Here is a 144,179-nt window from a genome sequence, read left to right as displayed (position 1 = left end):
CCGACTGGTTGAGTAGATGGTTTTCTATATACACGGCTTTGATTGGCAAAGCTGACAGTTTGTTATATACAAGGCGCTCCTCTTGGTTCAGCAAACAGTTTGCTATTTACAATACGCTCCTGATCATGTCATAGGCTTGGCATCAGAGTACCTGTAAAGAAATTGGAGTTAGTCCTTAGTATGTGGAAACAAACTAAATAATGAAAGAGAGATAAGAGTTCATAAGAGAATAGCGGGCCCATCATTTCTCCGAGTGTGCCTCAACATTCTTCGTCTCCTGTTGGTCCTACGTTGAAAGAAAAATTCTTAGCAGGGGGGTATTGGTTTGTCTTGATCGTAGTCGTGGCCCTGCCCCGGGTCTGGTGAAGTTCGGTAGGTGGAATAATATTTTTTTGAAAACATTTTTTTAAAATTGTTTATTTTTATGGAAAATGTCGTCGTTCTGTATTATGACATGTTCGAAAGTCCCTTCGGGCGCGATCTTTGTTTCTGGATCACTTTGTCCCGTTGATGTTGATTCCTAGAGATGCCTCTAGTGACGTAGCTTCTTGTTGTTGCGATTGCATCCTAATCTAAACGAATGCATTACAAAAGGTCTTCATAGCGTTTTGATCGAACCCTTTCAAGTTGCCTACATATGCAAACAGAATCAGGTATGAACGTAGTTCGAGGGTAATAATAAAGAAATTATGATGATGACCGAGCCTGATTCAGGCAGCCTACGTATCATAATGGAATCAGGTCAAGACGTAGTTCAATTACAATAGATGCAAAGTGATAAGAATTTGAAAATGAAGTGGTCGTGTCTGACTCAGATTGCCTACGTATCCAAATAGAATCAGGCCAGAACGTAGTTCAATTACACTAGATGACTGAATCCGATAAGAATTGCCTACGTATTCCTGTAAAAGGAAATCAAGTTGTGGCATAGTTCCGAATACATACAAATGATATTTGGATTTTCTATTACAAAGGGAGGGAGAGACCGGACCTTACATGGGTTTCCTACGTATCATACCATGGGAAGTGAGGTCAGGCGTAGTTCTGTTACAACCAAACCCCAATTCTACTATCTTCAAGTGTAGTGTCTCTTGATTGCATTTGATTTGATGTGCTTCATGATGACTCTTCCGACCATTTTTGCTATGATCAAAGCTCCTCCAGACAACACCTGATGGACCATATAAGGACCCTGCCAATTCGGCACGAACTTTCCCTTGGCTTCTTCTTGATGATGGAATATTTTCTTCAAAACCAACTGCGGTGTAAATTGCCGAGGTTTTACCTTTTTGTGGAATGCACTAGCCATCCTATTTTGATAAAGCTGCATGGCATACTTCATCCATTCTCTTTTCTTCCATGAGCATGAGTTTCTCCTGCATGACTCCTATCCATTTTGCGTCGTCTAATGTAACGACCCGACCGATCGTTTTGAGCTATAGCATTCCATTCGATGGTTTGAGGCTTTGAGCAGCTTCATATTATATATTATGCCTTGCGTGTATGGTTGGTTTCGGTTTTCGAGTGGTTCGGGATTGATTTGGAAGAATGATTCTCGTTTTAGAAGCTTTAAGTTGGAAGAGTTGACCAAGGTTTGACTTTTGGGTAAACGGACTCGGAATCGGGTTTTAATTATTCCAATAAGTTTGTATGATGATTTTGGACATGTCCACAAAGTTTGGTTAAATTCTGATGAGTTTTGGATAAGTTTGGGTTGTATTGTGATTATTTTTAGTTTCGACGTCGATTTGAGCATAAAGGTTACCATATTAAGCAAACTGCCTTTTGATTCATGTTTTGACTAAACAATTATATTTGTATCGTAATTTTTGAACCATAGCAACTGAAATCATAAAGTTTTGACATCGTATGAGGAATTTATGGTCATTTTACTAAGAATTGGGTTGCCACATTTTTCAGATTAAGTACGAAATTGCCACTGAATTCGTATTTAAAAATCTGCACTATTTTCAAATATTGAAACCAACATATCTCCTTCATTAAAAAATCAAATGGAGTGATTCAAAAGCCTAAATTGACTGGAAGTTCACGAGGAATCCATTAGAGGCATCAAAAGTGAGTTTTGGGATTCTTTGGCATGAGAAACGAGGCAAAACAGCTGGGAATATTTGGCTATTAATGTTGTTGGAGTTTTTCTCATCTTAAAAGTTTGAGATTGGGAGAATTCAAAGATGTTCTTCAAGTTTCTTCTATGGGGTAAGTTCTAAACCTTAACCTAAGTATTTCCCTTTGATTTGTTCCCTTGGCTTAAGTTTTAATCCATGATTTTAATTGAAAACCCATTTAAATTTTTAGAGGCATTTATTTCCTGATTCCTTTTGGGGGTTTGTTCTCTTATATTAGGAGAACAACATACTCGAATTTGGCGAGTTTTGGAGAAGTATTTCGGGAGCTATGGGACCCAACTAGTATGGGGTGGACTCTTGGGTTATGAACACCCAAGAATGATGTTTTGGCGAATTGGTTGAGTTATCAGACTTCGATTGAGTCAGTTTTTGATCGTGTGAGTTTGTATTAGTTCGGGATTCACTTGGGTAAGATTGGATATGGAATCCAAGGTGGGCCCGGCATTGACTTTTGTTGATTTTTTGGAGAAAATATAAAGATCATAGCTTTATTTATTGTAATTGGTTTCTCTTGCATTGTTTGATGTTATTAAGTCATTTTTGGTTAGATTTGAGCCATGTGGAGGCAAATGTTAAGGGAAAAAGCTATTTCCGAGTGTTGAATTGGCCTAGTTGAGGTAAGTGTCTTGCCTAACTTTATGTGGGGGAACTACCCCTTAGGATTGGTATTGATTGATGCATTTATGCTATGTGAAAGCCGTGTACGCAAGGTGTGAGTGGGTACTCGGGTTGTACGTGGTATTTGGCTGGTTTAGGCTAATTAGACTATTTTCTATGCTTTTAGTTGAAATGTCATATCATGTTCTAAATTATCTTAGTTAATCTATTCTTGTTTGTGTTAGTCTATCCGTACATGCCTTAATTGACTTGTTTAAAACTTGTTTTACATCCTCCTTGATAAATTACTCTCATGCCTCAATTGAACTTGATGCTTGTTTTATTGTTACATGTTATCTCTTCATTGTTAATTATCATTATTTAAAGTTATTGTTCGTGTTATCCCCTTCATTCTTGATTATCATTACTTGAAGTTATTGTTCATGTTATATCTTTCCTTGTTGATTTCCACTATTTGAAGTCATTATTATACGTTATCTTTTCCATTGTGAGTCATTCTTATTTAATATCGTGGTTATACATTATCTCATTGTTGAGTTGTTGGTGTTGAGGTTGTGAAGGCCACTCGTATATGATGTTACGCGCTCGGCATCAGCTATGATCTGACGGTCTGTAATGCTGTGGATGGGCTACGAGGAGGCCATGGATGCTCGATCATTGTCTTGAGGTATTGTTCAGACTAAGGACGCTGACGTGTTGGTAGATCTTCAGTTGTTCAAGTGTGTGATACAACTGGTTTGTGTATCTGATTGGTGTTGTACGAGCTTATGAGGTTGGTAATGTGGATCAATGGATATTGTGCCCTATGACTCTGCGCCAAGTGGGGGAGTCTAATCTCAAGGATCAGATTGCACGAGCAAGTGTCATATCAGATTCACAGAAGGTCTCTTCAGAGTGGGTATCTCGGTTGCAGCATTGTTGGGTGCTCCAGAGGAAATACAGCGGTTTATGGGTTTTCGGACGATGTGGTTCGTGCTAGGGTCTTCTGCAGCGAGCTTTGACTCTACTAGACTCGCTCATGACTCGTGAGACCTAAGTGAACCTAGCGCTCTGATACCATGTTGTCACAACCCAAAATCCATAAGGGATGTGATGGCGCCGGACACCACTGTCAGACAAGCCAACAATAATTACTTAATTGGGTTCTCATTTTATTATTTTTGAAATCATATTTCCATTCAATTTAAATAGTAAAGAATAGGGATTTACAGAGTAAATAATTATACTTTTAACAAATTCAATACAGATCAAACCATAATCATCCCAAAACGCGGTGTCATAAATGCATGAGCATTAACTAGGAATATAAAATAAAATACAACAGCTGTCCAGAATACAATTGGACAGGAAAAATGTAAATACTCTGAAGGAGACTCTGCTTGCTGCAGGTCGACAAATGGAATGCAGCGCACCTAGGTCCCCGCATGCATACACGCCTCTACTCTCACATGGCCTCTAGACATATATGTATCTGCACAAAATGTGCAGCAAGTGTAGTATGAGTACATAAGCAACGTGTACCCAGTAAGTATCTAGCCTAACCCCAGAGAAGTAGTGACGAGGGATCGACATCGATGCTTACTAGTGGTCCAACAAGGCAAATACAGTAAGAAGTAAAACAGATATGGGGCAGAATAAATACGCAAATTAAACAAATATAAATATGTGGTACAATCTTCCTCTCAACAATAAACTCAACTCTCGATTAGCAATCACCTCCTCTCCCAGAGTACATACATACATATATATATATATATATATATATATATATATATATATATATATATATATATATATATAATGGACCTCACCAAATGGGTCGCCATAATTAAAATCAGGTAAACTCCCAAATACACTGGCCCTTTATACAATTAATACGCACGATTCCGAAAGATTTTTACAGAAATGCCGAGGGTACGGCCCGATCCCATCATAATCTGGTATATAACCATAGATACATCTATTATATATATTGATGAGGCGAACGGCCTGCTCCCATGAGAGTGTGGTACATAATCCTGCAGAGGCGAACGGCCCGATCCATAAAGTGTGTGCACTGCCGAGGGACGAACGACACGAACCATAGATGTATCTATCCTGCCGAGGCGAACGGCCGGCTTCCATTAGAATAAAAAAAGCTTTGACGGGTCCTTGACCACACTCACGAAGGGACATGTGAGTTTTAGGAAAATTTTGGGGAAAGCCCTTCGATAGTAGCGCGTAATGTGGGGGAAATTCATAAGAGGAGTACAATTATTCCATGGCAAGTCATAAAGTTCATCCGATCTCTACAATAACATGTCTACCGCTCTACCCAAGTCTAGTCTCAAATTTTAACATGTAATAAGGAACCTAATAGGCAAGAGTCAACTCAAATAATACAGTTATAGCATGGCATGAACCTGAGTCTACCCGAACAATAACATGAATATAGCTACGTACGGACTCTCGTCACCTCGTGCGTACGTAGCCCCCGCAACAAGTAGCAAATATCAATTACAACACATAGAGTGTAGTTTCCCCCTCACAGAGTTAGACAGGAGACTTACCTCTCTCCGAAGTTACATAACCGGCTCCAACGCCGCTCTAACACCTCAAACCGATGATCGCCAATCCAAAACTAGTCAAATAAGATGCAACCTAATCAAAATGTACTCTAATACTCATAGTTAATCAATTTATAACATTTTCCAACTCTGCTCGAAAAATCAATAAAGTAACCCTCGGGCCCACGTGCCCGGATTCCGAAAATTTTCCAAGATAAGTATTACCCATAACCTCACGAACTCAACTATATAATTTATTCTCAATTTCATGCCCAAATTCGTGATCAAATTCCAAGAATACCTATTTCTAGGTTTTTCTTCAAAATCCCAAATTTCTACAAATTTTCATGCTTGAATCCATGTAAAAACCATGTATTTAACTCACAATGTGAAGAAATCACTTACCCCATTGTAGTTGCTGGAGATGGCACTCCAAAAGTGCTCCACAATCGGCTCCCATGGACGAAATGAAGTGAAAATGAGCCAAAACCCCGTTTTATAAAACCTCACTGCCCAACGATCCTCGCACCTGCGGTGCAATAGATGCTTATGCGGCTCCGCACCTGTGGAAATTCCATCGCAGGTGCAGTTCAAGCTCAGCTCAATGCTCCCGCATCTGCGCTCCATGTAGCGCATCTGCGCGTCCGCTTCTGCGGTCCATGCGCCGCACCTGCACCCATCGCTCGCTCCTGCGTTGCCCACTTCGCCCCTGCGCCTTCGCAAGTGCGCCCAAATGTTACGCACATGCGGTTGCTGACCAGCCTCCTCTCCTTCGCACCTGCGACTCGTGGCTCGCACCTGCGAGCTCGCACCTGCGGCCCTTTTCATGCTGGTGTGATTGCACCAGGTATCAGCTGCCTCAGCATTTCATCCAAGTCCAAACTCGATCCGTTAACCGTACGGAATCCGCCCGAGGCCCTGGGGACCTCAACCAAATATACTAACACATCCCAAAACACATCATGAACTTAGTCGAGCTTTTAAATCACATCAAACAACACTAAAAACACGAATCACCCTCCAATTCAAACTTAGTGAACTTTGAAACTTCAACTTCTACAATCTATGCCGAAACCTATCAAATCACGTCCGGTTGACCTCAAATTTTGTGCACAAGTCATAATTGACACTACGGACCTACTCGAACTTCCTGAATCGGAATCCGACCCCGATATCAAAAAGTCCACTTCCGATCAAACTTCTCAAAAACCTTCAAAGTTCCAACCTTCGCCAAAAGACCCCGAAATGACCTACGGACCTCCAAATCCACATTCAGACGCGCTCCCAATACCAAAATCACCATACGGAGCTATTCCCAGACTCGGAAATCCCAAATGGACAACGATAGCATTGAAATGCACTCCAACCCAAATTTATAAAATCCTTAAAAAATGCCAACTTCCACAATTGGCGCCAAAACTTTTTCGGGTCATTCAAATCCCGATCTGGATATACGTCCAAGTCCAAAATCATCATACGAACCTGTTGGAACATTCAAATCCCAATTCCGAGGTCGTTTACTCAAAAATCACCCTTTAGTCAATTTCTCCAACTTAAAGCTTCCGAAATTAGAATTTTCTTTCCAAATCAACTCTGAACTTCCCGAAATTAAATTCCGACCACGCGTACAATTCATAATACCTGAAGTGAAGCTGCTCGGGATCTCAAACCGCTGAATGATGTGCTAGAGCTCAAAACGACCAGTCGGGGCGTTATATTCTCTCCCATTTAAACATATGTTCGTCCGCGAACGTAACTTGTCTGAAATCGCTGTTTAATACCTCTTGCACCTACCCGTGCTACCATAACCCAGTTGAGAACATTTTCTAGAGCAAACCTGAAAATCCTCCCTTTTATCTAGTCAAATAAGCCTTAGAGCCAAATTCCAACATCTGAAATCCTCTACCAGGCCTGTTTCCAACATACGAACACCGTATTAATCACTACACGATGCACCAATACATGTTTGCATGCCCTTACTGAATTCTTACCATGCACCACATACTTTACATGACCATAATAACATCCCCTGATAACAACAGCCGAAAACCCACGAATCCGATGCTCTCAACACACCTCATGACTCATATAAGTCCTATTCCAACTCTTGCAATACTGCCATAACAGAGAAGATGTGTAGAACTCATAACCACCTGCCGAATCACAATATTTACTCTTTAATATGCTTCATATAAATCTGATCGCACTGATTCCAGGTCCAATAATCTCGTCTCACCCAGTACAAGCTACTCAAGCAATAAGCCACCTCAAACACTGCCAAAAATCTAGTATGATGCCACAATGTGCCAACAAGCTACAGACTCGAAGGCGATACATAATGAAAAACGAACTCTGGAAAGAACTGCTCAACCCACGTAACTAATTAAATAACTGAAAGGATGTTATGAACCTTCCTCAGGAAATGAGAAGCAAAACACGCAATAATAGATATGGGAAACTGTACTCAATAACACACTGTTGCGGCGTGCAACCCGATCCACACATGATACCATTGCGGTGTGCAACCTGATCTAACCATGGTACCCGTGGCGGCGTGCCACCCAATCCAATCAACATATCTGTGGCGTCGTGCCACCCGATCCAACCATATACCCGTGGCGGCATGCTACCCGATCCACACATAATAATCTAAAGAAAACACATATCGAGCCGTAACGCTCATACACACGAAATGCCCGAATTTCAACCATAAGCATGCCAAGTGCATAATACAAATCCTGGGGAGACTGGTAGCGTCACGCGCTACAAAACTCAAGCACCACTAAGGTGCGATATATGACCTGCATCTCGAGAGCCATCCTGCTCACATAATACCACAAACCATACGGGACCTCAATACGAGTGCGAATAATTAAACCACCTCACAGCCCACTTGGTATAATAGATTACATAGAATGGCTGACGACAGGAATAACATCCAAGGCCCGAAGACCCTTCCGAAAACAACGCTATGCTGAGATGAGCACATCCGGCCTGATATAGAGCCTACATTCACATTTAGACATCCACGGACCTCAAACCGATTCCGATCATACCATGCTTGGCTAAATAGCCTCTCAAGGACCCACAATGACCAATTCACGACACATAAGAATAGCCGTCAAATCCGGAACAGACTTCCACATTCCACAACCAAATGAACCGAGTGCCCTTCAGGCATAAATTCTCACATTAGCGATAGTACCACAATCTCCATACTTGGTTTTAAATCTTTAATCAACCAAGTGACTACATGTCACACTTATACAATCTTTCTGTGGGATACACTCCCACGACCCTCCGCACCAGGTAACAAGTCTGCACATCCATACCACCGGTCACACTAATGCTGTAAAGCAAATCAAGAAGCTGCAAATCAGTACACAAAGCCTCTTACACAGGACACCGATCTCAGGTGACGCTAAGGACAATACCAGCTTACTCTAAACATCTGAATTCTTCCTTGCTTATCCGATCTCGTGACATTCTTATCAACATCAAACCGCAACCTTGATCCTCATCTTCCAATTTCACATGCCGCTCGCTACACCTAACATGCCAATACATGAGAGTACCAGAATTCCATAATAACCCCTGATCCCCTAATAGGATAAACACTTCATCATATAGAAACCTTTTACTTAGCTCATTTCGGAAGAACCAATGCAACACGCAACCTAATTCCCAAACCGCAGAAAATACAACCTCATGTCGTAATTTAAACTGCCATAACTCTTCCGAAAATCCCTTTACATAACAAAGCCATACGAATCGAATACCTCCCAAATCATCCAAGTTGTGGTGGCACTCAAGCCCAAGTGTACAACCACAAACTACATGTATAACTTCACGCTAGAGAAACTGGCCACTGCCATAACCGTGCTGATTCAACCATTACCAACCGAGCCACTTCTTCTAATTTACTCGAGACTTGCCCTAGAAATAATGATAGCTCCATTCAAAACATCATGAACCCAAATCCGCACTCATCTTGAGTGACCTTATTTTACGAGACCACGTTGTCACCAAAACCCACGAACCATCTCATACCCTCCTTATGCAAATATTCGCATCATCAACTAGTGCACCCATTCTGAAAATTCTTCCATGAATTCGAAGTCATTTTCTCCCTTTCCTCCGATGTTGCACTGCAGACTGTAGAAAACATAGAATATTCCAAGTCCCCTTTTCCATAATCCGCTTCCAAAACTCGATACTTAACCATACCACAGACTCTAAATCCTTAGGTACCGCACTTTGAATTTTTGAACCCACTAGAACCATTGTTGAGAGTCACCTACTCTGACTTGTTCCCAATTATGATCAAACTCCAAGGCCCTGCTAGCACATGAAGACTCTCTCAAGAAGCAACCTGTTGAATTCCTTTCCTTATACATCGCATCCACACAAAGCATAGACTCCGAGTCTTACCAAAACCTGGACATGAACTGATAAGGCCAAATTTAGCACACATTCCTCCAATCCTTTGCTCAAATTACCACTGATGTTTTCTTTTCTTAGTCGTAATAACCCACTAATACACCGATAACCAGAAACCGCACAAGTAGAACCCACGCAATCCAATCATAAATGGTGGGGCTCTCCCACTTAGCTTGAAGCTACAATTACATAACCTTGGGACCCAACAAGATTCTTTCTCACCCATTGACATCAGCTGAAAGTGCAGCAATACATCCTAAACTCGAAGTCATGTTGCATCATAATAAAATCTGTGAACCTAGTCATTGCCCATCATGAATCCCTAAATTGCTGTAAACTTTCCTCAAGGCGTGTGGCTATCCTACAACAGAACCCATATGCTACTCTGCCACTCTCCCACTTTGGTTAAACCCTCTCCTTTAAGCAAATCCTCAACTTCTGCTTTTCATTCTTGGCCTTATAGCAATTCAACCACCGCAAAACACCTCCCGCCATGCCCTTCCTCATAGTTTGCTGCCCGAATATTGCCCCAAATCAAATCCATACCTGTAGCACCTGAACAAATAAGTCACTACCAATTCTAAACCTCCTAGAAGATCATCTTTCTCGAGCCATCAAGATTAGAAACACCAATTCGATTTTGAACTGTGACACACCGCTATCTCTAAGAACCGCTCCTCAGGCACCAATTCGCAACACCCTTCCCCGAAGGCCAAAAATCAAAGAAGACCATAAAATCGACGAACCTTAATATTTCAATAAGGACGACAATGCTACATCACAATTGAGAATTTCACCTCGCTAGAAAATACCAAGTCTCATCATTTCATCAACCAAGGCCTGAACATCCATAGTCTGATTGCCTTCCCTCCGCCGGAATTTAAATGCTGAACCTCTAAGCCGTGAATTGAGAAATCCTCCTTTCAAGTCACTCACGTGACGCGACCCATATGTGAGCACCCTACCATTACACCAACAATGTGTGATTGCAATGCACGAATCATCATAACAATTAGTGCCCTACCTCTAAACCATAAGCAATACCGATTACTGAACTAAAATGACAGAACATCCTTCCGCAAGGCGACGACAATAGCCTGATCAAATAGCAGGGAGAAACATCCCACACCACATCAATAGTACCATTATAGTTCCTCGATTCCCAATCGATAACAAGAGCTTCAGGTCGCATAAGATTGAGTAGGAAGGAAATAAAGGTACAAGCCTCAAAGAATCAATTCGCACGATGAGGAATCAAGAAGGGAAGTGCTCCTAACAGCCTTGTAGTCTCTCGAAGATAAGTACAAACGTCTCCGTACCGATCCGCAAGACTCTACTAGACTCGCTCATGACTCGTGAGACCTAAGTGAACCTAGCGCTCTGATACCATGTAGTCACAACCCAAAATCCATAAGGGTCGTGATGGCACCGGACACCACTGTCAGGCAAGCCAACAATAATTACTTAATCGGGTTCTCATTTTATTATTTTTGAAATCATATTTCCCCTTCAATTTAAATAGTAAATAATGAGGATTTACATAGTAAACAATAATACTTTTAACAAATTCAATATAGATTAACCCATAATCATCCCAAAATTCGGTGTCACAAGTGCATGAGCATTAACTAGGAATATAAAATAAAATACAACAGCTATCCAGAATACAAATTGGATAGGAAAAATATAAATACTCTGAAGGAGACTCTGCTGGCTGCGGGTCGACAAATGGAATGCAGCTAACCTAGGTCCCTGCATGGATACATGCCTCTGCTCTCACATGGCCTCTAGACATATATGTATCTGCACAAAAATGTGCAGCAAGTGTAGTATGAGTACGTAAGCAACGTGTACCCAGTAAGTATCTAGCCTAACCCCAAGGAAGTAGTGACGAGGGGTAGACATCGACGCTTACTAGTGGTCCAATAAGGCAAATACAGTAAGAAGTAAAACATATATGGGGAAGAATAAATACGTGAATTAAACAAATATAAATATGTGGTACAATCTTCCTCTCAACAATAAACTCAACTCTCGATTAGCAGTCACCTCCTCATCCGGAGTACATATATATATAATGGACCTCACTAGATGGCTCTCCATAATTCAAATCAGGTAAACTCCCAAATACACTGGCCTTTTATACAATTAATACGCACGATTCCGAAGGATTCTTACAGAAATGTCGAGGCGTATGGTCCGATCCCATGTGAGCACACTCACGAAGGGACATGTGAGTTTTAGGATAGCTTTGGGGAAAGCCCTTCGATGAGAACGCGTAATGCGGGGGAAATTCGTAAGAGGAGTATAATTATTTCGTGGAAAGTCATAAAGTTCATCCAATCTCTACAATAATGAGTCTACCGCTCTACACAAGTCTAGTCTCAAATTTTAACATGTAATAAGAAACCTAATAGGCAAGAGATAACTCAGATAGTACAGTTATAGCATGGCATAAACCTGAGTCTACCCGGACAATAACATAAATATAGCTACGTACGGACTCTCGTCACCTCGTGCGTATGTAGCCCCCGCAACAAGTAGCAAATATCAATTACAACACCTAGGGGTAGTATCCCCATTACAACGCCGCTCTAATACCTCAAACCGATGACCGCTGATCCAAAACTAGTCAAATAAGATGCAACCCAATCAAAATGTACTCTAATACTCATAATTAATCCATTTATAACAATTTCCAACTCAGCTCAAAAAATCAATAAAGCAAACCTCAGGCCCACGTGCCCAGATTCCAAAATTTTCGAAGATAAGTATTACGCATAACCTCACGAACTCAACTATATAATTTATTCTCATTTTCATGCCCATATTCGTGATCAAATTTCAAGAATACCAATTTTTATGTTTTTCTTCAAAATCCCAAATTTATATAAATTTTCATGCTTGATTCCATGTAAAAACAATGTATTTAACTCACAATGTGAAGAAATCACTTACCCCATTATAGTTGATGAAGATAGCACTCCAAAATTGCTCCAAAATCGGCTCCCATGGACGAAATGAAGTGAAAATGAACCAAAACCCCGTTTTATAAAACCTCACTGCCCAGCGATCCTCGCACCTGCGGTGCAATAGCCGCTTATGCGGCTCCGCACCTGTGTAAATTCCATCGCAGGTGCGGTTCAGGCTCAGCCCAATGCTCCCGTATCTTCGCTTCCGCTTCTGCGGTCCATGAGCCGCACCTGCGTCCATCGCTTGCTCCTGCATTGCCCACTTCGCACCCGTGCCTTCGCAAGTGCGCCCAAATGTTCCGCACTTGCAGTTGCTGACCAGCCTCCTCTCCTTCGCACCTGCGACTCATGGCTCGCACCTGCGGCCCTTTTTACGTAGGTACGATTGCACCAGGTATCAGCTGCCTCAACATTTCATCCAAGTCCAAACTCGATCCGTTAACCCTCCGGAATCCGCCCTCGGCCCTCGGAACCTCAACAAAATATACCAACATATCCCAAAATACATCATGAACTTAGTCGATTCTTTAAATCACTTCAAAGAACTCTAAAAACACGAATCACCCTCCAATTCAAACTTAGTGAACTTTGAAACTTCTATTTCTACAATCGATGCCGAAACCTATCAAATCACGTCTGATTGACCTCAAATTTTGCACACAAGTCATAATTGACATTACGGACCTACTCTAACTTCCTAAATCGGAATCCGACCCCGATATCAAAAAGTCCACTTCCGGTCAAACTTCTCAAAAATCTTCAAAGTTTCAACCTTCGCCAATGACCTACGGATCTCCAAATCCACATCCGGATGCGCTCCCAATACCAAAATCACCATAAGGAGCTATTCCCAGACTTGGAAATCCCAAACGGATATTGATAGTATTGAAATGCACTCCAACCCAAATTTATGAAATCCTTCCAAAATGCCAACTTCCACAATAGGCGTCGAAACGTTCCTGGGTCATCCAAAACCCGATACATATGTCCAAGTCCAAAATCATCATACGAACCTGTTGGAACCTTCAAATCCCGATTCCAAGGTCGTTTACTCAAAACTTAGCCTTTAGTCAATTCCTCTAACTTAAAGCTTCCGAAATTAGAATTGTTTCTTTCCAAATCAACTCCGAACTTCCCAAAATTAAATTCCGACCACACGTACAAGTCATAATACCTGAAGTGAAGCTGCTCGGGGTCTCAAACCACTGAATGATGTGCTAGTGCTCAAAACGACCGGTCATGTCATTACATTGACTTAGGATCATTGTTTAATGATAAGGGAAAGTGTTGACCTGAAGACAAGTCGAGGAGGATTAGAAGAAATAGGTCAGCTTGGTAGTGTTGGGTCAGCATAGCAATAAAGGTAACTGGTCTTTTGGTTTGGTAATGCTTCACCAGCATCCTATGGCAATACCCTTGGGTTTGATGGCTTGCGTGACTTGGTTGCATTGGGGAAGTTCAGTTATGATGGCTTAGTGATGTGCGGACTAGCCTCGAAGAGTTCTTGATGTCGACCATAGCTTGAGCTAGATGTCTTCTACCGACATAAGGAACGAGTTGAATGTTATGATTTTTGCCTGGATGGGGTCACGAGTTCTAGACAGCATGGACAATTTTAGTTGCTTAGAAGAATTCTAGCTATATTTGATACCACCAAAGAAGGGTGCACAATCCAGCAGGTGCACTGTGTTTTAAAATGCGGGTGCCTGACTAGTATTACAGTAATCTCCTGGTTGATCGACTGCTGATGTCAAGAATTTGCTTTGTGGAACAAAAGAATTATAGAAGTACTTCTCATGGGCTGACCGTATGTGAGGATTGTGTCAGTTATTTGAGTAGTGTAGTTGTGATCGAATATGGAGATTCTAGTATTCTAGGGATTTGAAGATTAAGAGGGTTCTCGAGGCAGATTGTTCCATGGTTGTGAACAGTGAAGGTATGTTAAGAGGTTGGCAACTGATGGTATGTAGTATAGATATGTTAATGTGGGCTTTTCGGAGGCTCTCTATGTTACACCCCATAGTATTGTACGTTGGATTTGTCGTAAATTAATTGACATTAGTTCAAGGACAAGATTATTTTGAGGTTATAAGTATTATGCTATTTATAATAAGTGATAAGTAAAGCCGTGAAAGTCAGAGGGTAAACGAGTGGAAGAAAATGAGTTTCGTCGAAGTTTGACATTTTGAGGTAAAATACGGTCCAAGCTATAATACCCCGTATTTATGGACTAGTGCCATACAAGGTACTACATGACCATGATAGTAAGGTATATAAAGTGTGTTAAAAGTGATTAGTATTTTAAGTAATTTGAGATAATTCTTAATTATGTGGGTAATTGATTAATTATTGGTTAGTGGGAGATTAACAAGTTAACAAATTAATTAGAATTGTGGATAAGCTTAATGGACCCCCCTCCCCCCAACGTGGAAACAAGTGAAAGAGGACTCAAAACTCAAACAATGACTCTTTGATTTATGAGATTAGGTGGCATATTTAGAGGAAATTATTGGCCAAGTCATCATATAAAGTGGGGCCCACACCAACTTAGATAAAAGATCTCTTTAATTCACAAAGAGAGATGCTTATATCTAATCTACAATGTAATGGATCCTCTTCAACAAGTATCATATAATATTTTGCAATAGCAATGTGATTTGCTTCAACAATTCATATGAAACTGTTTAATACTATAGCAGCGTGAAATTGCAATTCTAAGGGAGTACGGTACAATTTTTCTCAAGAATATCATACGGATTTTTCCCTACATCGATCCGCCGTTACGTATTTTTTGCAAAAGATGTGGGTTAGAGGGATTGTTACGAGAATCGGCTCAGGTATGTTAAGGCTATCCTTTCTTTCCTTATGGCATGATCCATATGATACAAACAAAATGAGCAAATGCGTAACTTTCATAAATGACTCTATTCATAGAAGTGCTAGGGGTGCCTATGTTCTTGATTCCCCATGTATCTTATTATTATATCTTCTATTCATGGGTATCAGAAAAATATGTAGTTGATAAAGTTTATCCGAAGGCATATTGATCTTATGACATTCCGAGAGATTATTAACGTACTTCTTATGCATTTCGTTCATTTATACATGTACATTTACCCATGACCAGATGGAGTTATATACGCGTATATTATATGTATAGGGGATATGGGAAAAGGTTACGGCGTTATATACGCACCACCACCTGATCAGCTGGTATATGTTGATGATTTTGCGCACAGTGGCCGAGATGATATGATGGGATACCCTCAGAGGCTTGATGATGTTATGTACACATATACCTATGCATGATATGACATTTATACGCATATGCATGACATTATAAATATTAAACGATTCACAGAACTATTCAGACTTACATGTTGAGTCTTTTACTCCATGTTTCTCTCATGTCTTTTATTTACTAATTTTCATTCCTTACATACTCGGTACATTATTTGTACTGATGTCCCTTTTACCTGGGGACGCTGTGTTTCATGGCAGCAAGTCCCGATAGACAGGTTGAGAGTCCTCTAAGTAGGCTATCAGCTCAGCGGAAGGTGTTGGTGCGCTCCATTTGCTTCGGAGTTGCTTATTTGGTCAGTATGATTTTGGACATGTATTGATTGGTATGGCGGGGCCCTGTCCTAACCTTTATGATATTTATCTACTCTTAGAGGCTTGTAGACAGATGTCATGTATATGGATACTTGTATGGCCTTGTCGGCCTATGGTTTGAGTACATAAAGGATCGTGTCGGCCTTATAGGCCCGTATGTCATATGTATAAGTCGGTACATCATGTTGGGTCATCCTATGTCGAGTATTTCCTCATATTTTATTCAAGTTATCTCACGACAGCCTTTCCAGTTCATTTACCTATGATAGTATGATATAAAATATACGTTACGTTAGTACTCGGTTGAGTGAGGTACCGGGTGCCTGTCGCGGCATTCGGTTTGGGTCGTGACAATCTACCTACTTCATAAGGATCAAAATTGATTTGGAGGCTACTAGTAGGTCTAATAAGGATGTGTGTTCTAAATTGGGTCAGATTTATCTACACAACACAATTATTGTGGAAGGGTATGTTTGTTACACCTTATATTTTCGTACGTGAGAGTGACGTCGTAAGTCAGTTGATGTAAGCTAAGAAATGAGATTATATTTTGAAGTGTATAAAGTAAGTTAATAGTGTTACTTTGGAGGTTACAAATATTTAAAATCATGAATAACAAGTACCAAGTGGGTTCGAAGGCTTAGAAGCTAAACGGATTGAAGAAAATAAGTTTCGTCGAATGTCGACAAGTTGTGAATGTTATAATATGTACTTATAGAGTGAGACTAGGGTGCTTAAAATTATATGGAGGTTATTTTATGAGTTATTTTTTTTGTATGATAGCCGTGTGTTATGTTTGAAGTCAAGCGATTTGTGGAACAAAAGTTGGCAAAGATCATCATAAGTTACATTCATAAATGTGTTGAATATTAGGTCAAATCTAGCAGAGTTTATATCCTAATATTCTTGGAATTATGAGGTGATCTACCTACCAAATTGAATATCTAAGAGTCTAGTTTCTAACACATTTATCCGTTCATCGATACGACATCGGAGTAGAGAGATATTCGCATTTTCGCGAGACTGCACAAGCAGCTCCCATGGGACCCACAAAGTCGGTGTAAAACTCTAGCTTGTATTTAAGTCAATTCTAAGTCGTTTTAACTCATTTTCTCGTCAAAAACAGTTCCTAAACCCTTCCAAATACTCTCCAAGGGTTTGTCCATGATTCTAGGGTGAAAACATAAGATAAAAACATGAATCCAACGCTAGAAATCCCGTGGTGCTTGCTAGATAATAGTTCTTCATCTTGTGGCAGTTTTGGAGGGTTCTTCAAAGGTAAGTAAGCTCAGATTTCATTATGTTCTTTTTTATTAAGCTAAGAATCTGTCCCTCCTTCATATATATATATATATATTAGAGTTTCAAGGCGAAATACAAGTGTTTACACGCCAACTTGAACACAAAAGTTGATTCAAGAAGAGAATACAACTCCTATAATGTTGTGGTGTGATTGAGGGTTGTTGTGAGCTACACCAGCTGGGTATTTTAAGTTGTGTCTACTTCCTAAGGTAATTAAATCATGTTCTTTGTTGTGCTTAAGGTTAATCATGTGTTGGTTTAGTTGTTTGAGTGAAACTCTATAAGATAGTAATTGATTTGGCATAAGGAATCGTTATCGTTTTCTTTGGGATGTGTTGAGGCTATATATATAGTTTTTTGTGGCTGGAAAGTTTAATAAATAGCTTGATTATGTTATGGCTGCTGTTGTTAAGCTTATCTATTGCTAATTAAGTTGATTGAAGAAGATAACTTGAAAAATAAGAGGTTGACGGTAAAGGTTAAGGTGCTAGGCGTGTGGACTATATTTGAAGATTTTTATGGCTGAAAAGGATATGGTAAGCATAAGTATGATGCTATAGATGTAATAGGCAGATTCATGGAAAAGGAATTGGATTCAAACCATAATTTTTCAATCGTAAATAGAGCTTACCGCTCAAAATGGTTGTTGAAGTGGTCCGAGAGCTTAGTATGAATTATATTGTTATTGTTTGGGCTGTTTGGTGACTTTTGGTAACATATGGGATGTAGTACAAACACGGGAGGCGTTGTCCAGTTTCTTTTAGAATATTGGTTTCCAAATATGAGAGTTACAACGCTTATATGATGACGACAAAGCCGGTTTACTCATTGTAGACGTAAGAAAATCATATTGAGCTTCCTAGACAATTGGATAGAATATTTCAAAGGTATGTTAAGGCTATCCCTTCTTTCCTTTTGGCATGATCCATGTGATACAACGAAATGAGCAAACACGCAACTTTCACAAATGACTTTATTTTTAGAAGTACTAGGGTTATCTTTGTTCTTGATTCTCCATAAGTCCTATTATTATATCGTCTGTTCACGGGTCTCAAAAAATACGTAAGTTGATCAAGTTTATTATGTGATATTAACCGAAGGCATATTGACCTTATGACATCCCGAGAGATCTTATTGACTTACTTCTTATGCATCGCATTCATTTGTATATGTACATTGACCCATGACTCTATGGCGTTATATACGCGTATATTATATGTATATGAGGTATGGTTATAGCATCCTAGGAAGCTCAAATATATTCAAGGACAAGTATGAAGCTTTGGAATCTCAAAGAGGTTCTTTAACAAGATGTCAAGCTAAAGAGTTGCAAAACAAGGTCATTAGACTTCAAGTGCAAATAAAAAAGTTGTTAATTGGGATGGAGAGCTCAAGGATATGAGTTGTCTAGGTGTTATAATTATTTTATGATCCAAATTCATGTCCAAGAAAAGGTGGATTAGATCCCAAATGACATCCTCTAAAGAAGGTCCAAATCAGGCCACTATTGGACCTTCTCTGCTAATGAGTTAAATGTTCTTTCTTCTCTTATTCAAGTGTCTAATGAGTTTTCATGTAAATTGCTAGAATGTGAGTTTTGTTGTTTGATGGGAAGTCATTCCTCTAGTCATGTTGATTGTGAGCCTATAAAAGTGTTTGCTACTAGTAAATAGGATATGCATGATTATTGTGACGTTAGTGATCAAATACTCTTTCATGAACCTATCTATGACTCTTTCTGTGACAGTTTGAGCAATCATGTAGAATCCATTGATGTTGCGAATATTATTGGGGAAAGTTATAATCATGAGCTTGAATGTATTGAAATTTATATTTTAGAATTTATGGGTTCTTCTGACCTTTCTGAGAATTTATGTGCTTCTTTGAATAACTTACATGTAGAAGAATCCATGGGATTTATAATTGATACTTGGCTATATCATAAGAGTGTCTTATTTGATACATGTGGCAGAGATACTTGTGTTAAATGGATGCATGACCAATATTTTGTAATTTCTTTGGCATGCATATCTTTGGACTACCTTATTGACAAGATCGCATTGCAAATTTCATTACATAGTGCATCTAAGAGAGGTTTTTATTAGACAACTCTAAGTAGGCATAAATTTTATTGGGATGATGATGTCCATATGATTTATAAATGAGTATTTACACCTATTAGGCTTAATTGGGTTAAGTGGACACATGGTCACTATCTTATTTTATTCCTACCATTTTTTCAGATTAGTGGATGCCATTTACTAGTGCGTGACTTTTTTTTCTTGCAAGCTCGAATTTCGAGGACGAATTTTCTTCACGAAGAGGGGAATGATAGCATCCTAGGAAGCTCAAATCTATTCAAGGACAAGAATAAAGCTTTGGAATCTCAAAGAGGGCCTTTAACAAGATGTCAAGCTAAAGAGTTGCAAAACAAGGTCATTAGACTTCAAGTGCAAATAAAGAAGTTGTTAATTGGGATGGAGAGATCAAGGATAAAGGATATGAGTTGTATAGGTGTTATAATTATTTTATGGTCCAAATTCATGTCCAAGAAAAGGTGGATTAGATCCCAAAAGACATTCTCTGAAGAAGGTCCAAATCAGGCCACTATTGGACCTATTTGGAAGCTAAAAATGTGTCCAAACTTGCAGCCCAATAAGTCCTACATGAAGCCACGTTTTTATAACACAAAAAGGACTTACTTTCTTCCCAAGAAAGGCTTAATAGGCGTGATAGAAGTTGGGTACAAGTTGGTGCCAAGTTACTTGCAAGTTGCCTTCAAGATTTCCAAGATCCTATTCATGATTGGTTTGGGACTTTCAAGATTCTATCCAAGATTGGTTTTAACTTATTTACATATATTTTGGTACTAGATTTATTTCTTTCCTATGTAGTTAAGGTTATGTTTTCCTTTTCCTAAGATTGTTGGAGTTACTTTCCAAGATTGACTTGGTTTTTGTTTCCTAGTGTTTTTCCTTTTCCTAAGGTATTTGGACTTGTTGTCCAAAGTAGTTTACGACTTTATTTCCTTATTTTTAGGTAGGAATTTCGTGACCCCCTATCTATATAAAGGGGTGTCTTCTGTGTTTTTAGATTTTAGATTATTATAGACTATTATCAATAAACATTGTGAGATTTTTCTTGCACTCTTATGTGTGGCTACTCTTGGATTTATTCTTCAACCTTCAAGACTCAACTTAAGGTAATTAAACTCTTTTGAAATCTTAGATCACTTCTAGGTATTCAAGAAAGGTGATAAGTTTAGGCTTATTGTTGTTCTTGTTATTCTAAAGGGTCGGGTTTCACAATCTATCTCTTGTTTTTAATTCTCTACCAAAGGCGATTAGTTCTTTGTTAGCTAATTATTGTTGTTAGGATTCAACTTCAAGAATAGACTTCTTGAATTCAAGAAATTCTTTCTTGAATTCAATCTATCTTTAATTTTCCGTTGTATTTTTGTTTCTTTATTTTCTTTAGTAATTCTTGGACCCATATCGTGTTGTTATCACATGGGGAAAGGATGGGATGCCCTCAGAGGCTTGATGATGTTATGTACGCATATACCTATGCATGATATGATATTTTATATGCATATGCATGACATTATAAATGTTTCATGATTCATAGAGCTATTCAGACTTACAGGTTGAGTTCTTTACTCCATGTTTCTTTCATGTCTTTTATATTCTCCTTTTCATGCATTACATACTCGGTACTTTATTTGTACTGACGTTCCTTTTGCCTGGGGATGCTGCGTTTCATGCCCGCAGGTCCCGATAGATAGGTTGATAGTCCTCCTAGTAGGCTATTAGTTCAGTAGAAGGTGTTGGTACACTCTACTTGCTTCGGAGTTACCTATTTGGTTAGTATGCTTTGGACATGTATTGATTGGTATGATAGGGCCTTGTCCCAACCTTTTTGATGTTTATGTACTCTTAGAGACTTGTAGAAAGATGTCATATATATGGATGATTGTATGGCCTTGTCGGCCTATGTTTTGAGTGTACATGATCATTTCGGTCCTATAGGCCCGTATGTCACATGTATAAGTTTGTATACCATGTTGGCTCATCCTATGTCGAGTATTCTCTTATGTTTAAGTCTGGTTATCTCATGACAACCTTTTCGGCTAATTTACCCATGATAGTATGATAAAAAGGATATGTTACGTTGGTACTCGGTTGAGTTAGGCACCGGGTGCTCGTCGCAGCCCTTCGGATTGGGTCGTGACAAAATTGGTATCAGAGTAGTTCTGTCCTAGGGAGTCTACAAGCCGTGTCTAGTAGAGTCTTGTTTATGGGTGTGTTGTGCACCACACTTATAAGCAGGAGGCTATAGGGCATTTAGGACTGTCACTCTTTCTTCTTACTCTAAATCGTGTGGTAGAGCTTAGTTGTAAGAATTCAAACTCCTAAATTTTATTTTATTCTTAATAAAACGATACCTACATCCAGAAAGACAGTTGGTAAGAGATTGAATGTGGCTGTGGAAGAGTTGAGTCAAAGGAACTCGATTTTGCATCAGATTATGATGAGTAAATGTGATGTCTTCAGAAGATCATGTGTCTACTAAGATGTGTAAGCTTCTTGATAAGGATCCCTAAAGCATGAATATCTATACACCCATATGGTAAAAGGCAACAAAAGAATCAGAAGGTAGATAAAAGTTTCAACAAGTAAAAGAAGCAAAGTGAAGAAGGGTACGAGGTACCCTAGTTAATGAAGATTATCAGTATTTAAAATTCAGGCAGAGAAATATAAGCATTCTGAGTTATTTTCAATAGTAACAGAGATATATACAATTGGCCACACCCATCTCAATTATGCCCTATGGGAGCTAACAGATATAGTTTTAGAGAAGGATGGAATATTAGGATCCAGCTGGGATTAGAATAACCCAAAAAGGTGGATGGATTATTAGCATTAGCTAATATTTTTGAAGGATATTGCAAATGTAATGGTAGTTCTCATTGCAAGACACCCAGATAGTGAACTCTAGAATAAGTACAGTTAGATATGAATACTAGAATGTTCAGAAAATTTAGCAGATAGGAACTGGAATCTTAGAAGGGATAAATATTTACCTTAGTATGACTCCCGCCCCTAGTAAAAAAAGAGAGAATGTTAGGCATCCCAAAGAGCCAGTGAGATGAAGCAAGGGGAGCTAAAAGTGAAAGAACGTTTTGTTGTACTTTTTAGAATAAAGTGATAGATATAAATATTAGCCGGAGAATAAGAAGAGAGTAAATGAAGCATTATGAGTAAGATATGATAAATTGGTGATAACGATAAATCAAAATATGCCAGAGTGACAGATTCTATAGTGAAGTGAAGGAAAAGACAAGAGGTGACAGGCCTTGAGACAATAAAACCGTAATCGCCATAAAGTCATACCCTAATTTCGAGAAATGAGTTGGTGACTCAGACGTGAGTACCAGAAGGCTAAGTCAAACCCCCGGCATAATAGAAATCAGTATGGGCTACTGAACAAGATAAATTGAACATGAATTAGGGATCAGAAGCTTAGATAATAGTCGGCATCGTGAGAATTTCAGAGATAGCATTTCGACAATAATAGAATGGACAAAAAAACAATAACCTTTAAAGTTCTTTCAGGAAGGCGCTTCCCTAAAGCAAGCACTATGAGCAGAGTTAAGCTTAAAGGACTATGTGTGCCAGTTACACTAGGTGTCACCCTTGTGCATAAGGAATTCAGTTATCCATGGTACAGAAGGGTTACCGTAAGGCGTGTAAGGGCCATTGATGATGTGAAAAGACGCCAAAGATGAAGAGGTAAAACATTTATATGTAGATCATCATAGCACTAAATCTTAGTACTCCCCTAAATGGGGGAAGATGGTGTGATGTGGTATTAAGTCGGGGTTAAGTGGTTCGGGTAACTATGGAATGGTAAAGGAAGAATGTGGTAAAAAGGTGAAAGGGATGAGGTTGCATTTATTCAGATCCTACAGATATGTCGTGACTCTAGAACATTATGTAAGCATGACGCTGGGGAGAGGCAGTAAGAGTTCCCGGCCAGGATGTTATTGATAAATAAGTGTGAATAGACACTTGATACACCAGGAGCCAGTGTGAGAGGTAAGTTAAGACAAATGACATATCCCAAGAGAGATTATGCAAAATATAGATATGAGAATGGGCCAACGAGTAGTTAGTAGTTGATTGAGGAAGATACTAGTTATGGCTAGACAAGAGGATACAGACAAATCAGTAGATTGTGCAAGATAAACATAGTGAACCCTAAAATAGTGAATTCAGTCTCGCAGATATGATGTCGTAATCCTTGAGAAAGTTTTAGATAGAAGTTGGGTATTTAAATGCACCGTATACATATTACGGGGATAAAAGAGAGTGCCACTGGGAAGACAGTCAAAAATTTCAGTTCAGAAGCAACCCAACGAGCACAAGGGCGCAGAGGTAAGTAACTAGGGATAATTATAGGCGAGCAAGAACATCAAAAATTCTGTCAGGTATATGATGTAATAAGCTCGCAGCTTAACAAGAGTCATAGGTCTCCCCTAAGTACTACAATGAAAGACTAGATAAGGAAATAAGGAAGAAGGCATCAACCTAAGCATAGTAACTTGAATAAGAAATGGTCTTGTTATAACAGTCTCACTACAATATTGTATACACTCTATAAGAAAGTGGCACCTATCTTGGCTAATGAACGGGAAAAAAATCAAAAGTGATATTTGAGATCATATGAGTTACAAGAAATTCTAGTATTCGTGGGAAATAAGATAAGCCAAGTATTCATGCAACAAGTGGCAGGACAACCAGGAAAAGTAATTGCATACATTTAAAGACAATTGAGAAGGCACAAAAGGAAATCTATGGTGCTATGAAGTTAAAGGAAGGTTGCGAGTAGTATAAATAGCTATGTGTAGGTCTCAAGCTAAAGTATCGTAGAGCGACAAGGTTTCGGGTAGATAGGAGCAAGGATAAGAAAAGGTGAGTGAGAAGGTGACGAGATTAGGTAAGTCCTCGGGATTAAACCCATCAAAACAAGAGAGTTGATGGTTTCCGTAATTATGGAAAGCTCGGTACAACCTAAATGAACTCAGAGGAATCAAAGACTAGGAACAATTAGAAGAGATGAAATGCTGCCCTGGTAGTAGAATAAGGGTGTAATGGTGATAGATAAGAGGATTATGTTTAGACCTTTGATTTAGTAATGATTTTAAGAAAAGGGATTTCATGAATTGCACGAGATTAGAATACCCCCATAAGATGAATCAAGTTGGTATGCTATGAAATACGGTTATTGAAGTATAGTAGCACCCCTAAGGTGGATCAGGAAAATTACTTCAGATGTTCCCCGATGCGATGTGAGCCCTAGTGACAATGTATTACGTAAGAGGTTTCAAGTTATCAGTGGTAAATTATAGATCAACATTAAGGTGAATCAATAATAGATGGATAAAATTTCCAATGTATGAAAGGAGATAAGGATGTCATTCTTTAGATGAAAAATAATAAGGAAGCATTAAAGGACTTAGATTTATATATATAGGATAAGTAGTGACCTGGAGTTGGGTAGCAGACCCCGGTAATAATAAACCGAAGTAAGAGTTATGGTATAGTATGACCTAACTAGATGTAGTAAAGCCATAAGCATAGATAACCAAGGTTATGAAACAAGATATAGCAATAGTCATAAGCTCGACAAAGTACCGAGCGAAGAATTTCAGTACATCTATAGATGCCCAAAGAGACAACTTGTCATAGTTCTGTATATGTTCATAAAGTGAGTCATAGAGATTGGCTAAAAAGTGGAGAAAAAAAGAGAGAAGAGTCGCATAGGCGCACATACAAGTACATAATCGTGAAGGCTGCATGACAGAAGGTAGCAATAGTTATGAGATTGGAAGAATTCCGACACAAAGGTCGTGGTGTGGGAAAGAGGCCTAAAGGGGGGAATGCCCTAGCCTTTGGATTTATTCACAAAACAGTTGCCTAGATGGAAAGGAAAGTATTAAAGTATTCGTAAGAGATATAGGTTATAATATAGATAAGCGCATCGATCAATATTCGAGGACGAATGTTCCAAATGAGGGAATGATGTTACACCTCATGATTTCATACGTGAGAGTACGTCGTAAGTCAATTGATGTAAGCTCAGAAATGAGATTATATTATGAAGTATATAAAGTAAGTTAATAGTGTTACTTTGGAGGTTATAAATATTTAAAATCATGAATAACAAGTGCCAAGAGGGTTGGAAGGCTTAGAAGCTAAACAAATTGAAGAAAATAAGTTTCGTCGAAAGTCGACAAGTTGGGAATGTTATAACATGTACTTTTAGAGTGAGACTAGGGTGCTTAAAATGATATGGAGGTTATGTTATGAGCTATTTTTGTTTTATGATAGCCGTGTGTTATGTTTGAAGTCAAGCGAGTTGTGGAACAAAAGTTGTCAAAGGTCATCACAAGTTACATTCATAAATGTGCTGAATATTATGTCAAATGTAGCTGAGATTGTATCCTAATATTCTTGGAATTACGAGGTTCTCTTCCTACCAAATTGAAAATCTATGAGTCTAGTTTCTAAAATATTTAACCGTTCATCGATACGACATCGGAGAAGAGAGATATTCACATTTTCGCGAGACTGCACAAGCAGCTCCCATGGGACCCATATAGTTGGTGTAAAATTCTAGCTTATATTTAAGTCAATTCTAAGTCGTTGTAACTCATATTCTCATCCAAAACAGTTCCTAAAACCTCCCAAATGCTCTCCAATGGTTCGTCCATGATTCTAGGGTGAAAACCTAAGATAAAAACTTGAATCCAACGCTAGAAATCCCGCGGTGCTTGCTAGATCATAGTTCTTCATCTTGTGGCGGTTTTGGAGAGTTCTTCAAAGATAAGTAACCTCAGATTTCATGTTATTCTTGTTGATTAATCTAATAATCTGTCCCTTCTTCATATATATTAGAGTTTCAAGGTGAAATACAAGTGTTTACATGCCAACTTGAACACAAAAGTTGATTCAAGAAGAAAATACAACTCCTATAGTGTTGTGGTGTGATTGAGGGTTGTTGTGAGCTACACCAGCTAGGTATTTCAAGTTGTATCTACTTCCTAAGGTAATTAAATCATGTTCTTTGTTGTGCTTAAGGTTAATCATGTGTTGGTTTAGTTGTTTGAGTGAAACCTTACAAGGTAGTAATTGACATGGCATAAGGAATCGTTATCTTTTTGTGGGCTGTGTTGAGGCTATATATATAGTTTCTTGTGGCTGGAAAGTTTTATAAATAGCTTAATTATGTTATGGCTGCTGTTTTTAAGCTTATTTATGTGCTAATTAAGTTGATTGAAGAAGATAACGTAAAAAATAAGAGGTTGACGATAAAGGTTAAGGTGCTAGGCGTGTGGACTATATTTGAAGATTATTCTTATGATGTTTTGGGCTGAAAAGGATATGGTAAGCATAAGTATGATGCAATAGATGTTGTAGGTAGATTCATGGAAAAGGAATTGGATTCAAACCATATTTTTTCAATCGTAAATCGAGCTTGCCGCTCAAAATGGCTATTGAAGTTATCCGAGAGATTATTGTGAAATATATTGTTGTTTTTTGGGTTGTTTGGTGACTTTTCTAATATATGGGATGTATTACAAACAAGGGAGGTGTTGTCCGGTTTCATGTAGAATATTAGTTTCCAAATATGAGAGTTATAACGCTTATATGATGACGACGAATCCGGTTTACTCATTCTAGACGTAAGAAGATCATATTGAACTTGCTAGACAATTGGATAGAATATTTCAAAGATATGTTAAGGCTATCCCTTATTTCCTTTTGGCATGATCCATATGATACAACGAAACGAGCAAACACGCAACTTTCACAAATGACTCTATTCTTAGAAGTACTAGGGTTATCTTTGTTCTTGATTCTCCATATGTCCTATTATTATATCGTCTATTCACGAGACTCAGAAAATACGTAAGTTGATAAAGGTTATTTCGTGATATTAACCGAAGGCATATTGATCTTATGACATCCCGAGAGATCTTATTGACTTACTTCTTATGCATTGCATTCATTTGTACATGTACATTGACCCATGACCATATGGCATTATATACGCGTATATTACATGTATATGAGGTATAGGGAAAGGATATAGCGTTATATACGCACCACCACCTGATCAGCTGGTATACATTGATGATTTCGCCTACAGAGGCCGAGATAATATGATGGGATGCCCTCAAAGGCTTGATGGTATTATGTACGCATATACCTATGCATGATATGACATTTTATACGCATATGCATGGCATTATAAATATTTCATGATTCACAGAGATATTCAGACTTACAGGTTTAGTTCTTTACTCCATGTTTCTTTCATGTCTTTTATATACTCCTTTTCATGCATTACATACTCGGTACTTTATTTGTACTGACGTCCCTTTTGCCTAGGGATTCTGCATTTCATGCCCGCAGGTCCCGATAGACAGGTTGATAGTCCTCCTAGTAGGCTATCTGTCACGCCCCGAACTCGAGAGCACGACCTGCGCTCAACCGAGTGAACACGGCCAAGCAAGCCTATTAGATTTCCTTCTACATAAACTCATTCATGAATAAAGAAAATACATATTTTCGTCAATCAAACAATAGAGTGATCATGACTGCAATACCAATTTCTTACCACTAGTTACTTCATTTTAAAGTCTCAAATTTCACACACATTTTTCATAGTCTGAAATGGAAATAGTAATTCAAACACAACATAACTATTTTGACTTCTCCAGCACCAATATACAACCCACACTACGTCTACGGAGCCTCTAATAGATACAGAAGAGTATTATGATACGGCCAGCAATAAGGCCCTGGCTATACCTCAAACACAATACACAAGGAACAAAAGATACATGACCCCAAAATGAAGTGGGGCTCACCAAGTCTGCTGGGAAGAGAGTGTACCGCTATCACGAATCAGTGTCTCCTGCTGTGGGACCACCTACATCCATTGAAGATGCAGTTCCCCTAGCAAAAGGGACGTTAGTACATATGGAATAATACTAGTTTGAATGACAAAACACCCTCTCAATAGAATGATAAATAATACGAGCAAGTACAATCATAATATCAGTGAAGCCTCAAACAACATCAAACCTCAAATTAGGATCAAGACAATGTTCAAATAAATTTCCATATTTTAAGTTGGAAGGTCTTTAGTACCAATATGCCACCATTCACGATTCCAAAATTCACAATACCAATACCACCGTACTTTTAGCATGGAGTCTGATCACGACCCGATCGGCTAGGCCATCTCATTAGAGACATCAACCACAATCATAATTTCCAGCACAATCACTACCATGTGTGCGGCATGGCGTACGATCACGATCCGATCGGCTAGGTCATCTCAGTAGAGACATCATCCTTCTTATACCAATCATCTCATTTAATTCTTCTTTCGCATCTTTTCATTTCATTGGCACTAGTGGCCACAATTTTAAAATCATTATTGGCACGTCGGCCGTATTTAATATTTCATGCTCACCTTATTCACTTTCAAACATCATCATCATCATCCACAACAAGGCATTTCAAATAAATGTTTCTAGTACACATGTGAGCAATTAAGAGTCTTAGGCACATAGAGGTTTTTCACAAAATTTGGCTTAATAACCTTCGTTTGAACTTGACTTAAAGTCGCAACATTATTAATGCATAGGCCATACTTTGAACATATTCCCAATGATAACATAACATGATAAAAGCATTTTTGGGATACATATTGAACATATATCTTTCAACACAAGCTTATTCAGAATAGCAAATTTTATAATTAACAACTTGGAACTTACAAGTATAATGTGGGGTTTAATCCTAAGAGAAGAGTTTAGCCAACATACCTCAATGGAGCTTCCTTAAACTCTAAAATGTTCCGGGATTCTTAGCAACTTCAATCTATTTGAGAAATATAACAAATTGAACCAAAATTAGGAAGATGATCATGGTTCTAGCTCATTCGAGCATTTTATCAAACACTAGGTGTGCATCAAGGTTTCAAGGTCCTATTATGGAGGATTCCATCATCCCACAACCCATTCTTTACCATTTTTAGCTCAACAATCTTCTTACACCCTTTGATAACACATGCATGCAAGATGGACAACTCTCATGCCCAAAAATTATCTTACTAATTACCCAATTCTAGATAAAATTCGAGATTGAGGGTTAGGGTGTAGAATCTTACCTTTAGGATGAAGACCTTGTGGGTTTTTCCTTGTTAATCTTCCAATATTTGATCAAGAATTGAAGAACAAATTGTTGAAGAACTCTCTTCCACTCTAGGGCACTCTCTCACCCTCAAAATATCAGGTTTTTGGTCAAAATATGGTACAGATCGTCTATTTAACAAAGTAGAGCCGGGTTATAAAAACCAAACAATAAAGCTCCGGAATAGGATATGCGGTCGCATATGCGACCGTAGAATGGATATGTGGTCCGCATATCGGCCACACAATTGGTGCCCAAAACTGCTACCGCCTGTCTGGGGTTGCAGTCATTATACGGCCCGCAGACATGTTCTGCGGTTGCATAATGAACCGCAGAATAGTTCTACGGTCGCATAGTCGATCGCAGAATGGCATCCAAAACTGCCCATTCCTGCCTCACTCTGCGGCCATTATGCGGTCCGCAGAGTGATTCTGCGGCCGCATAGTGGGCCACCGAAATGCATTTTTTGGTGAAATTTTACGGGGCCTTACATTCTCCCCCACTTAGGATCATTCATCATCAAATGAGGGACAAATTCTGTCATTAGCATTCAATGTGTCCCGACTGTTAATTCACACACATCAGTGGTTTCAAAATTTGTCTAACTTCCTAAATTTCAAAAAATTTCGCTAGAGTCTCCTCTGTAACTAGGACTATCCACCTGTCAGAGAATCCTAGAAATCAATCCTAACAATATATACATAATCCGATGATGCAATATAACATAAGAACAACACCAACCGTGGCCTTAGAAGCAATATATTAGCAGAAATGGAACACCTTTAACACCAATTGTACAAACGATACATAATTCATATAAAGTAACTCTTAGAATTTTCATAGATCACAACTTTATAAATACATGGTTATTCAAAAAAATAAGGATACTTTTTCTTCATTTCTTCCTCGGCCTCCCAAGTTGTCTCTTCAACCTGTTGGTTTCGCCATAACACTTTCACGGAGGCAATTTCTTTATTTCTCAACTTCCGGACTTGCCGATCAATAATAGAAACTGGAATCTCTTCATAAGTCAATTTCTCATTCACCTCAATAGTCTCAACCGGAACAATGAGTGCCGGGTCTCCAACTACTTTCTTCAGCATAGACATATGAAACACCGGGTGCACTAATGACATCTCAAGTGGTAGCTCAAGCTTGTACGCCACCTCACCAATCCTCTGAATGATTCTGTACGGTCCGACATACCTCGAACTCAATTTCCTTTTCTTACCAAATCGCATTACATCTTTCATGTGGGAAACCTTCAAGAATACCCAATCATCTTTTTTGAACTCTAAATCCCTACGATGAACATCCGAATAAGACTTCTGACGACTTTGAGCAATCTTCAACCGCTCCTTAATGATCTTAACTTTTTCCATAGCCTGATGTACGAGGTCTGGACCTATCAACTCTGCTTCTCCAATCTCGAACCACCCAATGGGAGATCTATATCTCCTTCTATATAAAGCCTCGGATGGTGCCATATGAATGCTAGCATGATAACTATTGTTGTAGGTAAATTCTATGAGTGACAAATGATCATCCCAGCTACCTTTGAAGTCTAGAACACAAGCACACAACATATCCTCGAGCGTCTGAATAGTCCGCTCTACCTGCCCGTCCGTCTGCGGGTGAAAGGCTATACTGAGATTCACCTGAGTACCCAAACCTTGCTGAAATTTCTTCCAAAAATTAGCCATGAACTATGCCCCCGATCGGAAATGATAGAAACTGGAGTGCCATGCAACCTGACTATTTCTTTGATATATAACTGAGCATATTGTTCCGCTGTATCGGTAGCCTTAACCGGCAAAAAATGGGCTGATTTCGTGAATCGATCCACAATCACCCAAATCAAGTAAAACTTACGAGGAGTGCGAGGTAGTCCTACCACAAAGTCCATATTAATCATTTTCCACTTCCACATTGGAATTTCGATGTTCTGTGCCAACCCACCGGGCCTTTGGTGTTTGGCCTTCATTTGCTGACAATTTGGACATCTCGCCACAAAGTCTGTTGCATTTCTCTTCATATCATTCCACCAATAGACTTTCTTAAGATCATGATACATTTTCGTAGAGCCCGGTGCATAGAATACCTAGAAGTGTGAGCCTCGATCATGATTCTCTCCCGGAGACCATCTACATTTGGAACACATAGATGCCCCTGGTACCTTAGTGTACCATCAACCATGCCAAGAGAAAAGGCCATGGTTTTATATTTATGAATCCCCTCTTTCAATTGTGCCAAAAATGGACCGTTGTATTGCTTCTCCTTGACTTCCACAACAAGTGATGATTCAGCCCTATTTTGCACAATCACCCCTCCTTCACTAGAGTCCGCAAGACGAACTCCCAAACTAGCCAATCAGTGAACTTCCTTGGCCAATGGCCTTTGATATGCCTCCAAGTGTGCTAAACTACCCATAGATTTCCGACTAAGAGCATCCGCCACAACATTAGCCTTCGCCGAATGATATAGAATATCAATATCGTAGTCCTTGAGTAACTCAAGCCATCTTCTTTGCCTCAGATTCAATTTCTTATGCTTGAAAATATATTGAAGGATCTTATGGTCCGTGAATATATCCACATGGACCCCATATAAATAATGACGCCAAATTTTCAATGCAAATACCACTGCTGCAAGTTCTAAGTCATGTGTTGGATAGTTCTTTTCATGATTCTTGAGTTGCCTAGAAGCATAAGCTATCACCTTGCCATGTTTCATTAATACACACCCAAGTCCGATTCTCGAAGCATCACAATATACTACAAACCCATTTGTACCATCTGGTAGAGTTAACACTGGTGCCATAGTCAATCTCGATTTCAACTCCTGGAAGCTCCTTTCACAAGCATCTAGCCATTAGAACTTAATTGCCTTCTGCATCAATTTAGTCAACGGAGAGGCAAGAGTAGAGAACCTCTCCACAAACTTTCTATAATACCCAGCTAAGCCTAAGAAACTGTGAATCTCTATTGGAGTTGTAGGCCTCGACCAAATTCTTCACAGCTGCAATTTTCTGAGGATCAACCTTAATTCCTTTACTAGAGACGACATGACCCAAGAATGTGACAGATTTAAGCCAAAATTCACACTTTGAAAACATTGCATATAACTTGTGCTGATGCAGGCTTTGCAGAACTACCCTGAGATGATCAGCATGGTCCTTTCGACTTCGTGAATATACAAGAATATTGTCAATGAACACTATCACAAAGGAGTCAAGAAAAGGCTTGAAGACTCGATTCATTAGATCCTTGAAAGTTGCTGGGGCATTTGTTAGCCCAAAAGACATCACCAAAAATTCAAAGTGCCTATATTGGGTTCTAAAAGCTATTTTCGGAACATCATGCTCCCTGATCTTCAATTAGTGATACTCGGATCGTAAATCAATTTTGGAGAAATATTTAGTACCTTGCAATTGGTCAAACAAGTCATTTATCCTTGGCAGTGGGTACTTATTCTTGATCGTGACCTTGTTGAGCTGCCGATAGTCAATACACATTCTCAGTGACCCATCTTTCTTCCGTACAAAGAGGACCGGTGTGCCTCAAGGCGACACACTCGGCCGGTCGATACCCTTCTTTAACAAGTCCTTCAGCTGCTCCTTTAGTTTCTTCAATTCTGTCGATGCCATTTTGTAGGGGGAATAGATATAGGATGCTTGTCTGGCATCACATCAATCCCAAAATCAATCTCCCTGTCTGGTGGGATCCCAGAGAGTTCATCCGGAAAGACTCCCGGAAAGTCATTCACAACAGGCACAGACTCAAGAATTTCTAAAATCCTCAAACACATAAGTCTACTTCGGCACCATGAAACCTTAAATTCCTTATGCGAAATTTTACAAGGCCTTACACTATCAGTTCAGCAGAAGGTGTTGGAACACTCCACTTGCTTCGGAGTTTCCTATTTGGTCAGTATGCTTTGGACATTTATTGATTGGTATGGCGGGGCCTTGTCCCGACCTTTATGACATTTATGTACTATTAAAGGCTTGTAGATAGATGTCGTATATATGGATGATTGTATGGCCTTGTCGGCCTATATTTTGAGTGTACAAATGATCATTTCGGTCCTATAGGCCCGTATGTCACATGTATAAGTTTATACACCATGTTGGGTCATCCTGTGTTGAGTATTCTCTTATGTTTAAGTCTGGTTATCTCATGACGACCTTTTCGGCTAATTTACCCATGATGGTATGATAAGAAGGATACATTACGTTGGTACTCGGTTGAGATCTCGATAGTCCACACATATCCTGATCTTCCCATCCTTCTTTGGCACCGATACGATGTTTTCCAACCATGGGATAATTGGTGACTCTCAAAACATTTGCCTCTATATGTTTGGTGACCTCTTCTTTTTTCCTTAAACTCAAGTCTTGTTTAAACTTCCTGGGTTTTTATTTAACTAGCGGTCTGGAATGATCTATAGTTAATCGATGCAAGACAATGGCGGTACTCAATTCGGCCATGTCATCATATGACCATGCAAACACGTCGATGTATTGTCGGAGGAGATCGACCAGTTATTCTTTCTGTTCTGCTTCTAAATGGATGCTAATTCGAGTTTCTTTCACGCATTCTTCGCTTCCCAAATTAATTACTTCTGTTTCCTCAAGAATTGGGTTTTTTGGCTCTCTAACTGCTTGATCTCTTGTGGGAGGTTATCAGGCATCATGATCCAGTAGTACTCCTTATAATCGGGATTGTTTTGCTCGAAGGTGTCATTAAATGTCATAATCGCGGAATGCAGGATTTTATCGATTTGATTACTGAAAAGAAAAACTAAGTATAAAGAAAGCGACAAATAAATTTGCAAAGATTTTAAGAAAGCAATTCTTTTTATTTCACCAAAAGGGAAACGTCTAAGTGTTCAAGGAGGCAATTGACAAAAATGTATAGGAGCGATTCAAGCCTCAATTGACCGTGTGTTTTTTTAAAAATTTCACAATTCCACACTACCAAGACTCCCGGTGAACCAGAGATGGAGTGGCGGTCCAATTCTGCAAGGCCTCTCCTGGTTCGGCATTCCAAATGGTCGGTGTCTTGATATCAGCTTCGTTGTGGAATTCCTCGATCATGGCTACGAACAGTCTTTCCATTCCATCTACAATGTCGTCTTTTGGTGTTCAGCTCTGACCCGGACCCGGAACACACTCTGGAACAAAAGCCTTCTTCCCGAAGTTACCGGTGTAAGTCTTTCCAGTTGGAGGTTGATACCCTAAACAAGCTCTATCCTTCTGTCCCCTTGGATCAAACGGTTCTGTTATCCCATCTGATCGGGCTCCCAGCCCGGTTCCTAGTGAGCACCCGTACTTCATCATTTCTCTCATAGCCATAACTGCATACCTAAATTATGCTCTGTCTTCTCTATCTCCGTGGTCTACATGATTTTGACTACATTAAAGATGACTCCATCCAACCCTTCTATGAAAGGGACTACGTGTTCTAGATAAGATGGCCGATTCCATTCACCGTGAATTACGATCTCTTGGTAATGTCACTCAAACATCATACATTGATGGAGGGTGGACGAAACCGCCCCCGATATGTATCCAGGGTCTTCCCAGCAACATGTTATATGAAGATGAAATGTTCATTACTTGAAATAGGATTGGGAACTCGACTGGTCCAATCTGCAGAGCTAAATAGATTTCTCCAATGACGTCTTTCTAAGACCCATCTAAAGCTCTCACTCTCACATGGCTTTCCCTCACTTCTCTCAAATGAATACCCAACTCACGTAGAGTAGAGAATGGGTAGATATTCACTCCAGATCCTCTATCAACAAGCACTCGAGACACCACTTTATCCCCACACTTGACTGTGATGTGCAAGGCTCTGTTATAATTCACACATTCTACAAGAAGTTCGTCTCTTCGAAAGGAGATCATATTTGCCTCGACCATCTTTCCAATTATTGGCACCAACGCTTCGCTAGGGGTGTTGCTCTGCACACTTACTCTACTCAATACCGTCATCAAAACATTTTTATGACTATCGAAATGCATGAGCAGATTCATGATCAATATGTGTGTAGGGGTTTTCAATTTTATTCTTCAGCCAGAAATAGTCCTTGGTATCATGCCTAGGTACACCTGAACAGTGAACATATCATTTGATTGCATCAAAGTATTTGGAAGGGTGGTCGGGAATCCTCTCTTTCATTGGATATATCAAATCAGCTCGTCTTAACCTCTCAAACAATTGGGCTAAGGGTTCAGCAATCGTGGTGTAGTTTTTGGGACCTCTTTCCACAAAATTTGGGCATGGTCGGGGTGCATAGGCGAGTCGATTTTGATGGGTGGTGGTTTAAACTAGAGCATATGGTCGTGGTGGGTTTGGATTTATATGGGTGCGAGGTGGGTTGTATTGAGGTTGGGGATTATAGTATGGTTGTGTGTTGTATACTGGAGCGTAGATAAGTTCATGTGAAGGATTGGTGTTCATAGGGTAAGAGGTGTTTCTGTGGGGTGGACTGGACTAGTAATAGGAAATGATTGCTGATACTTCTTCCTTCTTGTACTTTTCGCTACTTATCGAACCAGACTGAATTGGTTTGTTGGCAGCTTGCAATGCAACTATTGATTGTATCTTGCTGGACTTGATGCCTTCTTCCAAAAAGTCTCTCATCTTAACATGTTCGGGGAACTTTTGTCCCATCATGCCCATCATCTTTTCAAAGTAAATTCCTTCTTGGGCCCTGATGAAGCATTTGGTCAGCTCATTGTCATCTAGCGGGGGTTGGGTTCTAGCAGCCTCCAACCTCTAATGACGTGCATACTCCTGAAATGATTCTGATAGCTTATTCTATAAATTCACTAGGGCAAACCTGTTTGGAGTAATTTTGATATTAAACCGGAAACAGTTCATGAAGTCTTCTGCATTATCTTGCCATTCTCTCCAGTTTCTGGGGTCCTGACGGGTGTACCAAGTGAGTTCCTCTCCTATCAAACTCCTTATAAATCACTTCATCCTCAGTTTCTCGTTCCTTCCTATTTCAACCAGCTTGTAGCAGTAGGCCCTCAGATGTGCATGGGGATCACCAGTCCCATTAAAAGATGTCAAATATTAGAGGTTAATACCCTACTAGCATGTCCACATCAGGGTGTATACACAGATCTTCATAATATAGGCTCTCGCTCCCTCGAGCCACTAGAAGATTCTTCATTTGTTTCCTCAAGGCTTGAAATTATTCGGATACCGACTCTTCCTCTGTGTACTCTTACTTTGGCTGCTTCCAATCTCTTTTTGAGGTTTTGAATAATCACCTTTTTTGTTGATTTCGCTTGCCCATTTGCGCTATGATGGAATGGCGAAGATGTGATTTTTTTTATTTTCAATTCTTCAAGGAATTTTGTGACTTTTGAGCCTATGAACTGTGGCCCGTTGTTGCAGGCAATCTCCTTCGGTATTCCAAACCGGTAAATTATGTTCTCCCATAGGAAATCGACCACTTCGAGCTCGCTAATTTTCTGGTAAGGACCTGCTTCAACCCACTTTGTGAAATAATCAGTTAAAATTAAAAGAAATCTTGCCTTCCTGGGAGCTGGTGGCAGCGGCCCGACTATATCCATCCTCCATTTCATGAATGGCCATGGGGATAATACTGAATGCAACAGTTCTACCGATTGGTTCACTAACGGTGCACAGAGTTGACACTTATCGCATTTCTGAATGAATGCCTTAGTGTCCTGTTTCATCTGGGGCCAGTAGTACTCTTCCCTAACTAATTTTAACACTAATGAATATGCATATGAGTGATTTCCACAAATTCCTTTGTGAACCTCTCTCATGATGTAATTAGCCTCAGAGGCTCTTAAGCATCGGGCTAATGGGCCTTGGAATGATCTTCTGTATAACTGTCTCCCCCAGAAGTTGTAACGAGCTGCTTTGGTGCGGAGTGCCTGGGATGCCTTCGGATCTTTGGGCAGTTTACCATGCTCTAGGTAGTCGATGATTTAATTTTTCCAGTACCAGACCAGGCTGGTTGTATTTACTTCATAATAATCTTCCATATCCAATACCGAGTGCATGAGCTGTACGACCATACCGAAATCTGATCCATTCATTTCTGTGGAGGAGCCTAGATTGTCTAGCGCATCTGCTTATGCATTTTCTTCTCTTGGGATGTGGGTGATTGACCATTCCCTGAACCGTGCGAGCAGAGTTTGAACTTTCACCACATATTGTTGCATGCGTTTCTCCTTGGTGTCGAAGATTTCATATACCTGATTTACCACCACTTGGGAATTGCTTTTGATTTCAATGACCTCGGAGTCTAGTCCTCGTGCCAGTTCAAGTCCTGCAATCAATGCCTTATACTAGGCTTCATTGTTAGTCAAGGGAATAGTTTTTATGGCCTGTCTCAGGACTTCTCCTGAGGGCGTGATTAAAATAACCCCGAGCCCCGACCCCTTCATGTTGGAAGCTTCATCCATGAACAAGGTCCAAACTCCTGATATCATTTCCGACATTATCACCGCTTCCTTTATGGCCAAGGGCAGCAGTCCGTGCCTGAAATTGGCCAAGAAGTCAGCCAAAACCTGTGATTTGATCGCAGTCCTGGGTTTATATTCGATATCAAATTCACTAATTTCAACTGCCCACTTGGCTAGTCAACCTGACAACTCAGGTTTGTGAAGAACATTCCGGAGGGGAAAAGTTGTCACCACGACTATCGAGTGGCACTGAAAATAAGGCCTAAGCTTTCGAGTGGCGGCTATAAGAGCTAAGGCTTGTTTTCAAGGTGCGGATAATGAGTCTCCGCTCCTAATAAGGTTTTTCTAATATAATAAATAGGAGATTGTGTACCTTCGTCCTCCTAGACTAGAACAACGCTTACCGCTACCTCCGAGATCGCTAAGTATATTAGCAATGGTTCACCTTCCTCCGATTTTGATAGTAACAGAGGGCTCGATAGATATCGTTTTAGGACTTTAGTGCCTACATGAATTCTGGAGTCCACTCGAAATTGTTCTTCTTCTTCAGCAGTGAGAAAAGGTGATGGCATTTCTCCGATGCCGAGAAATGAAACTGCTTAGAGCGGCCAATCTTCCTGTTAGTCTTTGGACTTCTTTCACGTTTGCCAACTGGTCTGGAATGTCCTTGATGGCTTTAATCTTGTCGGGATTGACTTCGATCCCCCTTTGTGACACCAGGAAACCTAAAACTATATCGAATGTCACTCCGAACGCACATTTTTTTGGGGTTGAGCTTCATGTTGTGCTTTCTTAGGATATCGAAGGTTTCCTGGAGTAGGACGGAAAGTAAGTTGGTGAAGCAGGCACGTCGGGTAAGTAAGCAACTCATTTTTATTTGTCCAAAATCTCCTTTCTCACGTTTAAGTGCATTCGTCCTCAACCTAGTCATTTGTATGTTGAACGGAAATACGAGATGTAATATCATTAGATCACTTTATATACTTTCAAAGAAAATCTCATTTCCGAGCTTACATCAATTGACTTACGGCGTACTTTCACGTACGAAAATATGGGGTGTAACAGTAGCCATGCTCTGCCAAGAATTATTTTGTAGCCCATGTACTTCAAATAAGGTAGTCTTCATGACCCCCTCGGCGTTCGTGGGCAGCAATATCTCCCCTCGAGTTGTCACACTTGCTAAGTTGAACCCGATGAGGAGCTTTGTTGCCGGAATGATGCTTCCGGTTAGCTTGGCTTGCTCCAGCACTCTCCATTGAATGATATTGGCTGAACTTCCTGGGTCCACTAAAACACGTTTAATTTTAAAATCTAGAACGTTAAGAGAAATTTCTCGGGCATCGTTATGCGGCAGTAGAAGTCCATCGGCGTCCTCTTTTGTGAAGGAGATGTCATCCTCAGCGACTTTCTGGAGTCTCTCGCTATGACTCACCGATACCGTTGTCTTTTTTGCTGCCGATAAGGTTACACCATTGATCTCGTTTCCCTCAAAAATCATGTTTATGGTTAATCGGGGAGGGTGGCCTATCTTCGAGGGCTCTGCGTTGTCCCGGCTTCAGCCGTAATTGTTCTTAGCCCGATCGCTTAAGAACTCTCTAAGATGGCCATTTTTCAACAACGTTGCCACCTTCTCACGTAGATGTCGGTAGTTGATGGTAAGCTAGAATTACGCGTTTTAGTCATAGTTTGCACTCTAATTACAACATTTTTACTTGTGTTTGAGCTTCAATGTAAGTGTATTGCACTTATTATGTGTTTTATGCCTTACAGGAAGTAATTTTGAGTTAAAAGACATTCGGGAGCTAAATTGAAAAAGTTGGAGCTTTGAAGTCTGAGTAAAAATCCAAGGGATTAAACAGGGATCGCAATCGGGGGTCGGGAGCCAAGTCTGGATGACAAAATGTGAAAAAAACAAAACACTCTGTAAAAACTTCATTGTTGCACCGCATGGGGCGGCGCAGTAGTGTATTTCTGTTGCTGCCCGTCAGAACCTGCTCTCTGAACTTCCCCACAAATGCCCCGCATGGGGCAGCACAAGGCGCGGCGCGCGTGTGTAGTATTCTCAGAGTAGTTATCCTATTTCAGCTTGAAAAGGGTAATTTCGCCTGGGCCCACTCCTACAGGGAATAAATACATCAAAAAGACGTTTTTGAAGGCACTTTTGACCTTGGAAGCTTTGGAAGAGCATTGGAGGCTACAAGACACGTGATTTCATCATCTTTCCATCAATTCAATACAGGAGTTTGGATTGTAACGTTAGATTGATGTTTTCTCATTCTTTAATTATATTTGTGATAACTTCCCTCATGATTATGGAGTAGTTTACCTTAGAGTTTGACAGATATGGTATTTTGATATATATTTGTGGATTTTAACTCTAGTTCATTCTTGAATTCGTTTATGGAGTTTTGAATTGTTGTAACTTTATTCATCAGTTTATTTAATCGAAAGAGGAATATCTTGGTGATTATCAATGCATTATTTTCTTTGACTTAGTTCATTGATTCTCTTAAGTAATCGAAAGAGCTTGTTGAATTATTGATTGAATCAATTTAGGAGAATATTTGAGAGACGTTTTCCTAAGGACCAATCTATTAACACATGATTACATACTTCATAGTGCTTATATTAGTTCACCTCGTAGAGTTAAGATTTAATTGAGAGAGGAGTCTTGACTACACGTTTGAACTAATCATCGAGTGAATTTGTGAGAATCATTAGAACATTAGAGTGAATTAAACTAGAGTTAAATCCCAAATAGCTATCTTGCACATATCCTGTCAAAACCCTTATTCCTCACATTGATAAGAAACCAACTCTGTGAATCTCTAATTCCTTGCTGTCAATTGTCAATTGTTTATTTTAGTAGTTAAACGTAGTTCATAATCATTTAACTCAAGTGTTGATACTCCTGAATAGCAATTAACCCAGAAATTACTCGAACATTGTTAAAATCTAATCCCTATGGAGACAATACTTTACTATACTATCTTTGATTAGGAAGCATCAATTTTGTGTTGTGTTTTGCACTCGTCAAATTTTGGCGCAGTTGTCGGGGATTGACAATCAATAGTGTTCAAAATAGTTTTTGGTGTGCAGGCAACAGGTTAAGTTCGTGGTGTATGACTCGATCTTCTTCAAAAGAAGTAATACCCTACAAACCGGAGTTGGAAAAACACCTGCGACAACTGAGGAAAGAGAAAGAGTTCACCAGAAAGTACTTGGGGCAACCTTCAACCCAAGAACACATGGCTAATAATGGTGACGATGAGGTAGATTTAGCTGCAAGAGAGGCAGCATAGCATAGAGAGGAAGCTACAAGGATAGCAGCTGAGGCAGCCCGTAGAGCTGCTGAGGCATCCCGTAGCGCTACTGAGGCAGCCCGTAGAGCTGCTTAGGAGACCGTCGAAGATAATAGGGGTCGAAGATTCAATCTAAATCAACCCTTGATTGAAGACCAGTTTGAGAATGCGGTACCCAGGCCTGGTAGAGCATTTGGTGATTATGCCAGACCAGTTTACAATCAGGGATTGTCCAGTGTCTGACCTCCACCAGTAGCAGCGAACAATTTCGAGTTGAAGCAAGGGTTGGTTCAGACTATCCAGAATAATTGTGTCTTGAGAGGGAAGGTGAATGAAGATCTTAACACTCACTTGATGGATTTTGAGGAAATCATGAACATCTTCCAGTACAACGGAGTGTCAAAAGATGCAGTCTACTTAAGGGCATTCCCCTTTTTACTGAAAGATGACATGAAGCACTGGCTTCGTAGCTTACCAACGGGGTCAATCCGGACATGGGAAGATATGACTAAAACGTTTCTTGACAAATACTTCTCAGCTGCTAAAACAGTGAAATTCAGAAGGGAAATTCACAACTTCTGCCAGACGGACACTAAAACAGTTTTTGAGACCTGGGAAAGATTCAAAGAGATAGTAAGGAAGTGTCAGGATAATAGGATTGAATTGTGGATGCAACTCCAAGACTTTTGGGATGGACTGACACCTCCCTCACGATGAACTCTGACCACTGCAGTTGGAGGTCCTTTAATGAAGAAGACTCATGAGGAGATTGTGCCAATTCTTGATGTACTCTCTGAAGATGCTAACCAGTGGCCTGCTGAGAATAATGATAGAAGAATATTAGTTGGGGTTCATCAAGTAGATTCTAACACCGCAGTGCAAGCCCAACTAGACGCCATGGCCAAAGAGATAACAAAGTTGAACTTAGCCAAGGTCCAGAGCCAACCATCACCAGTTTGCGATTTCTGTGGAATGGGTCATCCAATGCATGAGTGTCAGCCCTTAGCTACAGATGAAGTTGTAAATGCTGTAGGAAGCTTTGATAGAGGAAACTACTAGAATGGTAATAATTTCAACTCTATGGGATAGAGGCACCTAGGTTTTTCTTGGAGTTCACCAAGTGGTGGCCTGAACTCATGGCAGCAGAATAACTCCAAACCCCAAGGACAAGGAGCTCCAGGTTTTCAAAATCAGTAGAGGCAGCAATATCAGCCTCCACAATCTAATAAGTCTAGCATGGAAGATCTAATGAAGGCATTTATTATTAAGACATATGAAAGGCTTGAAATCCATAGCTCAGCTATACGAGAACATGGCGCAACTATCAAAGAACTGGGTACGACTTTTCGAAACCTGGAAAGACAGGTTGGGAAACTAGCTACTCTATTGTCTGAGAGGGTTCTAGGGACACTCCTGACTGATACTGAAAGAAATCCAAAGAGATAGTAAATGCAGTGTCTTTGAGGAGTGGGCACAAGTTAGAGGATTCCATAGCAAAGCAAAAGGATGAGCCGATTGAAAGACAGGTGGAGATTATGGAATAGCAGAAAAATGATAACATCCAAAAAGGTGCAGGAATGGTATATGATGGTTTGAAGAAGAAGGGGAAGATTAGAGCTCATAAAAAGAAGAAGGATGATAACGTAACAAATAATGAGACTGAAGAGAGAAAATACATGCATGCTCTACCTTTCCCCTAGAAACAAAGAAGAGAAAAGCTGGACAAATAATTCAGGCGTTTTCTAGAAGTGCTCAAGTAGGTGCATGTGAATATACCCGTCATAGAGGTGCTTTCACAAATGCCAGCTTATGCTAAATTTTTGAAGGAGATATTGTCCAAGAAGCAAAAAGTAGAAGAGACATCGGTGGTCAATCTCACAGAGTTTTATTATACCTTGCTCTTTAGGAAGTACTAAATTTAAAAAAACTTTGTGTGATTCAGGTGATTCCATTAATCTTATGCCTTTGTCTATTTTCAGGAAATCGTAGGGAGAGATTGGAGAAATCAGGTCGATACCTGTATCCTTGCAGCTGGCGGATCATATCACAATCATACCTGAAGGAATAGTGGAAGATGTGTTGGTTTGGGTAGACAAATTTGTGTTCCCGGTGGACTTCATTATGGTGAATATGGAGGAGAATAGGGAGATTCGTTAATTTTAGGAAGACTCTTCTTGGCTACGGACAGAGCAATTCTAGATATTCAGGAAAGGTAGCTCATCCTCAGAGTGGGGGATGAAAGGTTGGTCCTCAAAATGGAAGGAGAAAGGGAGGACCTGAAAGAGCAAATTGGAAAGACTGAAACTGATAAGTGTGGGGTGTACCCAAAGAAGGCGGAAAAGAATCTCTCAACATGGATGTGTGCACTCGGTCGGGCGTGCAAAGGAGATCCTGACTTCGAATCAGACCTCGACTAGATGAATCAGAGAAGTTTCCTATACTTCTTGCTTTTCATTTGCGTGTCATGGGTACATGACACAATTCAAAGTGTGGGGTGGGGGATGATAAAAATATGTACATGTGTGTTTTTGATTTCGTTTGAAAAAAAAATTGACTTTCCCTACGATGGATTTCCTCGACTGTCTTCTTGAGAGATTAAAGTCAAAGAAAAAAATAGTTTGTTTTTCTTAGGTAGTGTAATAATTCTCCCTTGGTTTTTCTTTGTGTCGCGGTTCTTTTCCAAGGGTTTTGTTTGAACCGGGTGTAGTTAGTTTTCTTTTATCAGGAATAGTGAAGTCTTGTGATATGACATTAAATGGAGATGACTTTTCTTGACGTTGGTTTGCCTTGAGAGTAGTGAGTGCCTTAGTTGTGACGCCTAGGCTCAGCTCTTGACTCATGTATAAGTGCCTTAAATGGTTTGATTTTGACTTTGCCTAACTGCGTTGACTAGAGAGTCGGGATGGATCCGATCCTAAGTGAGTTATGTGCCAAAGTGTGTGTGAGATTTTGTTGATATTCTGTGCATGTCGGTTGATGCCTAGAACTTGCCTCGTGTGTTTGCAAAGTGAAATAGTAGTCTTGTTCCGTCTAGGAAGTGATATAGGCATTTCTTTGTTGAGCCAATTATATGTTTTACCCACCTAATTGTGAAGTATCTTAGTTACCCCCGTTGAGCATGTATTCCTATTTCTTTAGCAACCACGCTACAAGCTTGACTCCTTTGTTTGAATTGTCTATCTATTTGAACCTTTTACCTCTTGTGAGCACTTGAATTTGTATGAGCTTGTAAAAGCTAAGTGAGGTATGGTCGGGTTTTGAGTGAAACTATATAAAAAGGAGAAAGGTGCACTATTTGAAAAATTGTGAGAGCCAGAACAGAATTGAAAAAAAAAAGTTTGATTGAAAAGAAAAGAAAAAAATTCAAAACATAGAAAAGAAAAAATGGATTCCATGCTAGTGGTAGGCCTCATCTTGTTTATGCTTAAAGATATGTGGAGTTGATGCTATTATGTATGATGGTTGGGGTTTGGTTCAACACAAGTGTGGGGTTTGAATGGTTAATGTATATGTATTAAAGTGCTCAGGGAGGTGTAGTCACTATATCCAAATGTATCCTACCCATCTCGCAGCCTACATTACAACCGAAATAAAGTCCTACTTGATCCTTGACTGAATGAGCTAAATTAGTAGAGTATTACACTACAGGCAAGCCTATGGCACGCCTTCCGTGGCACATGAATTCTATTTCGGAGAGTGAGCTAATTCTTTCTATCGTGAGTTCCTATTTGTTATTGAATTTATCGTGTGTGGAACTAATCTCTATTATTTATGTGAGAGTACATGATTTGCAAAGGTAAGGTGAATTCTTTGACCTCTGTGTTAGAGTAAGTGAGCATGTTGTGAAAAATGTGGGGTGCTCGTGAGTCAAGTCTTAAGGCGAGGATGTTATGATATGGTTCTTAGTGTGTTTTAAATATTCATGGCATGATGCATTAGGGAAGTTGACTGATAAGATGGTCGTCTCTATGTGAAGTGCAGTTTGATTGCTCGAGGATGAGCAATGGTTTAAGTGTGGGGTGTTGATGATAGGCTAGAATTACGTGTTTTAGTCATAGTTTGCACTCTAATTACTATATTTTTACTTGTGTTTGAGCTTGAATGTTAGTGTATTGCACTTATTATGTGTTTTATGCCTTGCATGAAGTGATTTCGCGTTAAAAAGACATTCGGGAGCTAAATTGAACAAGTTGGAGTTTGGAAGTTTGAGTAAAAGCCCAAGGAATTAAATCAGAATCGCGTTTGGGGGTCGGGAGCCAAGTATGGATGACAAAATGCGAAGAAAACGGAACACTCTGTAAAAACTTCACTGCCGCGCCGCATGGGGCCGTGCATGGGGCAGCGCAGCAGTGTATTTCTGTTGATGCCCATCAGAACCTGCTCTCTGAACTTTCCCACTAATGCCCCGCATGGGGTGGCGCAAGGCGCGACGTGCTTGTGTAATTTTCTTAGAGTAGTTGTCCTGCTTCGGCTTGGAAAAGGTAATTTCACCTGGGCCCACTCCTACAGGGTATAAACATACTAAAAATACGTTTTTGAAGGGACTTTTGACCTTGTAGGACTGGGCCCAGGCGAAATTATCTTTTTCAAGCCGAAATAGGACAACTACTCTAAGAAAATTACACAAGCGTGCCGCGCCTTGCGCCACCCCACGCGGGGCATTAGTGGGGAAGTTCAGAGAGTAGGTTCTGACGGGCACCGCCCTAGTTCATTTGCCGTTAGTCCCATGATACTCGTACCATAGATTAGGATCCCTCTAGTTGGGGTGAGATCTCATCGGCCTGGGAACCGCGCTTCCTTGATGTTCCTCATTGTCGATATCAGCTCCACTATGCTGACACTAAAATTGTACTCGGACAGCCTGGGATAAATGCAATTTCGGGAACCCGATACCTTTTTGTCTTGTAATGACCTGTTATTCCGGCCACAGTCAGTTCTTCTATCGGAAGCGAACCTATCCGCTGACCGGAACCCTCTATCGTGTCCTTCGACCCTTTAGTAGGGCGAAACACGGCCCTTTGAAGATCGCCGATCTGCATCAAAATCATCCTTCGACTTATCCCTGTTCTTTTCTTGATCCCGACCCTTAGTTGATGATGGGAACCCAATCTGATCATCTTCTATTCTTATCTTTGATTCGTAACGATTATGGACATCTCCTTATGTAGTTGCCTGGAACTCGAGCAGACTTTCTTTTAGTTTTTGGGAGGCGTTGGAGCTCCCCGTGCTCAACCCTTTAGTAAATGCCTCAACCGCCCATTCATTTGGCACGATCGGTAGCAGCATCCTTTCTTTCTGGAACCTGGTCACGAACTAACGTAACAACTCGAATTCTCCTTGCGAAATCCTGAATATGTCCGCCTTTTAGGCTTGGACCTTCCTGGCCTCGGTGTGGGCCTTGATGAAAGAGTCTGCGAGCATCTCAAAGGAATTTATCGAGTGTTCGGGTAAGAGTGAGTACCATGTCAGGGCCCCCTTCGTGAGGGTTTCTCCGAACTTCTTTAGCAGGACCGACTCAATCTCGTGTGGAGCCAAGTCATTTTTTTTCACCGATGTTGTATAGGTGGTGATGTGTTCCTGAGGGTCCGAAGTCCCATCATATTTTGGTACATCTGGCATTTTGAATCTCTTCGGAATTAACTCTGGTGTTGCGTTCGGTTTGAACGGAACTGGGTGTATTCTTTGAGTCCGGACCCTTCAGCACTGGTGGTGAACCCGGAATTTGGTCCATTCGAGCGTTTATTTCCTTCATAAACCGCATGAGCTCGGTTTTGAAGGGAGCATTACTATTGTTGTTACCAGATCCGCTGCAGATCCCCCTGGACCCATCGAAGCCGACCTCACCCCTCGGGGTGTTGTTATCAACCCTTTGCGTTATTTGGTTTGCGGGAGCACCGGGAGGAACTTGGCCTCTTCCATTCGCGTTGTTGGAAGCACCCGACAATGCTTGCCTTAATTATATCATGGCTTGATCTTGTCATGAGAGATGGCCCATGATGGCCTTGTACTGTTCTCTCAAGATCCTCACCATTTCCGCAATGTGATCGTCCTCTGCATCATCAGGAGTTGGCTCCCGTACGTGTCGGGGATATCGCCCGCCATGAACCACGTTGCTACGTCCTCCTCGTTGCGGGTGTCACTGATCGAATCCTCGTGTTGGGGCAGGTTCTCTTGTGCATCAACATTGTGTGCGATGTGACATCGTTAGCTGCTATTTTTTACGATTTTTGCTAAGGAACAAAAAATCAAACATATTAGTAATAGATGCAAGGATCAACTCAATTACGCAATTGTCTAAATCCCACTGTGGGCGCCAAAAGGTTTACCCGTAAAACGGTACAGTTGAATTTATAGCGTGGTTTATAGACAAGCAAATCGGTTTGATTCCAAAAATAATAAATAAATTAAATAAAATGCAAGACTTAGTGTTGAAATTGAGATAAAATGGCAGACAACTTGGTTCCGGGAGCAAGGCTTCCGAAGACAGAAATAAGAATAACGTTAGACAGAAAATAAAATATTATTTAGCTTGGAATAATGTGTAGCATAAGTTTGTCAGAATTTTCGTGTATTACAATGGTTGTTGACGTCATTATTTATAGCTATACCTAGGGAACAAGGTCCTAGGATTAAACCCCTCTTAAATGACAATAATGAGGGCCATTGATGAATAGCTAACGGTAGGTCATGAATGTCAAAATTCCCTGTAACGGATGTGTATTTAATACTAAGAAATATTTTTCATTGAATGTCATCTAGTGACAAGTATTTGTTTGCCCTCATTGATAATGTTCCCTTTGGGGTTTACCCGATGCCAACCGAAGTTGTTGTCCTCGGTCTTGGTTTTCACTCGCTTCATCTTTCGTTTGTCCCCGGTTCCACGTGTCACTCTGTCATTCGAGTATTTATGTGAACAAATTTTATCCTATACATGCACATTGATATATCATTTTAAATCACATTTTTTCATATAAAAAATTCAAAAAATTAAATAAACAAATAAAGTAGGATTCAAATACACCTCAAACATGTACAACATTATATATAGATGGCAGAATAGCCTAAATGACACTTATACTTGTGCCACTTTGTCATGTCGGTCCCCAAACTTATCATTTTGCCAATTGAACACTTACACTCGTTCAAACTAATTTTCTAAATCCCTCTGACCGTTAACCGAGCTTATGTGGCATTGCCATAGTTGAGATAGACAAATTATGTGTAACACACGCGTGTAAAGAAAGTGATACTAGTGATTTTGATTAAAAATGAATTAAACTAAACTCAGGCACAAAATCAAGCACAAAATCCCACCTTTCTTCTCACCCCCAATCCCTCTTTCCCCCTCCCTCTTTTCCCCTCCACGCTACTGTAAACAATGGATGAGCCTTCAAAATCACAAAATCAGACAGAAATATACTATTTTTCTCTATTTCTTTAATGAAAGAATCTTTTACATTTCTTATTTCTTTTTCTATTTAATCAAAACCCAACTGATTAGGGTTCCAGCGAGTTTCATTCCTCCTATGACGCTGCTCCAGTGTGTCCTACCCATGGTAGTAGCGTCACTGATTCTGACGACACTTTTGGTTGACGAACGGATCTATTTTGGTTACTGTTGTTGTGTTTCGCTATTTGGATCTTTATTCAGATTTTGGAGAGGAGATTCAAAGGCTTGTTTGTTGAGAATTTTCAGAATTCCATTGTTGGTCTTGCGAAGAACGAATATAGTGGTTTGAAACCTCAATTTATTGCTTATCTAGTACTAAAACTCAGCTGGGTATTGAAATTTAGACTTGAAAATGCGATAAACATTTGTGTTTGAGGATCAAAATCGAAGGGACAAGCAAAGACGCCACTAAAGCTCGCTTGAAGCTTCTGGGTATGTGTGGTTCCTAATAAACGAAAGAAGAAAGAACCTACTGCATCTCTTTTCTATGGGTTCGGTATTTGTGTAGGGTGGCCAGTCCTATTTTTAAATAGTTTATTTTTTTATGTGGCACTAGTAATGACGTGGCGTCCTACGTGTAGGAGATTGTATTACACGCACTGGTCACCTCCTGTCATAAGCGTTTATTATACACGATTTGAACGAGTCTAAGTGTTCAATTGGCAAAATGATAAGTTTGGAGACCGGCATGACAAAGTGGCACAAGTATAAATGTCATTTAAGCTATTCTGCCCATGTAGATACTATACTTGGTTAAGTCCATTATTTATGGAGACATGGATCGGTTGAAGCAGTCGCTCCATCACTCTGCTTAATTTGTCCCATTTGGCAGGAGTGAATAGTGTATAGAAATGGGAGAAGATGAAGGCAGGAAGGAGGTGTCTGTTATTTGTCAGTTCGAGAGGGTTCTATCTTTTGATGTTGAAGTTCCCGAAACTCTTCATCAGATTGGCCAAGGTTTTTCTGTCTCTGTCCCAAGCTTTAATTAACAGACTAAAAAGAAAAGTGTGCTATACTGCAGTAGTAATTGTGTTTTCCAAAATGTAGATTCATACTTTCAGGTGGGACTTGTTCTCACCACTGGTGTCAACTGTGCATCTGTGCTTATGCACTAGAATATGTTGGCACAATCATGGTTCCTCTAGGTTGGATTGGTGGTGTCACTGGTCTGCTTTTGTTCAATATTATATCACTATATGCAAGTACTCTTATGGCATAGATCCACCAATACGGCGAGAAGAGGCATATCAGATACAAAGACCTTGCAGGATTTATGTATGGTATGACGAAATTAAGAAAACATATATATACTGACCAGAAAAGCTAGCCAGCCCCCCTTTTTTGCGTCTCAACTCAATTTCATTATTTGTTGCTTGTTCATGTGTTTTTTTAAATCCTTTCACTAGTTATGTTGTTGATGCAGGTCACAAGGCTTATGTAATTATTTGGGGATTACAGTATGCAAACCTTTTTCTGATAAATATTGGATTCATCATTTTGGGTGGACAGGCCTTAAAGGTAGGATAAAATATTCCTACTATCATTTCCTACTTTCTACCTTTATTTATTCGAGTTGCTAGTTTCCCCGTGGTTATTAAATTTTATTCATTGTAACAGTAAAATCATAAAATAATATTTTTATCAAATTGAAGTAATTGAGCTACATGTAAATTTCTCAGAGAATATGAATGATCAGAAAAGTCAAATTTACGTCAGAATATTAAAACTTTATTGTGTAAAAATTATGACTACCCACTTTTTGACTTGGGTATTATCACTTTTAGTCCGCGTCAGAAACTATTTATATTTGGTAGGCGAAAAAGTGTATAAAATTTATATAATTTTCGTATATAACATTTCGAATGTATATAAATACAAATAAATATACAAAAAATATATATACTTTCGACTATTATTTTGAGGGTGGCTATACAGTGTCATTTTTCCTTTAATCATGTGCCAAAAATTCAACGTGACATAATTTGGCCCTAGAAATTTGACCTTTCAGTCATTTGTATATTTGAGTAATTCACACATGATTCAATTATTTTAATGCTACAAAAATGGTCCTTCCTTTCATCCCAAAACTTGGTGAAGATGAAAATAGAAAAGAAAGATGCAATATGTGGTGTCTGTGGGGTAGGTTCTTTTTATGCCTAACATCCAATATCTAGTATACACTAGCTTGACTAATTCGGGTTCGCACCATTTTTGGCCTAACCATTCGGTGTCCAGTATACACTGACTTGAGTAATTCTGAATAGCGCATAGTTCATTCCTAAGGCTCAAGTCTGAAACCTTTAGTTAAGTGGAGGAACACTACTAACAAAATGTCAAAAAACGTCCAAAAAAACTGATCGAAGTCGTTTGGAATCGAACAAAAACCGACCGATTTCAATTCATCGAAAAAAGAATGATCGCAATAGGGTAGCGACCGCAGTCGGTCGATACTACCGACCAAAATCGGTCGGTATTCGTCAACGCACTTTGACCAAATTATCTGACAAAAAATAACTATACCGACAGACTTCGGTCGGTAGTTTTGAAAATAATTAAATTAGCGACTGAAGAAGGTCGGAACTTTAATTATTAATTTTTTAAAAGTTGTTCAATTCCGACCGATTTCAGTCGGAATGTTTGAAATATTTAAAATATAAAATTAAAAATTCCGATAAATTAGCGACCAAAGTCGATCGGAACTTTAATTATTAATTTTTTAAAAAAATTATTCAATTCCGACCGATTTCGGTCGGAATGTTTAAAATATTTAAAATGTAAAATTAAAAATTTCGACCGCAGTCGGTCGGAATTGTTAAAATATTTAATATTTAAATTCAATAATTCCGACCGAAGTCGATCGGTAACTTTGAATTTCTCGAAAATTCAAATGAATAGTTCCGACCGACTTCGGTCGGTAGGCGATCGGTCTTCTGGGTATTTTTTTGGCAGAATGCAGCTGTTTTATAGCTGCACTACCTGCCAACAACCAATCACCTATAATGGCAACATTACATTGCTCTCATTCAACCAATATCAACAACAATAACAATAATAACAACAACAATAACAACTATCAAAACTATATTATTAACAAAACATCATCTCCATCTCCACTAAACTATATTAACAAAACATAATACCCAATAACAAAATGTTTCACAAGTTAAAAGTTCAAACATTATTCAATGAGTGTTTTGTATTGTATCACCTCCATCTTCACTACTAGAAGCTTCATCGTCGGCATGGTTCGAAGGATCACGACGAGAAGGACTAGCATCTGGTGAAGGCTCACGAGACCGGGTAATGGAAAAAGCACCACTAGCAAGAAGATTGGACAACTGACCTTGAAGGAGATTAAATTATTGGTCCCTTTTTTCTAGATGAACTTGAAGGGTATCAAATTGTTTATCTGTTTTTTGTTCGCTAGCCTTTGTCTCTTCAAGCTCTACTGTCAGCTTTGCGATCTTCTTCTCCATAGATGAGATAGTCGACCTATCAATTGCCTCGCCTTGGGCGGAAGTCCCTATTCCTTGCAATCCAACCCTGTAGCGCCGAAATGATCTCTCTGAAAGGCCGTATGCTATCCCCTTTTTAGGATCACCAACAACATCCAACCATATCTTCTGCGCTTCTTCGTCGGAAATGGGTGGTCGCTCGCCTTGCTCATTCGGTGGCAAGCTCCGAGTGTACTCCTACACATTAATCTTGTAGCGGCCCTTTATTTAGAAGATAGAAAATTAATAACTATATAATATTATAAACATTAATTTCAAGTTATAGTAGTTATGAAACTTACATATGTAGTCTCCACCCGGTCCTCGACCCATCTAGTTGGATCTGTCGGTGCCTTCTTCTTCCGGATGTGAGTCTCCATGAAGAACTCATCATGAGACATCTTCCCCCCATATATTTTTTCCTACAAATATAATAAAACATGTTAACTAAATTAAAATATATAAATACAGTTTGATATATATAGAATTAAATATTTTAAGAAATTACCAATAGTCTGCTCGCAGTCCCCATACTCCTTGCACCCACACAGTGAAGGAGCCACCCTTCTCAGATGCTCGAGCCTTCTTTCCCTGTTCACTCTTCTTCTCGAACTTCTCCGTGGTCCACTGCCTCAGCAGATCCTCCCATATGTGCGGTAGAACCCATGAAGGCTTCTTAGTCTTCTTCCTAGCAAAATAGAAGGAATCGGATAGTCTCTTACGGCATTTGAACTCAAAATTTGCAAGAATGGCACTGTTATGTTGGTCCTCCCAGGCACACTTAGTCTGCAAATGAAGTGTGTAACGTTAGATGAAAATATTGATAGTATAATGCTTAAATAGATAAGAATTGTATTAAAACCTTAAATTGGTTGAAAATTTACTCCACGAGCTTCTATGGAAAGTCACTCCAAGTCGCATAGTGTGCATCATACAATCGGCCAAGACTAGCTAGAAATTACATTAAATAAACAAGACTAGCTATTATAATTTAGCAAAAATAAAGAAGTAATAAATAAATCTTACCCATTGCCCTCGGGCCTGATGATCATCCTATGATAACGATCATACCGCACTTCTTTTGGATCATCTCCCTCCAATGGATCGGAAGTGTGCGTAGAGGGGGGGGCATCTAGCTCAGCGCTACTATCCCGAAGGCGAAGTCTAGAAATGCTAGGAGAGGAACTCCGTGGAGAGGGAGATGGTGTCGCTGATGAAGATGGCTGCGATCCACACCCTTGCTGCGATCTAGACCCCTGCTGCGCTCCGGCTGAAATCTAGATGGATGTGATCCAGCTGGTGATGAAGCAAATGGAGAAGATGACGGGCATATCACCACATGGCCGTGTGACTGATGACTCCATGGACCAATGTAACTATATGCAAGGATCATGTGGAGGAAACGGGGTATAGCCTTGTGGTGGAGAATGGTAAGAATACTGTTGGGAGGGCGAATGGTAGGTATTCTGATGAGTAGATGGATATGGTGGAAAATATGTGTGCCTAGCAGATTGTTGTCGGCCATCAGCAGCGGAGGGATCCAAGTGTGGAGTGGAAGGAAGCGATAGTGTAGCACTGTCATCATGATCAATAGGCCTCTTATCCTTCCTAGACCTACCTCGACCCCTACCGGTCATCTGCATAAATTAAAAAAAATGTTAGAATTGAGAATATAAATCTATATAAGTTGAGAGCACTTGAAAAAACTAACATGCTATTCGTCTTCAAAGTATCCTTCCTCGTCCGAAAATTCTTCCTCTTCACTTATTTCATTTTCATTAGGTGATTCTTCGTCCTCATTTTCTATGATTGTTATTTCCTCCATATTAACTTCTTCTAATATGCGTTGAGGATGCTCCAAGTCATTTTCTAACTGATCATCCACCATTTGGTTAACACTTGAGGTATCGGTTTGGTAAGCAACATCTAGCACATTCTCAACTTCCACCCTACCTAAAGGCTTAGTTTTGATTACAAACTTACCGAGCATAATACACTTACCGAACTTTTTCTGCAATTATAAAAGGATCATAGCGATCATACTCCCTCTTTTTATTAACCTCAATTATGTTGTACTGCGAGTATACATTTGTACCTCTTCTAGGTATTGGGTCAAACCACTTGCATCGAAAAAATATGATCTTCTTGTTTGGCCAACCTGAATATGATAATTCTAGAATCTCTTTGACCACACCATAATAATCATTTTCCCGATCCAGGTTGCCTTCACCACCTTTGACACACACCCCACTGTTATTGCTTTTTTTATACTTGGAGCATTCCTCGGTGTGAAATTTGTAACCATTCATAAAATACTTAGACATAGTTGTAACCGTAGGTGCAGGTCCCCAAGATATATCTTTCAAAAATTGATTAACATCGTTGTTTGGATTATTGACCTACATATAGTGTTAAATAAATCACAAGTGAGCAAGTATATTCACAAGTGATCAAGTATGTATATTCACATGTGAGAAAGTATGTAAGATGCACTTACACACCCTTTAAACCATGCCTCAAATGTAGAATATACAGCATCATGGCCAAATTGACTCACGAAGTCACTGAGCGACATATTGAAAATTTTGTTAGTTGCATCAACCAAATTAAATAGTAGTCCGTGTAAATTAATCTTATGTCAAGACTTACTTAAGAAAGGGTTGAACTTACGGACAATTTAGCAATACATAATTTGAAGCTGATTTGTACTCCATAATACTTAGGCCTCTTTTTGTTCGATCTTTAGAAGCTAGGCCTGGTTGATTGAATATAGACATTTATGGATATAATGGATCAATCTCAATCATGATATTGTGCCGATTGGGCTTATTTCTAGCACATGGCACATGACTGTCGAAGTAGTAAGAACAAAAATGGGCAGTTTCCTTTGTAAGATAGGCTTCGCATATGGATCCTTCAATCTTATTCCTCTATTTAACAAATCGTTTACACTTGCTGATAGTCCTGCACATTGTCACTTATTAAATTATTATGTTAAAGAAAATTACAAGAATAATTCAAGGTTTGAAAATTACCTCTCGAATGGATACATCCACCTGCATTGAACCGGTCCTCCAAGTCACGCCTCATGTACAAGGTGAATTGGAAGGTGTTCCATCACATCAAAGAAACCACATGGAAAAATCCTTTCCAGCTTATTACTGATTACAGGAATGTTCTGATTTATTTGAAATAGGTTTTCTTCCCTTAATATGGTAGAACATAAGTCTTTGAAGAATAAACTTATCTCTGTGATGTGTTTCCAAATATTTTCAGGCAAACCACAAAATGCAATAGGGATTAAGGTTTACATGAAGATATGACAGTCATGAATTTTTATATGAGTCAGCTTTCCTTCAATCATATCGGCATGTTTTCCCAGGTTCGAAGCATAGCTCTCGGGCATCTTTAGGTTTGCAACCCACTCACAAATCTGCCGTCTTTGTTCCAAAGTGAATGTGTAGCTGATGTGTGGCTATATTTCATGGTTTAGCACACTATTCGCATTGCATTTTATATTCTTTAATGATAAATTACACTTTATTTGCTCGTAATGAAGGCCATTTTATGTGTAGGTGAATTGGAGATGAAAGTAGAGAAAAAGGGATACTTAAAAGTCGAAAGCGTGCTTGGGAGCAGTTGAAAAGGAGAAGCCGGCGAAGCCAGGTACACCAGGCATTATACCTGGCGAAGCCAGGCCTAGAGCAAGCCTTATACCTGGCGACGCCAGGCTAAAGCTAGGTGATAGACCTGGCAAGGCGAGGCAGAAGCGAATAGTCCAGGCTTTATACCTGGCGACGCCAGGCCTGGGGCGAGGTCCACCAGGCGTTAGGCCTCACGAGGCCAGGTCTGGGCGTGCAAAGTCTGTGTTTTGAAGACTTATTTCGTCTCCGGGTTTGACTAGGACTTTGCCTACACGTTTAGGTCTTTTCCTACACATATAAATAGACCTAAAAATGCCACTTTGGAGGACATTTGCAACCGGAGGCAAGAATAGCTTGTGGAATCACCTGTTGGGAGTTAGAATCATCAATTTCTACATCCTTTCATCTTTACTCTGTACTTTAATTATGCAAAATATTTGGGATATTGTTACTATGAGTATGAGTAGCTAAAATTCCTAATCTAGGGTTTTGATGGAACCTATTGAAGGATAAGTTTCTTGTTACGTTAATATAAATTTGCCGTAGTATTTTCTCTATTTGTTCAACTATATTATTCATGTGGTTGATTGAAGAGCCCTCAATTAGCTGTTCCTATTTAGTATGTATTACTCGGGAGAGAGTGCATATTTAAGTAGTTGTTGAACAACATCACTCCTAACGTATATGATGGATCAATACGAAGGGTTTAATGGGATTAGGGATAACGAAATCTTGGTGCGATCTGAGTGAGCCGTACTTAATGCCAGCTAGCGTAATTCGGGAGAATATATCTAGTAAATTGTGGTAATTACTGGGAGAGAGTTACGATAGTTATAGTGCTCATGATCGGTAGAGAAGACTTAAGCGAATTTATAGAAAATGTAGGGAAAAAGATTCCGACAATAGGGGAAATCACAACCTTAGATATTTCCAATTCATGTTTACAAACCGTTCGTAGTTAGTCATTTGTTATTGCATTTTCATTACGTAATATTTAGTTAATAAACATCCAAATTATTATTCAAATATTTTTGAAGACTGATTGCGTGAATTTGTGTGGGTCTAGCAGCTGTGATTGATAGGTTAATTCCCTGTGGGATTCGACTCCGGACTTATTAGCCGGAATATATTTGCGATGACCGCTTGTCCTTTTTATAAGGCATAGTTGGGCGTGATAAAATTTTGGTGCCGTTGCCGGGGAACTAACGGTGTAGCTGTAGGTGTACGTATTGCTAGGTTTCAAGTTTGAACTTTTATTTTTATTTTTTGTATTTGATTTTTTTAATTTTTGTTTTACTTGTTGATTTTAAAAATATGGCATCTTGGAATTATGAGCGTTTTGATGTTGGTAATTCTACTTTTAATCCTCCTTATGCATATTGTGGAGGAAACCACCCATGGAAAAATTATCAAAATATTCTCGAGAGCGAGTTATGTGCACTAACTCAATCTTATGTGTGGAATGTGTGTGATATGTGTGGTGGTCAAGATGGTCACTTTCATGATTGTGCTTATATTTCTTATCTTCCTCCAACCCCTTACTTTGATGGTTCTTCTTTTTCTTGTGAAGTTAATAGGAATAAAGAACCCAGGGATGATGACCTGAAAGAGATCAAGGATATGTTAAAGTGCCTTGTGGAACAAAATAGTAAAAGACAGCTGCAGATAGAAAGGCAAGAGGAAACTATTCACAACCTGGATTGTTATTGTGTAAACAAGTGGTAGTAAGAAACTCCTGAGCCGATTTGGGAGGGTGAGGCAATCTCTCACCTCTACAAGCACTCACATGGCACTAGTGCATGCTAAGTGTTTGCTATAATGACTTAAAGGCATTCCTTGTCCCCATTGGAGCCTGAGTCTCCAGGATTAATAGACTAGTATTGTGTAGTCATGCACCACGTTAAAATCTTAAGTGTGGGGTGGCTCACGGGTAGCCCATGTGTTTTTATTTGATTCTAATGTTAAAGGAAATACGAGGTGAAGTTTGAGTAACCTCGGAATGTTGGGGAACACTATCTGTGTAATGTGTAATACAGTTTTAACTGATTAATGATTACTTGTGTAGGAACGAATATGCCTCCGAGAAAAGACACAGGCAAAGGAAAGGCTACTTCCACTGCGCCGGCTAAAGCAAAGGTGACCTCCGCACCTCCCCCAAATAAGAGAAAAAGGGGAGAAGCTACCTCCAATCTAAGTGGAGTACAAGTTGTGGCAGCTATAGCAGCCATGCATCAAAAACCACAAGGACAACGGGAGTTTGGCATCAACAGCATACCACCGCATACTAAAGATTGGTACAGGCATTGTAGGCCTAAACATGTACACCCGGAAGTAGCTATCCACGAACACAGCATAAAAGCAAAGTATTAGGCAATTTGGAGTGGCATTCGGGATATGGGGTTGAGCTATGTATTCAAGAACACAGGGGACATTAATCTCAACTTAGTCCGAGAATTCAATGCAGGGTTTGATCCGCAGAGTACTGAACAGTTGGTGCCGATTCGTGGGCGATTGATAGATTTTTCAGCCACGGCCATATGTAACTTTTTAGGTGCTCCAGATGTTCCTGTGGAGCCATTGGACCACTTCATTTGCCGGCCTACATATAGAGAGCTGAGACACACGCTTTGTAGTGTCAATTCTACGGCAACATGGGTCCGGGATAAGAAAACTAATCGGCACAAGAGGTTCCCCAAGAAGAAGATAAGGGCAGAGGCTTAAGTGTGGCTTAAACTGATAAATGCACGGCTCCTACCATGCAATCATGACACACTCATTATCCGTGAGAGGATCTGTGCGCTCTAATTCCTCATGATGGGTCAAAGGTTAAATGTGGGTCATTTGATCCGCTACCAAATGTCTTTAGTCAGAATGAGTAAAAAGGTCGATCGAATGATATTTGCCAATTTTCTAACTCGGTACTTAAGACACGAGGAGGTTGAGGAGGAGCCAAAGTTTGACCACACCATCGATCAGCCCCTACGACAAACGGACATCACTAGTCTCCGGCTGAAAGAAGAGACTGCCATGACATCTTTGACAAGTACCGAGCATAATGCTCGGGATGATAGTTTTATGGCCCATCTCTATGGGATAATGAATTTGCAGCTAAGGATAGGTGGCCGGCCAACCACATCTGAGAAGAGGACCTTATTGGAGTAGCGGTACCCGCTCAATGCTCATGCCCAGCAGCTGGTTGGGATAGGTGATGGCTACAGACTCCCCGATGATGAGTATATCAACACTCCTGAGTAGTCTGAGGCCGAGCCGGAGCAGTCAGATTATGAGGACGATGATGATGAGGAGGAGGAAGAACATGATGAAGAGTGGAGAGCCTCAGAGGATAAGGACGCAATTTGATTAGGGAGTTTCCTTGCACCCTACTCATTTTTCTTGTTTTGTCAATTTGTGTATGCACTAAGGACAATGCATGATCTAAGTGTGGGGTGGGGACTTGTGGAAATTACTTGTAGTTGTTTGTTTTGTTGTTTTAGTAAGTGTCATTTTCGTTAGATAATTATTTTAGTTATTTGTTTTAAGAATTTGGTTTAGTGATTTGTTTTTGTTATTTGTTTAGTTATAAAACAAAAGACTGGACTCTTCCCGACGATGGATCTCCTAGACAGTTTTCTTGAGGGAAGTAAGTCTAGAGAAAAAAAAAGATTTTTTTGTAGGTAATGTAGTAATTCCCCCTTGGTTTTTCTTTGGGCCGCGGTTCTATTCCAAGGGCTTTTAGTTGAACTAGGTGTAGTTAGTTTTAATTTGTAGGAGTAGGAGCCACGAAGCTATGCATTTAATTGTAGAGATATCTCTTAACTTTGTTATGCCTTGAGAATAGTTAGTACTATGGTCGTGACGCATAGGCTTGGTTTTTGACTCTAGCATAAGTACCTTAAATCGTAGATTCCTAATTTTGCTTAACTTCTTTGACTGGAGTGTCGAGATGAAACCAATCCTGAGTGAGTTATGTGCCATGTGTGTGTGAGTTTTGTATGTATTATATGCATTGCATTTGATGTCTAGAACTTGCCCTGTGTGTGTGCAAAGTGAAATAGTAGTCTTGTTCAGTCTGAGAAGTGATATAGGCATTTCTTTGTTAAGTCAGATATATATAGTTTACCCACCTAAACGTTATGTAACGTAGTTAACCCCTTTGAGCCTGTAATCCTGTTTCTTTGGCAACCACACTACAAGCCTTACCCAATTTTTTGAATTAACCATCTATTTGAACCTTTTCACCTCTAATGAGCACTTGAATTATTATAAACTTTGTAAAAGTTAAAGTGTAGGTTGGTTGGTTTGGCTTTTGAGTGGAACTAATGCAACAAGGAGAAAGGTGCACTATTTTGAAAAAAGTAAGAGTCTCTTGAATTGAAAAAGAAATAAAGAAAAAAAATATATAGTTGTATTGCTGTGAAAAAGAATATTCATTGATAAGTGGTGACTCTTGATGTAATTGTGCTTAAAGAAGTATGGGGTAATATACATTGATGTGAAGGTGGAGTTTTGGTTTGACATAAGTAGGGGCTTGAGTGTTAAAGTATATGTATTAAAGTGCTTAGGGAGGTGTAGTCACTCATATATCCAAATATATCCTACCCGGCCCGCAGCCTACATTACAACCAATCAAAGTCCTATTTGATCTTAGATTGAATAAGCTCGATTAATAGAGTATTACACTACGGGCAAGCCTATGGTGCATCATTTGTGGCATATGAATGTTATTTCTGAGAGCGAGTGAATTTTGTCTATCTTGAGTTCCTGCGTTCTTAAAATTCATCGTGTGTGGAACTGAGCTCTTTGTTGGGTGAGGGCATGTGATTCATAAAGGAAAGGTAATGTCATTGACCTCCATGTTAGAGTAAGTAAGTGATTTGTGAATAAGTCATGGTATGTGAGTCAAATCTTGAGGCGAGGATGTTACACCGTGCTGCTTAGACTATTTTAAATATTCTTGGAGCAAGGAGTTAAGGGACTTCCTTAGTGAGGTTGTGTCTATAAATGTGGTCTGATTGCTCGAGGACGAGCAATGTTTAAGTGTGGGGTATTGATGTGTGGAAATAATTCATGGTTTAGCACACTATTCGCGTTGAATTTTATACGCTTTAATGATAAATTACACTTTATTTGCTCGTAATGAAGGCCATTTTATGTGTAGGTGAATTGAATATGAAAGTAGAGGAAAAGGGATACTTAAAAGTCGAAAGCGTGCTTGGGAGCAGTTGAAAAGGAGAAGTCGGCGAAGCCAGGTACACCAGGCGTTATACCTGGCGAAGCCTGGCCTAGAGCAGGCCTTATACCTGGTGACGCCAGGCTAAGGCCAGATGATAGACTTGGCGAGGCGAGGCAGAAGTGAGATAGACCAGGCTTTATACCTGGCGATGCCAGGCCTGGGGCAAGGTCTCGCGAGGCCAGGTCTGGGCGCGCACAGTCCGAGTTTTGAAGACTTATTTCGTCTCCGGGTTTGACTAGGACTTTGCCTACACGTTTGGGTCTTTTCCTACACATATAAATAGACCTAAAAATGCCACTTTGGAGGACTTTTGCAACTGGAGGCAAGAATAGCTTGTGGAATCACCCGTTGGGAGTTAGAAACATCGATTTCTACATCCTTTCATCTTTACTCTGCACTTTAATTATGCAAAATATTTGGGATATTGTTACTATGAGTATGAGTATCTAAAATTCCTAATCTAGGGTTTTGATGGAACCTATTGAAGGATAATTTTCTTGTTACGTTAATATAAATTTGTCGTAGTATTTTCTCTATTTGTTCAACTATATTATTCATGTGGTTGATTGAAGGGCCCTCAATTAGCTGTGCATATTTAGTATGTATTACTCGGGAGAGAGTACATATTTAGGTAGTTGTTGAACAACATCACTCCTAACGTATATGAGGGATCAATACGAAGGGTTTAAAGGTGGGATTAGGGATAACGAAACCTTGGTGCGATCTGAGTGAGCCGTACTTAATGCCAGCTAGCGTAATTCGGGAGAATATGTCTAGTAAATTGTGGTAATTACTCGGGAGAGGGTTATGATAATTATAGTGCTCATGATCGGTAGAGAAGACATAGGCGAATTTATAGAAAATGTAGCGGAAAAGATTCTGATAATAGGGGAAATCACAACCTTAGATATTTCCAATTCTTGTTTACAAATCGTTCGTAGTTAGTCATTTGTTAGTGCATTTTCATTACGTAATATTTAGTTAATAAACATCCAAATTATTATTCAAATATTTCTAAAGATTGATTGCATGGATTTGTGCGGGTCTAGCAGTTGTGGTTGATAGGTTAATTTCTCTGTGGGATTCGACTCCAGACTTATTAACCGGAATATATTTGCGACGACCGCTTGTCCTTTTTATAAGGCATAGTTCGGCGTGATCAGTAGCTGGCCTTGAGCTTGAACACCTTAACGTCTCAAATGGACAAGTAATACAACCACAACATAGCATAGTTTGTCTTTCCCTGCACCAATACATAACCCACACTATGTCTACGGAGCCTTTATAGATAAAGAAGAGTACAATGATAATGCCGGCAACAAGCCCCCGGCTATACCTCAAATAGAATACATAAAGTACAAAAGATTCATGACCCCAGAATAAAGTGGGGCTCACCAAGTCAGTTGGGAAGACGGTGCACTGCTATCACTGACCAATATCTCCTGCTATGGAACCACCTGCATCCATTGAAAGATGCAGAGCCCCCAGCAAAAGGGACGTTAGTACTGTCAAATAGCACTAGCATGTATAACTAAACACCCTCCCAATAGAATGAAAAATAATACAAACAAGATTATCATAATATCAATGAAAGCCTTAATCAACATCAAGCCTCAATTTAGGATCAAGACAGTGTTCAAATTAATTTTCATATCTCACATTGGGAGATTTTTAGTATCGATATGCCATTGTCCACAATACTAGTGCTATTATTCACCATACCAATACCACTATTCACAATACCATTATTCACAAAACCAGTACCACTGTACTCTTAGCACAGAGTCCGATCACGACCCGATCAGCTAGGCTATCTCAGTAGAGACATCAACCAAAATTTCTCTCAATATCAATACCACCGTCATTAACACGGAGTCCGATCATGACCCGATCGTCTAGGCTAACCATTAGGGACATCGACCACAATCACAATTTCAATTATGATTTCCAGCACAATCACCACCATATGTGCGGCATGGTGTCCGATCACGACCCGATCGGCTAGGCTGTCTTATTTGAGACATCAACCTTTTTACATCAATCATCGCATTTCATAATACTTTCACATCTTTTCATTTCATTGGCACTAATGGCCATAATTATAAGATCATTCTTGGCACGTTGGCCATATTTCATATTTTATGCTCATATTATCAATTTCAAATATCATCCTCATCATCAACAACAAACACAATTCAAATCAAAGTGTGTAGTACACATGTAAGCAATTTAGAGTCTAATGCACATAGAGATATTTCACACAATTTGGCATAATAGCCTTCATTTGAACTTGACTTAAAGTCGAAACATTATTAATACACAGACCATATTTTAACACATCCTCAATTGGTAACATAACATGAATAGAGCATTTGGGATGCTTGTTGAACATATATCTTTCAACCCAATCTTACTCGGAATAGCCAAGTTCATAATGAATCACTCGAGACTTACATAATTTACATGAATATCGTGGGATTCAATTCTAAGAGAAGAGTTTAGCCAACATACCTCACTTGAGCTTCCTTACACTCTAAATGTTCCGGAATTCTTAGCAACTTCAATCTATTGTAGAAATATAATAAATTGAATCAAAATTAGGAAGGTGATCATGGTTCGAGCCCATTTGAGCATTTTATCAAACACTAAGTGTGCATTAAGATTCCAAGGTCCCTTTTATGGAGAATTCCATCATCCCACAACCCAATCTCTACCATATTTAGCTCAACAATCTTCCTACACCCTTTGATAATACATGCATGTAAAATAAACAACTCTCATGCCCAAAAATTATCTTGCTAGTTACCCATTTTCAGAAAAATTTCGAAATTAGGGTTTAGGGTGTAAAATCTTACCTCTAGGATGAAGACCTAGTGAGCTTCCCTTCTTAATCTTCCAAAACTTGAGCAAGAATTGAAGCAAAATTATTGAAGAACACCTTCTCACTCTAGGGCACTCTCTCTCACTCTAAAATATCAGATTATATCTCAAAAATGGCCTAAACAGTGTATTTAATGAAATAGGATCGGGTTTTAAAAACCCAAAAATAGAGCTCCAGAACAAGGTATGCGATCGCACAACCGATATGCGGACCGCATATCGGTCGCATAATTGGTTACAAAATAGCCAAAAGAACTGTTTGTATATGCACTCACTATGCGGTCCGCATAACTGTTATGCGGTCGCATAATGCACCGCATAACAGTTATGCGGTCGCATAGTCGACCGCATAGTTGCTTCCAACTGACCGAATTAACTGCCTCACTCTGCGGACATTATGCAGTCCGCAAAGTGGTTCTGCGATCGCATAATGGACCGCAGAAATGCACTTTTCCGCCAAAAAGTTTTCTTTACTTTCCGGTGAATTGTTCAACCCAAAAATTTCGAGCCGCGGCTCACAAGCTCGCTGCGAAGAATTTCTACAATCCTCAAACACGTAAGCCTAGTCCGGCACCATGAAACATTATTTTCTTTGCAAACTTTACCGGGCTTTACACTTGAGTACTTCAAAAAATAATTCTGGGTGTTACAGCAACTCACAAAATATGCTATGTTTTGTCCAGTTATGAGTAACACCATATCCAGGAAATCTAGAAGGTGGGGCCTCGGTAACTTTAGTGAAGTTCTGAACCCTCTCCCAAATTTCCTCACCAGACAAAATTGGAGGAGGCAAATCACGTTCAACTGTATTCTTTTTTAATACGTTCTTCATCCTTCTGAACTCATGATCAACTGGCAAGAACTAACGATGAAAATCAAAATATGGCTGCTTTCGGCCATGTCTTAAAGTGACCGCTTTACCATTTTCCATGCAGTAAGGACATGCTAACTTTCCAGCAGTCATCCACCCAGACAGCATTCCATACGCATGAAAATCATTAATGGTCCACATTACGTTAGCACACAAGTTGAATTTTTGCTTAGTTGATATGTAATATATCTCAACTCCATCATACCACAACTGTTTTAGCTCATCAATCAGAGGTTGCAAATATACCTCAATCAAACTCTTTGGATTGTGGGGACTGGGAATAACACAATTTAAGAAAATATATGGACTAGTCTACACATTTCCGGTGAAAGATTATACGGCGTAATAAAAACTAGCCAGCATGAATATGGTATTGCAGAAACAGAAAATGGTGTGAAATCATCATCACACAAACCCAACCGAACATTCCTCGGTTCACTAGCATAATCCGGATACGTCCTATCAAAATGCTTCCAAGCTTCCCCATCTGAAGGATGACACATAACACCAGGCGGCCTTCTATTTTCATAGTGCCATCTCATATGAGGAGCGGAACTCATCGATGTGTACAACCTCTTTAATCTAGGAATAAGAGGTAAGTAATGCATCGACTTCACAGCAACCTTCTTCCCGTTGGAAACCCGCTTAAAACGAGGTTTTTCACAAAATTTATAACTTTCTAAATTTGCATCACCCTTATAATACAACATGTAACCATCTTCACAACAATCGATTCTCATAGACGAGAGTCCTAACTTAGAAACCAATCTTTTAGCCTTATAGAAATCTTCAGGTATGTTGAAAGTTGGGTCAACTAGTTCACTCATAAGGCCAATGAAAGAATCCATTCCCGCTTGAGAAATATTGGTATCTGATTTGATACTTAATAATCTAAGTGCAACAGACAACTGAGAGTGCATACTCCCTTCACTTAGTGGATGACTCGCGGCCTCTAACTGTTTATAAAAATATTTTTCTTCTTCGTTAGGAGCTTGTTCAACACTTTTATGGGGTTCAAACTCGAAGTGCATCCCAAAAGCATCCGTAACTATTTCATGGTATCTAGGATGTTGAACGTTATTCCCTACCGACCTACTACTTTCACCAACAACTATGTTATGAAATACACCATCACTACCATCAACCTCTCCATGACTAGTCCACACAAAATAATTATTCATAAACTCTTTTTTATAAAGATGAGTCTTAACATCCTCCGAACCAAAAAAAAATACAAACACTGGCACTTCACACAAGGACACCTAATCATCCCTCCGATTTGAAATGGTACAAGTGAAATTACATGCCTAATAAATTCATTAAGCCCTTCTATAAATTCCTCCCTCAAAAACCGACGATTAGGATAATTCCTATTATACATCCAACTACGATATTCCATCTACACAGAGAAGAAATAAATTGCATGTTATATTAATTTGTAAGTTCATATATATCTATAAATGAATTCAATTATCTTAGATTGTATCGTTACACTTAGTATTAGATTGAGAACTAGCTTAATATATCCTTGTAATTTATTTTAAGTTTGATATAATTTATTTAAAAGTCCATATAATAAGATTGATTTATCCTTGTAATTTATTGTTCTAACCCTATCATTAATCATATAATTAGACTCGTTAGATAATGAATTAGTTAAGCCATTCAATTAGACTAACTCAATTAGATTAATTGATATTATAGTTCATAATTTATATATTAATTAATTTAAATGCATTAATTTGAGTTCTATTAAGAACCATAAGTTCATAACTTAAGGTAGTTCGTTATTTATACCTTAAGTTCATAATTTATACCTTAAATTAATTTATACATTAAATAATTTAAATTCATTAATTTGAATTCTATTAAGAACCATAAGTTCATAATTTAAAGTAGTTCATAATTTATACCTTAATTCTAAATCTAATGTAGTTCAAACCAAAAACCCTAAAAAATTGTAATTTTAGGTAGTTTAATTCTAAATCTAAATCTAATGTAGTTCAAAAACCCTATTTAGTCATAGAAATCCTAAATAGACAAAAACCCTAAATAATTGCATAAGATTATATTCCGAAAATTAAAAATTAAAAAGCTAATAAGGTAGATTACTAACCTTGAAAAACAATGGCAATGGTGGTGCCGCCGAGGAGGAAAAATAGTAGTGGTGGTGGTGGCAGCGCAGCAGTGGTGGTGGTGGCGGCGCGGAACAGTGGTGGCGGCGGATGGGGGCTTAGGCATGAGATAGAAGAGCAGCTTCGTTGTTTGGGAGTGGGTGACTTGATGTTGGGTGGGATTAGGCCAAAACTCTGTGGGGAAGGGAGATGGAAGGGAGATAGAAGAGAGAGAGAGTGAAAAGATGAAAATGGGGAAGAAACCCGTCTAGTCTGGTCTAATTAACATATTTCTGACCGAATTTCGACCGATTTCGGTCGGTATTGTTAAAATAATATTTGACCTCACAAATACCGACTGAATTCGGTCGGAATTTCAATTTTAATTTTTTTTAAAATATTAATTTAATGAACATACCGACGGAAGTCTGTCGGTTTTAGTCAATTTATATAAATAGCATTTAAATAAATAATATTTAATGCTTAATTGATATATATATCTCTGTGTGTGTGTGTGTGTGTGTGTGTGTTTTTAAATTACTTTTATATGGACACTATGTATATATGTATATAGTATTTAACTGATTTAACATCCTAAACTGTAATATTCAATATTTAATTAATTTTGTATTTATATACATACACACACACACACACACACACACACACACATACACACACACACACACATAAATATATGTATATATATGCACACACAGACACACATAATCTTGAATGTTTTATTCTTGATCACCTTATTAGTACTTTGCTCGGATACTTCATCAGTGGATCAATTGAAAATTCAATTATATTCTATTAAAACTTACTATAACACATTTAAAAATAAAGTGTATAGTTCTATAAGATGTAGTGCTATATTAATACTTAAGTTTTAGCAACAACAACATATGAATATAGCATATATTAATATAGCATATGTTAATATAGCATTAATATGTATACATATGTTGTTATTGCTAAAACTTAAGTATTAATATACACTACAAGAAAATGGCTTATTAGCGACCACCTTTTAGCGACAGAGTTAAAATGCCATCCCTAAACGTACACATATTGCGTCGAGATTTTCTTGTGGTCCCTAATTCTTATATTTTATTTCTAAACTAACGAAGAGTGCAAAACCGTAATGACCCCGCCGGTCGTTTTGAGAGTTATAGCCCTGATCCCCTATTAATTGCTTCTCCTATATTTATTTCTGCTATTGTGACTTGTCGGGAGGTTTTGTTTTGATTTTTGGAGTGTTTTGGGACACTTAGTCCCTAAATGGAGGTTTAAGCCTTAGGATTTGGACCGTAGTCGGAACTGAGTGAAGACGACTCCAGAATGGAGTTTTGTCAGTTTTGTTAGCTCTGTTGGGTGATTTTGGACTTAGGAACGTGTTCGAAATGTGTTTTGGAGGTCTATAGCTCATTTAGGCTTGAAATGGCGAAAGTCGAATTTTTGGGGATTTTGACCGGTAGTGGACTTTTTGATATCAGGGTCGAATTTCGATTTTGAAAGTTGGAGTAGGTCCGTAATGTTGAATACGACTTGTGTGCAAAATTTGAGGTTAATCGGACGTGGTTTGATAGGTTTCGGCATCAGTTATGGATATTTGAAGTATTAAGTTCATTAAGTTTGAATTGGAGGGTGATTCGTGATTTTAGAATTGTTTGATGTGGTTTGAGGGCTCGACTAAGTTCGTATGGTATTTTAGGATTGGTTGGTATGTTTAGTTGAGGTCCCAGGGGCCTCGGGTGAGTTTCCGATGCCCAACGTATCGATTTTTGGACTTATGAGGTTGCTGAAGTTTTCTGGTGTCTGAGTTCTGGTTTCCTTATACGCGATCGCGTGGGGTGATCTGCGATTGCGTAAGCTAGCTGGGCGAGAGGATAGAATTGTTCTTCGCGTTCGCGAACAAGGGCATGCGAACGCATAGTGAAGTGAGGTGGTGCTTTACGAACGCAGAGACAAAGTCGAGTTCGAGTAGGGTTAAGTGGACCAAAGATGGGCCACGCGCTTTGCTCATCGCGAACGCGTGAGGACGTTCGCGATCGCGTGAGTCTGAGAGCTAGAGCATCGCATTCGCGTGGTGTTTTATGCGTTCGCGTAGTCACTCATGCCTCCCAGTCACTCAGCACTCGGAACTCAGCACTCGCACTCGGCACTCAGTAGGTACCTGCGCTCACTGGGGGTGTGTACAGACTCCGGAGGGGCTCCTTCAGCCCAAGCGCTATAATCTGCACAGATAACTCACGTACTGCACGGACAACTCACGTGCTGCACGGACAACTCACGTGTTGTATGGACAACTCACGTGCTATAATAATAAAGTATGCTGCAAGCGGGCAGCCCCGATCCACACTCATCCTCACAATCAGGCCTTCGGCTGATATCAAACATATAGCGGCGTGCAGCCCGATCCCATAAATATACAACATGCTGCGGTGTGCAACTAGATCCCATAAATATCCTCACAAATCAGGCTCTCGGCCTTACTCAGTCATCAATCTCTCCAGTCTCTCGGGCTCACAATGTCATGAAAAATAGCCCAAAAATAATGATATGATGTATCAATAAATAACAACAGAGACTGAGATATGATATGCAATGAAATGAATATGATTGAGTATGAATTTTCAATTTAAAACAAATAATTCACAGCAATATGACCTCTGGGGGTCCCAATAATACTGGCACATAGCCTCAACATGATTTTTAATATACTTTTCAGCTCAATATCTCTAACTCATAAAACTGCATGAAAAATGCCAAGATTATTTAACTACAAATTCCACAGAAATAATTATGTCACAATTTCTATAGTGCATGCTCACACGCCCATCACCTAGCATGAGCGTCACCTCCCAACAATTTACAAAATACATATATTCAGGGTTCATACCCTCAACTCCAAGATTAGAAGAGTTACTTACCTCGAACAGGCCAAATCCAATGTCGAGAAAGCTAAGCAATGCTCCAGAAATTCTATTATGCGCGTATCAACTTCCAAACTGCTCGAATCTAGTCACAATAATTTGACTCAATCTACACAATTTATAATAATTAATTCCATATCAAAATCGTAATATTTTCCATAAAATCCGAAATTACGCCCCAAAATCACTTGTGGGGCCCACATATCAAAATCCGATGAAACTCGTAAAATACGACAACCCATCCAATTACAAGTTCAACCATACTAATTTCACTCAAATCCGACTCCAAATCTATATTCAAACTTGAAAAATTCATTTTGTGACATTATAGAAATTTCCTTCTATTCCTCTTGAAGATTCAATAATCTTACACTAAAAATGAAGATTAATTCATGGAATATAATCACAAGGGAGTTAAGAACACTTACCCCAAGTTGCGTGAAAAATTTCCTCTCCAAAATCGCCCAACCCGAGCTCAAAAATCCGAAAATGGGTGAAAATGTTGAACCCTAGAATTTAAGGTTCTGCCCCAGCGATTTCCGCATCTGCGGACAAGATTTGTGCACCTGCACATTCGCTTGTGCGAGCAAAATGTCGCATTTGCGGACTCCAGTCGCCTGCCTAGTTTTTGCTTCTGCGTGCATCCATCTGCATCTACGCTCACGCAGGTGCGGAATTTTCCCTCACACCTGCGACCAATGCCTCACAGCCCTTTGCCCGCATCTGCGCTCCTTCTCGCGCAGGTGCAATTGCGCACCTGCGAAGCATCATCCGTACATGCGCACCTCGCTTCAGCGCACCCCTGCTCGCACCTGCGACTACTTTTCCGCAGGTGCGATTACACCAGAAGGCTTCAGTTCCAGCAGTCTTCTAAATTCAAAAATCAATCTGTTAACCATCCAAAACTCACCCGAGGCCCTCGGGTCCCCGTCCGAACATATCAACAAGTTCCATAACATAACACGTACCTACTCGAGGCCTCAAATCATACCTAACAACCTCAAAAATACGAACTACACACGGATTCAAGCCTAATAAATTTCCAAATTTCTAAATTCTACAAACGACGCCGAAACCTATCAAATCACGTCCGGTTGACCTCAAATTTTGCACACAAGTCACATTTCACACTATAGACCTATTCAAATTTCCGGATTCGGATTCCGACCCCGATATCAAAAAGTCAAACCCCCAGTCAAACTTTCCATAAATTCAACTTTCGGCAATTCAAGCCAAATTCCACTACAGACCTCCAAATAATTTTTCGGACATGCTCCTAAGTCCAAAATTACCATACGAAGCTATTGGAATAATCAAAATTCGAATCTGAGGTTGTTTACACATAAGTCCGCATCCGGTCACTATTTTAACTTAAGCTTTAAACCTTGGAACTTAGTGTTCCAATTCCTTCAAAAACCTTACTGGACCCGAACCAATTATCCCGACAATTCACACAACAACTGTAAAGTACAGTTTGAGAAGTAAATGGGGAAACGCGGTTGTAATACTCAAAACGACCGGCCGGGTCGTTACATTCTCCCCCACTTAAACATACGCTCGTCCTCGAACGTGCCAAGAGTTATTTTCAAGCCATCAAATCACTGTTCCATCTTACCACACACGTACCCGGGGGTGAACCCACGTCACCCTATCCCACATAGGCTTGACTACACAATGCAACTGAAAATCATTAATTTAACCTTAGCCTATAAACGTTAGAGTTTAATTTCCAACCTTTAAAATTTCTTTCAAGACTCAAATCTTACATTTTCACACTGTATAAGTCCTCACAATATCCATACTCTACTACTGCCCTAATACTTCCATCAGCTTAACAAAAAATTCTTCTCAAGCTCATACAATGCCGACCATAAAAATACCCCAAATCATCCGCTAAGCTCGCAATCCTTCTCTTGACACTCAAGTCAACTTTCTGAACCAGATTCAAATTCAACTCTCCACACATACACCTCCACTCACATTAGAAGGAACACACCTACGTAGATTACTCTCCAGGAGATAACCCACCTCCCTAGCCTCAAATTGGCATCTTGTTATATATTTTCGCAGCCATAATTTCTACGCAATCAATAAATCTTTCCAAGTCCAAACTTATTAACAAAACACGAGAATTTAGTCTGTCCCAAAATTTAACAATGTGAAATATCCTTCAAAACATTCGTACTCGAGACTGTACGTCACATCAAAACGAAAATCAAGCACCCAATGGACTTTTTTTTAGTTTTCACAGAAATGCTTCTCGTCATATTCAAATCGTCTTAACACATCCCGCAGTTACATCATAACCATCACATTGCATTCCACTGCTCATCGAGCCACAAATTCCACTGTAGGATCATTACCAGACATATAAGTCAAATTGTACGAGTTACAACTAAAGCTATCGAGCTTAAACTACGGTCTAAACCTGGCCTCAAGTCCTCCAGACTTGCCCATCACCAGAACACAGAATACACATCTCCAACATCGTTCATGGAATCATATTCTGGCGATGCACAGCTGATACTGAGCGCTCATGTGCGCATACGAATACATGGAAGGAATTCAAAGAGTTATATTTCAAGTTGAATCAATCTCGCACGATAAGGAAAGAAAGATGGAAAGTATATATATCCTAAATGCCCTGTAGCCTCTCGAAGATAAGTATGGTCTTCATCATACCGATCCGCAAGACTCTACTAGACACTTGCTCATGACTTGTAGAACCTATGAACCTAGGGCTCTGATACGACCTTGTCACGACCCAAAATCCAACTAGTCGTGATGGCACCTAACCCATCCCGTTAGGTAAGCCAATTACCAACTAACCAATTTCAATGATAATTATTAAAGCAATTTAAGTGAATAAATATCCTGATCTTATACAATCCCCAAGAACTGGTAGTACAAATCATGAGCTTCTAAGAATAGAGTATACAAAGCGGAAATGAAATAAATACATAGTCTGTTTGAATAATACATAAACAGAGCTTTTATAAATCTAAGGCTACCCTGAACAAGCGGCAACTACAACAGGAACGCAGGTACATCTAAAAATCCCGCAACCATCGAGCACAGCAACAACAACAGCCGACATCTGCACGCAATGTGCAGAAGTGTAGTATCAGTACAACCGACCCCATGTACTGAGTAAGTAACAATTCTAGCCATAGGTTGAAAGTAGTGACGAGCTTCTACCAAGGTCGGGTCCATAACCGATAGTCCACAACAATCCATAATAGTATAAAGCAAATAATACCAGAAGTAACTCAGGGATAAAATACTCATTCAAATAATGATTTCAAAAATAGTAGTTCTTTCTTTCAAATACATCAGTGAAAACCCAAATCGTTTGCCGAAGTTGCCAATAATATGAATAGTTTGAAAATAATAACTTTCTCCAAAAATCTTTTCAATAATAAATAATATGTTTCATTTTCCTTCCGAATAACCCGTGTAAAACAAATGCATCACTATGCCCATCTGTCAAAATATATGAAAAATCATGAATGATATGATGTTGTATAGCATGAGAAACAAATACATCTCTATGCATGTATGTCATGTGTGCATGCCAATGCGATGCAACTCAGTGATAAAATCATAAACAGCCCCTCGGGCAGAACATCACTCATATACAATCCCTCGGGCAAACCTCACAGTCACTCGTGCCACTCAGGCATACCTCACAATCACTCTTGCCACTCGGGAATACCTCACAATCACTCTTGCCACTCGGGCATACCTCACAATCACTCATGCCTCCCGGTCACTTAGCACTCGGCACTCGCACCTGGCACTCAGTAGGTACCTGCACTCATTGGGGGTGTGTACAGACTCCGGAGGGGCTCCTTCAGCCCAAGCGCTATAATCTTCACGGACAACTCACGTGCTGCACAGACAACTCACGTGCTATAATAATAAAGTATGATGCAGGCGGGCAGCCCCAACCCACACTCATCCTCACAATCAGGCCCTCGGCCGATATCAAACATGCTGCGGCGTGCAGCCCGATCCCATAAATATCCTCATAAATTAGGCCCTCGGCCTCACTCAGTCATCAATCTCTCTAGTCTCTCGGGCTCACAATGTCATAAAAAATAGCCCAAAAATGATGATATGATGTATCAATAAAAAATAACAGAGACTGAGATATGATATGCAATGAAATGAATATGATTGAGTATGAATTTTCAATTTAAAACAAATAATTCGCAGCAATATGACCTCTGGGGGTCCCATTAATACTGGCACATAGCCTCAACATGATTTTTAATATACTTTTCAGCTTAATATCTTTAACTCATAAAACTACATGGAAAATGCCAAGATTATTTAACTACAAATTTCACAGAAATAATTATGTCACAATTTCTATAGTGCATGCTCACACGCCCATCACCTAGCATGAGCGTCACCTCCCAACAATTTACAAAATACATATATTCAGGGTTCATACCCTCAACTCCAAGATTAGAAGAGTTACTTACCTCGAACAGGCCAAATCCAATGTCGAGAAAGCTAAGCAATGCTCCAGAAATTCTATTATGCGTGTATCAACTTCCAAACTGCTCGAATCTAGTCACAATAATTTGACTCAATCTACACAATTTATAATAATTAATTCCATATCAAAATCGTAATATTTTCCATAAAATCCGAAATTACGCCCCAAAATCACCCGTGTGGCCCACGTCTTGAAATCCGACAAAACTCACAAAATACAAAAACCCATCCAATTACAAGTTCAACCATACTAATTTCACTTAAATCCGACTCCAAATCGGTATTCAAACATGAAAAATTCATTTTGTGACATTATAAAAATTTCCTTCTATTCCTCTTGAAGATTCAATAATCTTACACCAAAAACGAAGATTAATTCATGAAATATAATCACAAGGGAGTTAAGAACACTTACCCCAAGTTGCGTGAAACATTTCCTCTCCAAAGTCGCCCAACCTGAGCTCCAAAATCCGAAAATGGGTGAAAATGTTGAACCCTCAAAATTAAGGTTATGCCCTAGCGATTTCCGCATCTGCGGACAGGATTTGTGCACCTGCGCATTCACTTGTGCGAGCAAAACGTCGCATTTACGGACTCCACTCGCCTGCCTAGTTTCCTCTTCTGCGCGCATCCGTCCCCATCTGCGCTTACGCATGTGCGGAATTTTCCCTCGCACCTGCGACCAATGCCTCACACCCCTCTGCCCGCATCTACGCTCCTTCTCGCGCAGGTGCGATTGTGCACCTGCGAAGCATCTTCCGCACATGCGCACCTCGCTTCACCGCACCCCTGCTCGCACTTGCGAGCTCGCACCTGCGACTATTTTTCCGCAGGTGCGATTACACCAGAAGGCTTCAGTTCCAGTAGTCTTCCGAATTCAAAATTCAATCTGTTAACCATCCGAAACTCACCCGATGCCCTCGGGTCCCCGTCCGAATATACCAACAAGTTTCATAATATAACACGAACCTACTCGAGGCCTCAAATCATACCTAACAACCTCAAAAATACAAACTACTCACGAATTCAAGCCTAATAAATTTCCAAATCCTACAAACGACGTCGAAACCTATCAAATCACGTCCGTTTGACCTCAAATTTTGCACACAAGTCACATTTCACACTACAGACCTATTCAAATTTTTGGAATCGGATTCCGACCCCGATATCAAAAAGTCAAACCCCCGGTCAAAATTCCCAAAAATTCAACTTTCGGCAATTCAAGCCAAATTCCACTACGGACCTCTAAAAAAAATTCGCACACGCTCCTAAGTCCAAAATCACCATACGGAGCTATTGGAATCATCAAAATTCGAATTCGAGGTCGTTTACACATAAGTCCGCATCCGGTCAATATTTTAACTTAATCTTTAAACCTTGGAACTAAGTGTTCCAATTCCTTCAAAAACCTCACTAGACCCGAACCAATTACCCCGGTAATTCACACAACAACTATAAAATATAATTTAAGAAGTAAATGGGGAAATACGGTTGTAATACTCAAAACGATCGGCCAGGTCATTACAGCAACAAAGTTATTCTTCGCGATCAAGAGGCTATTTCCGCGATCGCGATTAAGGAATCACTCGGCAATATTAAACATTTCAAAAATGAGGGTTTGGCCATTTTTATCAAAACTTGAGTTTGGGAGCTCGGATTTGGACAAGATTTTAGGGAATATTCAGAGACATCGATTGGGTAATGATTTTACACTTGATTTTAGTTATATCCCATAAATCTATCATTAATTTCATCATTTAATTTCCGATTTGGGTTGAAAATTAGGAAAAATGGGAAGAAGTTCTTCAACTAAGATTTTTGGGTTTTGATTGGGATTATGACATCGGATTTGGATAATTTTGGTACGAGTGAACTCGTGAGTGAATGGGTGTTCATAATTGGTGACTTTTACTCGATTCTGAGATGTGGGCCCGTGGAAGCTTTTTAGGGCAATTTTCCAATTTCTTGCTTTAGCTTTGAATTCGTTAATTAGATTAATTCTTATAGTTGTATTTATGGTATGTAATTAATTTTGGCTAGATTTGGGCCATCCGGAGCCGGATATTCGTGGAAAGAGCACTGTTACGGATTGATTGATCTTGGTTTGAGGTAAGTGGCTTGCCTAACCTTGTGTGGGGGAAATCCCCTTAGGAGTTGGTACTAATTTTACTATGTGAACGCCGTGTACGCGAGGTGACGAGTGCGTACACGGGCTAATTTTTGAAAAACCCAAATTTTACTGAGAAATTCCATGTTTTCACCTTAATTGAATATACTAGCATGCGTAGTTACCCTGTTAGCTTATAATAACATGTCTACGTGCCTTATTTGCTTAATTGAACTCTTTGCAGCATGCCTATTGAATTCCTGCTTCTTTCCCGACTTGTACTTAGTCTAGACTATAGATTTCTCTTGTTGTACTTGTCGTTTGTAATTGATTGCGCTGTGTTACTTTGGGACTACAGGACGGTATCTCGAGAGATCCCCCTGCATATTTATTTTTGGGACTACGGGATGGTATCCCGAGAGATCCCCCCGTATATTTACTTTTGGGACTACGGGGGTACCTCGGGAGTTGTCCATGCATATGTACTTTTGGGACTATGAAACGGTATCTCGGAAGATCCCATGTCGCTTAATTCCATGCATTGTTATGTTATTTCTCTGTGCTTTCCTTTATTGAACTTTAGTCTCTTATTACACTGCTTATTCTCCTATTTTTATTATTATATACCGGTGGGCCTGACCTGACCTCATCACTACTCGACCGAGGTTAGGCTCGGCACTTACTGGGTACCGCTGTGGTGTACTCACGCCCTTTCCTGCACATGTTTTTCGTGTGCGGATCCAGGTTCCTTTTACCAGCCTCATCCTTAGTTGCAGTTGTTATTGTTTCGGAGAACTTAAGGTACATCTGCCTGCGCCCGCAGATCCTCGAAATCCCCCTCTATTCCCCTATGTTGATTCTTCTCTTATTTCTATAGACACTGATGTATAGAATAGTTATAACTTCGTTGAATCTTGTGGCTTACGGTGTTCCGGGTCTTGGGAATGTCATGTATATTTCGAGAGTTGATTATTGTATATGCCGAGCGGTATCTCAATTGCTTATTAAAATATCTGTTACTGTTAGTTGTTAAATTTTTATGTTTTTCATTTCATTTCCGCAAGTGTTAGGCTTACCTAATCGTAGAGACTAGGTATCGTCACGACGTTTCACGGAGGGAGAATTTGGGTCGTGACAAAAACTTGATCACCGAAAGAATAAAGATCTGGTCCCTATATTTTGCACCAATATAAAAAATTTCTATTAATTAAACCTCCCGCGTGTCCCTTCAAACATCCGATAAAAAATTAGATCAACCCCCACCCCCCACCCACTCCTTCTAGTTTTCCCCCGAAATGAAACCCTAACAAATCACTATTCCAAATTTTTCTCGAGGGTTGTCTCACGACGCGTTTATCTGAAGTGGCTGAAGACTCACAAACCGGCGATGACAAGAGTTGTCTATATGAACATGTATGTCTCTATCTTTCTTTCTTTCTTTCTCTTGTTTCTAGGTTTAAAACCAAAAACTTTCTTTCTTACTGAATAATGATTGTTGAGTATGACGATCTTCGGTGCCGATTATATTGAACACTGATGGTTGATAGGGTTTCATTCAAAGCTGGGGCGTGGTGGGCAAGGAGGATGAAGAATAGTAATATTTCCCTGTAGTTGTTATGTTCGTGAGAGTAAAAGAATATAGGGAACAAAAGTGTTTCTCTTTTGAAATTTCATTTTGAATGCAAATGTGTGAACATTAATTTGTATTCTAAGGATTGTGAGAAAAACAATTAAATGTTGATTAAATTTACTTTTATATAGTAAAAAAAGATGTCAGTTTTTATTAATCCAGAGGTAAAAGGAACTAAAAAATAAAAGATCTTTAACCAAAATTATCTAATATCTTTTGGTGTTTCTAAAGCAATAAACTAGTTCATATGCCATCTTTTCCGCCAAGATTTCCCAAATTTTCCTCTCTCTTTTTTATATCGGTCCAAATTTTCCTTTAAATTGTAAAATGTGAGACAACTTTGTAGAGAAAGTAAGAAAAACCAAAATCACTATATATGAACGACCACATTGATATAAAGAAGCCCATTAGTGTTCTAAGAACTTGTTTAGAGGACTAAGGCAATATGGGAATAGGTTGTGACTGTGGCCTTTGCGATAAGGTAAATTGGTTCAATTCCTTGTCAAAAAAGGAGAATTAGTAGAATTTTGTTGACCCATTAGGTGTTTTAATTCATTTATTCATTCTAGATATTCATGTTTTTTATTTTTAGATTTATATAAGCAGTGTGGTGAGGATAATGATGATTGAATGGGGTAATTCTAATGTTGTATTTAAAATAGTTATATCTGGTAGCTTATATATACTATTCACTTCTTAAAAGTTAAACCACAGCTAAGCAAGTAAAGGGCTTTAACTACCTATGATGTGTTGTGTTAGGAAAGGAAAGTACTCCCTGCTAACTGGTTTTCTAGGTACCGTTTAGTTCATTCGTCTTGTTTCCTGTTGTGAAAACATTAATTGGCAAAACACCTTTGAAAACTTAGTGCATAATGAATCAATTTATTGTGAGAGATGGAATAGACATGTGATGACCCGATAGGTCATCTTATATTTTAGAACCTAATTATGTATTTTGAGGTCTCAAAAATCTCATTTTAGCATTCTTCGATTTGCATGCGCAGTCCGGGTGTTCTTCCAGAAGGCTTATATGTTAAAAACTGATAAAAATAAGAATTTTACCATTAAAAATTCATTTAAGTTGACTTCGGTCAACGTTTTGAGCAAACGGATCCGAATCCATATTTTGATAGTTCCGGTAGGTCCGTATCGTAATTTGTGACATGGGCGTATACCCGGAATTGAATTCCGAGGTCCCTAGCTCGAGATATGGAATTTTGATGAAAAATTAAAAGTTTGAAAGTTTAATGATTTTTAGAATTGACTGATATTTGGTCTTGTCGATACCGGGTCTGTATTTTGATTCTAGAGCCCGGTACAGATCCATTATTATATTTATGACTTGTTTATGAAATTTGGTGAGAAACAGAGTTGATTTGACGTGATTCGGACGTTCAGTTGTGAAAATAGAAGTTTTAAAGTTTTCTTGAAATTTTCATTTGATTTGGTGTCTAATTCGTAGTTCTAGGCGTTATTTTGGTGTTTTGTTCGAACGAGGGAGTTCGTATGAGGTTTTTGGACTTGTGTGCATAACTGGTTTGGAGCGCGGAGGGCTCGGGTGAGTTTCAGATAGGCTACGAAAGCTTTTTGCACTTAGAAATCTGGTTTTTTTGTGCTTTAGCTGTTATCTAGTGAGTTCTTCTTCGCGTTCGCTAAGGTACTATCGCGAATGCAAAGATTAAACTTGGCAGGGTGATTTTCTTAATCGCGAATGCGGTAGCTGGGTCGCGAATGGGAAGCAATGGGGGCCTTACTCTTCGCGAACGCGAGCAGCTTCTCGCGAATGCGAAGCTTTAGGGACCTGGGGGAGGGGTCAATCATTCTTCTACGCGAACGCGAGCATGGGCTCGCAAACGCGAAGGCCAGGGGGAGCAGCCTTCACGAATGAGAAGGAGGACTCGCAAACGCGAAAGCCACTCGGGCTGCTGCTCATCGCGAACGCAGAAGGCCCTTCGCGAACGCGAAGAAGGCCTGGTGCCAACCAGGTTACTGTTGGAGATGACGGAGTTTTGACGATGCAGGGTCGTGTTTGTGTGCCTAATGTGGATGGACTTCGTGAGTTGATTCTTGAGGAGGCCCACAGTTCCCGGTATTCTATTCATCCGGGCGCCGCCAAGATGTATCAGGACTTGCGGCAGCATTATTGGTGGAGGAGGATGAAGATGGATATAGTTGTTTATGTAGCTCCGTGTCTAAATTGACAGTAAGTAAAGTATGAGCATCAGAGACCTGGTGGTTTGCTTCAGCGGATAGAGATTCCTGAGTGGAAGTGGGAACGTATCACTATGAATTTCGTTGTTGGACTCCCATGGACTCAGAGGAAGTTCGATGCAGTTTGGGTCATTGTGGACAGGCTGACTAAGTCAGCGTATTTCATTCCTGTGGCAGTTACCTATTCTTCGGAGCAGTTGACAGAGATTTATATCCGCGAGATCGTCCGTCTTCACGGTGTGCATGTGTCTATCATTTCTGACCGAGGTACACAGTTCACCTCGCACTTCTGGAGGGCAGTACAGCGTGAGTTGGGCACGCGGGTTGAGTTGAGCACATCGTTTCATCCTCAGATGGACGGACAATTCAAGCGCACTATTTAGATCTTGGAGGATATGCTCCGCGCATGTGTTATAGACTTCAGAGGATCATGGGATCAGTTCTTTCCCCTTGCAGAGTTCGCATACAACAATAGCTACTAGTCGAGCATTCAGATGGCTCCCTGTGAGGCATTATACGGTAGGCAGTGCCGGTCGCCAGTTGGGTGGTTCGAGCCGGGGGAGGCTCGGTTGTTGGGTACAGATCTAGAATAGGATGCCTTGGATAAAGTCAAGATTATTCGGGATCGACTTCGCATAGCTCAGTCCAGGCAGAAGAGTTATGCCGATCGCAGAGTTTGTGATGTTGCATTCATGGTCGGGGAGAGAGTGTTGCTTCAGGTATCACCCATGAAGGGTGTAATGAGGTTCGGAAAGAAGGGCAAGTTGTGCGCTAGGTATATCGGACCTTTTGAGATTCTGGAGAGAGTGGGAGAGGTGGCTTACAGGCTTGCGTTGCCACCGGGGTTATCAGCAGTTCATCCGGTGTTCCACGTGTCCATGCTTTGGAAGTATCACGGCGATCCGTCCCACGTGTTAGATTTCAGTTCTGTCCAGTTGGACAAGGATTTAACTTACGAGGAGGAGCCGGTGGCTATTCTAGCCTGGCAGGTTCGACAATTGAGGTCTAAGAGTTATTCTTCAGTTCGAGTGCTGTGGAGATGTCAGCCCGTTGAGGCAGCTACTTGGAAGTCCGAGTCAGATATGCGGAGTAGATATCCACATCTTTTCACCAGTTTAGGTACTTTTTTATGTCTGTTCGAGGACGAACGGTTGTTTTAGAGGTGGAGAATGTGATGACTCGATAGGTCATCTTATATTTTAGAACCTAACTCTATGTTTCGAGGTCTCAAAAACCTCATTTTAGTCTTCCTCGATTTACGTGCGCAATCCAGATATTCTGCTGTAAGGCTTATATGTTAAATACTGATAAGAATAAGAATTTTGCCGTAGAAATTCATTTAAATTGACTTCAGTAAACGTTTTGAGCAAACGGACCTGGATCCATATTTTGACGGTCCCGGTAGGTCTGTATCATAATTTGGGACCTGGGCGTATGCCCGGAATCGAATTCTGAGGTCCCTAGCTCGAGATATGGAATTTTGATGGAAAATTAAAAGTTTGAAAGTTTAATGATTTTTAGAATTGACTGATATTTGGTCCTGTCGATACCGGGTCTGTATTTTGGTTCTGGAGCCCGGTATAGGTCCATTATTATATTTATGACTTATCTGTGAAATTTGGTGAGAAACGGAGTTGATTTGACGTGATTCGGACGTTCGGTTGTGAAAATAGAAGTTTTCTTGAAAATTTCATTTGATTTAGCGTTCGATTCGTAGTTCTAGAAGTTATTTTGGTGTTTTGTTTGCGCGGGCGAGTTCGTATGAGGTTTTTTGTCACGACCCAATTGGAGGGTCATGACTAGCACCCGGGCCATACTTACCGAGCACCAACGTACATTTTATCTAACCTTCCTTATTATCTTTAAGGGCCGACGAGATCAATATAAATGGTAAACATGGATCATGAACAGCCAACAATGAAAGATAATGGCTTGAACATACATAACATGGGACGACAAGACTGTCAAGAAACTATATATAAGATACGAGCTACCACACTGCCATGAAATACTATACAACAAAAATCAGCCGACAAGGCATTCCAAACCATACATGAGTCGACACCTGTCTATGAGCCTCTAAAGGAACATAAGTGCTGCAACATTGCCAGAACAGGGCCCCGACATACCCATAATGTCTATAACAAAAATGCATACCAAGACCACGGCAAGTCCGGAGAAGGGATCTCACCAATAACCGTTGAACTGGGCAGCCTACTGTGGTGAGGGGGCCGCGTCTACCCATCTATCAGGACCTGCAGCATGGCATGCAGCGTCCACAAATAAAAAAAACGTCAGTACGAATAAAGTACTGAGTATGTAAGGCAAGAAAGCATAAGTAAGAACAGTATTATAAACAAAGATAGGGGATATACAACATGTGACATCTGGGTACCTCTGAGGGCTATTGACATGAAATGCATGATACATACATATATATACATAAACTTTTAAAACATATGCCTCTGTGGGCATCATCATCATCATATTGTACCCAGCCGTAATAGGCTCGGTAAAACGTACCCGGCCATCATAAGACTCGGTAGAATCGTACCCGGCCACGTGAAGCTCGGTAAAACCCAACTGATCAGTGGTTGCACAATAGGTGCCATAGCCGGCTGACTATAGCGCGGCTCGGTAGAGTAAAATAGATACATATATATATGATGCGTGCTGGACTCATTGGAATCATATTTTGAACCTTCCGGAGTGACGTAAGGTTGGTATCCTCTGTACACGTTATTAGGATTAACTCTTCGTCAAGAATCTTATAAGAATCAGGAAGTACCAACAATATTGATAACATAAGAATAAGAGATGTAACATCAACATCAATCGTTCCATAAGAAGGTCAACAATGTAAGTACTTTAGCTTCGAAGAGTAGAGTATCTTTGGAAGCTCATTCATTACTTTATGTACAATCGGAGTCGTGCAAAAGAATGAAGGGGGATAGCCTCACATGCCTTGTATATACTGCCCAACCTCAAGCTATGCAAATGTCATGACTCCTTAGTCTACAATAAGACAAATGACACTATCGTAATCGTTTAAGCATCATAACTATTATGTATCGACCGCAACCTATTTTATGATGAAACGGACAGAACCTTCCCTATTTATATGACTTCCCACAAGTCAAGGCAATCACCAAACAGCCCAAACAACATCAACAATAATCATATTGAGCCTCCCAAAACAGTCCACCAACCAATAATATTACTACTAAGACTTTCGATATATATTTCACAAGTTCTAGCTTCAACGACTTAGCCGCAACTTGGATAATCATAAATACATGTAGAGTAAGAGGTTACTTACCTTTAAACGGAAAGAACAACTCCAATTTGACCTTAATTGTCCACGTAATATCCCTCCAATGCTGCCACAAGAACAAGGAAGCGAAACTAGCAATCAATTCGGGTTTTTCGGTACTAGAATTACTTTAGAAGACTAAAAATCACCTAGGTTGATATTAAAAACTTGAGAGAGTATTTACAGAACATAAAACACTTAAAACAACCTCCCACATGAGCTGAAACAACACAAAAATCAGTAACAACAAGAAGAACAAGAAACTTACTAGCGCCACGGGATTCCCGACACTTGATTTGTGTTGTTTGCCCTCTGTTTGGGTCTTGGATCATGAGAGAACCTTGAGAGAGTGTTTTTAGGGTTCTAAGGTCTGAATATACTGAAAACGAATGACTTAAAACGGGGTTGAGGTATCTTATATATATCCATATATCTTAAACCGCCAATGTGGGCCCCATAGAGAGCTGCTTGGCGCAGTCTCGCAAAAACGAGAATATCTCTCTATTCCAAGATCGTATCGACAAACGGTTTAATGCGTTAAAAACTAGACTCATAGATCTTCAGTTTTGTGGGTAGAGCACCCCGTAATTTAAAGTACATTGGGAGAAAAACATAGTAACATTTGACCTAAAGTTTAAGTAAAATTATAAACGTAAGTTGCGACAACTTTTATCGACTTTTGTTTCATAACTCGCTTGACTTTAAGACTTATGATACGGATATTATATGATTCAAATACATTAAAACATGACCTCTTGGGAAAATTAAGCACCTCTAGTTTTACCCGAAAATACGGGTTACAACATCCTTGATTCGTTTAACTTCTAATAATTATTAACCACTCTTATACACCCTTGTATCGTTTAAGACCAATAGGATTAACTTCTTATCATCTCAAAGACAAGCTCTTCTCGGATTTACGTTGACTAACTTACGGCATGATCTAAGGTACACGAATTTAGGTTGTAACATTTTTGGATTTGTGTGCATAATTGGTTTGGATCCCCGAGGGTTCGGGTGAGTTTCGGATAGGCTACGAAAGCTTTTTTCACTTAGAAATCTGGTTTTTTTGTGCTTCAGCTGTTATCTGGTGTGTTCTTCTTTGCGCTCCTGACGGTACTATCGCGAACATGAAGAGTAAACTGGGCAGGGTGATTTTCTTAATCGCGAACGCGGTAGCTGGGTCGCGAACGCGAAGCAATGGGGGCCTTACCCTTCGCGAACGCGACCAGCTTCTCGCGAACGCGAAGCTTTAGGGACCTGGGGGAGGGGTCAGTCATTCTTATATGCGAACGCGAGCATGGGCTCGCGAACGCGAAGGCCAGGGGGAGCAGCCTTCTTGAACGCGAAGGAGGACTCGCGAACGCGAAAGCCACTCGGGCTGCGGCTCATCGCGAATGCGGCAGGCCCTTCGCGAATGCGAAGAAAGCCTGACGCCCAAACCTTAAAACATTTCAAAAACGGGATTTTACCCATTTTTCATAAACTCTCCATTAGAGCTCGGCCTAGGTGCGATTTTGAAGAGAAAACTCAATATCAAATCATAGGTTTGTACTCTTTAACTCATTTTCTTCCATTTCTATCATCACCCATTAAATTCCTAGCCCTAATCTTTATTCTTTCATGGTAGAAAACTAGGGATTTAGGAAGAATTGGAGTTTTTTGCAAATTTGGGGATTTAGACCTCAATTTGGGGTCGGATTCCGAAACTAATTATATAATCGGGCTCGGGGGTGAACGGGTAAATGAATTTTGGTCCGAACCTTGGGTTTTGACCAAGCGGGATCGGGGTTGATTTTTTGACTTTTTGAGGAAAAGTTTGGAGAATCTAAATTTATGCAATGTAATTGATTTCTTTAGCAATATTTGATATTATTGAGTCATTTGTGAATAGATATGAGTGGTTTGGAGGTGGATTCTAGAGGAAAAGTGGTATTTGAGCATTGAGTGGCCTTTGGAGCAAGATAAGTATTGTGGTTAACCTTGACTTGAGGGAATAGGACTTGTTTGTCTATTTGCTACAGGTTTAAATATTGGAGAACAACATATATGTGAGGTGACGAGTACTTATGCATTGTAGTCGGGTTAAAGCATGCGGGCGGGGTTTGGTTTCTTGCAATTATAGCTTCCTTTATTCATATTATCCATGTTTAGACTAGTATTATTAAATTGATCATTCTTATCATGTTTACGGATCTTCTGGTGATAATTGAGTATTGACTCTGAAGTTGAGGTTGATATTGTGGAACCAAATGTTGAAGTAAGGCTTGTACTTGTTATTCTATCTCCATGTTGTTATTTGTTCATTGCATAGTGGTAAGGGAGAGTGTTAATGCACGAAAGGTGATGTCGTGCCATATAGTGAGTGTTAATGCACGAAGGGTGATGTCGTGCCATATTATGAGAGTTAATGCACGAAGGGCGATGTCGTGTCGTTTCTATTGATTTTATGGTGAGGTTGAGAGTAAAAGCGGGAAGGGTGATGCCGTGCATTTTTTCTTTACTATGTTTACTTGTTCTTATTGGTTCATAGTATATCGGCTATTCAAGTTACCATTATGTTGTAGTTCTCTATCTCGTATTCCCCTCAGCATGTTCCTCCTCCCAATAGTACATGTTTAGTTGTTATTTGTACATATACTGTTAAATTGCACAGGTTTGTTATGTAGGTGCCTTGTCATAGCCTCGTCACTACTTCGTCGAGGTTAGGCTCGATACTTACCAGTACATGGATACGGTTGTACTGATACTGCTCTCTGCACTTCCAGTGCAGATTTTGGTATTGGTCCCAGTTGATCGAGAGGTGTAGCAGCTCGGACTAGTTCATCGGAGACTCAAGGTAGATCTATTGGCGTTCGCAGACCTTGAAGTCCCCGTCTATCTTTTCAGTTTTTTTTACTGTTTCTTTCATTCAAACAGTTGTATTTCTTTCGAACTTTTACTTGCAGTAAATCCTAGAAGTTCGTGAATTGTGACTCCAGATCCGGGTGGTAGTAATTAATGAAGTTTTTATATTATTCCGCACTCGTTGTATTTCATTTTAGCTTATTTGCTGTTATTTACTGAATTGAATAAGGATTGGCTTAATAATTCTCTAACTTCGGCTTGCCTAGCAAGTGGAATATTAGGCGCATAGGGCATCGATTCCATTCCATAGGACACTATTACATGGGTAGTATTCTAAGGTTAATGATGGAGTACTAAAATTATTTTTTGTAGATGGGTAATCTTGAGGTGTTTACTTGGTTCAGCGTTAAATTAGTATGGACGTACATTTGAAGATTCCTGTATTTCTTTAATGTATGTTTTCTTTAACCAATGTAGTTAGCTTAGCAGATCTTGTAGCTAGAGCTTCCTAAAAAATCAACAAAATCAAGAAATTTAGAAAACCTAAATAGTTGATGACTTTGGTCTTTTGATATTTCTATATATGTTCTTAAAATTAAATTAGTTGATATTGAGGTGAATGCGAAGTATTTCGTCTTTGAACCCAGAGACAAGGGATAGATTTGTAAGCTTCGACTCATTTGTTCTTTTTCAAATATTTTTTGTTCCCAGGTTCTAATGTTGCTCTATTAGCACCAAAATCCTTCAATCCAGTGAGAGTACAATAACATTTAGACTGTTGTGATTTTCATGATTTTGTTGATCTTTTTCAAATAAATGGTTCTTAAGGAACATCTTCTGTTGGAGTTCTTAGGTTAAGAATGATGTTAGAAATATACAACAATTATTTTATTTGAATAGAAACATATGTGGAGAATGATTGGTGGTCTTTTGAGAAAGGCAATAACATTGATGATTTCTGTTTCATCCTTTCAGATTATGTAATGTCCTTTATCTTGAGCTATCACTTATGCAATTTGATTGATATCTAGCTTTTAGATTTTGAAAGGATGTAGTTGGAGTATATATGAAAATTACATGCTTTGAAGGAGAGGGAAATATGCAATATGCGGGTGTTCCTCTCCATTGTTATTATCTCTCAGAGTGGACTGTTATTTGTCATGACTTGAGTGATATTAAAGTTTGTGAACAAGATTTATACCTCAATGAATAGTTGGAAAGTAAAGTATTTGAGTGTTTTAGGAAAGAAATATTTTTGTCTGTTTGAGCTGCTATGCAATTGTGTACAATGTCTTGTTCATGTACATGATTCTCTATATGTAAAGAAATTACTTCCTTGAATGTTAGAACATGCTTCTTTGAAAGATAGTAAACTGTGTGGTTAATTCTTCGTAAGTAAGATGTGCTCTTGCTGGAGAAATAGACAATTTAGACATTGGGATACTTGTATGCTATTATGACGTCCTAAAGATGCTCTAGTTGGAAATTTTGATGATCCAAATATTTTATTTTCATGCTTATATGAATTAGCTGAACTACTATAACTCACTGGTACCTTATTTCATTTGAGTATTGTGGAGTATTTCATCCAAATGGAGAATTACTGAAAATATTTTATGTATAGTAAATTATTTCATTTGGATTTATTTTCGGGTTGTATAGGCTAATATGTGTTGTTAATAAGTGCAGGCACAAGATAAATGTCCAAATATATCCAAACAGCAAGGTGTTGAACACAAAACACGAAAGTTTATCACCCTAATGGAGACATGAAAAATACCGACAACAGTAATTTACTTCGACAAACAAAGTCCACATCAAGATGCTACACCAGCAGGAATTTTGAAATGTATTAGACAAACTTGTATAGCGAGGATATTTTGATAGTTGTGGTATGTAAAGTGTGAATTCTTAGAAATATGTAGGAGGTAAGGTATATGCCCCCCTCCTTGTATTTGACATGTAATTGAAATTTCCATCAAGGTCTTAGTGATTTAACCTTGATGAGTATATATATAAAAGCTTGGTTTTATTGATAATTATGTTGTATTAAGCTGATTATCATTGTTGCAAATTGTATAATATTTTGGGGATAAATTGGATATGAGAGGCTTAGCAATCAGGTTTTTGGTCCTTAAAAACTTTATAGGACCAGTACAAACTGGTCACTAAAAAAATATAAGCACCAAATGTGTCTTTGTCTAAGACCAGAAATGTGGTCTGTAAAAGTGCTTCTAGGACCAGAAGTATACCGGTTGTAAAAACTCTTTAAGGACCCGCTACTCAACTCGTCGTTATTGACTTTTAGAAGCGGAGCCTATAGCGACTGGCGGCGACCAGATTTTACTAGTCACTATTGACCTTTAGAGACCAGAATTGGACTATTAGGGACCAGTTTTCTCGTCCTTAAAAACTATTTTTCCTGTAGTGATAGCTTTTATATATATATATATATATATATATATATATATATATATATATATATATATATATTAATACTTAAGTTTTAGCAACAACAGCATATGTATACATATTAATGCTATATTAACATATGCTATATTAATATATATTATATTCATATGTTGTTGTTGCTATACTTAAATATTAATATAGCACTACATCTTATAGAACTATACACTTTGTTTTTAAATGTGTTGTAATAAGTTTTAATCGAATATAATTGAATTTTCAATTGATCCACTAATAAATTATCCGAGCAAAGTACTAATAAGGTGATCGAGAATAAAACATTCAAGATTATGTGTGTGTGTATATATATATATATGTGTGTGTGTGTGTGTGTATGTAAATACAAAATTAATTAAATATTAAATATTACAATAGGATGTTAAATCAATTAAATATTATGTACATATATATATATATATATATATATATATATATATATATATAGAGAGAGAGAGAGAGAGAGAGAGAGAGAGAGGATATAGGAAAATATAACTAATTAAAAAAAATACACACACACACACACACACACACACACACACACACACACATATATATATATATATATATATATATATATATATATATATATATATATATATAAATTAACTAAAACCGATCGACTTCGGTCGGTTTATTCATTAAATTAATAATTTAAAATTTTTAAAATTGAAATATCGACCGCATTCGGTCGGGATAATTTAATTAAAACTTATTTCGTTTGGTAAATTATATATATATATAAATTTGTTATATTAAAAAACCAATTGCCTTGGGCGGGAAAGAATAATTCTAAATATACCGACCGATTTCGGTCGGTTATTTTAAAGTTTTTAATTAAAACTTATTTTGATAGATAAAATGCAAGTATGACCATGTCTTGGTCAAAGATTGACCAATTTCCAACCGAAATCGGTCGGAAATTGTATATCTTTGTTGTGGGACCACTATTTTCATTGTCAAAAATATTTTCTTTGACTTTTGCGACCAATTTACTTATATTCTGACCAATTTCGGTCAGTATTTTTTTTACGGATTTTATCAGTTTTCTAGTAGTGGAATTCGACACCACTACATGCCTTCGTGGTTGGGATAGGTTTTTAAAAAACTATAGAGCACTGAATTAGATGCTCAGATATAAGAGTAAATAATTGATCTTGAGACGATCGTTAATTCCTCTAACAGATTTTATGATTGGCAGGCTTTCTATCTTCTATTTGTATACAGTTAAAATTGAGCCCATCTGATTTTTCTATGCTAACCGAGACCAAGAAGTTGAATCGAAGGTCAACCCGAAGTGAATCGGGTCAAGGCACGAAGATAAGGTACCGAGCTCGGGATCCGAGACACCTGCTAAGATCGAGGCCGACAACAATCGAGACCAGACAAGACAGGCATCGAGCAATACCAAAGATAGCGTAATAACGGAAAAGCGAGATATCCGTGACTGGTCGAAGATCATGGTGAAAATTTTGGAACGGATCGAATCAAGAACGGTTGTTTAGCTAATCATGGGATTTCCTTTTGTAATTAGAATTGTACCATATATAGAATTCCTCTACTGTATAAAGGGGAGTTCTAACCATTTTGGGGATAACTGATAAAAAAGCAATATAATTTTCTTTCTCGCTCACACTCTTGTTCTCCAGCTTATTGTATTTTTATTGTCCTTGCATCAACTAGTTCGAGGATACTCTAACTCAAGGGTTTAGTTCTACTCAAATATTGGTTTGATTTACTTTATTGTACAATTCTTTCATTAATTTTCATATATTTCAATTAGTATTAAGTAAAATCACGTATCCTTAAATCCACATTATAAGTTTAATTGTTATCCAATTTTAAGGGTAAACAGTTTGGCGCCCACCGTGGGGCTAAGGATAATAGTGATTGCTTAATACTAATTTCAATAACACACACTGCTTTACACTTGTTCTCGTAAGAATCTTTGTTTTTAGGACAAACATGTCAAACTCACATGCAGCACCTACACATGGTGACAACAGTCTTGGATTTCACGGGGAAAACGACAACATAGCCGCCCCAGAAATCGAGGTGCCTCAAGCCGACCTCGAGGGAGCACCAATTGCAAATCTCGTCGATGTTAGTTCACATGTCGCCCTAAATGCAAATTTGGGCGTTGAGCCCGAAGGTAGTATACACAGGGAAGTTCGATTAGGTGGTCGAGGTACACAGGGCGGAGAAGATGGTGGAGTTAGCCTCCAATTGATATTCGAAATGTTATAGGATCAACGGGCCGCTATAGCACAACTACAAAATCAACACCGAACACCGAGTAGGATCGAACCAGAAGTCATTCAAAGGACCGAGCCTGTGCCGGAAAGGTCGAATGTCAACGAATCAGGGACTGACCCCGCCATTATCAAAATGTTCGAGGAGATCACTAAATGGATTAAATCGGGAGAAAAGAAAATTGAGGCAAATGACAAGAAAGTAGAGACATATAACTCCTGGGTTGACCAAATACCGGGGGCGCCGCCGATTTTAAAAGGTATGGATTCAAAGAAATTTGTACAGAAGCCTTTCCCTCTGAGTGCGGCACCGAAATCCATTCCAAAGAAATTCCGAATGCCAGAAATTCCTAAGTACAACGGGACCACTGACCCTAATGAGTATGTCACTTCTTATACATGCGCAATAAAGGGAAATGACTTAGAAGATGATGAGATTGAATCTGTTCTACTGAAGAAATTTGAAGAAACCTTGTCGAAAGGAGCAATGATATGGTACAACAATTTGCCGCCTAATTCCATTGATTCCTTCGCCATGCTTGCAGACTCCTTCGTAAAGGCACATGCCGGAGCAATAAAGGTCGCGACTAGAAAATCGGACCTCTTCAAGGTGAAACAAAAAGACAACAAAATGTTGAGGGAATTCACATCTCAATTTCAGATGGAACGCATGGAACTACCGCCGGTCATAGACGATTGGGCTGTTCAATCCTTTACTCAAGGTTTGAACGAACGAAGTTCAGTGGCATCACGACAACTAAAGCAGAATTTAATTGAATATCCAGCGGTAACCTGGTCCGATGTACATAATCGGTACCAGTCGAAGATCAGGGTCGAGGATGATTAATTGGGGACCCCTTCCGATTACGCTTATCCAAACAAGCCCGTCGGCAGAACTCAAAGGGATATCGACAGAGAACCCCGATCGAGCAGAGATCGGTATCTATCATACAACGCAGATCATAGAAACAGTAGCCCAGGACACAATCCCATTCAAAATGATCGAAGGAACGATCGAAGACAGAGCTCTCGAGGGCTCATGAGAAAAAGTGGCTTCGATAAACATGTCAATCCCACATAAGCACCACGATTGTCATAATACAACTTCAGCATCGACACATCAGGTATTGTGTCAGCCATTGGGAGAATCAAAGATACTAGATGGCCCAGACCCCTAAAAATCGATCCATCCCAAAGAAACCTCAATCAAACATGAAAATACCATGGTACATATTGTAATAAAACTGAAGATTGCAGACAACTAAGGGAGGAGGTGGCCCGTCTACTCAACGAGGGTCATCTTCAAGAATTCTTGAGCGCCCGAGCTAAAAACCATATCAGAGACAGAAACGCAAATAGGAAAAACGAGCAGGAAGAACCACAGCACGTGATTCACATGATCATTGTTGGGGTCAATATTCCACAAGGTCTCGTGTTCAAACGCACTAAAGTATCAATCACCAGAGAAAAACAAACTCGAGACTATGTGCCAGAAGGCGCTTTATCATTCAATGATGAAGAAGCAGAAGGGATCTTACAAACCCACAATGATGCTTTGGTAATCTCTATCCTTATGAATAAAATTCAGGTTAAACGTGTTTTAATTGATCTAGGAAGTTCAGCCAATATTATTCGATCGAGGGCCATGGAGCAGCTCGGCCTACAAGATCAGATCGTACCCGCAGCTTGAATTCTCAATGGCTTTAACATGGCAAGCAAAACAACTAAAGGTGAAATCATCCTACCAGTAAATGTAGCTGGAATTATTCAAGAAACAAAGTTCCATGTGATCGAAGGAGATATGAGATACAACGCACTGCTCGGAAGACCATGGATTCACAATATGAGGGAAGTCCCCTTAACCCTTCACCAAATGCTGAAATTCCCAACACCGGATGGAGTAAAAATGGTGTATGGGGAATAGCATGCTACCAAAGAGATGTTCGCAGTCGATGAAGTCATACCGGTATCGGCGCTTTCGTCAACAAAAGGATCGGAATCCAAAGGAAAAAAGAAAGCTAAATAGCAACCGCAGCTACCAGCCTCGACTCAATCGGAGAAGCAGGGAACGAACGAAGATGATGAATATTGGATCCCTCGATCCTTCATAATCCCCGAGGATTCCAACGCCACCAAATCGACGGTCGAGGAACTGGAGCAAGTCGTACTGATCGAGCATCTACCCGATCGAAAGGTATACCTGGGTACGGGGTTAACCCCCGAGCTCAGGGAAAAACTCATCAAATTTCTTACCAATAATATGGATTGTTTTGCTTGGTCCTATTTAGATATGACAGGGATCCCGCCGGAAATCGCTGCACATCGACTAAGCTTGGACCCAAAGTTCCGCCCGATAAAACAAAAGAGAAGACCCCAGTACGAGGTAAAACATGCTTTCATCAAGGACGAGGTAATCAAACTTCTCAAAATAGGATCCATTCGGGAGGTAAAATACCCTGAATGGTTAGAAAACGTAGTCATAGTCCCTAAAAGGGGAAATAAACTTACAATGTGCGTAGACTATAAAGATTTAAACAAAGCATGTCCTAAAGACTCTTTTCCTCTGCCGAATATCATCACATGATTGAGGCCACGGCCGGCCACGAAATCCTTAGTTTTCTCGCTGCCTACTCCGGGTACAATTAAATACAAATGAACTCGGAAGATCAGGAAAAGACTTCGTTCATCACTAAGTACGGCACCTATTGCTATAATGTAATTCCGTTTGGACTAAAATATGCTGGAGCCACTTATCAACGTTTAGTAAATCGAATGTTCGAAGAATAAGTAGGTAAGTCAATGGAAGTTTATATTGATGATATGCTAGTTAAGTCCCTGCGAGCAGAGGACCATTTGACACATTTGCAGGGGACCTTCGATATACTAAGGGAATACAACATGAAACTCAACCCGGAGAAATGTGCATTCGGGGTCGGCTCGGGCAAATTCCTCGGCTTTATGGTATCAAATCGAGGTATCGAAATCAATCCCGATAAGATCAAGGCGATTGAAGACATCACAGTCGTGGATAATGTTAAGGTCGTACAAAGATTAACAGGGCGCATAGCCGCCCTAGGCCGATTCATCTCGAGGTCTTCAGATAGAAGTCATAGGTTCTTCTCACCACTCAAAAAGAACAATGATTTTGCATGGACCCCGGAATGCCAACAAGAATTGGAAGAACTAAAGTGGTACCTCTCGAGCCTGCCACTGCTTCATACTCCGAAAGAGGATGAGCAACTATACTTGTACTTAGCAGTCTTGGAAATCGCGGTAAGTGGACTTCTAGTTCGAGAAGATCAAGGTACGCAATTTCCTGTTTATTATGTTAGTCGAACTCTAGGTGAGGCCGAGACCCGATACCCACACTTAGAAAAATTAGCGCTTGCCCTAATAAGCGCCTCTAAGAAATTAAAACTATATTTTCAGTGTCACCCGATCTGCGTGGTGGCTACTTATCCTCTTTGCAATATTTTGCATAAGCCCGAACTTTCGGGCCAATTGGCCAAATGGGTCGTCGAGATCAGTGGGTACGATATCGAGTATCGACCCCGAACGGCTATCAAGTCTCAAATTTTAGCGGACTTCATGGCCGACTTTACGCCAGCCCTCATACCCGATGTAGAAAAAGAACTATTAATAAAGTCGAGTACGTCATTGGGGTGTGGACCCTCTTCACAGACGGTGCTTCAACCGTGAAGGGGTCCGGGCTAGGCATCATTTTGAAGCCGCCCACGGGTAATATAATTAGGCAAGCTATCAAAGCTTCCAAGATAACTAACAATGAGGCCGAGTATGAGGCCATGATTGCAGGTCTCGAGCTAGCTAAAGGTTTGGGAGCAGAAGTCATTGAGGCCAAATGTGACTCCCTGCTCGTGGTAAACCAAGTCAACAAAACTTTCGAGGTCCGAGAAGATTGAATGCAGAGGTACTTGAACAAATTGCAGGTGACTCTACATCGATTTAAGGAATGGACCTTACAGCATGTGCCTCGAGAACAAAACAGCAAAGTCGATGCCCTTGCAAATTTGGGATCATCAGTCGAAGATGGCGAGATTAGCTCGGGGACTGTCGTACAACTTTCAAGGTCAGTAATCGAAGAAGGCCATGCCGAAATCAACTCCACAAGTCTGACATGGGATTGGAGGAACAAATATATCGAATATCTAAAGAACAGGAAGCTTCCATCGGACCCTAGGGAATCGAGGGCTCTACAAACGAAGGTCGAATGATTCACATTGGCCCAAGACGGAACATTGTATAGAAGGATGTTCGATGGACCATTGGCAATATGTTTGGGACCAGGAGATACCGACTACGTCCTACGAGAAATGCACGAGGGCACTTGTGGAAATCATTATGGTGCCGAATCGTTGGTTCACAAAGTCATCAGAGCAGGATACTATTGGGCCGATATGGAAAAAGATACAAAAGAGTTTGTTCGAAAGTGCGACAAATGTCAAAGGTATGCATCGATGATTCACCAACCCGGAGAGCAACTCCACTCAGTCTTATCCCCATGGTCATTCATGAAGTGGGGAATGGATATCGCCGCACCTCTGTCATCGACCCTAGGTAAAGCTAAATTTATTTTGTTTATGACTGAATATTTCTCTAAGTGGGTTGAAGCGCAGGCTTTCGAGAAAATTAGAGAGAAAGAAGTCATAGATTTTATCTGGGACCACATTATATGCCGATTCGGGATGCTTGCCGAGATCGTATGCGACAATGGAAAGCAATTTGTCGGCGGCAAAGTGACAAAATTTCTCGAAGATCACAAAATAAAGAGAATCCTGTCGACACCATATCATCCTAGTGGGAACCGACAGGCCGAATCAACAAACAAAACCATCATTCAAAATCTAAAAAAGAGATTGAACGACGCCAAGGGAAAATGGAGAGAAATATTGCCCGAAGTCCTTTGGGCATATCGAACGACGTCAAAATCCAGTAGGGGCAACACCATTTTTTTTAGGATACGGCGCTGAAGCTCTGATCCCGGTTGAAGTCGGGGAACCCAGCATCAGGTTTCAATATGCAACGGAAGAGTCAAATCACAAGTCTATGAATACAAGCCTCGAATTGCTAGATGAAAAATGGGAGGCCGCCCTCGTTCGAATGGCCGCACAGAAACAGCGGATCGAAAGGTACTACAATCGAAGAGCCAATCTTTGACACTTCAAAATTGGGGACTTGGTTCTGAGAAAGGTCACCCTCAATACTCGAGACCCAAACGAAGGAAAACTTGGTCCAAACTGGGAGGGACCATACCAGGTCCTCGATATCATCGAAAAAGGATCCTACAAACTTGGCATGGAAAACGGCGAACAATTACCAAACAATTGGAATATATCACTCCTCAAATGATATTACTGCTAAGGTACAACCTTCTCCATTCTCATTTATATTTTATACTAACCGTTTACAGGTATTTAATCGAAGACATCAAAGGATTCTTCAAACACAGTCCTTAGGTCTGAAAGCACGCATTGCACTCTTTTTCTCTTAGACCGGTTTTTATCCCAAATGTGTTTTTCCGGCGAGGTTTTTAACGAGGAAACGATTGTTCGTGCTAACTTAGATCAATTCAATAGTATCCGAGTCTCCTTTACAATCAACCTCGAATACTGGGGGGCATCACCCTCGGATAGTTACAAGAAAAATACTTCGTGTCGACAGGGTCTCGATAGGTAAATTTTGTAGAGGACCAAACGGTCAAATGAACCGTGTCCGTGTAGATTACTCGAGCCCTAATGGCAAAACATGTATGCATGTATAATTTATTGGAAGAAGTATTTTTCCTTACCAGATGCCCCATGTTTTAGAAAATATTACTTTACAATTTCATACTTATGATCTATAGTGGAAAATGGCTTAAGGGCCGATCACAATTGAAGTTCAAACAATTTACTCGATATTCAGGGACTGCCGTCCAAAAAATCGACACGATCTAATTACTAAACCTTGAGATCGTAAGACCTTAAAAAGGCAATCCTCAATTTTATAGGCCACGGCCACCCCACTCGAGGACTGATACTTCGAACAAGTTTGAAGTATAACAGGGGAATAATCCCAAAAGGCGAATCCCAAGTTAAAGGCTACGGCCAAATCAACACAGTTCGGAGACGTTCGATTTCTGTTATTAAACAGGCCTTCGAATATTTTCATAAATCGGCTAAAAAAGGCTACCCTCGGCTAAATTTCTAAGGGTATCAATAATATCGACCCTCGAAAACCCTAATGGATACAAAGGCGTTCGAACTCTCAAACAAATTCTTTATTTTATGCTAAGGCATTACGAAACAAAGGGTCTCGATAATATCGACCCTTGAAAATCCTAATGGGTACGGAACCGTTCGAACTCTCGAGCAAATCCTTTATTTCGTGTTAAGGCACAACAGAATTTATATGATTAAATGATAAACCTTTCAATCCGAAAAAAGAGAGAAAGCTATTCTTTTTGCTATGGCTGTATCGGCCTAATTTATGAGCCTAAAGGGCCAGTTTATTTTTGAGTTCAAAGAAATCATCCTCACTCAATTAATACCTAAGGGTCACCCTACTCCGAGTTCGAGCAAGTACTCACTCGATTATAAAAGCTACACTAGTTCGGTTTCGATCAAATTGCCTAAGCCTCGAACTTATGAACAAAACTTTCATAAGGCATAAATAAAACAAAACTTTCACAAGGCATAAATGAAATAAAGACAAGTCAGAAGGAAAGAGATCTTTATATATATGAGAATATTAACAAGGTCCGATCAGGATCCAATACAAAAGTTCAAAAGTGAAAGATCATAAGGTTCTTGATCTCTTCCGGGGGCAGCTTCTTCTCCATCGAGATCCTCCCCATTCTCAGACCCGCTCTTGCTGCCATCATCGTCATCATCATCGGAAGTGGCCAGCGCTCCAGCTTCGGCTTCATGCTCTCTAGCCTTAACTATCTCGTTGGTAAGATCGAAACCTCGAGCGTGGATCTCCTCGAGGGTTTCCCTCCGAGATTGGAATTTGGCGAGTTCGGCAATCCAATATGCTCGAGTGTGAGCGGTCTCGGTAGCCTCTCTCGCTTGGGCCTGAGGAGCTTCAGCATCATCCTGGTAGACAGCCACGATCGCCTCAGCCTCGGACTTTGCTTTTTCGGCTTCAGTTTTATCCCTTGCAAGTTCGGAAGCCAACTAAGCCTCGAGCTTCCCTATTTTCTTTGCTTGAGCTGAACTATTCTCCTTCAAGCCTCGGAGCTAACTTTCGACCGATGACAATTAGTCCCAGCTCTCGAGATTAGGAATTGCACGAGGCATCCAAGCAACCACTACATCATGGAAAGGGATATCGATAAGAGGAAGTAAAGGGAAAAATAATAAATAAGAACTAACAGTGGGATTATACTTACGCTTCATATTCCATTTCTCAGGAAATGGCATCTTCTCAGTCGAGATTAGGTCGGAAGTCCTCACTCGAAAAAACCGACCCGTCCAACCTCAGTCCTTGTCCTCGTCTATGCTCGAGAACAGCACTTTGGTGGCCCGGCGTTGGAGTTTTATTAACCCGCCTCGATAGAGGTGGGGGCTGTATAACCTGATGAGGTGGTCGAGGGTGAAAGGCATCCCCTCGACTTTGCTCACGAAGAATCGGAGCAGAATAACAATTCACCAAAAAAGAAGGATGGATTTGGCCTAGGGTTATTTGATACTGACGACAAAAATCAACGACGACGGGGTCGAGGAGTCCCATCGTGAAAAGGTAAGTGTAAGCACTTAGAAACCCTTTCACATGGGTAGTTATGTCCTCTTCGGTGGTCGCGATCACCACCTCTATATCCCCCCAGTTACAGTCTTTCTTTACCTGCTCGAGGTATTTCTCTACTATCGAGCATAAATATCTTGACACAGGCTCGCATCGACCTGGAACCGACGAAGACTTATCGATTTTGAAATCGGAGTTTAACGCGCACCCCCCGGGAATACACTCCTCAATACGGGGTTCCGCCGGCGTTTTCCCGCCGGCCGGTTGAGAAGATGAAGCAGCTTCTTTTTGTGGTACCGTTTTTTATGTTTTTGCCATTTTTAGTATGGGTTTGAAGAAAGAAGGAAGTAGTAGGATTTGGTGTTTGAGAAGGGGTTAACAACAAAACCTGAGGATTTCGCAAAATGGAAAAACTTGAAAGAGGTAAAGGCTTTGGAGAAGAAAGTGAAAGTAAAATTTGAATCAATGAAGAGAGGGCCTATTTATGGGATTTACAGTGACGATTCAAAAGCACTAGTAGCCGACCACCAACTAACGCTCATTAATGACTTGAGGAACCGTACTGACGGGACGTTTTCGGTTATTTACGAGGATGACGTCATGACAATGATGACGTCATAATAAGTCAAACTAGAGAATTAAAGATTCAGTTCGCTCCTTGTCGTCATACTCCAAAAAATGAGGGGACTATCTGTATACGGTTAAAATCGGGCCCACCCGATTTTTCTATGCTGACCGAGACTAAGAAATTGCATCGAAGGTCAACCCCGAAGTGGATCGGGTCAAGGCACGAAGACAAGGTACCGAGCTCGGGATTCGAGACACCTGCTAAGATCGAGGCTGACAGCAATCGAGACCAAACAAGACAGGCATCGAGCAATACTGAAGATAGCATAATAACGGAAAAGCAAGATATCCGCGACTGGTCGAAGATCATGGCGAAAATCTCATAACGGGTTGAATCAAGAACGGTTGTTTAGCTAATCATGGGATTTCCTTCTGTAATTAGAATTGTACCATATATAGAATTCCTCTACTATATAAAGGGGAGTTCTAACCATTTTGGGGACAACTGATAAAAAAGCAATATAATTTTCTTTCTCGCTCACACTCTTGTTCTCCAGCTTATTGTATTTTTATTGTTCTTGCATCAACCAGTTCGAGGATACTCTCACTCAAGGGTTGAGTTCTACTCAAATACTGGTTTGATTTACTTTATTTTACAATTCTATCATTAATCTTCATATATTTCAATTGGTATTAAGTGAAATCACGTATTCTTAAATCCACATTATAAGTTTAATTGTTATCCAATTTTAAGGGTAAACACTATTTAGAGACGATGACGAGATGAAGCTGCCATACTTTATCGTAATAGGTGGATTGGCATGTGTGTTATTCGCCATTGCAGTACCCCATTTGTCAGCGCTTAGAGTTTGGTTGGCAGTTTCGACATTCTTAAGTCTAGTTTATTTCACAATAGCCTTTGCTTTGTCTCTTAAAGATGGAATGTCCTACATTATTTTTAAGGAGGTAGTGCATGTGTTTAATAAATACTTCTCCTTAATTACAGGCATTAATGCTCCTCCTAGGGACTATAGCATTCCAGGAACCAGAACAAGCAGAACTTTCTCAACTATTGCGAGTCTTGTTTTTGTATATAACACAGGAATGATCCCAGAGATCCAAGTAATTAGCGCGATGGACAGTTTGATCGATGCGGTACATATTTTTAAAGAAAAATAAGTACTTCATTCGTTCTAGTTTATGTGAACCTATTTCCTTTGTGGTCTGTTCCAAAAAAAATGACCCTTTTTCTAAATTTAGAAATAATTTAGCTTAAACTTCCAATTCTACCCTTAATGAGAAACTTTTATAACCACACAAATACTCTCGACTCTTTTTTGACTTGTTTAGGATCACAAATTGAAAAAATCTTCATTCTTTCTTAAACTCAGTGCCCACTCAAACAGGTTCACATAAATTGGAATGGATGGAGTGATATATACTCTTATAACGAAACGAAGATTCTCCAGCTCTTCTACCTGCACTTATATATATGTTGTTCAGTTTCATTTGATCCTCATAATCCATTGCGTGACAGGCTACAGTAAGAGCACCTGTTGTTGAAAGCCCTATATTTTCAGTTTACTATAGGAGTTGTGCCACTGCACGTTGTTACTTACATGGGGTATTGGCCATATGGATCCAAATCATCATCCTATTTGCTCAACAATGTCAGTGGCCCTGTAAGTTTGGCTGAGGGGATTAGCCAACCTCGCTGCTTTCCTGCAATCCATCATTGCTTTGCATGTAAGTAACGCTCTACTTTCATCAACTACGTACGTACTAATATTTATTTCGTAGGATCTCTCCATCCTTAATCAAAGACCTCAATGTTAAAGAGCTCAGCTATGGAGTCAGACGAGAACATGCACAGAAGTAATTAGAGAGAAGAGAAGAGAAGCTCCCAACTGATTCCAGTAGATTAACCGTAAGAAATGAAATGTGTACGGTGTTTATAACTAACTAACTGCTACTTATACAACTAACCACTGACCTTTCTTAACTTAACTACAGCTCATTGACAGTTGCACACCCACACACCTAAAGTTCTCTACACTCCCCCCTCAAGCTGAGGGATGAAAACAGGTTCTTCTTTCGCAGCTTGCTTACTAAGTAATCATGTTGTGGACTACACAGGCTCTTTGTTAGCACATCTGCAAGTTGTTCTTTGGTTCTAATATGCTGTGTTTGAATCAGACCTTCCTGAATTTTCTCCCTCACAAAATGACAGTCTATGTCAATGTGTTTTGTCCTCTCATGAAAGATGGGATGAGCTGCAATTTGAATAACAGCTTTGCTATCACAAAAAAGATGTATTGGAACCTCAACCTCAATGCTAAGCTCTCTAAACAGTCCTGTTAACCATGTAATTTCGTCTACTGTTGTGGCCATGCTTCTGAATTCTGCTTCAGCTGAGCTTCTTGAGACTGTTCCTTGCTTCTTTGATTTTCAGGATATCAAGGCTTCTCCAAACTTGATCACATAACCAGTTACTGATCTTCTTGTTTCCACACAAACACCCCAGTATGAATCACAGTAAGCAGTTAACTTCATATTTCCACCTGCTAGCATGAACAGACCTAGGCCTGGAGTTCCCTTTATATATCTGATGACTCTCATGGCAGCACACATGTGAGACTGTTTAGGAGCATGCATGAACTGACTAAGTACTTGAACCACAAAGGCTATGTCAGGCCTAGTCATGGTCAAGTACAATAGTCTACCTACTATTCTCTGATATCTCCCTTTGTCTTCAAGTTCACTATCATTGTCACTACCATTCTTGGTGACAATCTTATCAAATTCCATAGAGGTTAGCTTGTGATTGAACTCTAGTGTAGTCACTGGCTTTCCACCTGACAGACCAAGTTCAGAAACTAGTTCAAGTGCATACTTTCTTTGGCACATTTGAATTCCCTTTTCTGATCTAGAGAATTCAATGCCCAAGAAGTATTTTAGCTCCCCAAGGTCTTTCATTTTGAACCTGACCTGTAAATCCTTCCTCACTTGCTCAATCAGCTTCAAGTTAGTTCCCACATAGACAAGTATGACTACCAGGTTTGATCCCTTTTGTTGTGTGAAGAGAGAATAGTCATAATGAGACTGTTTGAACCCCATATCCAACAGAACTTCTGTTAACTTCAAGTTCCACTGTCTAGGAGCTTGTTTCAGCCCATACAAGGACTTGTTGAACCTGCACACCTTCTGATACTCCTCCTGGATTGAAAAGCCATCTGGAATTTGCATAAAAACCTATTCAGAAAGGTCCCTTTGGAGGAATGCATTATGCACATCCATCTGAAAAATGTACCAGTGAGAAGTTGTTGCTCGAGCAACCATAGACCTTACTGTAACCATTTTGGCCACAGGAGAGAATGTCTCAGTATAGTCCAGTCCCTCATGTTGGCTATAGCATTTAGCTACAAGCCTGGCTTTGTATCTTTCCACCTCTCTATTTGATTTGTATTTTACCTTGAACACCCATTTGCAACCAATGGTAGTTTTGTCCTGAGGAAAGTCAACTATGGTCCAAGTCTGGTTCTCTTCAAGTCTTGTTATTTCAGCCTTCATGGCATCAACCCAGAGGGGATCTTTGCATGCTTCAGCATAGGATGAAGGCTCAAGTATTGCTGAGTAAGCAGCCAAAGAAGCTTTATAGTTAGGGGACAAGTGATCATAACAGACATAGGAGGAGATAGGATAAGAACAGGAGGGCAGCTTAGACTGCACTACATAATCCTGCATCCACACAGGTGGTTTAGAGGGTCGAGAAGATCTTCTGAGTGTCTCTACAGTTGGCTGAACCACTGACTTAGAGGATAATGAGGAACTGGGAGAAGGGACATGAGAATATGGTGGAAAAGACACAGTAGGAGAAGCAGGAGAAGAAGGAGTTTCCTCAGCAATGGAAGAGGATACAGGATCTGACACTTTAAGTTCTAGAATAGGAAATAGAGGTGTGATCTTAGATTTCATGTCTCTGAATGGAAAGATGTCTTCCTTGAAGACTGCATCTCTGCTAACAAAAAACTCTTTACTACTGAGGTCATATAAATGATAGCCTTTTTGAGTGTTAGAATACCCCAAATGCACAGCAGGAATTGCTCTAGGACAGAACTTGTTGGTTTTCTTCACATTAGTGGCATAACATAAGCTTCCAAATACTTTTAGATGCTGCAAGGAAGGAGCTTTGTGAAACAGTCTCTCAAATAGAGATTGGTCCCTTAGAAGAGTGGTAGGTAGGCTATTCAGAAGATATACTTCAGTTGTTACACATTCTCCCCAAAACTGTAAGGAGATGAAAGCCTGGAACCTCAAGGCTCTAGCCATATCTAAGATATATTTGTGTCTTCTTTCTACCACCCCATTCTGCTGAGGTGTGTAGATGTAAGAACTTTGATGAATCACTCCATGTTCCTTAATAACTTATTTACCTGCTCATTAAAGAACTCGGATCCATTGTCTGTTCTGAGACACTTAACAGCACAATTAAAATGAGTCTTGATCAATACAAGAAAATCTCTCAGAATAACAACAGAGTTTGACTTATTATTCATTAAAAAGATCCAAGTATATCTAGAGTAATCTTCTACCAGAGTCATGAAGTATCTCCTACCATCATGTGTTGGAACTCTATAGGGACCCCAAACATCAGCATGAACAAGATCAAATGCAGAAACAGAACTGTTATTACTTAAGGAAAAGGGCAATCTTGTTTGCTTGGCAATAGGACATACAGTACAATTGTGATCTTTCACATGTATGTTTGTGAGAGTACTAATGTTTCTCAAGACCTTTAGAGGTGGATGTCAAGGCCTCCTATGCCACAAAGATATGCTGTATGCCCACCCTCAGTTTTATTCTTAGTACTGAAACTAAAGACATTATCTACACATGAACTATTTACATATGAAGTATGCAGACAATGTTTGCTAGCAGAATCAGAATTGAATCCTCCTTGTGAACTAGCTTTCAGTATGTAGAGGCCCTGATCCTCCTTACCAATCCCTATCACATTCCCACTGAAGAGTTCCTAAAACAGGCAGAAATCGGGAAAGAATGTTGCTAGACATTTTAACTCTTTTGTGATCCTAAAGACTGATAACAGATTATACTTGAAGTCTGGTATATATAGAACATTATGAAGAGTTCTATCTTGAAAAATGTGTGAATCACCAGTTTTCTTAATGATTACTTATTCTCCAGTAGGTAGGTGCACTCTGTTTATTTTCAAACCTGTCAACTCCTTGAATTTACTTAGCAACCCCAAGTTGTGTACCATGTGATTAGTATCCCCTGTGTCAACTATCCAGTTATTATCAACTAGATTAGACATAAAGGATGTGCTAATACCTGTAGGTCCTACTTTAGCTGTGTTGGCTACAGATTCAACTTCCTTTCCTTGATTTAGCATTTGCAAAATTTGAGAGTATTGTTCTGGAGTAAAGAATTGAGCAGGTGATGATACTTGTGTAGATGATGAATTCCCAACAGTCTGAGAACTGGACTGAGATATATTATGTTGCATATCAGGTGTTGAAGGTGCTGAACTAGTATTGATCACATTGTTGGCATAGTTGTTAGGTCCTCCTCCTTTCTTTTAATACTCGAAGTCAACTGGATAACCATGTAGCTTATAGCAATTATCCTTTATGTGACCCTTAAGCTTGCAGTATTCACAGTAAGGGGGGCCTTCCCATAGTTATTTCTAGGTCTGTAGCCTCCTCCACTTGCTCCTCTGTTGCTTGAGAGTGAAGCAGGTTCTCCAATCTCAGTACCAGCACCACTGGCATTCCCTCCACCTGTTTTCCTTTGGCTCTCAACATTAACAATCATAGCATAATCTTGGTTTATGTTTGGCAGTGGTCTAATCATTAGAACTTGATTCTTAGCATTCTCATAAGACTCATTTAAACTAGACAAAAATTGGTACAGTTTTTGCACTTGATAATGTTTAGCATGTTGCCTGGACTCAAGGCATCCACAAGAGGGTGGAGGATCTAGAGTTTCATATTCATCCCACAGTTCACGTAGTTTCGAAAAATATATAGATACTGAAGACACTCCCTGAACAAGTGTGGTAATTTCCTTATGCAAATAGCAAACTCTAGATGCATTCACTTTGTCAAACCTCTCTCTTAAGTCTTCCCACACCTTATATGCATTAGAAGCATATATCATTGTGCTATTTAGACTTGGAAAAATTGAGTTCATTATCCATGCTAACACAATTGCATTACACCTATCCCACAACTCATGTAGACTCACATCATACATCTCCTTTCTATAGGTTCCTAGCACAAAACCTAATTTGTTTTTACCGTGAAGAACAATTTTGATAGATCTACTCCAAATCAAGTAATTTTTAGAACCTTGAAGTTGAATTGAGATGAGAACAGAACCTTGAGTGTCTGAAGGATGAATGTATAGCGGATGATTGTGATGAACAAGCTCGAGATTCTGAGTGTTGTGTGATTGAGCAGCCAATGTACTTGAGGTTTGAGCAAACGGTACTTCTTCATTAATTGGCATCATTGCGACGCAATTTCAGCAAAGGATTGTACTCGCAATTTTTCAAAAGGAGCAGAGATGTTCGTTGAGTTCCAGCCAGATACAGAAAAGCCCTAATTTTGGGACTTTTGCTCTTAGCTGAGAAATTTACTCAACAACTGCTGCTTAACACTCGTCTATTGCTTGCTGAGCTGAGGGATCTAGCTCACAGCTTTGATACCATGTTGAAGAGCTCAGCTATGGAGTCAGACGAGAACATGCACAGAAGTAATTAGAGAGAAGAGAAGAGAAGCTCCCAACTGATTCCATTAGATGAACCGTAAGAAATGAAATATGTACAGTGTTTATAACTAACTAACTGCTACTTATACAACTAACCACCGACCTTTCTTAACTTAACTACTGCTCATTTACAGCTGTACACCCACACACCTAGAGTTCTCTACACTCAACACTGGGATTTCCCCTTTTAGTGGGCCCTACACAATGTCCAATCTTTTCATATACTATAAACTTAGCATTTATTATTGCTTACTGCAGGTAGTTGCAAGTCCAACATACGAGTACTTGGATACCAAATATGGAATCAAAGGAAGTGCAGTGGCTTTTCGAAACCTGGCATTCAGAACTGTAGTAAGAGGTGGATATCTAGCAATTACCATTTTCCTGTCCGCTTTGTTACCTTTCCTTGGAGATTTCATGAGCTTCACTGGTGCTATCAATACATTCCCGCTCACATTTATTCTTCCAAATCACATGTACATTGTTGCAATGAGAAAGCTGCAGCTTTCCTCATTTCAGAAAACCTGGCATTGGTTCAATATTGCCTTCTTTAGTTGCATTGCTGTTGCTGCACTAGTAGCTGCTGTAAGACTTATTGCCATGGATTCAAAAACTTATCATGCATTTGCAGATCTATAATTCATCCTATGTTATTTGGATTGAAATGTCTCTCATATTCAGGGTGTTAATTGTATGCAGCTTCTCCATTAGAATAAGATTGTTATGATTTTTCCTAGGTAAATATTTGTCCAAGTAGTGGGATGCTAATGAATTTACAGACAGACAGACAGACAGGTTGAAATATGAATTAGGAACTCTAAGTACATTTTATCTTGAGTTTTGGACCCAACTCAGTGTTGAATGAGGAAAGCTGCTAGAAGTGGGGGGTGGTGCCACCTCTTGTTTCAGTAGTATATCACAACTCTAATCAAGAGGATAGTTACAAATGATCAACGAACCCAGAACCAACTGCTTAGCATGCGCGGAAATGCAAGATGACATTGCAGTAAATCCTGATGCTTCTCCGAAGTAGCTCTATCTTAAATTTTCCAGGAAAGATGAACTCTACGCGTAGAAGAGTTTTCACGAGGCATATAATAAACCCAACATTTTTGCAACTTATTATTAGAAATAAACTTTAAAACCTGACCTTAAGGTTGTGTGCCCGACGCAAATGCCCCATATTATTACAGCTATGCTAGAAAGATCAAAATTAATAGTCAAGATAGAGTAAAGTCTAATTCCTGTCATGTTTGAAACCTCAGCAACTCTCCTAGAAGTATTCAGTATTCAAAACTATTTTCTGCACTAGTAATAAGTCTTATATCAGTATCTACAGCAAATGAGTTCTTTACCTTTGCGCATGGTTAGTTGTGGCAGGAAAACAGATTAAAAAAACAGTTATCCATCCATATTATCCACTAAAAAATGGGTTGGATAATGAAATTTTTAAAATGGGCCAAATATGGATAAGATTCATATTATCCACTTAAAAATAGATAACCAATGGGTTTAACTTTTACATTTGTGAAGACTCAAAATGGAGGCTCCTCAAGTTTGGGAGACTAGGAATTCTCTCAGAAGTGATCATATTCAAAAAGTCATAGATATCATATCCACCATTTTTACATTACCCGTCCATATTCAACCCGATCCGCCCATTTGCCACCCCTTCGCATGGTTAATAGGGGGAGTAAGAAGGGTGAACTAAGCAAGAGTAGCCAAAAGGCCATTACGATTTGAACTTGTAACACTACATTTTGAATTGTAGCATTTTCGCCATTGAGCTATCCCCCCCCCCCCCTCCCCCCAGGTATACAACACTCTGTTTGAATTCTGTGCCTTCTTTTTTGCGAAGGGTACACACATATTCTACACTAGCACAGCTCTAATCAGCTTAGAAGCTGGTATTGACGGAAGATATCAGTTGACATATGAAACAACATAACAAGATTCACGTTTTTCAGAACAATGAGAGCCTAAAGTTGAAAGACTAGGTCTTTATTCATCATATCACAATCCTAACTACAAGACTCCCTTTTATCACAGGAATTGGTTTTCTCCACCCATACTCATATTTGGAAAAAGGTATGTTTTCTGGAAATAGAGCAATAACTTTTTTTTTTTTTGGAAATGGTAACATTAATAGAACAATAACATCAATTAGCAAACTCTAAGAAGATTATCTTATGTGAAATCAAAATATGCAGCAGTGCAAAAAAGAGAGCTTAGACTCCAAGAACATGATTCTTGAATAAGAACATGCAGAGGTAGGCACTGATGACCTATTTTACAACAGTCGTGTCCATAAAGACCGAGAAACTAATCGAAGAAGATTAGTTTGTATCAGGGTATCTACCAAGATGCGACTAGAGTTGGTGTTTTTCCTCAAGGAAGCTTTCTGAACCCTTCCATCTATGAACTTCAGTGTCTGTATATACAAAAAAAAATTATTTCAACAAATAGAATGGTCTACTATAAATCAAGAGATCAATTTTATGCTGCTATTAAAAAATAGAAAATGCATCAAACATCATTCCTATTTGACTGTAGCAACATTATTACTCGATCACCTTATGAGTGCAACCATGACATAAAGCATATTAGCTTACTTTAAGAAACTGTAGTTCAGAAAACTGGTCAGCAAAAGATTACTTTGTGCTAAATCCCCCACCCCCACCCAAAAAACAAAAAGGAAATGAGAGAAAGTAGAAAAATGCTACAATGTAGCCTCCTGATATTACCCACTATAAATCCTAGACATTGTCAGAGATATGATGCAGAAAAGAGATCAACTAGTTCAGGATGGGATCCCAAGGTTATTTCAAAACTTTAATATCACACCAAGTACATATTAGCTTTTGTGATGAAAAGCAATTTCTAATTTCTCCCCAGAATGCTTGTCCACCGTTCCTTTGGTTAAACTAGAAATAATTGTCCAACTCAATCTTGAAATGCAGCAACCAAGTTAAACAGGCATACCTCACCCATAAATCATAATCTGGATACAAACTTTACAAAAATAGAGAGGTGTGTTGAGGAGTATGAGGAGAACGCTCAGATATTGAGTTGCATAAGTAAGACCAAGTAGACGGCCCTTGAATGGACTCTCAGATATAATGGTCCAAATACACACATCAATCTCAAAATGTAGCAACAAAGTTAAACAAGCATACCTCACGCTAGAATCATCATCCAGATACAAACTTTACAACAATACAAAGTGTGTTGAGGAGTATGAGAAGAACTCTCAGATATTGAGTTGCATAAATAAGACCAAGTAGCTGGCCCTTGAATGAATTTCTTCTGACCCCTGAATATTCCTGGAAGCTCCATCCTCTTGGAGCAAGGAAACGATCTTCGTTCAATATCGCAAGTGCATTTGCAAGAAGTAAGCAGCCCTCGAGCAATGTCCACAAACCCATGGCCTGAATTATGTTGTAATCTTATATCAGTATCTCCTTTCACAAGAATCTGTTCTCATATCTCACTAATTTGTAAAATCTTTCTAAATCAGCTAAATTGTGTTCAGAATTACCCAACAACACAACTTAGAAGGTTAATAAAATGTATATAAATAAAGCAATTGCGTAAATACACAGCTATTAAACAATAGAAGATCAATGGAAGCAGTTACTAATAACTTTTCATATATCAAATTGCGCAAGCAGAGAAATTGGTATTATCGGAAACAAAGTGGCCCTAAAAGGAGTGAAACAGATACAGAGAAATTCTTTTTTCTTTTTTTTTCCATGACAGTGGTGTTCGGGTCAATTTGTGCGCACCTCAACTATTCCTCTGAATAACCTCCGGTACGATTCAATTCAACATTTTGTTCGTTCGGGTTTGATACCCCAACGAACGTACCGGATAACTCAGCCAACAAGACTTAGGCAAATGGAAAGAAATCACCTAGTGTTTTCTTGCCTCCGCTGAGATTTGAACAGACCTCATTGTTAGCATTGTAATGTATTTTAATGATGAAAAGTTAATTAGTGTTGCTACTGAACAAAAACAGTCTTTGCAGAATTCATTTGAAGCATAAGTCACAGCCCCAAGTCCATGAAGAAAGGATGAAAATGAGCCCAAATACAAATTAGTCGAAAACGAGGACAAAGAACTCAACAAGCCTAATTACAACATTGATTAGGCAGCCCACAAGCCTCGAGAAACGCATGAAGATCATCAGAAGAGGAAGCTGTGCATACAAAAACTAGTCAAAACTCAAAGCGAACTCAGAATAACTAATCGAAGCCTGGTTGATTCATTGAAGCAAAGAATTACCAAAGTCAGTTGAGATCATTACAGTCGCTCCAAGTATCAAGACTGACTGTATTAAACTCCCTTGGGTCATTAAAAGCAGTTCCAACATTCTCTATTGGAACTAGTCGAGTCAATTCCCTCATTAATGGAAGGAGCCGGCACATTCAAACTATTGAAGACATTGAGGAAAGGCCACAACGGCTAGCTTTGCCTTGCCTATAAATTCAGAAGAACTTCTCAAAATCAAACACGCAACTTACACCTCGAGCAAGAATTATTTTCTTTCATTTTCTACTAAGCACTGTAATATTGTAGTATCAGTGTATCAAAAGAAAAAGAAAGAGTGTTAGTGAAAAGAGATAACTCGTGTCAGGATTTAGAGTTTCTTTGGTGAGCTTGTAAAACCAAAGGGTTGAACTGAATCGCTAGTGGTGAACGAGTAAAACCACAGAAGGTGTAATCGACTCAAATCTGAAAATTAATAAGATAGCCTTGTGGTCCAACTCCAAGGTGACTGAATGTAGGTACCACATCGGTACGTGAACCAGTGTAAAAATCGACCGTGTCCTTCGCCATTTTACTTTTCTTATTATATCTCCCGATTCATCTAACATTTGTTTTAAGAAATATTTTCTGTGCAGGTGAAGGGGAGCCTTGGCGTAACTGGTAAAGTTGCCGCCATGTGACCAGGAGGTCACGGGTTCGAGCCGTGGAAACAGCCTCTTGTAGAAATACAGCCTTGGGCTGCGTACGATAGACCCTTGTGGTCTGGCCCTTCCCTGAACCCCGCGCATAGTGGGAGCTTAGTGCACGGGGCTGCCCTTCTGTGCAGGTGAAAGTGATCAAACTTAGTCAACTAGAATTTAATTAGTTCACAGTGCACCCCCTCTTGTGTTTTCACTCAAGGTTCTACTCTCCCACTTCATTGACCACTAGGCACAAAATATATGTAATCGACCCTATACTTACCCTTTCTTGAAAAAAGAATTCATATATGATCGACCCCAACTATTTTGAGAATTAGGCCTAATTAATTGACTGATTGATTGATCAACCTTTCCTAACACAGTTCATCCTTTAATAATGTGGTTAAATGCCCATATTACAGATCTGAACACAGTTACAATCAACCCATATCACATCTTTGGTTTGTTTTGCTTAACCAATTCTAAAACAGATCAAAATCCCAGATATGGTACATCTTACTTAGTGTTAGTATTCTCTCTGTTTTTTACCAAAATAAATCCCTAAAAGATATCATTTGTACCTGCCTACAATCTGTTCTATATAACAAACTATTCTTCGGTGTAATACCTAAAAGATCCACAAGTAATGAAGCAAACTCAAACAGATCCAAGTTTTCTTATAAAACAAACTACTCTTCTGCACATTAATAACCGCCCCAAAAGCCCAAATCTGCCCACAGCGAAGCCAATGTAAATATTTTTTATTTTATTTTTTGGGTAAAAAAACAAACTTTTATCAATAAGTAATCATATATGCCTCAGGCTAAACGGATTACATAGCAGGAGAAAATATGAGAAAGGATGGATAACTTACCTTTAATTTGAGGGGTAAATTTGAAGAGGATTTGCTCAGAAGTGATGGAGATGTAATGTATGTAGTTTGGATTGTTGGCAATTTGGTTTTTAACTCTCTTCGTAGGAGGAAAAAGAACTTTTTCTGTTATTCCTAATTTACCCTTTAAGTTAATGGGGTTAGCTTTTCCTCTTAAAAGGTGTTAAGGTATAAATGGAGGAGTATAATTTTGGTTAATTGGTTCTATCTTTTTCCTTTTTGTTTTTTGTCGACATCTGCCACCGGCGCTACATCTTTCGTCACCGCCTTTTTGCCTCGCCCGTCTCACGTAATCCGTTGATGAATTTCATCGATGTCTATCTAACGTACGAAAAATTGAACTTTATTCTTCTATATTGAAGTTACATATAGAACGTAGACGATAAGATGGTTTTGCCATACAGATGTGTAAAAATGGCTTGGGATACCTATTTTTTAATATGGTACTCCCTCCGTCTCCGTTTCAATTTAGACGAAATAGTTTGATTCGGTACAGAATTTAAGAAAAAGAAGAGTATTTTTAAAATTTGTGGTCTTAAAAACTTAAGGGATAAAAGTTTTGTGGGGCCATGGCATTTGTGTGGTTATAAAAGCTTCTCATTAAGGGTAAAATGGGTAAAATAAAAAGTTTAAAGTTAAATTATTACCAAATTTAGAAATATGTCATTTATTTTGGAACAGACTAAAAAGGAAAGTACATCATCTAATTTGAAACGGAGGGAGTATTTAGTTTTTATCCAGTATTTTTAATGCTGAGCAAAAATAGTCACTACTCTATTAAAATTAATACGAAAAGATATTTTTACCCTTTCTTCATGAGTGTTGTGTAAATATTAAGGACATGGTGTCCTTAACATTTACACTGGATACATGAAGTTAAAGACGACATGTCCTTAACATTTACACTGCACATATGAAGTTAAGGACATGATGGCCTAAAGTTTAACAACGGAAGGTGCAAATACAGGACACTTTGTCCTTAATATTTACACAGCATTCATGAAGTTAAGGACATCAGTCCTTAATATTTACACAACACTCATAAAGTTAAGGACATTATATCCTTAACATTTACACGGTACATATTAAGTTAAGGACATGAGGTCCTAAAGTTTAACAACAAAAGGTGCACATACAAGTTAAGGACATTATTTACACTGCACACATGAATTTAAAGACGTCATGTCCTTAACATTTACACTGCACATATGAAGTTAAGGACATGATGTCCTAAAGTTTAACAACGGAAAGTGCAAATACAAGACACGTTGTCCTTAATATTTACACAGCATTCATGAAGTTAAGGATACCATGTCCTTAATATTTACATAGCACCCATGTCTAGCACAGAGGTTTTTCCGTCCGGACGGGTAAAAATTTATTAAGCACTGACTAAAGAGTAAATACATTTTAAACAGTGATTAAATAGTAAAGACATATCTAATTAGTAACTAATTGTGCACTTCCCCCTACATATGTAGACCTCCAAATCACTATTCTGATGAATGTGCTACAAGTTGACAATGTAACATATAACCTCGCGGATTTAATGTGAACTTACCTAAGAATAAGACATAATAATAAAAATAAAAGGGTCCATATAAGATGGTGGAGCTAAAGGTAAGAAAGGAGTTCAATTGAATCCCCCTCGTCCGCAAATTGCACTGATGCAATTAGGGTAAAAACAAATTATTTTTACCTAAGATTCCTAGAAACAATTGAATCATGTTATTAGGATTTTTAGATCAGTGGTCAGATCGACGGTGGTCAGGCTCGTTACTATGCTTTTTCGGGTAGACCCGAGGCAGTGGCCTCAGATGCTGTGATCACAGGTATGGTTTCGGTTTGTCATAGAGATGCTTCTGTATTGTTTGATCCAGGGTCTATCTATTCATATGTGTCATCATATTTTGCCCCTTATTTGGACATACCTCGTTGTTCTCTTGTTATTTCTGTTCATGTATGTACACCTACTGATGATTTTATTGTGGTGGATCGTGTATATCGATCTTGTATGGTTACAATTGGGGGTTACTGCTGCATATAAGTGATACCAACTAGTGGTGATTAACTCTTTAGTTTATTTTTGTTATTTTTGTCAGGAGTCCTTATAATCTAGTTAGGACTTGTATATCAATGTAGGAATAAGGATGAGACTTAAAAAACCCCATTTATCTTTAAAGTCGTTTCAGTCAGTACTAGAATGAAATAATCATATAACTGAGCCTAATCAATTTGGGATTGAGGAGTAATTGATTGTTTGATTAGTATATGAGAAATAAAAACAAAATGTACAAAAAATGAATCAGTCAGTATGTTTTAGTTTTAACTTTCTTTTCTGTAATAAGGATGTCTTAATTTTAACTTCTGCCGCAGAAAGAAGCAATTGCTCAGAAACCTTATACTACTTCGTTTTGTTAGGTTTCATTTTGAATGTCCAAAGAGAAAAGAGAAAATGTGTTCTTAAGAAAGATGAAGTAAAGTATGTATGGTCAAAACCGATTAAGTCAGTCGTACGGACTGGTCGAGGTGATAATACTTCGATCAAAGGGTATTTGCGTGACGACGGGTCGAGATCCGAAGTAATGGCGTCGAGCTTCGAGCTCTAAGACCAATCAACGACAAGCTCGGTATCATTATCGAGCTCATATCCAAATCGAACTACGAAGCAAAGCGGAGATTATCGAAGATGCATAGACCGGCCAACACTCACCCCGAATATCGAGACTCCGAGTCAAAGTCGAGCTCGAACCAAGGCCGAGGGCTCGATCCAATATTCTTGGAGAGGAAATCCCACTTGGGGACAGGACTTAACCCCGAGCTCAGGTCAGGATTTATTGAATTTCTTGAATTTAACATTGACTGCTTTGCATGGTCGCATGAGGATATGACAGGTATCCCGCCAGAAGTGGCCGTACACAAACTAAGCCTGTTCCTCTGGCCCGGGGACTGGACTCCGAGGTCATAGAAATTAAATATGATTCCCTGTTGGTAGTGAATCAGGTCTGCGGGATCTTCGAAGCCAAAGAAGAACGCATGCTACAATAGGTAGTGAAAGTCCAGGCTCTGCTCGCACGGTTCAAGGAATGGTCAATTACACATATCCCCCAGGGAAGAAAACGCAGAAGCAGAAGCATTAACCTATCTGGGATCGTCCACGAAAATGAAACGAACGGACTCCAGTACGGTCATGCAGCTTATGCATTCGGTATTGGACGTTGATGGCTACTACGAAGTAAACGCGATCAATTTGGTCTGGGACTGGAGAAATGAGATCATTGACTATCTCGAGCATAGGAAGCTACCTGAAGATCCCAAGTCATCTCGGGCTACGTACTAAAGCAGCTCGATACAGCTTCAAGGGAGGTCAATTGTACAGAAGATCTTTGCAAGGCCTGTTGGACCGATGTTTGGGAGCCTCCGAAGCTAACTATGTCATGAGGGAAGTCCACGAAGGGATCTACGGAAAACACTCAGGTGCAGATTCCTTGGTATTAAAGCTAATTAGGGGAGGATACTACTGGCCCCGAATGGAACAAGACGCTAAGTCTTATATTCAAAAATGCGACAAGTGTCAACACCATGCACCGTTGGTACATCAACCGGCAGAGCTACTGCACTCGGTTTTATCGCCCTGGCCATTCATGAAATGAGGGATGGATATAGTCGGTCCACTGCCGCCAGCTCTCGGTAAGGTAAGGATTCTTTTGATTTTGACTGACTACTTTTCTAAGTGGGTGGAAGCAGGTCCTTACCAGAAAATCGGCGAGCGCGAAGTGATAGATTTCCTGTGGGAGAATATAATTTGTAGATTCGGGATACCTAAAGAGATATCCTACAATAATGGGCCATAATTTATAGGTGCTAAGGTCACAAAATTCCTTGAAGACTTGAAAATCAAAAGAATCACATCATCATCTTATCACTCGAGTGTAAACGGTCAAGCAAAATCAACAAACAAGGTGATTATCCAAAGTCTCAAAAAGAGATTGGAAGTAGCCAAAGGCAAATGGCCCGAAGAGCTTCCAGGAGTATTATGCACGTATCGAACAACGACCAAATCAAGCATGGGGGAGACTCCTTTCTCTTTCGTATACGGAGCAGAAGCCTTGATCCTGGTGAAAGTGGGAGAACCTACCCTGAGATACTTTTGTGCGGATGAAGAATAAATAACGAAGCGTTATTGGTCAAATTGGAGCTGGACTTGGCACATATAAGGATCGCAGCCCAAAAATAGAGAATGGAAAGATATTAAATCGAAGAGCTAACCTCCGTTATTTCAAAGTGGGAGACTTGGTTTTAAGAAAAGTAACTGAAAACACCCGTGAGCTCAACGCAGGAAAGCGAGGTCCGACATGGGAAGGCCCCTACCGTGTTTCAATTGTCACCAGAAAAAGGTCATACGAATAGGAAAATCAAGACGGAGTAAAGTTGCCGAGAAACTGGCATATGGCACACCTCAAAAGATACTATTGTTAATGAGCACCGCCTAACGGGATGTGAAGCTTTCTGTCGAGACAAATCTTGCTATCGAGCCAAAGGTTACTCGATAGTTCACGAGTGCAAGTCATTAGGGGGTGGTTAGGTAATCTTTTGCTCTGTAGCAAAGTTCCTAACGAGAAGTGAAGCTTGCTATCGAACCAAAGATTATCCAACCATTCACTAGTGGAATCTTCAAAGGAGCAAGACTTCCAGTGTTCAAACACGCATTTTCGCATTCGAACACTAGGGGGATGATATGAGAATACTGGGACTACGAAATCCGGGAACAAAGTTTTATCATCGGGACCGGGGACTGCACGGTCAGCCCCGTAGAAACAAGTTGTACAAGTTAGGCATAAGTAATGGCAATTTAGTTTTAGCACAACGAATGCTTATGTACTTTTGAAAATGGAAGGAATAAAGTAAAGTCCTTTTATTTTTATCTTGTTTCTTGTCCGAACAATGAATTAATTTTATTATTTGAAAGTTAAACAAGTAATTCAAATGCTAGTGCCGGAATGAACAAGAGACATCCTCTTCAAGAGCACCATAAACATAAGAGGGCCCTGTCTTATGAAACCCTCACAGTAAAAGTTTGATTCCAGAAGAATTTATCCCTAGAATCTAAATGCTATTGGGGCAAAATGCACCCGAAGCCTTGCACAATTCGACGCAAAGAGAAAAACTTGCACAATACTTAAATGAAAAAGCACTTCTATATACAACAAACGTGCCAAGAAACACAAGTACATAAATATGGAAAGGAAAAGCAAAAAGCTAAACTACTGCATCCCCGGAACCCGGCTCAAGATCTTGGCCTTCACCGTCATCCCTTTCAGGTTCTTCTTCAGTTCGCGAGAACTTAACATCAGAACTAGAAGAGTCAAACGCATCAGGTTGGACCACGAGACCTCTTCGGGCACGTGACTCCAGCTCACGGGCCTTGGCTATCTCGACATCAAAGTCAATGATGCCCGCTTTGGCCCCTTCCAAGGATTTTCTCCTCATGCTATACATAGAATATGTTTTTCAAAAATGAGGGAAGCCACTCGATACTAAAGTTCTTCCTTAAGACGGTCAATCTTGGTCGAAAGGTTATTCCGATCAGATGTAGCGGCCTGAAGGCTGACGTCAAGGTCACAGATGGTAGAGTTAAAGACTTTGTTATGCTCTATGACCCCGTTGTGCCTCTCTTCCAACCGAGCATGCTTTTCCGTAGCAGCTTCTTTAGCTTTGAAGTTCAAGGCTGCCTACAAATTATTCATTCTTTCAGTAGAGGTAGCCTCGCGATCGGCAGCAGCAAGAATGGCATTTTGGACCGCTAACCATTTTGCCTTTGCTTCTTCAAATTGTATCCTTAACAGGGCTGCCTCTTGACTAAGGGTCACTACCTCATGCTCAGTTTACTACAACCGATCCTCCAACTCGACGGCCTCAACAGTTTGTGCTTCCAGTCCAGGGAGGCGGGCAACAATTTGATCTCGCTCGGCCAACAATTGATTTCGCTTGGAGGTGAGTTTCTCTTTGTCAAGGAACAACCTCTGAAGGCCCTCGGAAGCAAGGAAGTTAGCCTGCAAAATAGAAGTACAAATTAAAAATCCTGCCATAACAAAGATAGAAGAAATAACAAAGGAAACAAAGATTGTATCGCCGCTGTGTTATGCATGGTATTTTTCACCATACACTCTTCTGAAAGAGACTGTATTTTATTCCTATATTTCTATGAAGCTAGAGGCTTCAGATAATTAGCAAGTTCCACGGGCCGGGACATCAGATAGCATCCTGTAGAAACCAATAGGGAAACACTCCTCCTCCTTTGAGGATCATCGTAGGGTGCCGAATAGTTAGGTCCCAAATTTCCATGAACCAGGGACTGGGGAAGAGGGAAATCCTCCACTCGAACGACTGCGGCTGGTGGAGATGATGTAGCAGTTATTGGTGGCGAAGGTAAAGTTGGCAAAGAAGGAAATGGAGTTGGTGGCATTGTAGGTTGAGAAGCAGCTGCAGAAAAAGCAGTGCTAGTTGATGGTTTCTCATTAACTGAAGATGGAAGAGACCTGGTACCCAGCCTCACGGCACCGGGAACATCAACTGGGGCTCGGAAGCGAGAGTTGGCATCTTCCACTATATCACATTACCCAGAGCACCTGGACGTCATTCTCAGTTGGTGTGATTAGCTCAACAGATTGAGCATTCTGTTGAGCTGATGAAGGTCGTCGTCTTCTATGTAGAGAATCCCCCTCATCACTGGCTCCTCCATCATCATCAATCACCACAGTGTCTGCGGCTGGCTCAGGCATGACACTCTTTTCCTTTTTATTTTTTCCCTCATCCGTGGAAGAACGTCACATTTTTATTGCTTGTTCTTCGGCCAGGGACTCCGACAGGAAGCACTTGCACCGGAGGTATGCCCGATGACAACCGTTTGGGTGAAATCCTCCTGCAGCAACCCCACTGTATCAACAGGATTGGCCAAAACGTCCTCCTCGGGGACGGTAACAGAGCCCTATGGAAGGCCTGACTTCAACAAGAGAGAAAAGTTATCCGGTTTCCCTATACGTGAGGTAAAAACAATGATAAGTTCAACCTACCATTATTTTTGGCCTTCCACCCGTATTTAAGGGTCAGTTCATTCCATTTGCGGGTCTCAAGTATAGTGACGTCAAAAATCTTCTGGACCCACTGGTCCAAGCCTTCAACCCTTGGTGGTGTCCACCGAGTTACTGAAATAATGAAAGAAGAAGGATCAGTAGTAGTATGGGACAACCTTTAATCTAATGGAAAGACAGATGTTGAACTTACGAGTACGGTTCTGTGATTTAGGAAAGGATGGAGTTGTGGCCGGGATGATGTCCCTGGTGGCAATTACAACGAACCACTCCATCCATCTACGGTCGTTGTCATCGTCCATGATGTTGAGCAAAGAATGGTGACCACGCTTGCTTAAAGTTTATCTTTCTCTCACGGAACATCTTGGGGGAATAAAGGTTCATCAGTCGAGCCAGGGAGAGCTCTTCCCCCGTCTCCTGGCATAAACGACGAAGACAGGTGACCGTCCGCCACACAAAAGGGCTCACCTGTGCCAAGCATACTTGGTAACAGAAGCAAAACTCCAAGATAACAGAATCAAGCCCCCTACTCAATGAGAATGGGCCCAGAGTGAAGGGATACGTGTAAACGTACGTAAAACCCTTCTTACAGAAGGTAACCCGTTCCGCTAGGTCAGGAGCGATGATGTTCAAATCTTTCCAGCCATGCCCCATGACCCCTTGGACGCGCCCCGTGGCGTCCTGGCAAGCTTCCCCACGCCCGTCGCCACGGTCGGCCCCGTGGTCTCGGCAGCTCCAAGTGACAAGCGCGCATATGCCTCTGTCGCCCCACCGATAGCCATTGCCAGCGCCCAGCCACATGCAGATGCCAACAGCGCCGCACGCGCAGACAATGCCGCGTGCGCAGACCCTGATGCCAAAGACAAAGTTGCTGCCAACGGATTTGTTTCTGCTTTGTAGAAGACTAAGTCCTTTTCATTGTAAATATAGAGTAGTTTTAATGCATTTTCTTTAAGTGTGATTTTTCAGCTTTCATAGGTCTAGTCATGTAACTTTGGTTTATTTTTTTAAGCATTATTAAGGGGGACCAAGCAATCAAACTTTCAAGCAAGCAAACAATTCTCTTTACTCGTGTCTCTCCGCCCCGACACCGTGTTGTTTTTCTGTAATAGCTTTCATTCAATACAATCAAGCTTTCTTTCATTCTCAATTCTCTTTTCTGCTCTCTCTTTCAATTGATCACGACATTGGTTTTCCCGTACAATATTGACAATCTAGTCTATCGTGCGGAGGGGACCTCAGTTGGCGGACAACAATCGCACTGACATCGGTTGCTTAGATTTACGTTACCCTTCCAAGTAACTTCAGGAAGGCGCCGCCTAACAGTTGGTATCAGAGCCTAGGCTCGACATCGGACGAGGGATTACATTGCAATTACCACCATTTCTGACCATGGTGAATTATGGGGATTGCATCGTGACCCTTGAGGGAACGGTTGACGTATTACGGCCTATCGTGGAAATGGTGCCTGACCTAAAGACCAGCCTAGTGCAAAGGTTGGACTACCTGGACCGCAGACGGATCCAGGCCGAAGTTGACATAGAAAATATCAATCGCGACTCTGAAGGAGACCGGCAAACGGCAGCCATAGAGGCAACCGAAATTTTTGGTAAATTTGAGGTCCTCCAACAGGAGCGCGCTGGGGATTTAGCCAACAGGGCACAAGAGGCAGACAGGGTGACTGCCATGCAAAAAACTATAGACAACTTAACAGGCCAGCTCAACGTTGTCAATGCTGCTTTACAAGGCCTGCTTTGAGGAGGTGGAAACCAAATCGGGGGTATTGTGAACCTCGCCCCTGTGGCCCAAAAACTAAAAATTCCTGAGCCAAAGCCATACAGTGGAGCTCGAAATGCCAAAGAAGTGGAAAACTTCATCTTTGACATGGAACAATAGTTCGATACCGTGGGGGGCTAGAAAAAGCTAAGAAGGTAGCAACTGCTGCCATGTATCTTCAGGGTGATGCCAAACTCTAGTGGGGGGTGAAATACGAAGCCATCAAGGCTGGTGAAGATGCCCTCGAGACATGGGTAGAACTGAAGGCAGCCATACGCCTATAGTTCTTCCCCGAAAATGTTGAGTACAATGCTAGGAGAAAGCTACGGGAGCTCCGCCAGACCAATTCAGTGCGTGATTACGTGCGGGAATTCTCTGCGCTCATGCTGAACATCCGCGACATGGGGGACAAAGACAAACTCTTCACCTTCCTGGAAGGGTTGAAACCTTATGCCCGCATGGAGTTGCAAAGACAAAGGGCACGTTACCTAAGGCAATCCAAGCAGCAGAATGCCTTGGGGATTATCAAATGGAAGCCCGGAAGGACAGGCCTCAACAGCCTGTCCGAGGAGGATACAAGGGAGGCTATCCAAACACTAGTGGCCCTAGCAGAAGTGGAGGAGACCAGAGTGCTCACCGTCGGAGGAGCATCATCATCAGTGTTTTCTTTGTTCTTTGAAGAACTAGAATTTTTGAAAGAAGAGGTCATAGTTATTAGAAGAAAGTAAGGGTTTTTTCCTAAAGAAGAACATTAAAGGAAGTTGAAAACAAGTGTAAGTTGAATAAAGAGAGTTTGAGAAATTATGAAGTATAAAAGAAGAAGATGGAGGTGTATAAGTAAAGGAATAGGCGGCTAAAATTGTGACCATGATTACCTCGAGAACTGGCAAAAGTATTGCTAAATCGTGGAATGACGCGTGTTCGGGGTATTAAATGCAGAGAGACGTGCGTCTAATCAAGCGTCAGAAACTTTTCAGAGGGAGTCAGTAAATTTCCTTCCAAGAAAGATATCTTTACCAACTTTTTGATGACACAAGGATGTGCCACCGGAAAGCAGGGGGACTATCTGTATAGGGTAAAATCAGTTCATATTAAATACTTATATAATAGAGTGACATGTGGAACCAGAAACAGATAGAAAGCAAGACAGGTGGAAGTCAAGACCGGGGCAGCAGTCTTGGTTGGCACCGGGAAGTCCCCGAAAGGAATGTTGCTCATAAAGACAGGTGAATACCTATCACCCGATAGCATTCGATGCAGAATATTCTTCCGTATTAAATACATAATCCGTTATAGAGAATATGGCATTCGCAACATGCCATTACACATTCTTCAATGGCCCCCATAATAATAATTTAAGAGGGGCTTGATCCTAGGACCTTGTTCCTAGGTGCCACTATAAATAAGGATTCCAACAACCATTGTAAAGACACGAATTTTCTGACAAACTTATACTATATACTGTTCAAAGTTCAATAGCACTTTACTTTCTTTCTTCTTAATATTGTTATTACTGCATTCGAAAGCTCTATTCCCGAAGCCAAGCTCTCTGCTGTCTTATCTCGATTTCAACGCTAAGTTTTACATTCTTATTTAATTTATTTATCACTTTGAGATTAAATCAATTCGTTTGTCTATAAACCACATATAAATTCAACTGTACCATTTTACAGATAATACTCAAACCTCCACCATATTGGTGAAGGTTCAAACCCCCATATGTATTTCTCTCCCCCGTTTCCCACATCCCTTCTCGGCTTCCGATTGTGTTGTATAAAAAATAAATCAACCAAAAATAAAGGGTCAAATACATAAAAATCCCTTTTGTTTTCAATTTGTAGCAACTAATCTTCATTACCTTTTGATAAATAGAAGTAACCTACTCAAACTGATGGGCTAAATTAAGATGGTAGTTCTTCTATGTCTTTCTCTCTCTTTTTCTACTTTTCTTGTCCATTTCATATAAGCTCTAGGGGGCAGTAGGTCGTGGTGGCTAGATTGAAAGGAAGGTGGCAGAGGAGAGAGAAGAAAATTAAGGGGAATAGTGGTTGGGAAATGGGGTGGGGTTGGGGCAACAAGGTGGCAAATCAGTGTAGGCATGGAGGGGATCATAGGGTTGACGACGCTTACTGGTGAGAGGATAGAGACGGGGTGTTGGGGGAGCAAAATGGGGAAAATATTTCTAGGGGCTAATCCAGGAGGGAAATGGCTAGATGAGGAGCAAAGGGCAAATTTTTGTAAATTTAATATTTTTTGAAGGTCATTTATGGTTCAAAAGTTGGGGTCTTTTTGGGAGGGGAAATAAAGTTTGACACAGCCCATTCTCGTCTAAAGTATGTCTTATTCACTTGCCAATTTGGAACAAGAACTAATTGGCTCATGGCGGTCTATAAGGTAGCGATATGTATCATATTTTAGAAGGTGAATGAGGTTATATGTTACGATCTTAAGACACAAGGGAGTTTTATGCAATTAAAACTCCTCCATTCACAATGAATGAGATTATGAGACAGGGCAAAATCACTATTTGTTTAGGTTATCATTCAACAGTGACTTCACTAAGTTGATGATTCATCATTTTTCCTATCAAAGAAAATGTAGATAGTACTGCTGTTTTGGTTAGTTTTAAGTACTAGCTAATCAGCTAAACTAAACCAATTATTGGTTTATCTGCCTAAACAAGGTTCAATTTGTATTTCATTTCTATTATGGTTTGGAAAAAGAAGATAAAATACTTGAGTATTGGAGTTAATTTAGGTGTACCGCATGTTTGTGTATATCGTGCAAGTATATTTTGTGTTGTCTTGCAGACTAAGTATTCCTCTATGACGAAACAAAGAATGCGCCAACTACTAAAGGATAAATTTTTGTGTTGCCTACTGGTTCCAAAGCCGAAGAAACCAAGAAAGCAGGAGATTTAGTGGCTCAGCTTGTTAAAGGAGGTGTTGTTCTGATGGTGTGCAGAACTTTTGGGAAGAAGGGTGATCACTGGACATTTAAGTGCCCTTTCAAAGATCTTGTTGCACAACTGAAGGTTTTGTTGATAAACCCCTAGCGGTAGATGCAAATATGCCAGAGGGGTCGTGAAGGGAGCATATGTTCCACCAAGCATGTGAGCAGGTGTAGAGAGACCTGCTAGAAAAGATATGAGACGAAGGAACAAAGAGAACTCTGTTCCTTCTTGAGCTTTTTAGGCCTTTCGGCCCAGTTAGTCGGGTCTATGTTGCTATAGACAGAAGACTGGTGTCGGCAAAGGTTTTTGATTTGTTAATTTTGTAAATAAGGAGGATGCTCATAGGGCCATCAACAAGCTTGATGATAATGAATATGACAATCTTATTCTTCACGTTGAGTGGGATACTCCCAGATCAACTAGAACATATTTTCTTAAGAAAAACTCTAGATGTTTTAGGATTTTGATTGACACTTCCTTTATTAGACCTTGGCATATAGGATTTTCTCCTTTCATAGTAAACCTCGACATGAAAGATCTTTCTCCTTTGAATTTTTGTTGCGTAATCTACTTGAAACTCTATTATTATTGCAGTCTAATGGGATTGGGATACACAAGACAGGAAAATACACTTAATGAATCTGTTATTCTTGCTTCTAGTAATTTGTTGTTTCATTACGAATTCAAGTTGTTTACTTGTGACTTAAGAGCTCTGAAGATTCTCGTGATTACCGTAATCTATAGAGTGTAGAATTTCTTTCCTTGAAAAGTTCTTGTTCATGTGTTAATACCAAGATATGGAGTTTCTCATGTTGCATTCTATTGGAAAATCACAAACGTTGAAATGGTCTTCGCTACTTTTCAGCATGTATGAGACTTGATTTTCTATTTCTTCTTTATTTGAGCCAAGCTTGGTGTATTTTTGGGGCGATTGGATCAAAAGAGGGTCATCCAAGAAATAATTATGTGATCGTTGTCCTACATCCTTTGTGGAATAGTAGTTTTTATTATACTAGTTACAAAATTAGTGAATAAAAGATTACTCCTATGAGCTTTCTTAGTACATTTCAAGTGATCTATCCTTTTCTTTATTTCCTGTTGAATCTATGCTACGACTAACTGTTTATTTGCAGTTTCTCCCTTTAATTGTTTCTAGTTTCTTATTTTCCTTGTATGGTATATTATTTTCCCCCCTCTTATATTCCAGTTTCCGCTTTCTTCTTAAATTGACTCAGTGTCTTCTTTTGATCCATCGCATGCATTGGCTGACCCCCTTCCTCTGTATTCTTATGTCAGACTAGTTTTTTATTTATCCTTTTAAATTTGTGATCCATCTACCGTCAGCAAATAGATGAATCAAAATTTCTTCCCTTGCTTCATCACATAGTTAACATTAGTTACTATCTATTGGTATCTGCAGCCTGTCTAGCCTTTCCTTTGTCAGCAATTTATCCTGGTTGGCCATCCATACTATAACCCTCGGACTTGGCATCATTATGGAACTCCATATCAAGTATGTCTCCTTCAGCTTTTGCATCCCACCCAACATTGTGTTGTAACTACTAGTGCCAAAATATTTCCCATTAGCTATCTAGTAGTATGCACCATTTTGATACCAGTCTGCCATTGTTGTCTTGATAGAGTTCAATTTCCTCCAATACTAGCTGCAGTCTATTGGTGGGGTATGGTTCCAAATTTCTTTCTCTCCTTTCATATATAATCCATGCATCCATCAGATCCATATCATGTCCTCTTTCCTTGCTAACTGCCATATCAACTTTCTAGCAGGTACCACATTCCACTTCCTGTAACTCTTAATATTTATGCCTTCATATTTCTTTGGGATGCACAATTTTTCTGAAGAAGCTAGAGTCACATTTCTTCTATCCTCTAAGCTCCCCCATAGGCAATCTCTGCATTTCCTATCTACTTCCTTAAAGATGCTTTGGATCAATATAAGTACTGCTCCCGAAAAATTATATACGGAGAACAAGAGTGCATTAATTACCTGTAGTCTACCTGCATATGACGAATTCCTAGAGTATGCACTGGTGATCCTACTAGTGATCTTCTCCACAAATTAAAGACATTCAATCCTGCTCCACTTCTTGGAGGAGAGAGGTAGCCATATGTATCTAATTTGTAGTGATCCCATAGAGAAACCTGTTATATTCAACAATTTCTCCTTTGTATCTTCATTAACTTCAACCACAAACATATTTGATTTGTCTTGGTTAGCTACCAAGCTAGTAACCTCACTAAAATGATTCAGCGCTTCCATTACTCTAATAACAAAATTTTCTCTCCTTTGCTGAATATCATCTAGTCATCAACAAAAATTAGATGAGTCAACTTGGTAGCTTTGCAAATAAAGTTAAACCTGAAATCTAGCAATTCACTTATTTTTTTGCAGGTTTCAAGTTAGATACTCCATTATTACTACAAAATAGCAGGAGGAAATAGGACCCCCCCATCTCAATTCTTTTGTCACGACTCAAATCGATGGGCCGCAACGGGCACCTGGTGTCTTACTCAACCGAGTACCAACGTTACATATCCTTTTTATCGTACTGTCATTGGCAAATGGGACAAACGGGCCGTCATGGGCTAATCGGAATAAACATAAGGGAATACTCAATATAAGACAACCCAATCTGATATAAAAACTTATACCTTTGACACACGGGCCTATAAGGCCACAATGAGCCCTCGTATACTGAACATAGGCCGACAAGGTCATACAACCTTTCATATACATGACATCTGTCTACAAGCCTCTAAGAATACATAATTGTCATAAAGAACGGGACAGAGCCCCGCCATACCAATCAACATATGTCCTAATCATACTGACCAATTGTAACTCCGGAGCGAATGGAGCGCACCAACATCTTTCGCTGAGCTGATAGACTACTTGGAGGACTCTTGACCTGTCTATCGGGATATGCGGACATGAAACGCAGCATCCCCAGGTAAAATGGATGTCAATACAAATAATGTACCGAGTATGTAAGGCACATAAATATGTATATAAAAGACATGGAATAAACATTGAGTACATGACTCAACCTGTAAGTCTGAATAACTCTGTAAATCATGAAATACTTATAGTGTCATGCATATGCGCATGAATGTCATGTCGTGTATAGGTGCATGTGTTCATAACATCATCATGCCTCTGAGGGCATCCCATCATATCATCTCGGCCACTGAGGGCAAAATCATCAACGTATACCAGCTGATCAGGTTGTGTTGCGTATATAACGCCATAACCTTTTCCCATATCATATATACATATACATACATATATACACATATATAACGCCATCTGGTCATGGGTCAATGTACATGTATAAATGCATGAAATGCATAAGAAATATGTTAATAAGATTTCTCGAAATGTCATAAAAATCAATATGCCTTTCGGATAAACTTTAGCCAATACGTAATTTGTTTCTGAGATCCATGAACAGAAGATATAATAATAATTCACATGGGGAATAAACAATATAGACACCCCTAGTACTTCTATGAATAGAGTCATTTATGAAAATTGTACGTTTACTCATTTCGTTTGTATCGTATGGATCATGCCAAAAGGAAAGAAGGGATAGCCTTAACATACCTGGACCGATTTTTTTGACAATCCCTTTAACACCGTCTTTTGCGACGAAACACGTATGATATTCCATAGAGAGATTGCACTGTACTCCCTTAAAATTGCAAATCTCGTTGCTATTACGCAATATAACTTCGTATAAAATTGTTGAAGCAAATCACATTGCTATTGAAAATATGATCTTTGCTGAAGCATTTACGTTGCTATGAAGATGGATATATCTCTCTTTTGATTTTGATCCTAATTTTGTATAATGTTTCTTTGCTGAAGTTCATCTGTAACTTTTGAAGATGTAAGTCTCTTATTTTGGGAATTAAAGAAGCTTTAAAGCCTTGGTGGTGTGGCCCCCACTTTGATAATCATGACTTGGCCACAAAGTCCTCAAAATGAGCCACCTATTTTAATGACTAAGAGTCATTACTTGGTCTTTAAATCAAGACCCCTTGGCTGCCACGTTGGGAGCATTTAACTTTATCCACATTATACTTAATTAATTAGGTAATATTCCATTACCCAATAATTAACCAATTACCCACATAATTAAGAATTATCTCAAATTACTTAAAATACTACTCACTTTTAACACACTTTATACACCTTACTATCATGGTCATGTGGTACCTTGTATGGTACTATAAATACCGGGTATTATAGCTTGTACCGTATTTTATCCCAAAATGTCAAACTTTGCCGAGACTCATTTTCTTCGATTCGCTTACCCTTTCACCTTCACAAATTTACTTATCACTTGCTTGAAATAGTATGACACTAATAATCTCAAAATAATCTTATTTCTGAGCTTTCATCAATTTACTTATGGCGTACGTTTACGTACAAAAATATGGGGTGTAACATCATTTTCCCCTTTGAAACATTCGTCCTCGAATATTGACTGATGCATTTATCATAATCTATAGCTCTGGTGAATATTTTAATACTCTTCTTTCCATCTAGGTAATTGTTATTTGAATAAATCCAATGTCCAGGGTATTCCCACCTGTAGGTCTCTTTATCATATCACAGCCTGTGGTCGGAATTCTTGCAATCTCGTAACTCTTGCTACCTTCTGTCATGCAGCCTGTACGACCGTTTCCTTATATGTGTGCCTATGCGACTCTTCCCTCCAGTTGTTAGCCAATCTCTAGGGCTTACTTTGTAAACATATATAGAGCTTGACAAGATGTCCCTCTGGGCATCAATAGGTATACTGAAGTTCTTTGCTCGATACTTTATTGAACTTACTGATATTGCTATATCTTATTTCATAGAGCCGGTTATCTATCCGCATGACTCTACTGCATCTAAGTAGGTCATACTATACCATAACTCTTACCTCGATTTATCGTTACTGAGGTCTGCTATCGAACTCCAGGTTACTTTCGTTGCTTATCCCATATGTATAAATCTAAGTCCTTTAATGCTTCCTCATTGCTGTTCATCTTAAGAATGACGGCCTAATCTCATCTCATACTTTGTGACTTTTGTCCATCCATTGTTGATTCACCTCAATATTGAACTACAATATACCACTGATGACTTGAAACTTCTTACGTAATTCCTTGCCACTAGAGCTTACGTTGCGTCAAGGAATATTTGAAGTGATTTTTCTGATCCACTTAGCGGCGATACTGTATTTCAATAACTGTATTTTGTAGCATCCCAATGTGATTCACTTACGTGGGTATTTTAATCCAGTGTAATTCATGAAATCCTCTTCAAATCATTACTCAATCGAAGGCCTAAATTTCATCCTTTATCTATCACAATTACACTCTCATTGTACTATCAGGGCAGCATTCCATCTCTTCTAAATGCCATTAGTCTTAGACTCCTTTGAGTTCAACCAGGCTATGCTGAGCTTTGTATAACTTAGAGAAACCCTCAGCTCTTCTTATTTTCCTGGGCTTAATCCTGAGGACTTATCCATTCTCGTCACCTTCTCACTCACCCTTTCTAATCCTTACTCTTGTCTTCTTAAAACCTTGTCGCTTTACCATACTTTAGCTTGCGACCTACACATATCTATTTATATATTTCACCACCTTCCTTCAACTTTCTTGCGCCATAGATTTTCTTATCTTATTCTGGAGCATCAAGTGAGACATCATATCATCTCTAACTCTTCTTTACTTTCTTAATTAGACCTCTCGATACTTAGAAACCATAGGTCGGAATATTTTCCACTGACGACGCCACTACCATTCCTGGATACTGATTTCCAGCGCTTCTAACCTTCTATCTGTAGTATGGATTAATCGCAACCTTCTGCATTTGAGTATCTTGTACGTTGTTTACCTTTACCTTACTTACCTTAAAATCTCGCATCACGTCTTCTATCTCTTTCATGACCTCACTTTAACACATGTATAATTCACATCCACAACTTGAAGCTCTATTATAATACTTGCACCTCTGGTGCATACACAATTCGGTGAGAGCTTCATGCTGACTTCTTATGAGGCTGGTACTCTTCTGACTGGCTTTATCGTAGAGCTGTTATAGAATATGGCTATTGTACTATCTCTCTTGTACCTCTCATATTAAGAGTGATTCTGCAATGTCCTCCATCACGATTTCTATAATTTCCTGGGTCCAATAATCAAACTCCTGATTTACTTTGTTGATGTAGCTCTTTAGTTTCCTCTTCCTTTTGATCAGCCTTTATGTAGGCGTAAGCTATCTTCCGATCTACGGCTCATGGTATGTGTTATTACTTTAGCCTTTCATAGACGCTATGGAATATCCGTGATACTATCATTTAATAATTCAATCCCTTGTCTATGATCTGTACTCAATTTTTTCTTTTAACTTATACCAGAGTCTTCTATAGCTGTATGATTTTCAACATATATGCTGCATGGATAATACTCCTAAATCTAAAGTGCATTCATAATGTAACTCACTCTGGATCACTGATCGAATAATGCCTTTCGTTCCTTCTCAACTTTCTTTAAATGTAAGCAATTACTTTTCCTGGTCGTTTTTCCACTTGTTACATGCATACTTAGCTTATCTTAGTTCCCATGCATGCCGAAATGTTCGTGCAACACATATGATCTCGAATATTACTTTTGATTTTTCTTCACATTCCCTAGCCATGGTAAGTGTTACTTTCTCATGGAGTGCATACAATGTTGTAGTGAGACTGCTTTATTTTTTTTACATGACCATTTCCTCTTTAGGTCACTGTGATTAGCTTGAAGCCTTCTTCCTTATTTCCTCAGCTAGTCTTTCGTTGTAGTACTTAGGAAAGACCTTCTGACTCCTGTAAAGCTGCGAGCTTATTACATCGTATACTTGATAGAAGTTTTGATGTTCTTCCTCGCCTATAATTATCCGTAGTTACTTATTTCCACGCCCTTGTACTTGTAGGGTTGCTCCTGAACTAAAGTTTTGACTGTCTTCCCAGTGAGACTATCTTTTATTTTCATAACATTCATATCGTACCTTTAACTACCCCAACTCTTGTCTGAATATTTCCCAAGGGTCACGATGTCGTATCTGCGAGACTGAATTCCCATGTTGGGGTTCACTATGTTTATCTTGCACGATCTCTTGATTTTTCTGTAACCTCTTGTCTAGCCATAACTAGACTCTTCCATAATCAACTACTAACTTCTCGTTGGTCCATTACCATATTAACAATTTGCGTAATCTTTCTTGGGTTATTTCCTTTGTCTCAACTTACGCCTCGCACTGGCTCCTTATCTATTAATAACATCTAAGGCAAGAACCCTCACTTCCTCTGCTTGACACCGTGTTTGCATAATGTCCTGGAATCGTTGCATGTCTGTAGGATTTGAATGAGTGCAATCTCATCCCTTTCTCATTTTTATCGCATTCTCCCTTTACCATTCCGTAGTTGCTAAAACCACTTAATTCTGACTTAATGCCACATCACTCCATATTCCTCCCTTTTAGGGGAGTACTAATATTTAGAGCTACGATGCCTATAGATGTTTTACCTCTTCATCTTTGGCGTCCTTTCACATCATCGATGACCCTTACCCGCCTTGCGGTAATCCTTCTGTACCAAGGATAACAAAATTCCTTACTTACGAGGGTGACACCTAGTATAGCTGGCATACATAGTCCCTTAAGCTTAGCTTTGCTCACATTGTTTGCTTTAGGGAAGCGTCTTCCTGAATGACCATTCTTTGAATTTCTTATGAATCTTCTTCTGTTGTCCATTTTATTATCGCCGGAACGCAATGTGAAATCCTCATGATGCCGATCATTATCAATTCACCCAGTCCCTAATTCATGTTTAGTTTATCTTGTTCACCAGCCTATACTGATTTCTATTATTTTGGGGTCTAACTTTACCTTCTGGTAGTCGCGTTAGAGTCACGAACTTATTTCTCGAAATGAGGATATGACTTTATGGCTTATACTCTTTTGGTATCTCAAGGCCTGTCACCTCTCGTCTTTTCCTTCACTTGACTATAGACTCTGTAATACAATACTGTCATCTTTTGATCTACCATTGTCATCCATGTATCATATATTAACTCTTTTCTTATTTCTCGCTAACATTTCTGTCTATCACTTTATTTTGAAAATTTCAATAGGACATTCTTTTGCTTTTAGCTCCCCTTGATCCATCTACTGGCTCTTCGGGTTGTCTAACATTCTTTCTTTATTAGGGACGGGAGCCACACTAAGGTAATATTTATCCGTTTCAAGGCTTCCAGTGCCTATCTTTGTAGTACTCATATCAAGCTGTACTATTTTAGAGTGCACCATCTGGGTGTCTCACAAGGAGATCTATTACCACATTTGCAATATCCTTCGGAAATGTCAACTAACACAAACATTCCATTCACCATTTTGGGTTACTCTAACCCCAGCCGGATCCTGATATTTCGTCTTTCTCTTAAACCATATTTGTTAGCTCCCATAGGGCACAACTTAGATCAGTGTGGCCAATTGTATGTACCTCAGTTACTGTTGAAGGTAACTCAAAATGCTTATATCTCTCTTCCTGAATGGTAAATAATGATATTCTTCACTAACTGGGTACCTCGTACCTTCTTAATCTAGCTTCTTTTACTTGTTGAAATTTGTATCTATCTTCTAAATCTCTCATTGCCTTTCACCATAGGGGTGGATAGATATTCTTGCCTTAAGGCTCCTTATCAAGAAGCTTGCACGTCTTAGTATCCACATATTCTACTGGAGACCTTACATTTACTCATCATAAGCATGATGCAAAATCTAGTTCTTCTGACTCAATTCTTCCACAGCCATATTCAATCCCTTACCAACCGTCTTTCTAGATGTCGGTATCGTTGTATTACGAATATAATAGAATTTAGGAATTTGAATTTCTACGACTGAGCTCTACCACACGATCTAGAGTAAGAAGAAAAAGTGACAGTCCTAAATGCCCTGTAGCCTCCTGCTTATAAGCGTGGTGCACAACACACCCATAAACAAGACTCTATTAGACACGGCTTGTAGACTCCCTAGGACAGAATTGCTCTGATACCACTTTTGTCACGACCCAAGCCGATGGGCCGCGACGGGCACCCGTTGTCTTACTCAACCGAGTACCAACGTTACATATCCTTTTTATCGTACTGTCATTGGCAAATGGGCCAAATGGGCCATCATGGGCTAACCAGAATAAAAATAAGGGAATACTCAATATAAGACAACCCAATCTGATATGAAAACTTATACATTTGACATACGGGCCTATAAGGCCACAATGAGCCCTCGTGCACTGAACATAGGCCGACAAGGCCATACAACCTTTCATATATATGATATCTATCTACAAGCCTCTAATAATACATAATTGTCATAAAAGTCGAGACAGAGCCCCACCATACCAATCAACACATGTCCTAATCATACTGACCAATAGCAACTCCGGAGCGAATAGAGCGCACAAACATCTTCTGCTGAGCTGATAGCCTACTTGGAGGACTCTCGACCTGTCTATCGGGACCTGCAGGTATGAAATGCAGCATCCCCAGGCGAAAGGGACGTCAATACAAATAATGTATGTAAGGCACATAAATAAGTATATAAAAGACATGAAAGAAACATGGAGTACATGACTCAACCTGTAAGTCTGAATAACTCTGTAAATCATGAAATACTTAGTGTCATGCATATGCGTATGAATGTCATGTCGTGCATAGGTACATGTGTTTATAACATCATAAGTCCTCTAAGGGCATCCCGTCATATCATCTCGGCCATTGTGGGCAAAATCATCAACGTATACCCGCTGATCAGGTCGTGGTGCGTATATAACGCCGTAACCTTTTTCCATATCACATATACATATATATACATATATACGTATATATAACGCCATCTGGTCATGGGTCAATGTACATGTATAAATACATGAAATGCATAAGAAATATGTTAATAATATTTCTCGAAATGTCATAAAAATTAATATGCCTTTCGGATAAACTTTATCCAATACGTTATTTGTTTCTGAGACCCATGAACATAAGATATAATAGTAATTCACATGGGGAATAAAAAATATAGACATCTCTAGTACTTCTATGAATAGATTCATTTATGAAAATTATGCGTTTACTCATTTTGTTTGTATAGTATGGATCATGCCAAAAAGAAAGAAGGGATAGCCTTAACATACCTAAACCGATTCTATTGACAATCCCTTTAACACCGTCTTTTATGAAGAAACACGTAACGGCGGATCGAAGTAGGAAAATATTCGTATGATATTCTTGAGAGAGATTGCACCGTACTCCCTTAGAATTGCAAATCCCGTTGCTATTACGCAATATAACTTCATATGAAATTCTTGAAGCAAATCTCGTTGCTATTGAAAATATGATCTTTGCTGAAGCATTTACGTTGCTATGAAGATGGATATATCTCTCTTTTGATTTTGGTCCTAATTTTATATCACGCTTCTTTGCTGAAGTTCATCTGTAACTTTTGATGATGTAAGTCTCTTATTTTATGAATTAAAGAAGCTTTTAAGCCTTAGTGGTGTGGGTCCCACTTTGATAAGCATGACTTGGCCACAAAATCCTCAAAATGAGCGACCTATTTTAATGACTAAGAGTCATTACGTGGTCTTACCCCTTGGCTGCCACGTGGGGAGCATTTAACTTTATCCACATTATGCTTAATTAATTAGTTAATATCCCATTGCCTAATAATTAACCAATTACCCACATAATTAAAAATTATCTCAATTACTTTAAATACTACCCACTTTTAACACACTCTATACACCTTACTATCATGTTCATGTGGTACCTTGTATGGTACTAGTCCATAAATATCGGATATTATAGTTTGTACCGTATTTTATCCCAAAATGTCAAACTTTACCGAAACTCATTTTCTTCGATTCACTTAACCTTTCACCTTCACAAATTTACTTATCACTTGCTTGAAATAGTATGACACTAATAATCTCAAAATAATCTTATTTCCGAGCTTTCATCAATTTACTTATGGCGTACTTTTACGTATGAAAACATGGGGTGTAACACTTTTCTTCCCTCAAAGTATCCATGTCTTTTCCCATTCACTTTTATAGTAAGCATTGTAGATGTAATGCATGTCATCACTAGCCGACTGAAAGATTTTGGGAAGCCAAATCCTCTTAGAGCTTCCTCATCAAACTCCCAGCTAACCATGTTATAGGCCTTCCTTAGGTCTATTCATCAAATATCTAGGTGAGGTATTCTTACTGTAATGTCTTAGAAGATCATGGCAAATTAATATATTATGTACCACTGATCTACCTTCCACAAAGGCTGCTTGATTCTCTGCTACTAAAGGAACAATTTCTTTTCTCAGTCTCTTAAAATCATCTTGAAAATGCATTTGTGTATGATATTACAACAAGCAATATGTCTAAATTGACGTGCTTTCTACGGCACATCCACCTTAGGAATCAATGAAATTAGGGTGGAATTCAACCGTTTTAGCAACTTCCCATTCTGAAAGAATTCCAGTATTCCATTGGTAATATCTTCTCCCATGATCCCTCATATAGATTTAAAAAAGTCACTCTCGTTATCATTAGGACCAAGGCTTTTGTTCGTGTATATGCTGAACATGGCTTTCTTGACTTCGTTTCCATTGTAAGGCTAGACTATCTTCAATTGCTGCTACTATTAGTTTGTGGCCATTCCATAAAATACTTTTAAAAGCTCTTATTCTTTGGATTTACTTTTTACCCAGTAGTTTTGTATAAAAGTCTACCAATATGTTTGTAGCAGTTTCAAGATCTGGTTGTATCTCTTTACTCCATCAACTGTGTAATGGCCTGCTACCGTCTTTTGTGCTTAATAATAGAGAAAAAATAGAAAAAATATTTATTATTATCATTCCCTTGTCTCAACCATGTTTCCTTGCTCCTTTGTTGTAAAACTATTTTGACCATGTATGAAGAGTGTCTAAATTTCTAGTACCTTTCCTTCTCCAACTTTTATAGTGTTTGATCACCAGGGTTCATTTGTGATGCTTTCTGTGCATGTACAAGGGCTGCTCTATCTTCACTTGATATATCAATTATGCTGATGAAGTGCATCTTGTTTAATTGTTTCAGACTCTTTTTTAGTATTTTTAGCCTTTTGACAACCTAAAGCATTATGCACCCTTCAACCTGTTCCTTCCATAGTTCACCCACTTTAACTAGGAATTATGGATTTTGAGACCAAGTGTTGTAATAGTTGAAACCTTCTTCTGATGATTGTTGAGTTCACCATTCTTATGCTAACCATGTAGTGGTCACTTATCCCTTCAGGTAGGGAAGTTGTCGTATATGCTGTTATTTAGTCTGACCATTCTCTATTGACAAAAACTCAATCTATCTTGGAGAAAATTTTATTCTCTCTTTATCTATCATTCCAGGTATACCTACTTCCATTTTCTGGTATTTCAATCAATTCACATGTTTCTTCAAAGTCATGAAAGTCTACCACCTCCCCCAACGTGACTGGATTACCCCTAATTGTATTATCCATTTTCAGCAAAGAGTTGCAATCCTCTGCTATCATCCATGGCAACTAATTTTCTGCACTTTCAGTTCTTAGATAGTTCTATAACTCCTTTCTCTCATCTTTTCTATTGAAAGCATATAATACAGTTAGAAGGAATATCTTCTTCCTAGTGATATTAGTCACCTATATTTTTGTTGCCTATGCATTTATACTCTTGACACTGAATTGGAAGTAGCATGGCCTCCAAGTTAACCAGATCCTTCCATTGTAGTGCATCTCCAGATTTGTGGTGTATTTCCATCCACTAAGCATATTCTTGCAAACTTTTATATCTTTAGCTTTCACCTTAGTTTCCAGCAGTCCAATTAAACCTGCTTTCTTGCTTATGTTTGAAGGAGTTTCCCTTCCTTTTGCCTATTGGGGTCATTAAGACCCCTAACATTCCACCATAGAAGACTATCTATTCCCTGCATTGGGAATGTTTGGCTCTACTTCTTTATTCATTCCACTATTATGAACACTTGGTCCTGAGTCATCTAGAACATGAAAACTATTTGAGCTTCTCACATGCTATGTTTGCTTAGCTTGTTGTTTTCTTGCATGCATAGGATTTATCCATCCTTCATTTGGTTTACCCTTATGTCTTTCTTCTGCCTTTGTAGAGACCACCTCTCCCCTTCCTGTATTCCTCACACCATCCTAATTTCTTGTAGTTTCCCCTTTTCCAACTGTCCTTTATTGATTATTCCCATGTGTTGTTTCTGTTGTCCCCTTATAAGTTTCTCCTAGCTTCTGTGCCTTTGAAGATTCTGGTTGAGGTGGTTTGTTTTTCCTACACTCCTCTTCGGCATATCCATATTTGTTGCAAAACATACAAAGTATAGGTTTCCAATCTTATAAAATCTTCTGTTCAATCAAATTACCTTTCCCATTCCTGAACCATACCTTTTCTGGTAGTTTAGCATTGACGAGCGCAAAACACACACTTAAATTCTTCTCGCTAATCAAATATAGTATAGTATAGTATAGTATAATATCGTATCCACAAGGATTGGATTTAAATAATATTCTCGTAGTTTCTAGCTTGGTTGCTATCCAAGATGATCAACAGTTGAATTTTATAAGATGTCTAACTAAAATTAACTAAGAATCTAAGGCTATTGACTAATGACAATCAAAACAAGGAATAAGCAAAGAAGGTTATCAATGGGAGAATATAGGGTATTGATAGGATAGGTACAAGATAATTGTTCGGGATCTAACTCAAGATAATTCACTTCAAATGTTCAAGTGAGTCTCTGAAATTCACACAATTATTAATTCACACGTTTAACAAAAACTCCTCTCTCGACAATGTCTTAACCTCACAAGATGAACCAAGTTAAGTACGTGAAGATATGCAAGAATGCGTAATGGATTAGTCTTTAAGAGAACCTCTCTAGATCATCCTCCTAACTAGGTTTAATCAATGATTCAACCAGCCTCTTCCGATTACTAAGAAGAATTAATGAGCTCAACCAACAATATAATGCAAAAATATCACAAGTTACGCCTCTCTCGATTACTTGAACAAGTGAATATATATGCAATAATTAAATCATCCAAAAACACTTCAATACATAAAACGAGAGTTATAATCCACAAACAATCATCAATACACCAAATCCATCAAACTCTAAAAGGAACTACTACATAATAATGGAGAAATTCTTCACAAATATAATTAAAGTATAGGAAAACATAGATTCGATCCAAACTCGGGTCATGAGTGAGGAAGGAATGATGAAATCCTTGTGCTTGTGTTCTTCCAACTCCTCCTTAGCCTCCTTAGGTCTAAAGTATGTCCAAAATCAGAGATACCTTCTTTTCAGTCGAGCTAGGCTTCGTATAGGTCAAAAAGAGTCACCTCCGAATTTACAAAAATAGGCGTGGGTAAAATTTTTGGAAGTGGATGTGCGCGGCCGCGCACCTAGAATTGTGACCGCGCACATGGCCGCACACTTCAGGCAGTACACTGCATCACTTGCGCGCTCAAGTGCGCGTTGGGGGTATGTCGTGCGCGCACCTAGATTTTCCTCCTGCTCAACTCTTTTTCCTCCCACTAAGTGCACTATTCATCCATTGATCCCCTAAAACGATCCCGACTTAATCCCTTTGGTTTTTACTCAGACTTCAAAGCTCCAAATAGCACGAATTAGCTCCAAAATATCTACATAACTCGGAATCGCCCCTAGAAGGCATAAAACACACGAAAAGTTCAAAATACTACTGCTTCAAGCTCAACACAAGTAAAGTATAGTAAATTAGAGTGCAATAAGCGACTAAAACATGAGATTATAGCCTACTATCAACACCCCACACTTTAACCATTGCTCATCCTCGAGCAATCAAACTACACTTCATATAGATACGACCTTTTTAAACAAATCTCCTAACTTATCACACCAAGAATAATTAAAACAGATTAAGCACAATACCGTAACATCCCCGCCTCGAGATTTGACTCAAAAGAACCACACATTTTTCACAACCCGCTCACTTACTCTAACATAGAGGTCAACGACATTACCTTACCTTCGTGAATCAAGTGCCCTCACACAACAATAAAGAGTAGTTCCCCACACAATAAAATTTAAGAACAATTAGGAACTCAAAATAGAAAGAATTCACTCACTCTCAGAAGTAACATTCATATGCCACAAAAGACGTACCATAGGCTTGCCCGTAGTTTACCACTCTACTAATTGAGCTCATTCAGTCAAGGTTCAAGTATGACTTTAATTGGTTGTAATGTAGGCTGCGGGATAGGTAGGATACATTTAGATATAAGAGTGACTACACCTCCCTAAGCACTTTAATACATAATTAATCGTTCAAAACCCCACACTTATGTCAAACCATAACTCCACCTTCACATCAATATACATCAACTCCTACTTCTTTAAGCACACATACATCAAGAGTTACCACTATCAAGTAATATTTTTCTCAACAATAAATCTATTTTTATTTTTATTTTCTTATTCAATTCAAGTGGCTCTTACTTTTTCAAAACAATGCACCTTTCTCCTAGTTCAATAGTTCCACTCAAAAGTTCATAACAAATTCAAGTGCTCACGAGAGGTAAAAGGTTCAAATAGACGGTTAATTCAAACAAAAGGGTAAAGCTTGTAATGTGGTTGCCAAAGAAACAGGATTACAGGCTCAAAGGGGTTAACTAAGATACATAACAATTAGGTGGGTAAACATATATCTGGCTCAACAAAGAAATACCTATATCACTTCCAAGACTGAATAAAACTACTCTTTCGCTTTGCAAATACAAGGGGCAAGACTCATATTGGCTGCCACGTAGGGAGCATTTAACTTTATCCACATTATGCTTAATTAATTAGTTAATATTCCATTACCCAATAATTAACCAATTACCCACATAATTAAGAATTATCTCAAATTGCTTAAAATACTACCCACTTTTAACACACTTTATACACCTTACTATCATGGTCATGTGGTACCTTGTATGGTACTAGTTCATAAATTTCGGGTATTATAGCTTGTACCGTAGTTTATCCCAAAATATCAAACTTTACCGAAACTCATTTTCTTCGATTCGCTTACCCTTTCACCTTCACAAATTTACTTATCACTTGCTTGAAATAGTATGACACTAATAATCTCAAAATAATCTTATTTCCGAGCTTTCATCAATTTACTTATGGCGTACTTTTACGTATGAAAATATGGGGTGTAACACTTTTCTTCCCTCAAAGTATCCATGTCTTTTCCCATTCACTTTTATAGTAAGCATTGTAGATGTAATGCATGTCATCACTAGCCGACTGAAAGATTTTGGGAAGCCAAATCCTTTTAGAGCTTCCTCATCAAACTCCCAGCTAACCATGTTATAGGCATTCCTTAGGTCTATTCATCAAACATCTAGGTGAGGTATTCTTACTGTAATGTCTTAGAACATTATGGCAAATTAATATATTATGTACCGATGATCTACCTTCCACAAAGGCTGCTTGATTCTCTGATACTAAAGAAACAATTTCTTTTCTCAGTCTCTTACAAATCATCTTGAAAATGCATTTGTGTATAATATTACAACAAGCAATATGTCTAAATTGACGTGCTTTCTACGGCACATCCACCTTAGGAATCAATGAAATTAGGGTGAAATTCAACCGTTTTAGCAACTTCCCATTCTGAAAGAATTCCAGTATTGCATTGGTAATATCTTCTCCCATGATCCCTCATATAGATTTAAAAAAGTCACTCTCGTTACCATCAGGACCAAGGCTTTTGTTCGTGTATATGTTGAACATGGCTTTCTTGACTTCGTTTCCATTGTAAGGCTAGACTATCTTCAATTACTGCTTCTATTAGCTTGTGGCCATTCCATAAGATACTTTTAAAAGCTCTTATTCTTTGGATTTACTTTTTACCTGGTAGTTTTGTATAAAAGTCTACCAATATGTTTGTAGCAGTTTCAAGATCTGGTTGTATCTCTTTACTCCATCAATTGTGTAATGGCCTGGTACCATCTTTTGTGCTTAATTATAGAGAAAAAATAGAAAAAATATTTATTATTATCATTCCCTAGTCTCAACCATGTTTCCTTGCTCCTTTGTTGTAAAACTATTTTGACCATGTATGAAGAGTGTCTAAATTTCTAGTACCTTTCCTTCTCCAACTTTTATAGTGTTTGATCACCAGGGTTCATTTGTGATGCTTTCTGTGCATGTACAAGGGCTGCTCTATCTTCACTTGATATATCAATTATGCTGATGAAGTGCATCTTGTTTAATTGTTTCAGACTCTTTTTTAGTATTTTTAGCCTTTTGACAACCTAAAGCATTATGCACCCTTCAACCTGTTCCTTCCATAGTTCACCCACTTTAACTAGGAATTATGGATTTTGAGACCAAGTGTTGTAATAGTTGAAACCTTCTTCTGATGATTGTTGAGTTCACCATTCTTATGCTAACCATGTAGTGGTCACTTATCCCTTCAGGTAGGGATATTGTCGTATATGCTGTTATTTGGTCTGACCATTCTCTATTGACAAAAACTCAATCTATCTTGGAGAAAATTTTATTCTCTCTTTGTCTATCATTCCAGGTATACCTACTTCCATTTTCTGGTATTTCAATCAATTCACATGTTTCTTCAAAGTCATGAAAGTCTACCACCTCCCCCAACGTGACTGGATTACCCCTAATTGTATCATCCATTTTCAGCAAAGTGTTGCAATCCTCTGCTATCATCCATGGCAACTAATTTTCTGCACTTTCAGTTCTTAGATAGTTCTATAACTCCTTTCTTTCATCTTTTCTATTGAAGCATATAATACAGTTAGAAGGAATATCTTCTTCCTAGTGATATTAGTCACCTATATTTTTGTTGCCTATGCATTTATACTCTTGACACTGAATTGGAAGTAGCCTGGCCTCCAAGTTAGCTAGATCCTTCCATTGTAGTGCATCTCCAGATTTGTGGTGTATTTCCATCCACTAAGAATATTCTTGCAAACTTTTATATCTTTAGCTTTCACCTTAGTTTTCAGCAGTCCAATTAAACCTGCTTTCTTGCTTATTGCAAAGGAGTTTCACTTTCTTTTGCCTATTGGGGTCATTAAGACCCCTAACATTCCACCATAGAAGACTATCCATTCCCTGCATTGGGAATGTTTGGCTCTACTTCTTTATTCATTCCACTATTATGAACCTGTTTACTTGGTCTTGAGCCATCTAGAACATGAAAACTATTTGAGCTTCTCACATGCTATGTTTGCTTAGCTTGTTGTTTTCTTGCATGCATAGGATTTATCCATCCTTCATTTGGTTTACCCTTCTGTCTTTCATCTGCCTTTGTAAAGACCACCTCTCCCCTTCCTGTATTCCTCACACCATCCTAATTTCTTGTAGTTTTCCCTTTTCCAATTGTCCTTTATTGATTATTCCCATGTGTTGTTTCTGTTGTCCCCTTATCAGTTTCTCCTAGCTTCTGTGCCTTTGAAGATTCTGGTTGAGGTGGTTTCTTTTTCCTGCACTCCTCTTCGGCATATCCATATTTGTTGCAAAACATACAAAGTGTAAGTTTCCAATCATACAAAATCTTCTGTTCAATCAAATTACCTTTCCCATTCCTGAATTATACCTTTTCTGGTAGTTTAGCATTGACGAGCGCAAAACACACACTTAAATTCTGTTCGCTAATCAAATATAGTATAGTATAGTATAGTATAATATCGTATCCACAAGGATTAGATTTAAATAATATTCTCGTAGTTTCTAGCTTGGTTGCTATCCAAGATGGTCAACAGTTGAATTTTATAAGATGTCTAACTAAAATTAATTAAGAATCGAATGCTATTGACTAATGAAAATCGAAACAAGGAATAAGCAAAGAAGGTTATCAATGGGAGAATATAGGGTATTGATAGGATAGGTGCAAGATAATTATTCGGGATCTAACTCTAGATTATTGACTTCAAATGTTCAAGTGAGTCTCTGAAATTCACAGAGTTATTAATTCACACGTTTAACAAAAACTCCTCTCTCGACAATGTCTTAACCTCACAAGATGAACCAAGTTAAGTACGTGAAGATATGCAAGAATGCGTAATGGATTAGTCTTTAGGAGAACCTCTCTAGATCATCCTCCTAACTAGATTTAATCAATGATTCAACCAGCCTCTTCCGATTACTAAGAAGAATTAATGAGCTCAACCAACAATATAATGCAAAGATATCACAAGTTACACCTCTCTCGATTACATGAACAAGTGAATATAGATGCAACAATTAAATCATCCAAAAACGCTTCAATACATAAAACTAGAGTAATAATCCACAAACAATCATCAATACACCAAATCCATCAAACGCTAAAAGGAACTACTCCATAATAATGGAAAAATTCTTCACAAATATAATTAAAGTATAGGAAAATATAGATTCGATCCAAACTCGGGTCATGAGTGAAGAAGGAATGCTGAAATCCTTATGCTTGTATTCTTCCAACTCCTCCTTAGCCTCCTTAGGTCTAAAGTATGTCCAAAATCAGAGATACCTTCTTTTCAGACGAGCTAGGCTTCGTATAGGTCAAAAAGAGTCACCTCCGAATTTACAAAAATAGGCGTGGGTAAAATTTTCGGAAGTGGACGTGCGCGGCCGCGCACCTAGAATTGTGACCGCGCA

At 39.4% G+C, this 144,179-nt stretch overlaps 1 protein-coding gene, 1 long non-coding RNA gene and 2 pseudogenes across 4 annotated transcripts; 3 read left to right on the top strand and 1 right to left on the bottom strand.

Annotated features, from left to right (window-relative positions):
- The first annotated feature begins 50,239 nt into the window (after positions 1–50,239).
- LOC117273253 (proline transporter 2-like) lies at positions 50,240–107,374 on the top strand (annotated as a pseudogene).
- Positions 78,167–88,909, top strand: LOC104119495 (uncharacterized). The gene is made up of 3 exons (XR_004503258.2): positions 78,167–78,323; positions 86,833–86,903; positions 88,601–88,909. It is a non-coding gene; the product is annotated as an uncharacterized lncRNA (long non-coding RNA).
- A 1,520-nt stretch (positions 107,375–108,894) lies between the features above and the next one.
- Positions 108,895–112,694, bottom strand: LOC104119500 (uncharacterized). 3 transcript variants are annotated; one of them, XM_009631024.4, is made up of 3 exons: positions 112,555–112,694; positions 109,908–110,159; positions 108,895–109,162 (listed from the first exon to the last, which is right to left on the bottom strand). In XM_009631024.4, exon 2 carries the CDS (start codon positions 110,154–110,156, stop codon positions 109,923–109,925), a length of 234 nt encoding a protein of 77 aa, XP_009629319.1. In that variant the 5' UTR covers positions 110,157–110,159; positions 112,555–112,694; the 3' UTR covers positions 108,895–109,162; positions 109,908–109,922. The 3 variants fall into 3 exon arrangements, with proteins under 3 accessions (XP_009629319.1, XP_070031101.1, XP_009629331.1); XM_070175000.1 differs by lacking the exon at positions 112,555–112,694 and adding an exon at positions 111,016–111,154; XM_009631036.4 differs by lacking the exon at positions 112,555–112,694 and adding an exon at positions 110,517–110,646.
- Positions 112,695–124,305: 11,611 nt separating this feature from the next.
- Positions 124,306–125,143, top strand: LOC117273248 (uncharacterized; annotated as a pseudogene).
- The last annotated feature ends 19,036 nt before the right edge of the window (positions 125,144–144,179 follow it).

Source organism: Nicotiana tomentosiformis, chromosome 5 (assembly GCF_000390325.3).
Source record: "Nicotiana tomentosiformis chromosome 5, ASM39032v3, whole genome shotgun sequence".
Lineage (NCBI taxonomy): Eukaryota > Viridiplantae > Streptophyta > Magnoliopsida > Solanales > Solanaceae > Nicotiana > Nicotiana tomentosiformis.
Note: the sequence above shows the minus strand (reverse complement) of the source record. Positions and strands in the feature narration are given on the sequence as shown.

What these genes read in the sequence shown, in the direction of transcription:
- LOC104119500 (XM_009631024.4), bottom strand. Translation starts at nt 110,156, where the DNA reads ATGGGTTTGTGGACATTGCTCGAGGGCTGCTTACTTCTTGCAAATGCA.